This window comes from Phocoena sinus, chromosome 11 (assembly GCF_008692025.1).
Source record: "Phocoena sinus isolate mPhoSin1 chromosome 11, mPhoSin1.pri, whole genome shotgun sequence".
NCBI lineage: Eukaryota > Metazoa > Chordata > Mammalia > Artiodactyla > Phocoenidae > Phocoena > Phocoena sinus.
The window spans coordinates 102,225,076-102,334,454 of record NC_045773.1 but is presented as its reverse complement, the minus strand read 5'-3'; the positions used below and the strand labels follow the sequence as shown (position 1 = coordinate 102,334,454).

At 46.5% G+C, this 109,379-nt stretch overlaps 1 protein-coding gene across 1 annotated transcript; it reads right to left on the bottom strand.

Annotated features, from left to right (window-relative positions):
• Positions 1-25,910: 25,910 nt before the first annotated feature.
• On the bottom strand, positions 25,911-99,554 carry MYLK4 (myosin light chain kinase family member 4). Its single transcript, XM_032647319.1, has 13 exons — positions 98,838-99,554; positions 97,274-97,544; positions 48,895-48,973; positions 45,304-45,409; positions 41,259-41,352; positions 41,075-41,184; positions 40,043-40,184; positions 36,743-36,813; positions 35,841-35,969; positions 35,042-35,194; positions 32,279-32,357; positions 28,797-28,869; positions 25,911-26,223 (listed from the first exon to the last, which is right to left on the bottom strand). The coding sequence occupies exons 1-12, from the start codon at positions 98,852-98,854 to the stop codon at positions 28,822-28,824; spliced, it is 1,299 nt and encodes a 432-aa protein (XP_032503210.1). The 5' UTR covers positions 98,855-99,554; the 3' UTR covers positions 25,911-26,223; positions 28,797-28,821.
• Positions 99,555-109,379: the final 9,825 nt, after the last annotated feature.

Here is a 109,379-nt window from a genome sequence, read left to right as displayed (position 1 = left end):
ATGCGTGACATTGGATGTGTAAGCCAAGCTTGAAGAAGTCTGCCCTCTAACAGAGCATTTCATTAAAGTTTCAACCACTCGCTGTAAACATCTCCAGTCTAGACTGAAGAAAAAGCTGAAGCATATCTGGAAATCGGGGTGGAGTATCGTAGTCCAAGAAGGCATACTCCTTCTGGTATTTTCCACTCTCTCGACGATTTCTTCATAACTGGAAGAATCCTGTTTCCCTTTCCACCCCATTATTGTGTGAGAAAGATTAGTACGATGGATTTTTATAAAGCACTTTGAGCTTCTTTCAAGGGAACAGCTTCGTGAAAGGAACTTCAGTCAGGGAGGAAAAACGCGACTGATATGTAGGTATGTGCTCCCAAAGGAGAAGTGCTCTAAATGTTATGGCTCAAATCTGCCTTAAAAGAAACGGATATATCAACCTCAGGGAAGCACGCAAGTGGCCCCGTGCATTTACTTCATGGTGCTTACACACCTGGTGAATAGAAATGCTGGTCTGAAAGAAGTGATGTTTTCCAACGGAGCTAGAAGTATCACAGTCAGAAAAAGTAAAACCCAGACAAACACAGAGAAATATACAAAGGCCCAAAGTGTGTGAACTGGGTGCTTTCCCTCCTCAGATCCAGGAGAAACTGACCGGAGGCCTCCATGCGCAGAGAAAGAGAGGCTACTGTGGCAGCAGGCGGGCGCCACCCCTGCAGCGAGGTGGGAAACCGTCTCCCCCTCGAGGGCTCTTCTTTCCCTGGTCTCAGTGCTGCTTCCTTCTTTTTTTAATTGTGGTAAAATGCACCAAAGGATAATCTACCATCTTAACCACTTAAAGTGTACAGGTCAGTGGCGCTAAGGCCATCACCACCATCCACCACCGGAGCTCTTTTCTTCTTGCAAAACTGAGACTCCGCCCCCATTAAACGCTGACTCCCCTCCCCGTCCCGCCAGCCCCTGGAAACCACCCTCCTACTTTCTGTCTCTGTGAACTCGAGTACTCCAGGGACCTCGTACAAATGGGATCATCTAGTATCTGTCCTTTTGTGACTGGCTAATTTCACTGAGCATGTTTTCAAGGTAGAGCCTGTGTCAGAATTTCCTTCCTTTTTAAGGCCAAATACTATTCCATTGTGTGGATGGACCACGTTCCGTTTGCCCATCATGCAGTAGCAGATGGGGACCACGTTCCGTTTACCCATCATGCATTAGCAGATGGGGACCACGTTCCGTTTACCCATCATGCAGTAGCAGATGGGGACCACGTTCCGTTTACCCATCATGCAGTAGCAGATGGGGACCACGTTCCGTTTACCCATCATGCAGTAGCAGATGGGGACCACGTTCCGTTTACCCATCATGCAGTAGCAGATGGGGACCACGTTCCGTTTACCCATCATGCAGTAGCAGATGGGGACCACGTTCCGTTTACCCATCATGCAGTAGCAGATGGGGACCACGTTCCGTTTACCCATCATGCAGTAGCAGATGGGGCGCTCCCACCTTTTGGCTACTGTGGATAATGCTGCCGTGAACACGGCACTTTTTTGAGTCCTTGCTTTTTATCCTTTCGGGTGTATAGTCAGAAGAACGAAATTGCTGGATCATATAGTAACTCTACGTTTAATTTTTTAGGAAATAACTGTACTGTTTTCCGTTACAGCTACACATTTTACATTCCCACCAACAGCGCACGAGGGCTCCAATACACCGGCTTTCTGTTTCTTAGATGGAGGCTCCAGATGGGTTTCAGGTGACAGGGCTGTCACCCTCTGATCAGTGAGACGCTCACAGCCCCTGCCCGGGAGTTTTACAGAAGGTGATTTCTTTTCACAGTGTCTCAGAAGAGAAAGTGGTTAGTGGGCTTCACTCACCACGGACTGGCGATGGTCCCTCTCCCCTCTGCCCCTCCACCCCCAACTTCTCCAGCCCTCCCCCCACAAAAGGACCTTGGGAGCTGGTGGAGGGAGGACCTCCAGGACTTGGGGACCCTGGAGCCCATGTGACCCAGTGCCTGGGGGGCACCTAGGGAGCAGCAGCCGCCAGGCTGGACCTCCCGCCGCCTCACAAGGCCCCGGCACCCTAAACGTATCAGCCTTGAGGTCCAGGGCCCAGTGGCCACCTGGTCGGGGGCCTGTGCTGATATGGTTCCCAAGGGAACCTGGGAATGAGGAGAGACCCCAGATTATAAGGGAACAAGACCCTGATAGACAGAAATGACCCCTGGGAAGCTGCTGTGGCCCCAGCCAGGTCTGGGAGTGAGTGGGATGGAAAGTCACCCCAAAGAGCCTGTTTACGGCCAGCGCTGACCTCCTCAGGCACCATGTGTGTGAGACGGTGATTGCAAACCAGCTGCTCTCAACTGGCCATTCTCATCACTGGCCTTTGATTTGCACTTGATTAATTTTATTGTACGGACAGAGAATTATAAGCCCAGACTACTGCTGTGGTTAGGAGATATACACAGCTTCCCGTGAAAGCTATCTGCCTGCTTTGGTGTTTGAATATTTAAAACAAGATAAAAATAATCGGAAGGGATCATCTCTTTTTTCACTTCTCAGCACTCATCTTTACTCCCTCAGTTTCTTACTGAAAAGTCTACGTTAACTCTGCAAAGTGTTGCAAATATAAACAAACCTCGGTTATGGACCCATTTCAAAGGGCGGCAAGTGGCGGCACCGGGGGAACCACGCATCCCACTGTCATGGGGACTGTTCTCTTAGGGATGGGATGGAATTCCATATACGGTTAGAGCTTCCCCAAGTGAAGACCATAAGAGTGGACTCAGTGAAACACACCTGAGAAATAAACGGAGTCACGTTACTCAGTAAAAACCCAAGTTGTCATCTTTCCTACAGTTAGACTCATTCCCCGGGTTTCACGGTCCTGCAGCTTCTGCTTTTACCCCCGTTCCTTCCGCAGTGAGTGGTCCCTGACCTTGATACACGTGAGGACCACCGGGGAGGTCTTGACGAGCTCAGGGCCCAGGCTGCCCAGAGGGAGGGATGGCAGTGGCCAGGGTAGGGCCGGGCAGCAGGTGTGAAGGATCCCCAGCCCACTGGCAGATGCAGGCCGGGCTGCAGACCACCGCACGCAGAGGGAGTGCGCACGACACCTGAGAGCTGCGGGGGGAACTGCAGCAGCAGGACGCTTCCCAAGAGAGGACGTGTCGAAGATTCTTTGGTTCAGGTGGCCTCGGAGAGAAGCGTGGCTTTTTAGGCAATCTGAAAGTAAAGCAAAGCACAAAACAAACACATCAACACACGTGCGAAACCAAAGCCGAGAGTGGAGTCTTGTGAACCCCCTTTTCACCCAAAGACTTTCCTCCTCCAGCCTCACTAAAAATGCTCTCTAGGTGTGACTTTTCACTAATTCGCTACACAGAGTAAATGACCACAGAGAACCAGAGTGATGCCCTGGAGCTCTCGACCTTGATCCCTCCCCGCCGTGACCCCAGTACGCACATGCACACGCACCCATGCAATGCACACACGTGTATACATGTGTGCACACAGGTACCCAGACACACGCACACACTCTCACATACACACGCACTGATCACCAGAGTATGAATCTTCATGTTCCTTTCCAGCCTTAAGTTAGCTTTCTTATTGCCTTTTAAAAACCTCTTCCTCTTTCCCTGAGAGTCGCTATTTCCCAGGGCCCTTCCACACTTCTAAAAAATAAATCTACAAGTTCTTTTGATTTTAGAGAATCTCGTTTTTAAAAAATACAGAGAAATAGATGAGGTCGTAGAAATAGCAAGCACAGGAGATAAAAATATAGAAAATTCTGGGACCATGGCTCCAACACTCCTAATTGCCTTTTCTAGGATGTTTGGAAACAGTCTCCAGGCTCTGGCTTCTGGCTGTGTTTCCCAGGAAGCTAGAGTGCCTCAGGGCTTTTTATTCCTGAGGGTGAAACCCACACGTTTCCCAAGGCCCCCGGCACTCACGTAAGTCCAGTGTCACGAGGCCCCTTTCTCAGCACCTCGCTGAGGGCTCTGAGCCTTAACTTCAAAGACCAACCCTACCAGGGCAGAAACGAACGGGGAGGGAGAATCGAGTGATGTGGGGTGTTTGCTGCCTGCTCCCCGCACACGGGGGACACAGGGAAGGCTTCCTTCCTGCAGACTCCAAGTGGGCTGAGCTGGTGGAGGGAGAGACTTGAGCGCACAGGAACTTCCAGCCCTTGCCAGTTAAGCCAGTTATTAAGTCTGGTAGAGATGGTTAGAGGCTCATCAGCTTAAAAGAACAAAATATGGGGCCATGTTGAATAACCGACGAGTAATGTCAAAATGCGACAAAACACTAATGTCAAAATGTGCCACCAGCCTGTCAAAATTTCAGGTTGCTAATGTATCTTTCAGAGCAGGTGTTCCAAGCTCTTGGGAACACGTGGCCTGGGGGAGCACCCACTTTCTGGGAAGGCTCGCCCCAGCTCTGCCAGGAGTGGCTCGACTCGGTGATTTAGCGGCTAGGGCTTCAGATCTTCAGGGGTCAATTAGCGGTGGTAACATCTACCTAGGTCGATGCTTCCCCTAAGAATATTTTAGGACATTGCTCACCAGCAATCACATCTGGACAACCAACACCCGAAAGGGTGCTCAACATCGTTACTCGTCAGAGAGATGCAGACTTGAGCCACACTCAGATGGCACCAGTCTCCTCAAGGAATCAAGGCTGGCTCGACCCACAATCCTGAGGAAGGGGAGCAGCTGGGATTTGTCTCCTACGGGGGGGCACACAATGGTACAACCCCTTTGGAAAACCATGTGGTCGGACGGTAGACTTGTGTGCACCTATGTCCCGGCATCCCACGCTTGGGTATTTACCCAAGGGAAAGAAACCATAAGTCCACGAGGAGACTCAACACCGACACTCAGAACTGGAAACACCTCGAACGCCCTTTGGCTGCTAAATGAGTGAACAGAGTCTGGAATACCCACGGGATGGGCCATCCTGCTCAGTGACGGGAAGGAACAAAAGATTAGCACAAGCAATGCAGAATGAAACACTGCTGAGAGAAGGAAACCGACTTCCTTCACAGAAAATGGCATCTTGCTTGATCCCATCCATATGGAAGTCCAGAAAAGGCGAGACTGTAATGACATAAAGGTAGTCAATAGTGGCCAGGGTTAGGGTCAGGAGAGGGGATGGCCTGCAGAGGTCAGGGACGCGTTTAGGGTGATCGTGGCAATGGCTGGGGAGAAAGCTAACAGAATTCATCACGCCGCGCTCTGCAATGTGTGTGAGGTGCACCGTGTGTGCGTTTCAAATACCTGAAATTTATTATGTGTAAATAATGCCTCAGTAAGGCTAGAAAAAATTAAATCCCCCACCGACATCCTTTCCAGTACTGTCATGGCGACGTTATCCTGGGGGCAGGCTAGGCGGGGTACCTGCTGGTTCCCACTCGCGGCCCACATCGCACACTCACGGGACAGGTGGCGAGTTTAGGGCTCAGTCCCTGCGCTTTCTCGGGTGATAGCTGTTTTCCTTTGGGACAGAGGCTGGTGGCAGAGCGGCTCTCAGGTCCCCTTGCTGTCTCAGGGGGCCCTCCGTGGGGTGGCGGGGCCCTGCAGGGAGGGATGGTGCGGGCTGAGCAAAGGGGCCGGTCGCAAATCCAGTGCGGGTACGTGCAGCGGGGAAACCATCGCAGGAAGGAGCCTTCGTGCTCCCGTTGCGTCAAAAATAAACACAAGGCCGTCTGTTCATTCAAGTGGCGGGTGGATGGTTGATTCAAGTCTATTGACCTTCTCTTGCACTTGATCGAGTGGTGGAAGTGACCTGGGCAGTGGTCGAAGTGACCTGGGCAGTGGTCGTTTTGCCTCGGGACGTGGGGAGGGTCTGTTTAGTTTGAGTGATTTTGAAAGCAGGGCCTGAGGCGTGACTTTGGACGCAGTGGTTTACGGGGAAAGCCATCCCATGAAGGAGTGAGGGGAAGAGAGAGGAGGACCTAGAGGCAGCGGGGTCTATGGAGACCGTGTTATTGGGAACGGGCTGTGCTCCCCTGGGGGCTCTGAGGATGGGGGAGGGTGAAGCTCAGCCCCCGCCTCCCTGGCGGGCTTTGGGCATTTCTTTCTGATCCAGCTCCCATTGAGGGTCCCCTGGGGTTTTCGTCCAGGGCTGTGGACGAGGTCACTTTCTGTGGCTCAGGAAGAGGTCCTGCACCTGGAAAGCCAGGTGAGGGCTGGGACTCGCCCCTGCAGCTGCCCTGAGCCCAGGTGTGTGGCACCAGCTACAGGTCAGAGTTCAAAGAAGGGCACCGGCAGCAACAATCCTTCTGGCCAAAGAGAACCCAAGCCCCCCACCCTCTGCGACGCTACAGGGGCAGGGGGTTCATCCCGCAGGGCACTTTGGGTGCCCCTCCGTGCTGCGCCAAGTCGCCACTGGCCCTCTGGTCCTGTGTCCCTGTCACGGTGTGGGTCTCCCTGACTCTGGAAGAATCAGAGGTGTGAGACTGTTGTCACGTGCCTCTCACCCTAAGACTTAGGCTAAACCATCGCACAGACAAACACGGGGAGAAGGTTTAACTGCTTCACTTTATTGGTGTCCAGTTCCTCCCAAGGAAGCCGGGGTCACACTTCCTGCCCTGGGCCCTGCACCTGCAGTGAAGGTCCCGCATCTAAAAGGTGCACTGGGGAGAACCTGACACCCCAGCCTCACTCCTGGGGCCGGTAGATGGAGTGTGCACGTCAGTAATAAGGGCTCCGGGCGGCCGGACGCTTTTGCCAAAGGCCTGACGGATCGTCTGGGCTTTTTGAACTTTTCTTTGGAGCCGGGGGATGACCAGCTGGTTTCTGCCATTTTTGAAGCATCAGCTGAATGCACCCGGCCTGCTCTGCGGAGACCACTCCACCCTGGGGCTCTGAGGAAATGTGTCTGATTCTCCAAGAAGCTCACATCCTGGAACAAAACCCTTGTCCTCTTGAAGGAGGAGAGCCAAAGCCCCCGAGCAGCTCACAGAGGGGGAACCAGAGGCGAGAGGCGGAGTCCAGATAAGCTCTTAGTAACAAACACGTTTTGTTAACAATGGTGTTTCCCTGCATCACGACTTTCCAGGACCTGGCTGCACACTTTGGGTAACTGCGAGGCCAGCCTATCCCCAGAGCATACTTGACACGGAACAAAAACCACCTGCACTAGTGTAAAGAGTTCCAGAATGGCTGACGGATGCGAACAAAGCTGTACAGTGGGAGGAGGAGTGAGAACGTGACAGAGCATCTTCCTTTTGAACGACAGACAAATCCTAACACAGAGATGACAGGTAAGTGTGCCGCACAAGTCACAAGCTGAGAGGCACGTTTCCTGTGAACGATTACCTGGTAAACACTGGCCTGGCTGAGAAGGCTGGGGTATCAGGTGAGCCCCCAGGAACATCCACGTCTGCAACTTAGAGTTTTGGCCCTTCGGGGCAGGTGCTACAAGGCAGCACATACCCCACCTATGTGTGTGTGTGTGTGTGTGTGTGTGTATGTGTGTGTGTAACTTCACGCAGAATAGAAAACAATACCAGTGAACATGGGCATAAAGAGAGTTTCTTTATGGTGCCGTTGGTGCCATTGGGCCATCACGTGTGTCAAAGGAGCTTCTCCTCGGTAAACCCTCGGGAGAAGATGCATTGTTCACAATGGAGAGAATTTCAGAGTCTCTTGAATGGGCTCTTTGGCCTTGTTTCTTCCCTGCCCCGTGATGTGGGGCCATCCTTACCAGACCAGCGCGCAGCCTGTAAACAGACAGTGGAGACAGTAGAGGGGGAGCGTGTCTCACTGTGGCTTTTCGGATGTAGAAGGGCCTTAGGGTAAACCCCGACCTGTCAACATTCAAAGCAAGTGACCTCACCGTTACCTCGCTGTAGAAGAATCAGCTCCCTGGTGTGGAGAGTGGCATTAGAGCCCAGACTCCTACAGAGAGGAAGCTAGAGAATGAGGGTAAGTCTCAGCACAGGATCACTCACAAATTATCTGCTTAGTTAATGGTGATAACTGTGGACATGGTGTACCAGATGGCTTTGCACGCACATAAGCACCAACATTTATGCCGACTGAAAAAAATGCACAACGTGAGAGCTGTGAGCCAAGTTTTATTTGGGGCAAAATGAGGACTATAGGCCAGGAGACAGCATCTCAGAGAGCTCTGGGGAGCTGCTCCCAAGAGGTAGGGGGGAAGGTCAGCATATATGTGACTTTGGTGAAGGGAGTACATGCAACCAAGCACACATTTTTGCACAAGTTTTCTGCTGGTCACGAGGAGCAGACGTCACCATGAAGGATTTTAGTGCTTTTCTAGATACGAGGAGACGCAAGAACGGGGCTCATAAAAGCTTCTCCGGAAAATATCTAACTACCTAAAGGCCTGCTCTGCCAGTTTTTCCCAGAGCACAGGGCGCCTCATTCCTGATCTCCACCCCGAACTCCTTTCAGGGTGTATTGAAGGTCAGTGGTCACAGCAGGTTGTGATTTAATCCTTATAGAGGCAGGTAGCAAGTGCCCACCTGTACTGGCACCTGGATGCCTCCTTGGGACCAGGCTGCTTCTTTGGGCAGCACATTAGAAAGTCATTTTTAAATGGTACATGAGAGCATAAAACTCAGTAACACTGCTATTCCATGGGTTGTATCCAAGGGTGTATAGCCATGAAGGGCTTAATCCAGTTTTGCCTGCCAAGACCCCCACTGAGTAGATCCCATATGCAGTGCCATTAGGAGACAGCTGGGTATTTTATTTCATGATGCAACCTTGACGGCCTCCCACTTGTATCACAGACTTCCTTGGGGTTACAAATAAAGCAGTACTTAGGGAAATTATTCACACTAAATGCCTATAGTAGAAAAGAAGAAATAATTCAAATCAATGGGCTAAGCTTCCTCATCAAGAAATTCTTTTAAAAAAGAGAAAACTGAACCCAAACTAAAGGAAAGTAAAGAAATAATAAAGATAAGAACAGAAATCAATTAAATAGAAAAGAGAAAATTAATAGAGAAGACTGATGGGGGAAAAAAGCTGGTTCTTTGAGAAGATCAATAAAATTGATAAACTTCAAGTCAGATTGATCAGGAAAGAAGAGACAAGATACAAATCGGGAATGAAAGAGGTGGAATCATCACAGATTCTAAACATATTAAAAGGATTATACGGAAATATAACCAACATTATGCCAATAAACTTAGAAAATAGACAAGTTCTTTGAAAGGCACTAACTACCAACATTAACTCAAGAAGAAATAAATACTCTGACTATTTCTATATTTTTGAATGAAATGTGAAGTTATAAACCTTCCCAAAAAGAAACTCCAGGTAAGATAGCTTCACTGGTGAATTCTACCAAACATTTAAGGAAGAAATAACATCAATCCCTCATAAATTCTTGCAGAAAATTGGGAGAAGGAAATACTACCCAGTTTATTCTGTAAGACCAGCATTCCCATGAAACCAAAAGACGTTACAATAAAACTACAGAATATCTCTTATGAACATAGATGCAAGCATTCTCAATAAGGTTTTACCAAACTGATTCCAGGAATATACAAAAGTATAATAAATTATGACCAAGTTGGGTTTATCCGAGGAATGCATGGTTGGTTTAATATTTGCAAATAAATCACTGTAATTCACACATTAATAATCTAAAAAATTAGTTAATAATATAGAAAAGAAAAGCCATATGATCATATAAATACATTTTTTAAGTATTTTTAAAATAAATTTACTTATTTTGTTTAAATTTATTTATTTTGTTTATTTACTTTTGGCTGCATTGGATCCTCGTTTCTGCGCATGGGCTTTCTCTAGTTGCGGCAAGCAGGGGTTACTCTTCATTGCGGTGCATGGGCTCCTCATTGCAGTGGCTTCTCTTGTTGCAGAGCACAGGCCCTAGGCACACGGGCTTCAGTAGTTGTGGTACACAGGCTCAGTAGTTGTGGCGCATGGGCTTAGTTGCTCCGTGGCACGTGGGATCTTCCCAGACCAGGGCTCGAACCTGTGTCCCCTGCATTGGCAGGTGGATTCTTAACCACTGTGCTACCAGGGAAGCCCTTTTAAAGTATTTTTAAAAGAAAACCCAATGTCCATTTCTGATGAAATCTCTCAGAAAACTAGGAATAGGAGGAAAGTCCCTCAACCTGATAAAAGCCATCTATGAAGACTGGAGAGCTAACATTATACTTAGTGTTGAAGGGTTGAATGCTTTGTTCCCTAAGATCAGGAGCAAGACAAGGTTGTCTGCTCTCACCATGCCTTTCAATATTGTACTTATTGCCAGTGCAATAAGATAAGAAAAGAAATAAAAGCCATCCAGATTGGAAAGGAAAAAAGTAAAATTGTCTTTATTTGCAGATGACATAAACATATATTCAGAAAATTCTGTGGAATACACAAAAATCTATGAATATTATTGAGCTCAGTAAAGTCAAAGGATATAAGATCAATCTGAAAAACTCAACTTTATTTTTATAATAGCCAATAAACAATCAGAAACTAAAACTTTAAAAATACATTTACCATAGTATCAAGGAACATGAAATACTTAGTGATAAAATCTGACAGAAAGAGTGAGAGACCGGAATACTGAAAACAATAAAACACTGATGAGAGTAATTAAAGAAGGTCTAATTAAATATATGAATATACTGTGTTTATGTGTCAGAAGACTCAGTATTTTTAAGACGTCAGTTCTCCTCACGTTAATTTATAGGTTCAATGAAATCCCAGTCAAACTTCAAGCAGACTTTCTTTGAAGAAATTAACAAACTCATTCAAAAATTCATATGGAAATGTAAAAAATATAGAATAGCCAAAACAATTTGAATAATAAAAATGTTAGAGGACAAATAATACATAATTTTTAGACATTATAAAACTCTAGTAATCGAGACAGTGTGGTCTTAGCATCAAGATAGACAAATAGATCAATGAAACTAAATAGAGTCCACACTACACAAATATGTTCAACTGATTTTAGAAAAAGTCAGTGCAATGCAAAAAGAATTTTTTTTAAGAAATAGCACCCAAACAATTGGATATCCATAAGCAAGCAAATAAACAAACATTTATCCACACCTGTAGCACATGCAAAATTAACCCAAAAAGTATTATGAATCTAAATGAAAACTTTAAAATAATAAAAGTTCCAGAGGAAAACAGAAGAGAAAATTTTTGTGACTTTTGGTTAAACAAAGGTATCTTAGATATGGCATCAAAAGCATGATACATAAAAAAATAAGTTGATGAATTGAACTTCAAAATTTAAAACTTCTGCCATTTGAGGATTAAAGACCTAAATGTAAGGCCAGACACTATGAAACTCTTAGAGGAAAACACAGGCAGAACACTCTATGACATAAATCACAGCAAGATCCTTTTTGACCCACCTCCTAGAGAAATGGAAATAAAACCAAAAATAAACAAATGGGACCTAAGGAAACTTAAAAGCTTTTGCACAGCAAAGGAAACCATAAACAAGACCAAAAGACAACCCTCAGAATGAGAGAAATTATTTGCAAATGAAGCAACTGACAAAGGATTAATCTCCAAAATTTACAAGCAGCTCATGCAGCTCAATATCAGAAAAACAATCAACCCAATCCAAAAATGGGCGGAAGACCTAAACAGACATTTCTCCAAAGAAGACATATAGATTGCCAACAAACACATGAAAGGATGCTCAACATCACTAATCATTAGAGAAATGCAAGTCAAAACTACAATGAGGTATCACCTCACACCAGTCAGAATGGCCATCATCAAAAAATCTACAAACAATAAATGCTAGAGAGGGTGTGGAGAAAAGGGAACCCTCTCGCACTGTTGGTGGGAATGTAAATTGATACAACCACTATGGAGAACACTATGGAGGATCCTTAAAAAACTGAAAATAGAACTACCATACGAGCCAGCAATCCCACTACTGGGCATATACCCTGAGAAAACCATAATTCAAAAAGATTCATTTACCACAATGTTCATTGCAGCTCTATTTACGATAGTCAGGACATGGAAGCAACCTAAGTGTCCATCACCAGATGAATGGATAAAGAAGATGTGGCACATATATACAATGGAATATTACTCAGCCATATAAAGAAACGAAATTGAGTTATTTGTAGTGAGGTGGATGGACCTAGAGTCTGTCATACAGAGTGAAGTAAGTCAGAAAGAGAAAAACAAATACCGTATGCTAACATATATATGGAATCTAAAAAAAAAAAAAAAATGGTTCTGAAGAACCTAGGGCCAGGACAGGAATAAAGATGCAGATGTAGAGAATGGACTTGAGGACACGGGGAGGGGGAAGGGTAAGCTGGGACAAAGTGAGAGAGTGGCATGGACATATATACACTATCAAATGTAAAATATATAGCTAGTGGGAAGCAGCCGCATAGCACAGGGAGATCAGCTCGGTGCTTCGTGACCACCTAGAGGGGTGGGAAAGGGAGGGTGGGAGGGAGATGCAAGAGGGAGGAGATATGGGAACATATGTATATGTATAACTGATTCACTTTGTTATAAAGCAGAAACTAACACACCATTGTAAAGCAATTATACTCCTATAAAGGTGTTAAAAAAACAAGACAAAACAAACGTCTGCCATTTGAAAGACATTCGTCAAGAGAATAAAAAGATAAGCCAGGATGGACAGGGATAAAATATTTGCAAATTGTGTATCTAATAAAAGACCTGCCTCCAAAATATATTGATAACTCTCAAAACTCAATAATAAGAAAATAAACAACAAGTAAAAGGGGGGGAAATCTGATCAGTTACTTCACCAAAGAAGATATACAGATGGAACTTAAATTCACAAAAAGATACTCCATTAAATGGCCATTAGGAAATTGAAACTAAAAGCACAATGAGATACTGCTACCCATTTCTTAGAATGGCTAAAATGAAAAGTGCTGACTACACCAAGTGCTGACAAAGATGTGGAAGAACAGGTGAGGACGTCAAATGGCACAGTTAACATGGAAAACAGCTTGGCACTTCCTTAAGAAGTTAAAATGTTCATCTACCGTATGATTCAGCCATTCCACTCTCAGGTATTTAAAGAAAACAAACAAACAAAAACACATATGTCCATACAAAGACTTGTATGTGAGTGTTCATAGCAGCTTTACTTGTGATGGCCCAAATTTGGACAAAACCCAAATGACCACCAACAGATGGATGCATAAAATGGGTTAATACTCAGTAATATAAGTAAAGGAACTATTGATATAACATGGATGGATCTACTGATATAACATGGGTGGATATCAAAATAAGTGGGTTGCATGAGAAGAACCAGACAAAAAATAAGTACACACTATATGAGTCTGTTTATACAAAATTCTAGAAAATGCAAACTGATATGTATCTGATCAGTTAGAAAACAGACCAATGTTTGTATCGGAAGGTAGGAGTGAGCTTCAAGGGACAGGAAGGAAGAAGTCTCACGAAGAAGCACAAAGAAATTTTGGAGGGCGATGGCTATGTTCATTACCTGGATCGTGAAGATAGTCTCACAGGTACATACACATGTCAAAACCTAAAGTGTACACTTTATAAAACAGAACAGTGAGCAGTTCTTGGATAGGAATTCTAAGCATGTGTGAAGCAAAGAAAACATGACTGGAATAAATGAACAGCTACAGAGGATGACTATTTTGAGTACAACAGTCATTCAAATGTATACGTTTTAGGTATATTTCTAAAGTCAGTACCCTCAGTATCTCATTAATTACTTTATGTATTCCGTTGTTTCCAGGTGATTATCGTTATATCTGCCTCTGTCACAATAAAGGAAAACTGGAAATGGTGAGTAGAATTGGCCTAGGAGTTTGATCTTTTAGGTCAAGTATATATTGATTAAATGAGTTTTTATTTACTCTTAATTTCTTTCCATTGTCTTAACAATAGGTAGTCTGTTCATAAGTCTAGGGATGTGTGTGTACGTGCATACATGAACATTCAGAAAAGACTATTTTTAAGGTCAGAAAGTCCATTGCCTCATACACCCATCTAAGCCTAATTTTTTTGTCCCCAGCTGCCTCTTTAATGTTACCACATAGTAATTATCAATAACTAATAAAAGTGGCTATTAAGTTACTATGCAAAAAAACTCCTGTTTAAAGGCTAAACAGTAAACACTGTTTACTGTGACAAAATGGAGCCCTTACTTTGTTGATACGGACAAAGCCTCTCTTACCCTCTACTTTAAAGAGCATTATTTTGAAGTTACAAGTCCCAGTAGATTGTCACAACAGGGACCATCATTATCCAGTTTGTTCCTTTTTGTGTTATTAGTAATGTCCACATGTGGCAAAGTACCCTAACCAAACAGTTTATGTTTTAAGAAACAGCTGGATGTTAGCCGAATTTGTAAGCTAGCACACCCGGGACCAAAAGAACTCCTGAGTGAGACAGAGGCAAAGTGCAAGTTGTTGCAGGAAAACGGACTAAAACTGTGGCATCTGACTCCCTAGGAGTGAGCAGAAGATGGGTTTGAGAGAGTAGTGAAAACCACGGATCACCTTGGAGAGCTGTGAGCTACTGCACACAAGAAAAGCTGCTAAGTGAATTATGGAATGATAAGATTTGGGACAAATAGGTAGATTTTCAAGGAAAGAGGTTTGTAAAAACGATTTTAAAAGCATTTATAAAAGCAGACCATACATTGTCTTTTGAAACCTTAGGAAAACTTCACAATGTTTTGAAATATAAAGTTCAATTTTATAAACATGTGGGTAAAGTTTGAAATTACTCAGAATATTAAAATTAATTTGAAAACAATTAAAATTCAGAAAAACCTCAGGTATGGGTCCAAGTTCTGGACAACATTAATATGGTATGAAAATTGCTAAGGAAATTTACAGTGAACAGGTGTGTGAAGTAATTGAGGGGAAAAGAAGTTCAGACATTAATTAGCAAGAATTATGAATATCCTTGTTAGGTTGTTTTCTCTCAAGTTGACATTTTTTTTTTTTTTTTTTTTTTTTTGGTGGTACGCGGGCCTCTCACTGCCGTGGGCTCTCCCGCTGCGGAGCACAGGCTCCGGACGCACAGGCTCAGCGGCCATGGCTCACGGGCCCAGCCGCTCCACGGCACGCGGGATCCCCCCAGATCGGGGCACGAACCCGCGCCCCCTGCATCGGCAGATGGACTCTCAACCACTGCGCCACCAGGGAAGCCCAAGTTGACATATTTTTAAGCATATGTAGAGAGGAAACATTTTTAAAATTATGAGTACACATGGAAAATAAAATCTTACTTATTCATAATATTCTGTACTTTTGCCATCAATCACTTAATGAGCCGTAGAAGGAAAAAAAAAGGGTCTAAACCAAAAGGAAACTATGATTCTAAATACTTTTGAAAATTTATTCAATAAGTGTGGCTAATAGTGTTGAAATGTTCTCATTCCAAATACAGCAAAATAAGGATTCATGTACTCAAAAATTAGCTCTCTTGAAACTTGGAGAGAAAAGTATAATTATGCCCCAAATCAGACCCCACGTCCTAGACTCAAGGAACTTACAGGAGGAGGGAAACCAGACCCCAAAAGCAGAAGCTAGAAAGTAATGTGACAACTGCTATGAGAAACATATAGAGGGTGTGACAAGGACATAAGGGCTTTGCCCTGGATTGGGAGACACAGTGGGATTTGGGCGCTTATCAGGTAGACAGACTAGTGGAAAACACTTCAGACAGAGAGATGAGGATGTACAAAGCTTCCGAATCATAAGCAGGTGTATTGTACTGGTGCTGTTAGCATGTAGAGCATCACCATAACGAAAACCCAAAAGATGGGAGAGGCTTTGGAAACAGGCCGTGTGAAGAACCTGGAGAGACTCTGGGGAGAGTGACCTTGGAAGCGTGAAGAGCCTTGAAGAGTGTTTCATGAAGTCCTGATGCCCTTGGAAGAGGCTGAGAGTGAGGGCTTGAACGAAAGCAAAGAAAATGTTATTTGAAACTGGAAGAAAATGATCTTTGCTATAGAGAGACAGAGAGTTTAGCAACACTGTTACCTGCAGTAATGGGGGAGGCGGAGGGGACTTCCCTGGCGGTCCAGAGGTTGAGACTTCGTCTTCCAATGCAGGGGGTGTGGGTCTGATCCCTGGTCAGGGAGCTAGGATCCCACGTGCCTTATGGCCTTAAAAACAAAAACAAAAACATAAAAATAAAGCAGAAGCAATACTGTAACAAATTCAATAAAGACTTAAAAGAAAATTTTTTTAAAGTGGGGGAGGTGGAAAACTTACCAAATGAGCTGTGTGGTCTAGCTAAGGAGACTTCCAGGGGCTGTTGAAAGTACTTCTTGGTTTCTTCTTGTAATTGCTGCTTGTAATAAAATGTGAGAAGAGACAGCTGCACTACAGGAAGGACTTTTAAATAAAAAGAAATTTTAAAACTCAGCCTCTCCAGACAACAAACAATACTACGGTTAAGAAATGGCTTCCAAGTAAAGATCAAATCCAGGGCACTCTGAAGAAAACATGGTCTGACCACGAAGCCAAGAATTTAAAACCTTTGCTAAGACCTCAGAAATATCCAAGAAATATCCAATATCCATCAGAGAAGCATTCAGCCAAATGATAGGGCTTCTGGGAAGTTTGAGGGTGCTGCCCTGTATGAGGCAGAGGTCTGTGGGTGTGGCCTTTTTCTAATGGAGTCAAACCCCAATAAAATACACAGGTGACCTATAAAGTTTTTAAGAGATTTCTATTGCCAGGTGCACTGCCCGCTTAGACTGAAATGGGCAGAGAGAACACAACGAGGAAAGAGACCTTTGTATCCTCCAACTTCTTGGCAGGAAGAAGGCCGAGAAACCTACCCAGCTGCGCACAGACTAGCTTTCGCGGGCGAGGAAGGAGGACTCAGAGGGTGAAGCTGAGATCCCAGAGGGCGGAGCCAAGAGTAAACGGCGAGTCATTCCTGGGAGGGGTGAGGCTGAGTCCTGAACAAGGAGCTCCCAACATTCGCCCGCGGAATTTCACAACTGCTACGGACCAGTCACTCTCGTACGTTGCCCCTTTGCCCTCATTTTGAATAGGAATTATAGTGGCTGTCCTATGCCTGTCCACCATTGCGGGTTAGGTGTGTATGTGGTGGGGGAGGGGTGGCTCTTCTCTTTCGTTCACATGACTTTGGATCAAGCAGCTTCACTAAGGAGCTCCACTAAGGAAGACTCATCCACAGCCCGACTCGATGTACATGGTGAGATGCCTGACTCTGAGCCGCTGTCGTCACGGGATGAGACCTTGAGGGGCCTTTGGAGTGGGTGAGGTGTTTTGCATATGTGGGAGGGATGTGAGTCACTGAGGGGCCATAGGGCAGACAATGGTCACTGGCCTTCAGAATGACCCCTCAAGATTCTCACCTTGTGTCATCCCTCCCCATGTGGAATAGGGCACTGTGGACACGAGGGCGTAGGTCATAAAGGAGATCGAGATTTCCATCTTTCTCTCTCCTTGATTCCTTGCTCTGAGAAGCCAGCATCACAGGAGCCGCGCCGTGGAGAGGCTCACCTGGCCAGCAGCTGTGGTCTCTGCCGAAAACCAGCATCAATTTGCCAGCTCTGCAATCCAGCCGTCTGGGAAACAGATCCTCCTCCAGTCGCGGTTTTTTCTAGCACGAGCTGTCTGTGATAGAGAAATAGCGCACAGATAGTGTGAACCCTTTATTGGTGCCTGAAGGGTCTAAAGGCGTTACTTTCAAAATTTTAGCAACCGTGGTGTCCCAAAGGACACACATCCAAGGTCCTAACCTGGTCAGAGACAACGCATTATGACCCTGCTGGACGCCTAGGAAATAATTCCTGAGTCTTTCGGGTGGGAGTGGGGGGATGCAGTAAATGATGCTGAAAAGTAAGGCCGATCCTCTAGCATGTGAGGGTCTCCAAGCTGACATTAAGGAGTTTAATTTTTTTTTTTTTGAGACTAAAGTTCTAAACTTTAAAGTGATATAAATAATTAGATTTGTGTTTTTGAAATAAAATTAACAACATGGAGGATTGGAGGAGAAAGAGACTTGAGTCCAGGAGACTAACTGTGAAATCCGGGAGGGCTATGAAGTACAGGGTGTGTATTGGCGGGTGCCCCCAGGTGAGGGATGGAGAGGGAAGAAGCAGGAGGTGACCTGAGAGGGGCAGGTGCTCATCACAAGCCCAAGTCTCCACAGAAAATTGCAGGATCTTAGTTTTAAGAGGAATGTGGGCTCAGAGGGGCCATCCCTCTGTTGTGATGAGTGTGGCCCTCAAGTCTCCTAGAGCAGCAGGATTCATCCTTGGGCTTCACATCTCCGTTAGGGACATGCATCGTTAGACCGTTAAGAGGGACAGAAAGCGCTTGTGGTTGGTGGTCCTGTAATCATCCCTAAGCATTAGCTGATCCTGTATGGCAGAGATGTCACTAAAGGTAACACACAGGGATCCAGGGGGCTTTATGAGATGTGCATTTTGGAGCAGGACAGATCTTCATGAGAAAGAAGGGAGAGGAAGGGGGCTGTACGTTCCTCAACCAGCTCAGTGATGGGCCAAACACAGAGGCTGGAGGGCTTTTTTAAGGAAGAATCGTGTGAAATGCTATAGCCAACCTGTATGATTTTGTCTGTGATTTATTGGAAAAGGCTGTGACAGAGAAGTTAGTTAACATTTGAAGGATGTTACCCTAATCAAGAATTTACACTCCAGGACTTAGTAGGTAGCATTTAAAGTCAACATAAGAAGGCTGATTTGTACAATCTCTTCTTCTATCCTCATATCCATTCAACACCAGAGGAGTTTGAGATTGACATAATGGATACTAGAAAATGATTTTTTTCTGATTGGTGAAATAAGTAGTCTTTAGAGTATGGATTGGCTAGAAATGTTGTACAGACACTTCCACTCTTAAATGAAGAATAAGAATAGAATAGAATATTAGAGTAATAATAACAGTGTCATAATCCTTTTATGACAAGAATCCAGCAAGCTCAGGAGCCTATACGCGTGGGAGAGGCCCCCAGGCGTCAGAGCTGTTGAGGCTGACGTCGGACCTTTACCAAGGATGCTGTCATCTGATGTCGCTAAACAGCAACTTGGATCTTGAGATTAGAATTTTTTCACATCTGTCTTTTTTTTTTTTTTTTTTTTTTTTTTTATGCGTTACGCGGGCCTCTCACTGCTGCGGCCTCTCCCGTTGCGGAGCACAGGCTCCGGACGCGCAGGCTCAGCGGCCATGGCTCACGGGCCCAGCCGCTCTGCGGCATGTGGGATCTTCCCGGACCGGGGCACGAACCCGCGTCCCCCGCATCGGCAGGCGGACTCTCAACCACTGCGTCACCTGGGAATCCCTCACATCTGTCTTGAGTGACCCTTCCATACAAGACACTGTCACGACACCTACAAGGCCCGCGAGCTGGAGCTTCACTGGGCTCACACAGCAGTTTATATAACTTTGGCTGTTCTGCAGCCATCATTTGTAGGAAAGGCAGAATTCGGCCTGAACCTTGCTGTCACTGGACCAAATACCACCCAGCAGCCAGGTTCTGGGGGAGGCTCCCTCAGCTCTACCTGCTGGTTGCTGGTAGCAGCTACCGAGAGCCTAACAGGTGTGGTGGCCTGGTGTGCTCAGGTCTAGCACAGAGACCGAGGCGGACAGGCGGTGAGCATTCTCTGGCTTCCCCCTGGCTGCCTGGCTCTGCACACAACCTTAGAGTGATGGGGGCTCCGGGAAACACCACGTCACGTACCTGGAGGGCTGCCAGGAAGCAGCGCCCTCGGCAGGGCAGCAGGTGTCGGGTGGACCAGAGCTGCGGGTGGACGCGTCTCCCTGGCACGCTGGCTCCTAAGCTCGTGTACGGGTATTTTAGAATTCTCTAGTAACAGCTGCGTGAGCTGTGAGGGGACTGAGCTCTGCAGGGGAGGCCACGAGCCACCTAAGCACAGGTGAGTATCTTTCCCAAAAACCTATTTGTACCCACGGCGATGTCCGGGGACACAGATCACAAGCTCTCGGGAAACCCTGTGTTAGGGGCAGCAGAAGTAAGTTACTGAAGGGGGGGCTTCAGAAGCCCCTCGTTCCCCTGATGGGCCCGGATCCCACAGTGGGTGGTGGTCGCCTTTCAGAGCAGGGAGGGGTCGGCGAAGTGATGATGTGGGTTTAGTGTCTCCCTTGGGGAGAAGGTGAGGGACACCACCCCGTCCCCTTACCCCGGGAGAAGGCGAGGACAGGGCCCGGGAAGGCAGTGACCAGTTTTTGTCCCCGAGCCCCAGGCCCCAGCCGTGAGACTATTCTTGGCAAAGGTGGAGCTGGACTCCGGGACCTGCCTTGTGCCGATACCAGAGGCTGAAGGAAAAGTGCTTCTCTGCTCAGAGCATTTCTGACAGCAAACGTGCATGTTTTTCCTCACAGGAACAGTCCTGACACTTCGTTGCTTGGAGTGAGTGCAGACCCCCGGCTCCCAGGCCCACAGACTCCCCCCAACCCAGACACACTTCTGTGCAACTTGACCACACATCAAGGCTTCCCAAGACTCCCTCCTAAGCTTCAATAATTTGAATTTATAACTGGTTAACAGAACCCAGGGGATAACTTCCTTGCTATTCGCAGTCTATTAGGAAGGATGTAGTAAAGGACACAGATGAACAGGCTGGTGTAGAGGTGCACAGGGCAAGGTCTAGGGGGGTCCAAAGCGCAGGAGCTTCTATCCCCATGGAGCTGGGGTGCGTCACCCTCCAGACCCCTTCATTTAGGGTTTTTAATAGAGGTTTCAATACACAGGCATGATGGATCGACTCACGGACCATTGGTGACTAGCTCAATCCCTGGCTTCTTTCCCCTCTCCGGAGGTGGGGGCAGCAGGGGTGGGGTTGAAGGTTCCAACCCTCTGATCACGTGGTTGGGTCACTGACCGCCGGCCTCATCCTCTGAGAGTCACCTGAGGGGCAATAGCTCAGGTGTGGCTGCTCAGGAAATTCTGAGGGTTTGAGGGGCCCTGTGCCAGGCACCGGGGACCAAGGGCAAATGCACAGCTGTGTTTACGTCACAACGTCATCAAAGACGGCCTGTGAGGTTTTCTCCTCTGGGGAGGAGGTCAGAAGGCCTCGCCTGGACGCTGGGTACGAAAGACTGAGGCTCGAACGGGAGGGAAGGGAGGCTTTGCGTGAACAGGGCCCACTTGTGCTTCCAACGGAGACACCAGAAAACTCAGCAGGTCCATCTCAGCCAGGTGCGGGTGGAGGACCCCGTCCCTGCTGGGATAAAGTGGGGACACCGGCGAGGCCCCAGGTCCTCCTCAGACACACGGCTCAGAGCTGACCAGCCACAGCAGTGCTCCAGCCGGGATGCTGGCCCAGAAGGCGACCTGGTGGTCCCCCGCTGGGGGGCCGTTTCGTCCTGAGTCTTTCAGTGGTAGGTCTTCTGAGGCAGACGTCTTTCTGGGTCTGAAGAACCTGCCCGAAGTCACTGTAAAGAGTGAGCTGCTGCTAATTGCCGTTATAATTGGTCACACACTGGTCTGGCACTAGACACTGCGTATAGATACCTCAGTCAATATTTTTGTGTTAAAATTAAGGGGAAAGCCCTGAGCCTTGTGTTGGTTCGTCGTATACACTATGTTTTCAAAAGGGGGGTGGTTTTCCCCAGGGTTCCTGTGGATGGTCCTGGGGCCCCTGCACGTGTAGCTTGGGTTCTTGATATCGCGGGACGTAATACGTCAGCCTCGTCCGAAGGAGAGCGTTCGGATGGCATTTGCGATGTCCACGTCATTGCATAAGTTAGCTCATTTACCAAAGGATAGACAGGCCCAAGTTTGTTCTTCGATGTAATACATATATATGACTGTTACACATCTTTATAAGGCAAAGGAGTACAGCTGAATGAAACTACGTTCAGAAATAGAAAATACACACAATATATGCAACCACCACATTCTGGCTCCGTTTTTATTTCTTATCGCCACTGAAAAACCTCATCCAAAGGGCTCGCTGGCATCTATCCACCAGAGCAACTACAGGACGCAACACAGGCACAGGCGGGGGTAGGACGTCTTCCGCTCCTTCGAGTGGGCAGCAGCGGGTGAGTTAGAAGCCTTCACGGAAGGTGAAACTGCCCATACAAAGACCGCTTAGGGAAAGCACCCCGGACTGCGTCAGAAGCTGGGAGAAATACACAGACCTTCTAAGGCGGGAAGCTGTAGGTTTCACGCAACGCACGGAAGTCACCCTAATCCAGGAAGCCACATCCTGTAAGCGCCGCATCACGTTTCCTTTAGGACAGAAAAAGCAACTTGACTTTTGGAAACATACTTTTCATCTCAAAGAGGCTCTAGAGGAGCACGGTGATGGCTAAGAAGATGGACTCTGATTCTAACTTAAGAAAAAGAGACAGAAGTAAAAAAATGAAATGATGGAGCAAAAGCAAAGCGGGTGGCATCCTGGCTGCTGAGAAGGGCACAGCCATGGAGGAGCGCCCTGAACCCACTATGGAATCGCCAGGGGACGGAGCTGAGCTGAGACCCCGACCTCGGCCGCTGAGGTCCCCGCCCTGCCCTCATTACCAGTTCTCACAAATCAGTTTCCAGATGAGGTCCCCTCGACTGGCCTACATTTCATACTGAAGAAGCTCATGTCTGAGATTGCCCCCCTACCCCAGCCCAGAGCGGGGGGTGGGGGGGCGTCAGGGTTGTGGGAGCAGAAGAACAAAAAAGGAATTAAATGAGAGCCTCGCTCATTTCCCTAATACAAAATCCATACTTTGATTCTAAAACAAGAAAAGAATTTTGCTGCGCTAATTTCCATAAAAACGGTGAAAACCTTGGTGTTCACACGTCTTCAGACCACATCACATCAGCGTCTGCCTCGGCGTGACACTGCACCAGGCCAATTTACGTTTTTGAGGAAAGAAAGCGACTACAAGCAAACCTACGGTACTCAACAGACGTGAGTTACCCAACTTCAACCCAGAAATAGTTTCCCCAAGTTAATTCAGGTGAGAATCCACTCCAGAGGGTTTTACGTCACAAACTGGGCATGAGCTCTTTTCTCCCTGATTTTTAAACAGCAACAGATTCTGGGTAACTGTTGGTATCTTACGCATCACGAACGTGCCGTGCTTTTCCTTAATAGCTCGTGAAGTTTACTTCTCTCCAGGCAGCAGGAAGTGCCCCACTGGTGCTTAATTTCCTGCATTTACTGGAGGAACGGCGGCGGCCTAAAGGGAGGGAGCAAGGTTGTCACGTCTATTAAGAGGGTGGAGAAGCAATACAGCCTCCAGTCCTCGTGACTTCTTGGAAAAGTTGATCACAATAACCCCAGTCCAGCCAGACTCCACCCCTCTGGTCCACGCTCGCATCTGGTTTGATTCTTCCGATGTGCAAAGCCCATTTCCCATCAGAGCGGCCATGTACTGCAAGGCGTGGAGGGAGGGGACCGGCCGGGCAGGAGACCGAAACCCTCCCCTTTCACCGTAACTGGAGACTGTAATAGTCAGCTCTGCAGTGCAGACTCTCCCCCGCTCCCATATAAACGCCCCCCGCTGGCATGGGGCCACCTCCCCATCCAAATTCTAAGGAGAGCCATTTTCAAAGTAGAGTCTCCTTTCTAAACCCCTAAAAAACAAATCACACCCACTGACCGTGGGGTCATCAGTGGATGAATCTGGCAAAGAAATCACTGCTTCATTTGGCCGAAGCCGTCCCCCTCATGTGCGTGCAGCAGGGCCGGGGTGGATGCAATCTGCACGCCCTGCAAAGGCCCCCTGCTCGGGCTGGAGGGGAACACACCAGACCCCGTGTCCTGTTCAGCATTTGAGTGGATGCCAGCTCTCTGCGGGCTGAGTATTAAGCCTGCACCGGCTTGTATTTTTCCAGACTCGATGAGTACCAGCAGCTAAAGATAGTGCGGTAAGATAACACTTCAGTCACAGGGCTGTGTGCGTGTGTGTGTACGTGTGTGCGGTGTGTGTGTGCGGTGTGTGTGGTGTGCGGTGTGTGCGTGTGTGTGTGCGGTGCGTGTGTGTGTGCGTGTGTGTGTGTGTGTGTGTGTATTTTAAGGAGACTAAATTAAACATTTGAAACATAGTCACAGAACAGGAACAGGAGAAGCCAACCTTGGATAAATGCATAGGCCCAAGGAAGAAAGATGCATCATAATGCAAGAGCAGAGGCCGCAAAGGAGGACCTTCCACAGCCGGCACGACCAGTAAATTGGCTCGTGGCCTGCACTAACGGCACCTCGTCTTCTGCCTCTGCTTCCCCCGTACCTGAACCACAAGTAAAAGGACGTTGCACGCGTCGCTATCTGTGGGCAGGCCATGAGGATTCACCGGTGGGATGCTGGGAAAAGCCAACGCACGTCAGGTCCACCCTGGCCCAGGCAGCCCCGAGCTGCCCTTATTTTGTTTTGTCGCTGTTGAGACAACTGCAGGCTAGAACGATTTAAGCTAAAAATAAAGACACTATTATAGCTGATCTCAACACAACAGGTACTCGGAAGTGGAAAATGTGAGGGAGGCTTAAGATGGCTAGCGGTGGGCGTGGTGCTGGGCGTGTAATCCCTCTGCATCGCTTCTGCTTTGTAAAGAAACAACGCCCAATCCCGCAGCAGGGCTCACGTCCCCTGGTAAATGTCTGTGACAAAATGGCACACGAGCTCGGGAACAAGAAGACGCTTCCAACTGGAAATCAGTGTCACATCCCCAAAGTGAGTGGAGGTGCCCCTGGCCTTCAGTGTGCAAGGCTCCCTGCACGGGGCTGAGCCACAGAGACGCCACGTGGGTGAGGTCACTGGTCCTCACACGGGCTGGCATTTACCTGGGTCACTTTGACAGGAAACACAGCACCGTCCCCCTCAGGACCCACCAGACCCAACTCTCCTTGTTTCAGCCACGTTGAGGGAAGCTCTCGGGACTGTTAACATTATTCCAAAGGTCCTGATTGTAAAGACTAACCATCTCCCAAAGCCAGTGTGCTCCATGTGGATGAAGAGTCCCTCGGAAGAGAGCGGAGTGCGTGGCGACAACACACGTGCCTCGTTTGGAAGTAGATCTGCTGCTTAGAAGACACTGCTGCTCTTGGAGGGGATTTCAGAATAAATGAAGGTAGAAGGTCTGATGCTTCTTGCCTCAGAATTCAAAGAAAGCTTATGTTCCAGAAAACGAATTACTTATCAATTGGATTCACCTGATTTCAGACCAAATCCAAGTAACAGAGTCTGAGAAACTAAGCTGTCAAGGGTGCACCAGACTTAGAATTTTTTCTGGTGTCGTACTCACCGCTTTGAAAGGCAATTCTCCCTCTAAGTGTATCCAACATAGTTTGTTTTTTTTTTTTTCTACACAGATATATACATTCTTTTTCTTATTCTTTTCTGTTATGGTTTATCACAGGTTATCGACTACAGTTCCCTGTGCTCCACAGAAGGACCTTGTTGTTTATTCATTCTGTATATGAAAGTTAACCTCTGCATCCAACATGTTTTAAAATCTCAACTAGTCATACAGAGTGAAGAAGTCAGAAAGAAAAAGACAAATACCGTATGCTAACACATATATGGAATTTAAGAAGAAAAAAAATGTCATGAAGAACCTAGGGGTAAGACAGGAATAAAGACACAGACCTACTGGAGAACGAACTTGAGGATATGGGGAGGGGGAAGGGTGAGCTGTGACAGGGCAAGAGAGTCATGGACATATATACACTAACAAACGTAAGGTAGATAGCTAGTGGGAAGCAGCCGCATAGCACAGGGAGATCGGCTCGGTGCTTTGTGACCGCCTGGAGGGGTGGGATAGGGAGGGTGGGAGGGAGGGAGACGCAAGAGGGAAGACATATGGGAACATATGTATATGTATAACTGATTCACTTTGTTATAAAGCAGAAACTAACACACCATTGTAAAGCAATTATACCCCAATAAAGATGTTAAAAAAAAAAAATCTCAACTAAATCTCCAGTATGATTTTGCTCCAGGGATCTGAGAAATTGCAGAAATAATGCACCCCATGCCCCAGTGACTGAGATCGAAAGTTCTAAAGCTCAGGGTGGCAGGGAAATGTCTTCTGGGGTGTGCACTGCTGCAGGGAGCGGGCTTGCCTGCCCCCTGGGCCGCAGCTCTGGGTGTCCCCGGCCCCGCGAGCCTGGCAGAGGTACTCAGAGTTCTGTGTGGCGGCTTCCCCTCCCCCAGAGCCACCAGTCTCCTTAGGGGTCAAGGCATCAGAACTGCTGATTTTTCCAAAAATCTTCTCAAAGCAGCAGCAACCGCAGCAGTTTTCCTGCAAAGCAAACAAAATATGACTCTTGTTAATTCAGCAGGGCTTTAAAAATTGTAATTAGTTGGTTGTGCCCCTTAGGAAAACCACAGATGAATTTTTATAATGTATGTGTGTCTGTGAGGAGGATCCCACTGCTTACCAGGGCTGCGTGGTTTTTTTCTGTTGTTGTTGACTTAGTTTATGCAAGCTATTTTAATACTATTTGCCATGGCGAAGGACAAGACCTCTTTGTTTCACCTGAAGCACAGCCAGCGCCAAAGCTACTGCCAGCTTGATTCGCTTCAAAGTCAGGCTGGGCTGCGTGTGGGAATCTTCCCATGTGCTTTACGACCACATGTGACCCAGGGCCGCATCTATCGATACATCATTCCTATAGATCTGAGGGCGTGTCCCCAGTGCGTGTCTCACGGCCTGGCAAAGAGCCACGGAAACGAGAAATGAAAACGCCACCTGGTTGATTTTTAGAGCGTTTCCTCAACCCATCCAAAAACCTCGAACCAACTGCAGGAGATTCCTAGGCCTCAGTTTCCATTGCGGATTAGGCCTTATCGCAAGGCCTGGGAGCCTTCTTTTTCCGCAGGAATCACCTTCAGCCACCAGATTTTTCAAATCAATATTATCTCAAAATTGGTTTTCCTCATAGCGTATGTTGCCAAAAGCCCTATCTTAGCCTGGCGGGAAAGGTGGTCAAGAATGATCTACTTTTCTAACACGACACTCTTCTCAAAGGAGTCTGCTCCCAGAGCAAATATCGGAAGCTTACATTTTCATTTGAAAAAGAAAAAACAGTGGGAAAGTAAACCAGGAAGCACCCACATCGCAAGGACATGCAGTGGTAACAGGTGGGTTTGTGTGGCCCCTGGAGGGATGGGGGGACCCGGGAAAGGAAGGCAGTCAGCCCGAGCGGCTGGCGCGAGGTGGACCCGGCCAAGTCTGGCGAGGTCTCCCCGAGCATCTCCCACAAGGATGCCGTCTCTCTGTGCCAGGGGGACCAGATCAACGCTTCTGTCCTTGTCTTCCACATGCCTAGCACTGCCCGGCTGCTGCCACCCTCCATCGCCCTGGGCTTAAGAGCCAACCTCCTTGGCAGGACTCAGCCATCTCCCGCCGCCTTTTCCCCTCATCCTTCCCCCCCAGACCCTGGCACCAGGCCTGCCTCTCTGTCCCCCACTGAATTCCTTCCCTCCAGGCCTCCAGAGTCACCCCAGTGCTTATGGTGGGAAGCTGGTTTGTGGTCAACCCTTGGGGTTTGTGGTCGCTGGGGACAAAGCTGCCTCTGGGAGGGACGGCGGGGGAGAGAGAAGGACCGACCAGGCTCAGCTGTGTGCAGACGCCAGGGCTCCCGGCTCACAGCGAGGCCGGGCTGTAGCGCATCCCAGGCCCCGGGGCGCGGGGCGCCCTTGTCCACACTGTCACCAGACACAAAACAACTTCCTCCTGTGCCCAAACCCTGAGGCCTTGCTATTTTGGACAGAGAAGAATGGTCTCTGTACGTAGAAAGCAAAAGCACCCCTGCTGGCTGCTCATCAGTCTCTAAATAAGCGACAGAATTCTCAGTAAGTGGCCCCCACACCAAAGGCTGAATGCTTGCCTAATGCCGGCTCGTGACTTTATGATGATGTACTGAATTATTTCTGCTCTACCCGATCTTATTCTACAACAGATTCGAGGCAGCTTACAGGAAGATATACAGTCAAACAGACAGAAAAAGCCTCAGGACCAGAGTAAACATGAATCAGAATAAGAGATTAAGGTGAGTGGGCAGCAAGAATGCAGCCTCACAGGCACGAGTCCAGCGGAGTTGCTGAAGCCGAGCTGCACAGCCGGCCGTGGACCTGCTGCCCGGGACGAGGGAGCTGGCTGGCTGGGGGTGAATGTCTCCCACACCGGATGCAAACGCTGGGATTTCTAAAAGTCCTCTGTAATAAGCACACTTCCCTAGGCCTCTCCTTTAGGCCATAAATCAGGCCATTTATTGATGTAACAGAAGATATTCACATGTAAAACTCTCTCTCTCTGAATAATTCTGACAAAATTCTAAGCAGGGCAGAGGCTTTGTATGAAGAGGTGCGTCCTTGGGGTCCCAGAGTGGGTCCAGACCCGGAGGCAGCTCAGGGGGGAAAAGAAGCGTGAGCTTTAGGGTAGGATCTCGCTCTACCATTGACTAGGGGCGTGGTCTTGGGGGGTTAATCCTAGGTTTCCCCATCTCTACAAAGAAGGTATTATTTCCCCTGATCTCACACGGTTGTTGCAAAGACTCCCAAGGACCGTTTCTGTGCAGGTGTTACTTCCTGAGCACCTACTGTGTGCCAGGCCCTGGTCTCCGGGCTTTTCTTGGATGATCTCATTGGAGCCACTCAACAAGCATAGGAAGTGAGATTATTTCTGGACCACAAGTCTGGAACCGGAGGTTTCTGCACTAGAAAATGGCAGACGGGGTGCAAACACAGCAGCCCGGTTTCAGGGTCTCCCCAGAGGAAACGCTGCCCCACTTCCCATACAGTCAGATGGCCCTTCTCTCCCCTCCCCTCCCTAGGCTCAAACGCCTCTTCAGGAAAAGGCCCGAGACCAACCTTTCAAGAGGGTGCCCTCCGGGGACTATTTGGCCACCAGGTCCTGGGCGTCAGAGCAGCAATTCTTCCTCTTCTAGGGAAACCAAGAAGTGAGTTTCGAGAAGGATTAGAACCTTTCATCAGCTCCTGACTTGAGATCTGACAACACTTGAAGAGGCAGTGACTTGTCACCGGGTATGTCCTGCCCTTGCAGAGACGTCCCTGGAGGCTGAACGGCTGACGGCCTCTTACAGACGCACCAACCGGCCCCAGAGTCCAGCTCGAGGGCGTCCCCACTCTCCCCTAAAGCTCTGTCATAACCACCCTTCCTCTCAGAGTCACAGACAAAGAGCTTTGTACCTCATGACACTTGACTTTTACACGTGTGTGTTTTGTCAAAACTCATGTCGACAAATGCTCACTTCGACAAAGCACAAAAGTCAAGAGAGACTGACCAAAGGATGAGTTAGACACAGACACTGCTTTTTCCAGATGTTCTCAAATCCAGCTGACAAGATTTAAGTGCCAGGGCAGAGTCTCGAGAGGACGGAGAGAGCGTCCCCAGTTTGGGGCTTGAGAAGGCCGTCCTGGAGGAGGTGGCAGTGAAAGTGGGCCTCAGACACTGGCTGGGATTCGGGCTGATCCGGAAGGAGCTGTCGGGGTAGGGCTGGGAGCCCGACCTCGGGATTCACTGGGGCCCGAACCGCTGGGTGTGTGTGTTCATGGTGCACGAGGGGAAAGACTGGAAGAGTTTCTGATCAGGGAATCGTATAATCAGAGCTGTGATTAATGAAATGATGATTTGGTGAATTAGAGGAGAGTGGGCGGAGGTTGAATATCAGCTCCAACGTTATCTTATTAGCTCACTGAATGGGAAGAAGGGCGAGAGCTGAGGCAGGTGTACGGGGGCGCGGAAGGGAAAGGTGGAAGGTCATTAGCTCTGGGAGGAAAGAATCACGTCGCCTTTGTTCAGTTTTCCTTCCTCTGGCCACAAAGCATGGAATACAGGAGGTGCTTGCTAAGTTCTCACAGATTTGCAGTGAGGCTCTGCTCCGTCCCAGGTGAGAGCTGTTTCTGATGGAAGATGGGTTACGTGTGGATGGTGACACAGAGCAAAGGTGGGAACCTCAGCCTTGTAAGCGTAACAGAGAAGGCAGAGAACTCCAGGGCCTCAGCGTCTAAGAAGGAAAATCCTTCCTAAATTCACTGACCCCAGTCACGTGCAGCAGTTCAGAAACAGGAAGTGCTTTTAAGCACGAAATACTTAAAAGGGATAAAAGTTTATTAAGAAAATTTAAAAAATAGAATTTAGATTTAAAGAGTTTGGGTAAGCGTTAAATTTTCAACATAGAGTTGAATTCTGATTCTATAGAACATAGAACCAAGATTATTCCAGAAATGAGTCTTCTGGGAAAAATTAGTCTCAATATTTCACTGAAAAATAAACTATATTGAGCTTGAGTGTTGGCCTTCAGGAACAGCAACGATGTCCTACAAGGATGGTTCCGGAATCGTCACAGCAGGATGGCAGAGTGGGGACCCTCGTCCGACTCCCGAGCCTGCTGCCTGCATGGGGTGCTGGATGAGCCCCTAACCCTGTCCTCAGCGGCCCCGTCCACATAACGGGGATGATAACAGCGCCCGTTTCGGAGGCTTGGCCTGGGGACCAAATGAGCTAATTTTCATAAAGCAGTTAGAACAGTGCCTGGCACAGTTCTGTATAATTATAACTTTCATGGAAACTAACTGGATTTATACAATGGAATTTTTCAAAAATCCTCACTGCTCTTGAAATGTCTGTTCACCTTAGGTACCGGCAGTTGGATAGAGTAACAGAAAGGGGATTTTTCTTGTTGTTGTCATTATATGGTTTAAAAAATATTTTTAAACACTTTTGAACTGTATAATGTCATTAATCATCTGCTGTGGTTTCCATATTGTCGACCACGTCAAAGTGTATTTGGACACCCATAAGCTTGGATAAAAATACATCGGTGGAAAATTGGCCCAGAATAGGTTGGTAACCCTAATAAGCAGGTCATGCGGTCTGGGTGAGGCACCTGCTAGGGAATAAGCCTATTTTTACTTGACGTCAGTACCAATTATCAAGGAAAAGTGTATTCAGACACAAATAAAACTTACTGCTGATGCTGAATTTAGAAGTGAAGTTAATTTCAATAAAAACTGGATGTGGAAAAAATGAGTACTTGGAGCACAGTCATCCGGGGTTTTGGTCGGTGGAAAAGCTCCATTCCAAAGCCCCAGGAGGTGCAGGAGCAAAGGTGGAGGAAAGGAGAGTGTATCAGGCACATCCGGCACCAGGACACGACAGCAGCCGTCCCAGCTGCTACTCACGCCAGGCCCGCATCCCCAGAGAGGCCTGACGGCCTGTGTTCTTGCCCCGTTGACCACCCTGAGTATTCAGCAAAGTTACGTAAACGTTACACATCTGCTTCTGTGTTATTGCTGTATTCCACAGAATTTGGATGGAGGTGGTCTGAAGGGGGCTGTGACGGAAATTCAGGTGACAGGCGTCCCGGGCAAGATAACCACTCAGACGGAGAGGATTGTATGGCTTCCAGAAGGAATTGGGGGAAATCACGTATACAAACTTGGAGATAAGCTACAGATGAGATGAGGGGATTGAGGGAGAGGAAGGAAGCAAAGAGATGCTCTGGGGTCCAGTTGAGGCCATTCGGGGGAGGTGCCGCTCTGGGAGGATGGTTGAGAATGAGGTGAGGGCGGGGCGGGGCGGGGCGGGGCGGGGCGGGGTGAGTTCCGTTTAGAGCTGAGAACATCCGCGTGGAAATGCCCAGCGCACAGGTGGCTGTTCGGATCTGAAGCTTAGGAAAGGAATCTGTGCTGAAGGGCAGACGAGGAAGTTGGGGTGTAAACAGTAATTAAGGCAAAGAGAGCCAACGGGGACTCCATTCAAGAAGTGCCCACAGGGCACTGCTCAGTTACTCTGAACGTACACCCCAGGCACCTTCATTTAGTCTTTGGTAAGAGTCTCCTTCACACGTACTTGTATTAATCTCTTGACCGAGCTGAATATTGCAGGTTTTTGCCACCCAAAGCAGACTAAACCAGGTAAGCACAGAAGTTGGAATTCTGAGTTGTGTTTGAAGGAGAATATTTACCTTGAATGTACATTAACACGTGTTCTCCAAAGCGTTACGTGTCTATAGACCCTAGGCTATACGTGTGCGTGGGCAGTTACAGTGACACAATTCACTGTGTAACGGATGCAGTAATTAAATAATAAATGTAACAAATAGTTCTGCTGAAGATAATGCTGTACTAAACAATGTAATTAGCATTCATTAAAAACATAAATGGCCCAATAAACACAGCTTAAGCAAATAAACACTTTAGCACAAGATTTGAAGCCCAAGAGAAATTAATTAGAAAGCCCTTTACTCAAGGCTAAGAAGCCTCTAGCATCTGCTCATCAGAAGATTGAAGCCGACTAGAAAAGAGGGAAAGCCAGGAGCCACGGTTACCTGTGCGCTGAGCCTGGAGTGGAGCTTGTGATCCGACAGCCAAGGGTGCTTGAGAGCTTCACTTGCGCTTATTCTCCAACTAAAGGAAAACGCAGGGGGTTATTGTATCCCCTGCGTTTGGATCCTCCCCTTCCACCCAAGGCTCTGAACGAGATAGAAATGTATCTCTCTCTCACATGATCGTCTAGGGCTGGCCTGGTTCCAGGCTCCAAACACGGCAAAAGAGACTTCGGCTCTGACCACTGCCTTTGGGAGACCAGATGGCCGAATGTCCAGGACAAAGCAAGGCAGATAATTCAGAATTCTTGTTAATAATTGAACATTTATCTTCAGATAGAAGTAACCATTCCTGATGGAATGTCTAAGCTTCATAAATTGAACTTCTATCAGTCAGTTGAAGAATCAACATATATTCATTAATATAAGACAAAATTCTACTATGATTCTTGATGATTGCAAAAGCAATTTATGTGTCAAAACTTTTGAATAATATGTATTGCTAATGTTTGAATTAAGTTTTGAGAGTCAAATAAATGGAGAAGTAGATGGAACGTCAATGTAAGTATTGAGAGAGAGTATATTAGAAAGTCTTGAGCCAACAAAGGTTTATACAATTAAAAAATATATGAGGAAGAATCATAAAGATTATATATCATAATTTTAAGCTTTGTAAACCTGTCTTGTGTACTGATGTTTATCACATTAAACAAAATAACCTTTCAAACTTAAAAATTATGAGTGAGTGCAATAATCTGAAATCTGCTTCTGAAACAGTATCAAGAAAGTAGTTTCAAGCCGTCATGAAGTTCAGTCTATAGAATTGCTTCAGTAAAATTGCTTCATTAGACACCAGATATTTAAGTGTAAGAAGAGGATGTAATGGAAAAGAATCTGAAAAGGAATATATATGTATAACTGAATCACTTTGCTGTATACTTGAAACTAACACAGCATTATAAATTAACTCCACTTCACTTAAAAAGAAGAAGAGGAGAGAAGCCTTTACTTTAGTCAATGAAGGATAACTTGGTGACAACATCACCAGTAGGACCCTAAATGAATAGATATAATTAAAAAAAACAACTCTGGACCTCCATCAACTTCAGTTGGAAGAGTTAGTCTGTTGACTACCATAAGTTTTCCATGTTGGACCTCAGAAGCATTCCAACAGCTGCCAGTGCTAAAAAATTATCCTTGCACTCCAGTGTCAAACTTTCAAGAGCTGACTACTAAAAAGTTAACTATAACATTGTACTAATAATTAAATATTTAATACAATTTCAAGTTTACTTCTGTGGCCCAGAAGTTTACTCTGTGACAGTAATGGTTGCCAGTGGCCTTGGTTTCATTCACGCACTGACTGGAATGCTTAGCCAGTTGGTTTTCTAACCAAACGTGCACTTGTTGCTCTTTAGGTAAAGAACGAAGCCCTCAGACTGAGGGTGGGCAGAGCAAGGGTGCTGGAGCCCCTGAGCCAGCTGGGCGGCTGCTTCCCTGCTCTGAGCCTCAGCTCCCTCATCTGTAAAGTAACTGTGACAGCATCCACATGCCACAGGATCAGGTGGAGGATTAAACCAACTGACACATAAGAGCACGTGTGTAACATAGGTTCTCAGTAAGTGTGGATTTCTCAGCCTCCAAAGATTTGACAGAGATGACATTTTGCATCTGTTCTCTGCTGGCATTCAGCAATGTACAGACGGCGATGCTGGTTACATCATCGGCGATGCTGTTACAATATACAGACAGTGATGCTGTCTTTCCTTATCTTTCTTGGCTCTAAAGAGCTCTCCGATTGACACTCCAGCCGGGCTAAGCCCTCCTCACCTTTCAGGCTCAGTTCTGGCCCGTGTCAATATACTCCATCTTTAATAAATGTTAACCACATTTCACTGCCTCTTTTAAAATATACCCGTGTCTTCTATTAGCTCGTGACTTAATTAAAGGCAGGGACTGGGCTTTATACATCTGTTCTCAAAGCCCCAGACATATTTCCTGGCAGCTTGGAGACAGTCAGTGAAGTGCCGCATGGAGGAGTATGTCAGGCTCTGCACCAGACCCGTTACCCCTGCCGTTCCCTGACCCCCATCACCCCCATGGTTCTAAAATGCAAGCCCCTAGATTTCAGTATCACTACTCTTCATCCACTGAAGCTTGAATTATGTGATTTTAGCAGGGCAGAAAAATAAAAGTCCATGTAGTACATAACAGTTAAGTGCATGGCCTTGTGTTGATCATCGGTTCTGCCACTTAACTAGCCGTATGATCTTGGAGTCTCATGCATAGAATATTATCGATAATTTCCACCCATGGGGCTGTGTGGGGTTAAAGAGATAATGTCTGTAAAGCAGTTGGCACAGTCTGGTCCATAGCAGGCTCTCAAATGAAATGATCGTCAAGTGTTCACCTACATGGAGCCACATATGCCTCGTAGATGTGAGAGGGATCATGGGAATAACTTGTCCCGAACCCTTCATTTGGAGGGTGAGTGCACAGAGGCCCAGCAAGAGACCCTAACTGCCTTGTTGGAAAAGGCAGAAGGATGGGTTTTTGCAGCCCCGTTCAAGCCTCGTGACCACGGCAGTCCCAGATCTCAGGAAACTGGGTCAAGGGCATCAAACTCATTCTAACTACGACTCTGCAGGTGCAACACAGGTGTCACCGAGGGGGTGGTAGTTCTCTGACATGAGTTCTCACAACCCTGGTGGAGCATGCCTCTCTGTTACCCCCACTTCTTCCTGAGCACAGACTGGATGTGATCACCTCTTCTCCTTGATCAGAAGCTTGGAGATGAACCCCCGGGCCTCCTCTGAGATGTCCTGAAATTCTTCATCCTCCAGATCCCACCTGCAGGCCAGGATGTTGTTCAGGGTCTCGGCGTCGTTATCTCCCAGGAAGGGGGACAAACCGCTGAGTCTGTAAGACACGGAGTCGGGTTGAGTAGTCTTTAAACACCTTCAAACCCTGTACAGACAAGTGGCCTTCTTGTTTCTGTCCTTTAAAACTGAAAGAAGGCAAATCACCAAGAATTAAGCATAATTTTATAATATGTTTTTGCAATCGAGAAAATGCTATGTCTCCCACCCAACTCCTAACTTAAACAAGGTCACAATGAAGGCGGCAGCTACCCTCAGATATGAATCTCAGAGAAGAGTAAAACTGCCTTTTTAAAGCACTTTACAGCTAGCAAAGTGCTGTCACATCCGCAGACGGCAACCGCCAGGAACGTCACTTCTGAAGAGTAAAGCTACTCAGTCATTTCAGGGATCAGGACACAAGTTTGGGGGCGGTTGTGTTCTTCTAGTTTCTTTGGAGGCACTAGGTGTTGTCCTAGGGTTAGGGTGATTAATGAAGAAGACATCATTTTACTTTTTCAGGGGATGTACAGGGAAAGAGTTTATTCCTTTCACCCACGGGAGTCAACAGAACCTAGGAAGTATCTGACTATGGAACGGAGTTATTTATTTTCGAAAGACCTAAATTAGGATTTTTATTCAAAATAGCAAATAGAATATGTGGGGCGATTGAGAACAAGCGTCAGAGGGGCTGCGGGTCCACTTACAGCATGTAAGTGATGACTCCCACGCTCCACATGTCCGTGGAAAAGGAAACAAAATCATAGTTCACAACTTCAGGGGCGAGGAATTCTGGCGTTCCGAAGTTCACCTTCAGCTTCTCTCTGGGTTTGTATCTGAAATTTAGGAGACAGTGCAGAGGAATGGAGAGGATCAATCAAAAGTCAAAAAGCACGGAAGTGGAAAGGATGCAGCCTACGAGCAGAAGAACTGCAGCCACACAGCAAATTTAAAATAAAGAGACGATAAAGGACATCACACACTGAAGAGACAGTGTCCACAACTTGTAAAGAAGCTTCCCACTAGAAAGCCTTAATAATCTGAAATAATTGTGAGAAAAGCCACTTGGAGTAATTTCGAGCACAAATTATGGAACACGACAAAAGGAGCAGTGATACAGACTGTGACGTGTTGATGGCCTGAACGAGCCTGTTTCAATGAATAAAGAAGATGCGGTAATTTACGACCATTTAATCTTTTCACTAATGCGCTGAGGTCCATGCAGAGTCTTTGCTCCCTTAAGAGGCTTATCTGAGCCAGAACCCTTTGCAATCTTGGTCACACTATTAATTTTTTTAAGTAAATATTCTCTTTACACATGGAACAAATATAAAAGACTAAGGCAAACTCTTACAAATCCTGAATTAATGTCTTCAAGCTTCATAACCACACTGTATTAGGTTTTAATATCCCATATTTTTCCTGCGTGCGCTGTGGAGACCCCTAAACGTTCAAATTCCGAAGCCAGCAAGGTAAAGCTGAAACATAACTTTGGTTAATTCTAAATGGGGATATGAAACCAAGGGGTACATCAGATTTTTCTTTGCAAAGAACAAGCACCACCGTGCTCCCTAACTCAGTTCATACACCTATGTCCAAACTGACATACCTTCTGGCCAATCCAAAGTCAATAATTTTTATTTGTTTAGTATCCCGATTCACACACAGGATGTTCTCAGGCTGCCAGGAGAAAGAGACACATTAGCAATGAAAACAACCATCCTTCACTCAAATTGTCCCTGAACCACAACTAAAAATACAACGATGCTCGGGAAAAACATATCAGGCCTTTCCCTCTGGGGCTGGCTTGTCTGCGTGGGTATTTTCTCCTTTAATTATGTGGTGGACAAGGCTGTAGGTCCCCTGCCTAGCTCGCCTGGCCCTGCCCATCCCTCCCCCAGCTCTGCCGCCAACGATCACGCCTGAGTTCAGGCCGAGGCCTCCTGCCTCAGGACTTTCCAAACGGACTGGCGGGGGCTGTCTCAGCCTTGACATCTGCCCCCTAAAATTATTAAGTATGAATTTCCCCTTCTTGGAGGAATATTTTTCCTGAGGATTTATGAGTTCCAGGAGAAATGGCCTGATTCATCCCACCAGCCACACTGAACACGCGCTGTAACGAGAACGGCTCTAACCTCCGGACTTTCCCTTCGCGCTCAGTCTGTGGGAAAGTCATATGTGAAAGGAGGGGCTCCCTCACCCCCGTTCACTCTCCATTCTCAGCAATTCCAGAGTTTTGCTGAGTTTGGCCTCAGTGCCTAAAACCCTTGACTAAGTGTTCCCTTGGAGTTTGAGTCTGGAAAGACTTTGCCCCGCCAACCGGACAGTCTCAGGGTGACGAGGAGAAAGGTAGGTAGCACTACAGCTCGGTGTTTACAGAATGTCTTACAAGTGTACCTACCTTTGTTAAGATAGAAAAACCGAGGTCTGGGAAAAATAAGGGATTTGTTTTAAAGTCAAGGTCATCCATAAAAGAGAAATAAAAATTTCAAAGAATTGCCTGAAACTTTCAAGCTCTAATTAACCCCAACTCTTCCCTAAGTGCTGGGGGGAAGGGGGAGGTTAGCCAAGTTGCCAAATCCCCAGGATTCATGTCCCATCCTTTAGGTGGGATCATGGCTGCCCCTCCCCTGCCCGTCTAGGTAGAGGAGAGGTTAGAATGAGATCAGAAACTCAGAAGCACTTCATGAAATGACCTAGTGTCACCTTGCCAATAATCAATAGTCCATTTGGTCAGGCATAATGTCTTTGGAAGCCTTTTTTCTAAAATATCTCTAAAACAGAAGTCTATAAGAAAAGGCGACTTATGGAAAAGTGGGTGCCATACAAGGAGATTTGGCCTCATGCTTAAATAACTGATCGATCATGTATAAAGCCGTCCGATTTCCAAAGAGCACCGTGACATAAAATATTTGCTCGCAGAATGTAAAGAAACAGCTCTGAGGGCACTTTCAAAAGTTACATTTTTTTTCTAATTATGAAATTAAAGCATATTCATTGAATAAGTTTGGCAAAACACAAAAAATATATAAAGGAGACCATTCTTAAGTCACCTATAATCTCCCCTACATAGTGACAAGCATTCAATATTTCGGGCCCCTTTCCTTCCAAGGAGCTTTCTGAAAGGGATGCCTGACCCTTAATGACTCATCCAGCTGTCGCTTTTATTATGATCTTTACATACAAGCCACGGCTAAAATTGCCTGTTGCAAGTCCTCAATCAACATTATGAAGCCACATATGGAGTTGTTTGACTTATGACAGGTCAGGTCCTCATTTCAGTTGCCAGTCAAAGCCCTTTAGGGATATGTGTAGAATACCCACACTCGAAAATGCTCCGTGAAAACATGCATTATCAAACCAGCTCATAGCCACGGGCTTTGCTAATGATTTTTAACCTCTGGCTGTGTCATTTTATATATCACTTCCTTCTGGCCTGTGAATGGGAGAGGCAAAAGACATAAATCAAGAGAGTAAGGGAAGCCAAGTTAGAGGAGCAGCGGCCCATGGAAACCTATTTAAGGAAGTTACATTTATTTAGCTCTGCAATCCCTGATGACTTGCAGTAGATGGTATGTTATACAGAATACATATTTTATCTCACTGTCACGCTGTGCAAACAGGGAAATGAGAAAATGACTGAGCCACACAAGAAGAGGCACTTTACGAAATTAGAGCTGGTCGGAGTTATTGGTCCTTCCCCGGTTGTAACTATGCACCGTCCAATTCTAGGGACTTCATAATGGGAGAGAGAGCGAAAGGAAAGGCTCATTAAATAAGAGGAGAAAGAAGGCTTGGCTCCCCGCTGTTGGCACAGGTTTTCCACTGCTCCCAGGGTGCTGCCCAGCCCCACCCACCCCCTTCTGCCCCTCGCCCTTTTAGCACCTCCCTCTGGCTGCCCTGTATCCCATTCTGCCATAGGTTTCTCCTCCGTGCTCTAGTATGCCTGTAGAAAAACAATCCCTAAAGTCCTCACTTTCCTAAAAGGTTTTAGGAGAGTGCTGGGGATTCTTGGAGAGCCGGAAAGTTTGGCTACAACCAGGAAATTCTGAGTTAGCTAAAATTCTCCCACCTACTCATCCTAATAATGAGAGGATGCAACACGGATGCTGTGATGGTGGTGATGATGGTGATGGTCATGATGGTGGTGGTGGTGGTGATGGTGGTGATGATGGTGATGGTGGTAGTGGTGGTGAGGATGGTGATGGTGGTGGTGATGGTGGTCATGATGGTGGTGGTGGTGGTGATGATGGTGGTGGTGGTGATGGTGGTCATGATGGTGGTGGTGGTGGTGATGATGGTGATGGTGGTGATGGTGGTGTTGGTGGTTATGGTGGTGATAGTGGTGGTGATGGTGGTGATGATGGTGATGGTGGTGGTGATGGTGGTGATGATGGTGATGGTGGTGGTGATGGTCATGATGATGGTGATGGTACTGATGGTGGTGGTGATGATCGTGGTGGTGCTGGTGGTCATGATGGTGCTGGTGGTGGTGATGGTGGTGATGGTGGTGGTAGTGGTGGTGTTGGTGGTGATGTTGGTGATGGTGGTGGTAGTGGTGGTGTTGGTGGTGATGATGGTGATGGTGGTGATGGTGGTGGTGATGATGGGGGTGGTGGTGGTGGAAACCATCTCCCAGTGAATTCCTTTAACAAAGGCAAGTTACAAGAATCTGAATAGCCGTTCCCTACAGATGGAAACATGCACGTATTAGGAGGTGAGAGAAGTTGAGAATGGGGAGATGAGGCTAAAAATCCAGATTTTCAAATTCCTGAATATGTACCTAGTGACAGGATCAATCTCCCAAGCTGGTGTACAGTACCCAACAGGGCCCCCTGATCCAAGTCCACTCACTGAGGGGAGGGTTTGGGAAGGGTTTACATTTCAGATGATGCAAAACACACCCTACCTTCAGGTCTAAGTGGAGGATGTACATCTGATGCATGTGCCTTACCCCCTCACATATCTGCCTGATGAACAGGATGGTATCAAGCTCGGTCAGATTGTAGTTGTCATCAACGATGCGGTCGAAGAGCTCCCCTCCATCCACACTGCAGGGAAAGAGGGGGGCGCCCTGAGTCATGACCTCTTGATGAGCACGTGTTTCTCGTGTCTGAGCCTCTCTGACTCTTCCAACAGGTGTGTGGGCAGCTATGTCTCTACCTTCTCAGTGAGATGCCTCTTACGTTGAAGGCCCTTATTTGAGCCACCATCACTTTCACAGATGGAAAGTCTCAAAGCCCTCTCATCCAGTGGCTACAGCTCTGGGATGGGTCCATCTCTGCCGTTTCCTAACGCATATGGAGGATGAAGAGGAGGCTAAGAAGGCAGGGAGAGGGATTCCAAATACCACGGGAAGGTTAGACTAATTTCAGTGATAAAATGCTTCCGTGTGGCGGATGCTGGATATTTTATTATCCAAAATCCCCATTGCACAGTGATAAACAAAAGCCAAAATGGGGGCTGGGCTGGGGAAAGGATGTGAATCACAAACACTAATTCAGTGTCAGAATGACTCACTTTCTAACTAAACACTTCCTACGTTTTTATAAAAGTAATTTGAAACAGAAGCTTCTTAGCCCTACTTGTAAGAGTTTGACATGAACTTTGTATTAGCAATTAGGTCAAAGGTGAGATGCAGTTCAAGAATCACTTTCCTCCAGGTTACCCAGAACAAGAGTTAAGCTGGGGCTTTGACAGCACAGCTTGGAAATAAAGCTAAACCTCTGTTGTCCTCCTGCTACTTATCAACAAAATCTCACACGGAGGCGTCAATTCCCGAGTAATTTCCTTCCCGAAGTGGATGAGATTCTGACACATGCAAGTCAGAATCAGGGCGCCCCAGCATGGTCCAGCAGCTCCGAGGCAGGACAGAGCCGCAGCCGCATATAAAGGGGCCCTGGCTGTGTGGGTAGGTTTGGGGCAGCAGCAGGGGACATACTACTCCATGACCAGGACGATGTCGTTCTTAGACTCGAAGGCGTCGTAGAGCTGAATGAGGTTCACGTGGTCCAGCTGGTTCATGACGTTGATCTCGTTCTTCACTTCATCCTGGGAGAGGGAAGGGCTGGTTTAGCGCCGTGAGGACAACGGCCAGGTGGGGTCCACACCGCACAGCCCCTCACCTTGTCCTTCATGCCTCTGGTCTTGATGATCTTGGCCGCCAGCTTCAGACCTGTGGCTTTCTCCTCACACTTGTGAACCTGGCCAAAGCGCCCCCTGCCAGAGAAGAGGACGAGGCCCAGCATGAGGGTCTGTCCCCACCAGGGCCCTGCTCCAGTCACTGCCCAGTGAACAATACAGCTGCCCGGCACCCCTCTTTTTGACTTTGAATGAGCAAGCCTGTTATGCACGTGCTGTAGCCAATATCTCCTAGAACAGGGGCTTCCCTGGTGGCGCAGTTGGTGAGAGTCCGCCTGCCGATGCAGGGGACGCGGGTTCGTGCCCCGGTCCGGGAAGATCCCACACGCCGCGGAGCGGCTGGGCCCGTGAGCCATGGCTGCTGAGCCTGCGTGTCCGGAGCCTGTGCTCCGCAACGGGAGAGGCCACAGCAGTGAGAGGCCCGCGTACCGCAAAAAAAAAAAAAAAAAAAAAAAAATCCACTTGCTAATGCAACGGAGACGGGTTCGAGCTCTGGTCCGGGAGGATCCCACATGCCGTGGAGCAATAAGCCCGTGCGCCACAACTACTGAAGCCCACGCACCTAGAGCTCATGCTCCGCAACAAGTGAAGCCACCGCAATGAGGAGCCCCGCTCACTGCAAATAGAGAAAGCCTGAGCACAGCAACGAAGACCCAACGCAGAGAAAAATTAATTAATTAATTAATTTAAAAAAATATCTCCTAGAACACGTCAAGTTCTGATACAGACCACTGGCATCAGAATTCCCTGGGGGGCGATGTCCCAGCCCTACCCCAGCCCTACTGATACAGGAAGGCCGGGGGAGGCCCCAGAAGCTGCAGTTTCATGACGTCCCTTGGGTGGTTCATTTGCACCCTAAAATTTGAGAACTTCCGTCACAGAAAAAATAGAATCTTTCTGAATACATATGAATGTAACAAGCTAGGCTTCGTAAGCATATGAGTGATACAGGCTGTAGGTCAGGCATATCAGATTACCTTTGGAAACTGCATATAAATAAATAAGAAGTAATAACAAAATTGCATACAGACACATTTAATCAAAATACATATTACATAATCACCTGTGAGATTTTTTGACAGTTTAGCTTGGATATCAATTTAAATATACTTCTTTTTTTTAATAAATGTATTTATTTTTATTTTATTTAATTTTGGATCTATTGGGTCCTTGTTGCTGCGTGCGGGCTTTCTCTAGTTGTGGCGAGCAGGCTCCTCACTGCGGTGGCTTCTCTCATTGCGGAGCACGGGCTCTAGGCGCGTGGGCTTCAGTAGCTGTGGCTCGTGGGCTCTAGAGCGCAGGCTCAGTAGTTGTGGCGCACGGGCTTCGTTGCTCCGCAGCATGTGGGACCCTCCCGGACCAGGGCTCGAACCCGTGTCCCCTGCATTGGCAGGTGGATTCTTAACCACGGCATCAGCAGGGAAGTCCTAAATATACTTCTTAAGACAGCTTCTTTCAAATATCCTCACATACCAAAAGGCACACTCAAGAACAATCTTCAAATTTGACTCGCTTGCTGTGATGCTTGATTTAGTGAAATAACTGGAACCCACGTGCCTGCCTGTGTCGCTGGCCGCATGCAGGAGTGGAAGGAGAGCTCCCCAACGTCGTGGCCAGAAGCCCACAGCAGAGGAGAGGGCTGCTGCAACAGTGAAGGGGTGGGAGTGGAGGCGAGGGCACCGCATCCCCCCGACTCAGCCACGCTCCCTGAGCAGAAGCAGGTGGGTCCGTAAGCACAGCCGAGCACGACTTCAATCCCGCCCACCGGCCCAGGCGTGGTCTCTTTCCTGGAGCTCGTGAACCTACAGCCCCAGGCGCTTCAGATGTGGCTGTTCATTATGAAAAGGCTTGTTTCTTAATTAGCAACGGCCCCCAGAACGTCTTGGCCCAGCAGTGGTGCCTCGTCGCTGTTTTGCTTTAGGGCCTCCCCGTCTGTCTCTCTGGCCTGGTTTATTCTGCAAAGCTTTGAGTGATGAGGTGACCTCACAGGGTCCCTGCTGGTCCACCAGGCTGATAACGTTATGCTAACTGAACGGGGTGAGCAGGGACTCTAAGGCCATGGGGGAGATGAACCCCAGGAAAATTCAGGGGCCTGACACTGCATGCAGGGTCCAGGGATCCTTGCCATGGTGCAATAGCTCTGCCCGAAGTGCAGGATAATTTGCTGCATGTTGGCTCTCCTACTACTGAGAAGGAGGTCCACCTGCTGATGACCTCTTTGTGTTTTGAGGCAAACATATACATCTGACTGCGTTCCTCTAACTTACTTACTGAGCCCAGAACAGGGGGTGATGGGCAGCTGGTCCTGCCTGCAGGATGACGAAGAAGAGTCAACGCTGCCCAAAGGGGCAGGAAGGAAACTCTAAGAGTCACTGACAAACCTCGGTCAGAAGCACGCGCAAACCCTGGTGGCTGTTTCAAAGCCGCTTCTGCAAATAACTTCTCTCCTTTAGAGAAACAGTCGCTGGCTTGCCACCCAAGTATCCCTTTCCCCCCCCAGCCCATCCTCACAGGCTTGAGGGGCCTTCGCCACAATGGGTCAGCTGGCCAGCGGAGGAGGAGGAAGTTCATGTGTGTCCACGTGACAAAGGGCAAAAGGTAAATGGGATTGGAAGAGGGGGGAGGGGCTTTGCACAATCAGCCTCACCCCCAGGACCATAGGCAGGAACGCGCTCTGTAGTAGCCACGCGTGTTTTCCCTGTGTTGGTAAGTAAATTTCTATGTATTTGTATAAATGTTCTGCTTTCCTCTTCCTATTTTACATAGATATGCTGATGGGAGTCAACTGAATAATTTAAGCCTTAAGTTCCAAGATCTCGCAGGGGGATTACTGTGACTGAGGTAGGAGGAGGAACTTCCCCCAGTGACCAACCCGCCCCCGATAGACTTGACTCTTCCTACTTCAGGGAGATGTGGATGTCCTGCCAATAAGTCCTTCTGGGAGGCAAGTAACCGACTGAAATACAGCAATAATCGTAATTCATACGGTAACAGCATGAACGGAAACCAACAATGACGGACACGTGCCATGAGAAGTACAGTGTTCGCTCATTTCTACATTCTGCTCCTCGGTGTTCAAGCTTCCAAACCTTCTGAGGACTCACTCCAGACACGACAGCACAGGAAGTGAGGCAGATGTTAAATGTGGAGGGTAGTCACCACATCAACCTCTCCGGCATCAGTGATGCTTTTCAGAAATGGTTAACGTCTCTCATCTCTTAAAATGTTCGCTTATGATGTTTCCGGTTCTCTGGTTGAGACTGGCAAACACTTATGAAATTCTCAAGATCCATCTCTTTGTTTATAGCAGCACTATTTACAATAGCCAAGACATGGAAGCAACCTAAATGTCCAAGAGATGAATGAGGAAGATGTGGTACGTATATACAATAGAATACTACTCAGCCATAAAAAAGAATGAAATAATGTCATTTGCGGCAACGTGGGTGGACCTGGAGACTGTCGTACTAAGTGCAGTAAGTCAGACAAAGCCAAGTTATCATATGATATCATTTATATGTGGAATCTAAAACAATGATACAAACGAACTTATTTACAAAACAGAAACAGACCCACAGACATAGAAAACAAACTTATGGTTACCAAAGGGGAAAGGCGGGGCGGGGGGCAGGATAAATTAGGAGTTTGGGATTAACATGTACACATTACTATATATAAAATAGATAAACAACAAGGACCCACTGTATAGCACAGGGAAATCTACTCAATATTCTCTAATAACCTATAATGGAAAAGAATCTGAAAAAGAATAGATACATGTATATGTACAACTGAATCACTATGCTGTACGCCTGAAACTACACAACGTTATCAATTAACTATACTCCAATATAAAATAAAAATTTAAAAACGTGAAGAAGCAGTACAAAAGCTAAAATAATAAAATTAAAAATAATAAAAATAAAAACACTTATAAGAATTAAAACAACAGAAAGGGACCTGTCTCTTTGAAAGCGCTCTTCTTTCCTCTTTTGTCACGAGAGTGTTGAAGCTGTGAGCATTACTCACCCTCCTAGGATTTCAGTTCTGCTCACGGTGTAGAAGCTGTTGACCGCGGCCTGCTTGGCTGTCACGATGCGGTGATCAAACGGCGCAGGTGGTGCCCAGGCCTCGTCTGGAGGTGAGAGAAGGGACGCGTGAGAAGCGGCCCGAGGGCCAAGCCTGGGCCTGAGTGCAAATGTGCTCATTTAATAAGAAAACACAGTGGGCCACCTGTTTGATTTCTAATGATCCAGGGAATGTAAGTTTTCATTTCGTGTTAGGATACATGGCTCATGAAGGTGACGCGCCACACCTATGAGAAAGGGTGTCGGGGCCTCTGCACCGTGGCACCTAGCTCCCTCAGGGCAGCTTTCAGAAACGTCAAACAACTGCAAATCTCCAAGCCCCGTACAGTCCAAACAGGTAATACTTTCAAACTGGAGATATCTGAACACAAACCCCAGAAACTGACCCATTTTTTTAAAAGCACCACTGATAAAGTCCATTATTTTCTTTAAGGCAGAGAGAAAAAGATGAAAAATTTCTTCATGTCATTGAAAGGTTTGATATTACTATATATGACTTTCCAAAATATTTTAGCCAGTATTCAAGACACATTTAAGGTGCCAAGGTGCATTTTTCCTGGTAAACACCCAGTAAAACTGGCGAAGTATATATTGTACAGCTCTCAAATTTCTCCCGCCTTCTACCTTCCAGCCTAAGCATCTAACCTCCAGTCCACCTCAGCTCTAAAATACATGTTACTCACTAATATTCTTCCAGTATCCTTTTTACTTTTCCACGGTTACTTGCCGTGAACCTATTCATTTCCCCATTTATTCATTACTTAAACATCTACTGCGTGCAGCTTCTTACGTGCATACAAAGGGTACGAAGGGAAGTGAGTAGATAATAACTTTGCTTTCAAAAATTTACATTTGTTCAAAATGTAATTCTTGAGCACTTATCTTGAGCTAGGTACTTTGCCAAGTGTTCATATTTTTTAAGATTCAGATAATATAAATCTCTGGGCAATTGATTTGATGGGGACGTTCTCCCTTCACACCATAAATATGCTGAAAAGTGAAGAAGGTATGAAAGAATTCTCTTGGTGGCATTCGTCTCTTCAGACCAAAAAAAAACCCCAAAAGTGATTGAGTTATGAACACAAATGGCATCAATGTGGCATGATGTCTCCTCCAGGCTGTTAGGCTAAGTGAAATGTAGTCGGAAATGTTTGCTGGAAAGGTTAAGGAGCTTTAAAGGGCTGGAAGAAAAGCCGTTTCCTACCCAGGGGGGTCACCAGATCTTGCTGCCTGCGGGTCTTTGCTCCAGGGGACCCCAGGACTTTGTCTTGTTGGTCCCCCCGGCGCCTCCGGCGTCCTGTGTCCTCCATGTGCATCTGTCACCTGCACCTGCCACATCTATTCCGCTCTTCTTGTTCTCCTCCTGGACCAAGCTCCCCTCTGCCCCTCTCCACTTACTGCCGCCCGAGGGCTCTGTTGGATGAGGGTTCTGCAAAACAGGTCCTGTCGCTGACTTGCCTGTGGTTCGTGATGTGAAAATGGCTTTTCTGCTGCCATTATTTTACCTGGAATATAAAATCCAGCCACAGCTCTCAAAGCTTCCGGGAGAAAACTTTCAGATGGCCAAGTTTCTGAGCACTAAAGCGTCCTCAAGATGCTGCTTTGTTGAAGGGAGGTAAGCTTCGTGATGGAGAGTTGGCGATGTCAGTGTTCGGGGTGAGATGAAGCAGGATGCATCCCCTCACCCCAAGCAGCACGGTCACAGGCGGAGATGACCAGCACCCCGGGGACTCTCCCTAACAACCTCACGACCCCAAGTTAGTCCACTGACCCTTTACAAAGGCAGTCATTTTGTGACTGCCTAGCTAGTCTGATCTCCATTTTTCACTTCCTTTCCTTAAAGAAGATAGAAGTGACCATGTTAAAGCAAAGTGAAAGGAGCAGTGGTCTCTGAGTGGTAACAGCAGAGAGTCAGCCTTTACTGGTGAAAGAACTGACCTAACTTAAGTTTCCCAACAGCTCCAGACCTTACTAAAAACATCTCTGCAGTGATGGACTTTCTTAGTAAACATTAGCGTTACATTTAATTCTTGGGAAATTAGACTTCTCTACAATTGGTTTCCAAAATACATTAGTCAAGAATGAAATAAGGGGAATTCCCTGGCGCTCCAGTTGTTAGGACTCCGAGCTCTCACTGCTGAGGGCCTGGGTTCAATCACTGGTCAGGGAACTAAAATTCCACAAGCTGCGCGGGGTGGCCAAAAAAAGAAAAACAAGAAATAAGAATCATGTCTTAAATCCCTAAAAAATGCCACAGATGTTTGAACTGGGATGGTCTTTGTTCCAAACAGATTCTGTGGCCCATCGTAACGTAGATTAATTCATTTGAGTTGGCTATATAACTGCCTGGATTTATATGTGAAACTTCCCGGTTGAGGAAGAATCATTCAGTGACCTACTGTGTACTCAATCCTCACAATATTTGGGAAGCAGCCAATTCATACATCTGATCAATCTGATCATTGCTCAGTTATCAATCTTAGGAAGGATGTGCTCTATACTGCTAAAAATAGGAAACTTTTACTTGATATTTTAAAAGTACTGGATGTGATTTCTACTAATCATTATATCCATCTATCATTCGGTAGAAGACTTAGAAAACACTAAAACGCCTGAAAATGTCACAGGCAAGAAGAAAAAATAACGGCAAGAAAACGTGGCCAAGAAAACTCCACACAGCTGGGCAAGTGGCTTCTAACCCACTGCTTTAAAGCAGAGTCACTTCAGTTATCCTTCGATATGGACTTAAATCGCAACGGCGCATAGATCTGCAGAAAACGTCAGCTGTGGAAGCAAATGCTTTAAACCCTACCTTTCATAGGATTGACCACTGTTAGTTCTATAAACACACTGCTCTTTATTTGAACTCTCGTCCAGCCCTGTTTCATCTGGAATTTCGGATTCTCCTTTTTCCTTAGCTTCTCGGTCACCAGGCTTTTCCTTAGAACGAAGCCCATTTTTCTCTTCTTTGAACACTGGCCATTCATTTTTATCGGCAGAGCCTTGCTTATCATCCCCAGAGCTATTATTTTCTTGTCAGCTCAGTCTTTCTGGGCATGAAATGACTCTCCCATCTTCACTTTCCCTTGGCTCTGTGGAATTTCTTACAGCAAAATCTTCTAAGCCTGTTTCGTGTTGAGCTTTATTAAACGTTTCTTTCTCAGATTGTTCTTCCGGGAAGATCTCTCTAAAAGCCACCATAGGACACAGTGTTTTAATGGAGGACGCATGTGATCGGTGTCATTTTGGCTTCACAGAATGGCATCTCTATACAGGCTTCTCTTTATTGGCAGATAAAAGCTTTGGGGAAGCAAAGTAGGAGAAAACGTGACCAGTGGACCGACAGCTGGGCCTCCAAAGAATTTCTAGTTTGTAACTAGTAGGACCCAAAGCCAATCAAACAAAGGTATTCAAACAGCACTTCACCCGACACAGGGCATCACGAACATGTAACTTCCTCTGAACAAGAACAACCTCGCGACTTGTATAACAGAGCTTGACCCACAAATATCTAGTCTTATAGAAAGGTTACCTGTGGCAGGTGCCGTCCTTTTGACTTTATCTGGTGCTGCTTCCTTCAGGCCAGGGTGTGAGCACACCTGCTCCTTAGCCTGTGGGCACACGATTGAGTAATGAGTAATGTGAGTTACACATCACACCAGGCTCTCTCGACCTCAGCACTTCTGACACTTGGGGCTGGAGAATTCTTTGTTATGGGGAATGTCACAAGGATTATAGGATGTTTAGCAACATCTCTGGCCTCTGCCCACCCGAAGCCCACAGTACTCTCCCCCACCCAGGTGTAATAGCCAAAAAATGCCTCCAGAAATTGCTAAATGTCTCCGGTGGGCAAACTCACCCCATATTGAGAACCATTATATTACACAATTCAAACACAGAAAAAAAAACCAAAATAAATAGTAATTTAGAGGGTAGAACAGTCGGAATTAATGAAGCCCTGTACAGACTAGAGTGTTTGAAAGCAAATGACCTCACTATTTTCGAAGAAATTTTGTAAAACTCTGGCATTGTTTGTAGAAGAAGGCCCATCTTCATGGATAGATAAAGGATATTGTAACGCGATTGTCACCCTTGACCTCTGTTTGCATTGTCTTGATATAGTTCACATATAAATCAAATAAAAACGAGAGGCTATATGTCAGTGGGTTTTGTAAACCAGAAAGTAGGAGAGTAAAGTAAGCTTTTATAAAAGGGGCTTCTACAGTGCTTAGAACAGATGGCCCCTTTCTAAGGAGATAAACATTCTTTTCACAGTCCTGGTTTCTCTGAATTAGCTAAGCAAACCCTTTTTAAATACCACATAAACCCACCCAAATTATCATAAGTTCTGAAGTTATGCGTTATAAGTTAATGAAATTGTATGGATGTCCAAAGAATCAGTCTTTTTTTCTTTGGAAAGAGAGTAAAATTTGCCTGAGGGTGACTTACAAGCATGAAACACCATGTCAGTGCAGGTCATAGATATCAAGACAAATTATAAATGTGCTTTTAAACAATCCAAAGGGCAGTCCCATAGGTTCAGAGCCTTTCCAGTTTTCAGATAAGGACCTTCAAACACAGAGGCATGTTTAGTAACTCTGCAGAAAACCAAAATTAGAGATTAGAGCCCAGGAGTTCGGAACTTTCTCTTTTAAGTGAAAGGTCAGGAAAATGTCTTTTAGTTTCCCTGCTCTATACTTGCACAGCAATCAGCACATACTCCCACCCCAGTATAGCTTGCAACATTTTCTTAAACATTTTTTTTCTTTCTTTCTTTCTTTTTTTTTTTCTTTTGCGGTACGCGGGCCTCTCACTGTTGTGGCCCCTCCCGTTGCGGAGCACAGGCTCCGGACGCGCAGGCTCAGCGGCCATGGCTCACGGGCCCAGCCGCTCCGCGGCATGTGGGATCTTCCCGGACCGGGGCACGAACCCGCGTCCCCTGCATCGGCAGGCGGACTCTCAACCACTGCGCCACCAGGGAAGCCCTTCTTAAACATTTTTTCTCATCAGTTTCCCACTTTTCCCAATTTTTTGCGTACCGCCAAAAAAAACACCAAAAAAACCAACAAAGAAACTGGTGTGTCAGTTAATTTCAATCTATCAAAATATGTAAAATTGAGAATTTGGCTGTAAGCGTCCAGGCGTTTGCCTCCAGGGACGTCTCAGTATCAGTGGTGGGTGCCCACAGGATGTGCTGACGCTCTCTGGGTGCAGTGTTCTGATTTGACCAACAGGAGAGCTATCAGTTCTGAGGAAGGTAAGAAACAGGCTTCCAAACCAGACCATTTTCTCCTTTAATTATATATCAGATATGATTCACCATTTAGATAACGTAAGAAGGTCTTTATTCATTGCCACAGGCTATTATATTTTCATTTCCCTAGGTCATACTGACATCTAGAGGAACTTTGAACTGAAGAGTTCCCGAAAAACAGAAGACGTATTTCTCCTCTTCTGTTTCTGGGCAGCGACTTCAGTATGAAGTTCGTTCTTAGTGTTTCCAAGTTATATGTAGAAGTTGCTAAAATAGGAAGTACAGGTGTGTAAGCACATCTTGTTTGTTTTCCAAAAACAAACGTATTCTGTACTGATTAAAGAGGACTGGTCGGTGCTGGAAGGATTATGATCACCGTCTGCTAAGGATTAAAAAAATCAGGCCGGACACTGTGTCCTTTGCTGAATTCATGCTGACGGACCGGACGAGCACGAGGGCCCCATTTCACTCACAGTCACTCATTAATTTGTTCACTTAATCATTACTCATATATTTGCACATGGATCCCTTTTTTTTGTTTTGCGGTACGCGGGCCTCTCACTGCTGTGGCCCCTCCCGTTGCGGAGCACAGGCTCCGGACGCGCAGGCTCAGCGGCCATGGCTCACGGGCCCAGCCGCTCCGCGGCACGTGGGATCTTCCCGGACCGGGGCACGAACCTGTGTCCCCAGCATCGGCAGGCGGACTCCCAACCACTGTGCCACCAGGGAAGCCCCATGGATTCCTTTTGTAACCATTTCCCCATTCCTTTTATAATATTAGTGGATGTAGAATGACTCGGGAAAGAAAGGTGATTTGGCCCGAATACCCAAGTATTCAAAACACAGTTTTGCTCTCTCTACTCTGTCCCATTTCCTGGGCTGGTGTCCTGAGTGGACCTGTGTTCCCAAGCTTGTCCAGCTAGTCTTTGAGGGGCATGGAGGAAATGTTAGAACTAATTTCTATTCTTTCTCCATTCTTTCCAAATGTATATTTTACTTACTTTTAAAAATATGTCTTAGTAATATTGAGCACATATAATTTATGTCTGTAATATATGAAATGTTTATAAAAATATGTATACATGTATTGCTTATCCATTTATAAATAGAGTAAAATATTGCCATATGCTTTAAGATATTTTGCCGATAGCAGTGAACAGTCAGACTACTTCGGAGACCACTCCTCTAGGTGACACTATTTCCCACATTCTGCTTTTCTGAAATATGTGCTTTAGAGAAGAACCATTCTGGTTAGCGGGTTCAAGGGCAAGTACCTAATTACAGCTGTCCGCTCAATTCTTGCAAACTCTTCTCCACCTTCTACAAAGTACTGCTTTTAAGAGGTCAGGATTCGTTCTTCAAACGACCTTTGTGACAGAGTAAACCAACTGCATGCACTTCACACTCCCGTCTCTGTTGTAGTTTCGCTTATTGCCGTGGAATCGAGACCCTTAGAGGAAGCAACACGGGTGCACAGGTGTGTGCCGTGTACCACCAGCCTCACCAGCCCAACATTAAAACCCTACTTTTCCTGAGTGGTGGGATAACCAAAAGCGAAATTAATTCGATTGAACAACTTTGCCCAATCCCTCTTTCATTCCCATTCAATAAAAATCTATTTTAAAAAGCAGGCCTGAAATGGCTTTAACTTTGAAATAACAGAAAGACTGAGATGGTTGCTGCCTTCTCTGGACGATCCTTTCCTGGGTTATGGTACTGTCCCCGCCCCGGGGGTATGGACCTTTCCCTACACCTCTTCTTCCCCAGCACCACACGAAGGGTCAGGGTTCTAGAAGTGCCTGGTGAGCCCGTGTACACGAAGGAAGAAGTGCTTTCCGGAATGGTGGTCTCATGGCGAGAACATCCGTGTGTCAGGCTGCATCACTGAAAAGCCGGACCACCCAGGCACAACCTGACGTGCACCCTGCCACTAACTCTCACATCCTTTGCATCACTTAGCTGATGTTAAGTGACACCCACAGCCCTGCATTTGGGGACTACAGTTGCTTCAGAAAACTGTTTTCTTAACATCACAATGGGCCACGACTAAACTAACGGCATAAATCCTGAGCTGAGGGTATATTACTGCTTATGGAGGTGCCAAGATGGACATGTTTGGTAATTTTAACATTATGCCTTAGAAATACAAAAGCAAAATTACAACAACTGTAATGACCTTGTTAAACTCTGATTAGAATCCTCGTGGGGGAGAGAGAAAAACAGAGGCTAAAAGCAGACAAAGAGAGGAATTTTCAGAAGAAATATTAAAACCGTGTTTCCTCGTCTGAGCACAGAAGATGATTGTAGAGATCACCTGTGAGAGCAATCTACTTCTCTTCATCCTCAGGGCACACTCAGATTCCCTGGGCATTAAGGCGAAGGCCCCTAAAGTCCCTGGCTGATACAACCCCCTTTGTGATGTGCAGCGTCTGGTAGGACAGGACCTGACGTTGGCAGGAAGGCAAGTGCTGACCCTGACCTCAGAGCACAGCGAGTGGACCCTCCCCAGGCTGCGGAAAACATCGGAGATAATCGGACAGAAGACTAAAGCCTCTTGGTGTGTCCACAATTCCAGGGACAGGCTTCATCCAGAAACCAAGGAAATAGGACTCCTCACAGGTGTATGTCAAGAAAGAGCCCGGAATCAAAGGCATTGGTTCAGGAAAGTCTAATCGGAGGCTCTGTCAAGGGAAGAGACGTGGGCAATCCTGCTTTCATTTGATTATAAGATGCATGGACAGTTCCACGAAAAGGCGGCACACTGCACAGGGAACAGACCCTCCAGCCAGAGAAGACGGATGGGGGCCCGCACTGCTCAGAGGTGCTGTCAGGCTACTCCTCACTGACCACAGGTTTTACTTAATCTAAACACACTTTTGAGTTTTCTTATCTCCACAACCCCTGCTGCGGCCAAGGCCCCGTGGCCACACGTGGGTGCTGAGCAGGGCTGTGCAGACCCAGGGTTACGCGAGAGGCCGGCCCTTGGTCTGCCCTGCCGCCTGGGGGGCCAGGCTGTGGACCAGAGCCGCAGACTACTGACTATATAGGCCTCCTCCACCCTCCTCTCCAGCCTGGCTTTGTCGATTCAAAAGAACTGGTTAGAATTAACCTGGAACAAATTAAAAGTCTTCTCCTAAAGATCCAGTCACATTGGGTACTTGGGTCGTAAGGATCTGACTTTCCCTCGTCTCACTGCTGATGGACGAGCTCACCTGAGACGTCTCATACCAGATCCGTATCTTCTGATTTCCTAGCCACCGCCGTCTCCCCGTCTGCCCCGAACAGGGACTGCTCAGCCCTCCGAGGCGTACCTGCTCTTCTCACACAAGCTGCCGACGAGACTCTGCCTGCGGCCCCGCGCCACCCCACTTCCCACGTGCCCAGACTCTCCCGCGCTCTGACCTGGTGCTTCTCGGCCACCCGGGGTGGCGGACCGTCCGGCAGCCATCAGCGCCCGGGGCCCACCAGGGAATCTCACGACACTGCCCGTGTGGAGCCCGGACGCGGAGGATCTGAGGCCCGCACGGACCGTCAGGCTCTGCCGGGTTTGGGGGCCGCGGCTCGCCGGCGCCGGCCCCGCCCCTCTGGCTTTGGAGGCGCTTTGGTCCCTCCCCGCCCGGGCGGCCCCACCAGAGTGTGGAGGCCAGCAACACCCCGGGCAGACCATGTTGCTCGTGTTTCCCTTTACCCATGCCGCCTCCCACCCACCTTCAAGGGTCTGACCCTCCCCAGGGTGCACGATTACCCAGCAGACCACTGCCTCCCAGGGGCACGTGTGGAAATGGGTCTGGGGCACAGCCCCGAAGACCACAGCTCCCCCAAGCTGACCTCGGGGGGATCGGGGTGGGGGGAGCCAAGAAAAAGCCCGTGCTGCCAAGCGCCCCTCGGGACCCTCTGCCCGGGACCCTCCAACCAGGACTCTCCGCCCGGGGTCCTCTGCCTGGATCCTCCGCCCGCATCTTCCACCTGGGACCCTCCGCCTGGGACCTTCCGCCCGGGACCCTCCGCCCGGGACCCTCCGCCCGGATCCTCCACCCGGCCTGCTGGTCCAAATGTAGTCATGGCCAGTGATTTAATTCCTCCACCAAAATGGAGGTGAGCAGAAGAGGGGAGACTCGGGCTGAAGTGGAAGAACACTACCTTCCAGGGCGCAGAACTATTGACACACTCCACGCAGAAGCGTGTCTGAACACCCCGAATCAGTGCAGGCTTCTGCCTTCTTGGGATTCTGTTCCCAGAACAGAACCTGGCACTTCAGACCGGGCGGCAAAGTCACTGAGGAACGGCGTGTGTGTGTGTGTGTGTGTGTGTGTAACCAGTTTCAAACGCAGGTATAAATGGGATTAGAGCTCCTTGATGTTCATTTGATTTAAATGAGCCTTACTTAGTAAAATTCCTCTCTTATACCACACAAGACCCGACCTTGGAATGTTTTCACATGAAGTTTACTACGTTTTATCATCACCTAATAAAACTCCCTGATTTCTCCGCGCTGCAGACAGTTTTGTAAGGATTCATTTCACATGGTATTCTCAGGCTGCTTGTTAACTTTTATTTTAGGTTCGCTTTTATCACTCCCTCCCCTGTCTCCTGCTCCGAGTAAGCGGTGGGCAGTTCAGCCCATGCCCCCCACGGGCCTTCGTGGAGGCGGGCACCTCCCGGGGGGCCCAGTGTTCCCCAAGGGAGGGGCTGTGTGGTCCCTTGGTGGTAAGGGAAGTTCGGAGGTCTGAACTTAGATTCACTGAACGAAGTATTTAACCTCGCGCTTCGCCTTTCCACAGCTTCCCCAGGGCAGCAAATTTTGAAAGCACACGACAAGGCGAAGTGGCTTTCAAAGGCTGTCTCTGAAAAACAGTGAGAAGCCGCGAAGCTCTCAAAAAGTCTCTGAATGTGGAATGTAATACAAACTCTGTAGGTATAAACCCATCTGTTACGACTATCCCCAAACATTTAGTTGCCTGGTCCCTTCTACTCAAAGTAGGTCCGTGGCCAGCACCACCACCTGGGAGCTTGTTAGAAATGCACACCGTCAGCCCCACCACACCCACCGGATCAGAATCTGTGCTTTCACCGACCCCGCAAGGCTCCCGTGGACGCTAACATTCGAGAAGCGCTGGCCTAGGTAACACACGTAAGGACTTGGTGTAAAGACACGTTTCACACAATGTTCATCACGGCCTCTTGTATTGATTTGAATCTTGCCTACATCCACGATGAGCGAATGTCACGCTTGGGGAAGCTCAGAGGGGGGCGGGAGGGAAAGGGGGCGGAGCCAGGACACAGCTCAGCTGGTCTGGAAGCCAGTGGCCTTGAGGGGCGTAGGCGGGGGAATCCATCACCGTGCTGAACACTAGTGACTTCCGCAGGGTGTCCAGAATCCTGACACCGACCCAGGGGTCCTCACAGGGACTCAGAAGAGAATGCCAGCCTTGATACCACGTGACGAGAACTGGCCACTCACCTCTGGGGTCTCCACTGATGGCGGGAGCTCTGGCCACAGACAAAAGCAGCATTGAGGTGTAAAGGTCCTGCTATGGACTGAACCTTTGCGTCCCTACAAAATTCATATACCGAAGCCCTAACTCCCAGGATGAATGTATTAGGAGGCGGGGCCTTTGGGAAGTGATCAGGTTTAGATGAGGTCCTGAGGGCGGGGTCGGACAATGAGATTAGTGTTTTTATAAGAGGAGGAAGGTATCAGGGTCTTCCTCCGCCCCTCTGCCACGTGGGGACACGGAGAAGGCGGCTGTCTGCAGCCCGAGAGAGGGCCCTCATCGGAGCCCGACCGTGCTGGCCCCCAACCTCAGGCCTTCAGCTTCCAGAACTGTGACAGACAAACGTCTGTTGTTCAGGCCGTCCAGGCCACGGCATTTTGTTACAGCCACCCCAGCTAAGACAGGGACAATGAAAACTGTCGCAGTGGAAACTCTAGAGAATTAGGGATATGTTCTGCTCGGCTCCAACCTGCACGGAACAGTTAGGGTTATTAACACAAGTGCTCTAACTTGGTTATAGCAAGCTGTCAACTTTAAAAGGAACAAAAGTAATTTTAGTTAGCCCAGTTCTTATGAAACAAAGATTTAGAAGCCCACAGACAGTACATGGCCTCTGATACGGTCTAGTTGTCTGTGCTTTTACTCCTAAGGTAGCCTTAAACCCTCAATTTACGGAGAACATAAATACCTTATCGAACTCTTGGTGTTTTTACCTGTCTTTTGTCTTATTGTGGATGTACGGGAAACTATTCAGCGAGCACTTATACCAGTCATTAAAATAGGGAAATGCTTCCATACCGGTTGGTAAATAGTGGGTGTCTTGCGACCTCCAGGGGTCCCCCCCAGCTCCTGACCCAGCCGCCCCGCCAGCCTCTGGACCTTCCTAAGACCCAACAACTCGGGAGTCCGTACCTGGCGGGGCGGGGACCTCTGTGTCCCTGCTCGGATGGGCGAGTGACTGAGCTCCCAGTTATTCAAGCCCCGCACAGGGAACAGGGATAACATATGAGTGCCCCTGGGCACAAGGGCAGACTCCTGGCTACACAATTTTCAATATTTGGATAAAGGCTTGCAATTTTATTTTTGCTACCCCTACGAGTTATCATTAGTGGGAAATTGGAAAGTGTGCCTTGACAGTCAAGGGGAGAGCCGTGTGTGACGAGTGAAGAGGACGTGGGTGTTTCTACCAGCACCTCCTTTGCTGCCTTAGGCCTTGGGGCAGTGGTTCTGCAGTTTGCTAAGCTCCTGCCCCAGACAGCCTTCACTAGTAGCTCCGGGTTGGAGCCCGAGAACACTCTTCACGAACTCTGTAAGTGATTCTGATGTAAATGGTCCAGGGGCCATACTTTGAGGAACCATACGGAATTCCTACTCATTATTCAACACCGTACCCAAGAAGGTTTCCCGTTGTGAATTCTGCCTTGAAACACTCCTTCCCTTAGCCTTTTACTGAAAGAGGAATCAGTCTTTCTTCCACGTGTGTTGGCTGTGCATCTATCATGCATTTATCATAGCGACCCTGCCTAGACACCTCGGTGTCCTTAGCGTCTAACTCTGTACTTGATCAATTGATTAACTGATCGATCGATCGATGAGTAAGTGGGGGGAGCTGATGCCAGACGGTATCTGCTGAGCGCCTCAGTCACCTGTATAAAACGTATCGTGAGGGCTGAGCTATTTATTATATCCTTTAGTACATCCTCCTCGGTATGAGGCTAGACGTCCAGCTCCCAGGCTCCTGGCCACCTAGAAGTCCCCACGCTCACGCAGTGGGCTTTGCAGGCCTGCACCTCTGACAGAAAGCCCGTGCTCTGCTCAGACCGCTGTGTCACCAGTTATGTATCATTTTACCACTTTCCCAACAAATGTCTCATACCTAATAAAAATCATTTGCTTAACGTATATATTTCAGAGCTATTATTCATACCTCTGTATTGGCCATAACTTCCTTAATGTGCTTCAGAGACACTTAATGGACACTTCCAACGACGAGAAGAGGAAACGAGAAGAGGTTAGGGTGTCAGCACTGCTACATTTTACTTCCGTAGGATTATGAAGCAATTTTGCCTAGAGAGCAGCAGCTATCTCCTTTGAAATGTCTGATTAAATCTCTTTGTACATCACGTAGCCCAACACTAAAATAGGTGCTAAATCAATGCCTTTGCCTTTGCCACTGCAGTCCTTCACTGTGTCTGTCCTGGGATTAAGGAGCCAGCCTGTACGTTATTCTAATGCTGCCTCAGCTCTCAAAGTCTACGATGCCACAGGATCTAGACTGCAACTGGGTAGAGCTGGAGAGCACACTCCGAACCTTTGTCTGTTAGCACGAAGCCGCTTCTTGGGGGCTTTGTCAAGTACCTTCACCCTTGGAATCTATCTCCTGTTGCGATGATGGTTTAGTAGTAACCAGATGCCTGCGCGGAAATGTCTTTAGGGCAGACCGTAGAAAGCAGTGTGCTTGTCTGTTTGGCTGCGTGATATTAATTTTCCACTTCTCAGCTGGCGGGGCGTTGCTTCAATGGCGTTGGCTTCTCCCCACTGCATTAGGCCCTGTCAACACGAGGAGGGGGCGGTCTCTTGGGAACTTTACCAACAGAGGCCCGTTTCCCCCTCTCCAAGGGGAAGGGAGTGTGGTGGGTTAGTCCTGTTTCTTCCCCAGCATCGCTGAGAGGCAGTGATGCGGGGATGGGCTTGTAAGACGCGCACATCGTCAGCTCCTTTGCAAATCTGCAGTCTCGGGCAGCCTTGGCAATGAGCCTGTCCTCCTTGTTTAAACAGGGAGCTCCGTTCACTGATTCAAATAAGAATAACATTCTCTTGTTTGCCAAGGTGAGAGATTGCTGCGTCGATGAACAAAACCAATACAAGCGAAAAGGTAGCATTTTTCATTATGGAAATCAGCTCTTTACTTTCCACAGTGGCTGAAGGCAGAACCAGGAGAAATAGGAAAAATCAGCTTAGACAAAACGTCACAGGTTTAACTTAGATTTTAAAAAGAAATTAAGATAATGGAAGTAGTTTGCTGCACCGTCAGGCGGGTTAGATACATAACTGTTCTGTATTCCCAACCACACAATTTACCACAAAAGAACCCAGTATTTTAACAGTTCAAAATAAGACAAAGAAATAGAAAACTTACTAAATCATAAAATCTATTTAGCATTTGAAGAGACTCTGAAGGGCATGTAGCCCAATCAGCTCAACTGAAAATGAGAAAAACGAGATTCTTCCCAATTCCACCCAATTATAGGAGATTTTAATAATATTTGAAACGTTTCTGCTAAAACGGGTGGCTCTGGATGATACTGGTGCTTCTTCCTACAACACCTTCATCCTTACAAGTGTTAACAGGGCTCCATGGAGTACGGACTCTGTCCTCGTTTTCTCTCACTAAACATCCACCCACCACAGTACATATTCCAAATGTACACACAGTTCTCAATATCCCATTTGTTATTACAAAGCAGTTTTCTGTGACTTTTAGAAGAATAGGCAACTATAGATGAGTTTATGTTAGGAATTGGTATAAGCATAGGCATTAACCTGTGCTATGGTACCGGTTTGCCAGAGTGAGAAGGACAGAGTTAGGTCAAGTAAACTTTAAAGTGCCGATTTTTGTTTGGAGGAAAAACTTCTTCTCAAATAAGACACGATAATGGACAGGATTAAGGAAACTCGATTAGCACCTGCAGGAGGTATCTAAAGAGAGTCTCTAGGCTTGCAGTGTACAGGACCTGAGGACTAGAAGGGGCTGGTCTGCTTTCCTTGGCTTGTTGGGGCCCCGCATGGAATTCTCTGTGGGTTTCAGGAGAGCAAAATCCTGTGTCGTGTACTGCCATAGGAAGCAAAAACAGTGCACACTTGCTCGCCCACCTTCCTGGAGACCGTTTGCTAGACTACGCCCAGAATAGCAGTAAATAACTGAGTGCCTCCGATGAGGTGACAGCCGGCCTCGGCCGCAGCACTGCGCGATCACAGCTGCAAAGTGCAGTCATGGGTATTCCAAGAGTAGGATTGCAGTCTGTTTTCAGTTAGGAACCTCGTATAAAACCGTACTCCATCTACATTCCCTCCATTCAGCTGGGCCCGCCTCAACGTGCTTAATGAACTCTTTCTTCTGTGTGAACCTGACTGACACACAAAGGTAACCCCCTTAGGTAAAAGTCATGAGCAAAATGCTCATATAAAACCACAGGGGCCGATACCCGTTTGCTCTTTTCCTCTGTTCACTGAGAGGCATGGCCATGCTCACGTTCACAGGCTAGGCTATCTCATCAAATTCCAGAAAATACATCTGAACTGTGAAGTGAGAAGCTGCTAAAAGAAAAGAAAAAAAAATAGAAGTAACTTTTTCCATCTATTCTGGTCACATCTCATTATTTTCATGTATTAAAATCTAGGCAATGGTCGAAACATACTTGAATGTCACATTTAACGAGACCAGTTCAATTTGGCATTTAACAATCACTGTAAAATTTTTCATTTTGATTTAATTCAGTTATAAGCAATATATTTTCCAAACTGACCTCATTATTGGTGGAGTACATTTACACAAATACATAACTTACTACAGCAACATCGGTCAAATCTGAACATGAAAATTTCTTTACATGCTATTACTTTGCTGTTGTTCATTTTCTATTCACTCCCACAAAATTACTCGTATTGGCACCAAATTTTCCTATTCAATAGAGAAGTAGCATTATTTAAAAATAAATAAGTTGTTTCCAGGTAGATGTTATAAAAAATATTAAGTACTTTTTATGACTTCTAGTCTTAGTATCACCTCAAATTTTTTTCTCTACTAAAAGCTATGACAATTAATGTCAAAGTCAAATGCAGTGGTTTTTTCTTTTTAATTTTAAAGAAAATTAACCAGATGAGGATTACAACTCCTATAAAAATCCACATTCTATAAAACGAGGACTCCAGCTGCAAAAAATTCCTCAACTCAAAATCCTAAAATCTAGGGGTTTTTTCAAGTGATTAAATAACTAAGACTAGTTTATTTTATAATACAGATATATAATTTTTAATGAAATAGCATACCATTTATATGCATTTCATAATCATCCATATTTTTATTAAATCTCGGTCCCATCAACACTGATTTAACCAAATTCACATCTTCAAAGTGTACATAACCTTTTCCCCCAGATGATCTAATATCTTTATTAAAATTTAAAAATAAGAATTTTGATAGAATTATCCTAACCCTATATGTAAATATACTTCCTCTAAACAATGTTTTATTTTAATAATTAATAATGTTAAAATAAGTTTCCTTACTAAATTCAAGTACTAATCAAAGAACACCAGCTCCAAACTAAAAAAAAAACTTGGGAAAGTTGACTGAATCTATAAACATACTTGTGCTTGGAAATGATAGAAATGTGTTCTTACGGGTGATATTCTTTGATGAAAACTCTGTTTTTTAACTTTGCCTTCAAGCATTACATTTTGTTACCTTCTCTTTCAATAGTTTTTCAAACCACTTTTTCAGAGGTTACCAAAGAGTTGATCTTTTCTTAATCAAAGTTTAACGTCACTGATTTGCCATACAATGTAGCCTTTGTCACCATGACTTTTGGCTGTGAAAAAAGGAAAACAAATCACGTCTCACCTTCCCATTCCCTCCAGTGACAGCACAGAAGGAGCTGTCCACTCTCAGATGTGCTGTGACCTAAGCCATCAGTCTCATTAGCCTCAGGTAGCCCAGGAGTTAATTAGGTACTAAGATGCTCAGGGATTCTACCAGCTCTCAGCTTCTCACAGGGCTGTGTCTTGTTTATATTCAGGACTATATGTTCCTTCCACTTAATATTTTGGCTTCTTACTTTGTACTCCAACTCCAGTGAAAAGTTCTGGTCTCCTCCCCACCCGGCTCCCTCAGTGCAGAAGTCTTTATTAAGACTGGGTTTGCCTTCTGACTGCGACACCTCAGTATTTTCCCTACACAGCTCACATCCTTGAAAACATTATCTGGTTTCTTTCTAAATGAGCACCTCTGGTAGGGCACTTGTAAAAATATCTAAAAGTTAAAATCTAAACCCTCCCTGTGTAAGCCGTGTGCCTCTCAGTGTTCAGATGACACCCTTTCTCTTAGACGATATGTTTTCACCTCATCCCTTTAGTGGTCCTCGTGACTCACGCGTGACCAGGAACTGAGAGCTGTTTGGCATTTCTTCCTGCTTTGGCCTTCATCTACCAGGCTTCTCCGTCCACTGGTGTATTTGACATCTATGAGCACTGAGCCCTGGTTTATTCTCCTTAGAGAACTCACCGACACTTTCAGCTAAACTCTGTACAAATGATCTCAGAATTCTGTCTTTAATCCCATAATCCCAATGATTGCTAGATCTCAACATTTTGCCATGCTATAAGGCTTTCAAACGGTACAAATCTAAAATAAAACCCAACATCTTACACCTGCATTGGCTTGCCTTCAGTGATACCAGGCTCTGTCAACAGCGTTGTGACAGTCTTAAGTGTAGATCTGCCAGGGAGCCACAGGGTCCGGCTGAAAACAAGCCAGGGCCAGGCCTGAGCCTTGCACTAAAGTCCCCCATCCTCCCACCGGGTACAGCCCTCAGAGGAGGCTCACCAACCTTAGACTCAAGGCCATGGCAAGCTCCACCGTTCAGGCATGCGACTAGTACCAGGACTCCAACAAGTGAGCACAGAAAACCAAATGGGAATTCCAAATGGGAAAACAAATCCTGAAAGGTCTGCTCATGGTGAATAGGGCCCCGATGCTAAGCTTGGGTCCCAGGGTGCAGCAATAGTCTCTAGGGGGGAGCCCAACAAGGTCAAGATCTAGACTTGGCTCTGACACACACAACGAAACTTGAAATGGGGACCAGCAAAGCCTGGTCCTAATATCTGGGATCTCCTTGGGAGATGGGGTGCTCTAGTCTGGGGACTCAGGTGTAGGAGGCTCACATGAGAACTCAGGGTGCCCACGGGGGGAGCTACACATCTGAGAACCATGTAGAGGTCCGGAGCAGCTTCACGCAATGGCCTGATGTACAGAAAGGAGCCCAGTGGCTGGGCAGAGACACTGCATTTCCCAAGAATTCTAATAGGGAGAATTTCCTAAAATAAAGCTCCTCTGTCTAAGGAAAGGCAGAGAGGTCAAGGCTGCCTAGCATTTCCTGCTTCACCCCAAGCCTGTGGGTCCACTGATCCCTGAGGTCAGCCTGTGGGAAGCTAAGGGCCAGGATACCCTGGAAAGGAGGCGGACGCTTAACAACTGAAGGCCCTGAGAACAGGTTCAAGGTCGAAATGCACATTACAGGGCAGTGACCTGCAACCCCAGCTGCACCATAGAATCACCTGGAGAGCCTCTGAAAAATACCAGCCCTGGTGTCCCATTCCAGGCCAACTGCATCCAAGTCTCTAGAGTGGGACCCTCACTTCAACATTTTCTAAAGGCTTAGACTTGTCAGACCTAGCAAATGAAAACATAGGATGCCCAGTTAAATTCAAATTCAGATGAACAACAAATAATTTTTTAATATAAGTATGTCCCTTACTAAAAAAATCATTCATTGTTTATCTGAAATTCCATTTTAAGTGGCGCCCTGTCTATTTTCTGGGGCAACTCATGTTGAGTAATGTATAGTCAAGGCTTGGGAACAGTTGCCCCGGGGTTGGTTGCCCTCTAATTTGCAAAGTTTGTCTTAAGTGGAAAGTGAGTTCTGTCACAGACGAGACTCCCCTGTGAGGTTTATGAACTAGGGTTTAATTCACCAGACTTCAGTGGTGTGTGCAGGAGACAGCCAGGGTCGATAGCAGGGAAGTAAGCAAGACAGTATTGCTGTCCTCCAGGGACTAGCCGTCCAGAGGTGAAATAAAATAACACATTATTTCTTATTAAAATAAGAAATAATTTCTTTAAAATATTTACCCAATTAGTGACTGATCATCTTGACATCTCTGTTTATGAGAGAAGTCTATTTGGAGCAAGAATTACAGAAATAAAACCTTTTTGGAACCTTTTAGATGGAGCATCAAAACTTCATTCTTAAAAATTAACGACTTTGGGGCTTCCCTGGTGGCGCAGTGGTTGAGAGTCCGTCTGCCGACACAGGGGACATGGGTTCGTGCCCCGGTCCGGGAAGATCCCACATGCCGCGGAGCGGCTGGGCCCGTGAGCCATGGCCGCTGAGCCTGCGCGTCCGGAGCCTGTGCTCCACAATAGGCTGCAACAGTGAGAGGCCCGCGTACCGCAAAAAAAAAAAAAAAAAAAAAAAAATTAACCACTTTGAAATACTGATTTAAAGCTTTTGCTCTCTATAGGTTTTCTGGCACCGAAAGCTACCTCCAGGTTCGAAGGATGCCTCACTCCTGCAGGCTGCGCTCAGCTGTGGAGGTGGAAGCTCCCAAGCCGTGGGGTTCCTTAGGAGATTCGAAGCACACCTCTCAGTGTTCTTTAAAGATGGAGTTTAAAACGTTGAACAGGATGACGCAAGGGACAAGGGGCCAAGTCATAGCACAGACTGTCTTACAATAGCTCATAGTAGCACAAATACTTTGTTATTAACAACGTCCCAGGTACTGAAATCTGCCAGCCTTTCATTTTCCAGATCACAGTGGTAAGTTTATTCTCAGAATAATGTCTCTTGCACTAACCAGTTTCCAGGTGTGTTTTCTTGAGTGGGAGGGACAGGGTGGACCTGTGGCCAGTCTGCTGGACTGTACGTACCCCGCACACAACCATGGACACAAGTCCAGGAGGGGCACAGCCGTCCTCCACGTGTGCCACAACAGAAAGCAACTGAGGACCGTGGCTCCAGGTTCATATCAATGCATGTACTGAGTTAACATGTATTGAGGATGGTTCTCTAATTAACCACTTCACCCGGCTCTTCTGTTATCCAGTTTACATGCCTCTGAATTTCCCACAAGACATGGTAAGAAACTTAATTGCAGAAATTAATCTAAATCATGGCATTCTCACATCAGCCAGTTTAGTAACCCAGGAGAAAAAGGAATAAGATGAATTTAGCACGACATTTCCTTGATGAATGCAAGTTACAAAATTTTTGGTGATAGCAGCCCCTGTCTTTACCCCGAGATGGTCCATATCCTACATACTCTTAACCACCAGTTACTTCTAAATTTTCTCATTAAATTCTCTTACCTGTGGCTCAGTAGAGATGGAATGAAATGAGGGAAAGACTTTTTATTTTCAAACTTTGTTTGAGTATGACACGGGAAGGAAATTTCTGGCTATCCTGCATGAGCTTTTCTGTGGGGTGTCAGCCCCATGGTTCATGAACAGGCTTTAACAGGGTGGTATCATCTGAGAAGCTGTAAAGTGCAAAGATGCTTTGGAAGGGCATCTCATACGTAACATTATCCACTAGTTAAAAACTATTTTTAAGTAATGCTAACGTTGGGTATCTTTGGTTTAAAAGAAATAGGCAACTTTTAAGGTCTATAATTTTAAAGTAGGCTCTGAGGATTTCGTTCCAAAGAGCAACATGAGACTGATCATTGTTTTTCATGATAACAAAAGCTCTTTCCTCCAGTCATGGTATCCTTGACAAAAGGTGCTTCTGTAAAGACATAAATAATAAATCGAAGTTATACATTTTCCGGTAAATATACAATAGAATACATATCAGAGTTGGCACGTGAGATAGCTTTTTCTCATCTTTTGTTTTCAAGCAGAAAAGGGCCTGCTGTTCCCTGGTTTATTTAAGGAAACCGTCACCATGTTCCCACTAATACTCACCGTAACCTAAAACCCTCAGGCACTGATTCTGCCGTCCCTGTAGCAACAGCTTCATCACGCTCTGGGGCTCATATTCGGCACAGGCCACCTGAGCTGAGGAATGACCTCCATGGAGAGAAGCCATAAGAGTCAGCTGGTTGCCTTTGTCTATCAGTGGCATCCACATGCCGTGTCCATAAGCCCCTGTGCTCTTGGCCACTCAGGTCTCCAGCTAGTAAATTCCAGAAGACGGACCATTTATGCGTGGGCTTGCACATTTGCAAATAGCCTGGTGAGGGCTGCCCAGACCTGTGTGTCTACTTCAGGCCACTTAAACTCCAGAAGGAAAACACCAGTCACTCAGAGACCACCGCCAGTGGCACAGAACTTCACATGATCTCTCACCTGAGCTAAGCAGGGCAACAACAAGAGGCCCGGGAAGTTCTTTAGTCTATGACATTCATGTTTTGAGAAGCTGATTTTAATGATCTTGAGAGTCATCGGCAGTGGTTTCTAACCTGAAGCTAAGCGCAGTTAACCAGACTGAGTCTCGAAGTCTTGTGAGGAGCCCTGGGTGGTACCCGCTGAGGTTAGGGAGGCCCGGGGGCAGGGGCGGTGCGCCCATCTTCACGGAGCTGGGCTTTACCACCAGGATCTATGGAGAAAGGGCCAGACGCAAAGCTGCGCCTCTGCCGCTGCTCCACGCAATACTTTGCTTCGAGCCGTAAAAAGTCCTGAAGAAAGCAGGCTATTCAGATGCACGAAATCTTAACTCTCAGCGGGGATCATCTCTGTCAAATGGATCACTGGTCCACAGCCAGGATGCTGGGTTCTAGTGACGTTTCTGTTAACCAACTGCGTCCCCTGCAGAAGGCACTTCACATCTCAAAGACTATGGTTCTCTCTGTCAAATGGGCTTATCTCCGCTAGTTCCAAAGATTATTGAGAGGCTAAGATACGGTGACAAATGTGGACGTGTTTTTGGAAAAAGAAAAGCAACAAAGACACTAAGTTGGCGTGGTCTCCTGGAACAAGCCTGTTCAGCTGTCTGCACAAACGGTGTCTGCTCAGATTCCTCCACTGCCTCGGTCAAGTCCACCTCCAACGCTGAAATAGGAGGAGTGTCCGTGCCTGACCCTGACACTTGGAAGAGCACTCCCCCATTTACATAAGGGCCAGCCCAAAGCTGTCAGCAGTGTTACGTTAGAGAGGGCCGTTCCCACCCCAGAGTCAGGGCACGATTTAATGGTCAGGAATCCCTGGGGACGTCTCTGGGGCTCACCACGGCCGGGCGATGCAGGGTTTCCCAGCCAGCTCCTTCTAAAGGTCGGAGCCCGTCTTTGGGCCCAGGTATAGGTTGATGAATGTGCCCTGAGCTACCATTCGGTGGAGAACTTTGCTTTTATGGTTCCTCCTCAAAACACTGCCACCAAACCCAGAATGAAACATGCTTTTTCTTGAGTGAAAAGTAACATACGCCAAAACCACAGCGAGGTACCACCCCACACCCCTCACACCACGGAGCCCATCAAAGAAACAAAAGTAAGTGTTGCTGAGGACGTGGAGAAATTGGAACCTGTGCTCTGCCGGCGGAAACGTAAAATGGCGCAGCCACTGGGGAAGACAGTGTGGCACTTTCCCCCCAAATTTTTTTTTTTTTTCTTTGCGGTACGCGGGCCTCTCGCTGTCGTGGCCTCTCCCGTTGCGGAGCACAGGCTCCGGACGCGCAGGCTCAGCGGCCATGGCTCACGGGCCCAGCCGCTCCGCGGCATGTGGGATCTTCCCGGACCGGGGCACGAACCCGTGTCCCCTGCACCGGCAGGTGGACTCTCAACCACTGCGCCACCAGGGAAGCCCTCCCCAAAAATTTAACGTGGAGCTGCCACGTGACCCAGCAATCCCTCTTCTGGGTATACACCCAAAAGAGTTAAAAGCAAGGATTCAAAGAGGTATTTGCACACCCATGTTCACAGCAGCACTATGCACAACGGCCAAGATGTGGAAGCAGCCCAAGTGTCTGTTGATGTGGTCCATCCGTACAATGAAGTATTGTTCAGCCTTAGAAAGGAAGGAAATTCTGATACAGGCTGCAACCTGGAGCCTTTTTTTTTATGTTATGTATATTTTTATGTTTTATGTTATGTATATTTTACTGCGATTTTAAAAAAAGTAATATAAGCTAATTTCATATGTTTCACTGTTTGAGAACTTTCTTAGGAGAAAGTAGGCTGATCCAGACAATCGTGGGCTGAGAAAAGCACCGGGTGACGGTTTTCCTGCAGCGTCCAAGGTCTGAGCACAGGAGCTTGTAGTGACCAAGGGGAAAGAGCACACCCTCAAGGGCATCTGAATCAAGGCTTTCTGCTGACTTCTAAGAGTAAACTAGGCCTGCGTCCAGTGTCCAGCCTGTAGGATCGAAATCACAAACAAACGTGTTCTGCTCAGGTTCAACTCTGCTTCGGAGAGAGGTACATCTTTGTACCATATGGAAAATAAAGGCATTTTCCCTGCCAGAGGAGGAGATGAAATGTCCACACAGTAGAAGAACTCAGCGCACTGAAGTCCCTTGGAAAGTCCAAGATTTATGGACCCTCTTCTGTGCTAGCCCGGGGTGCATGGGTTGTTATACCCACCTCCCAGGCTCCCAAGACCGAGGCCGCCATGGGCTTTAGAGCCTTTGTGCTCTGCTCGAAGCCCCCCATGCCCCCCCATCAGCACCCCTCCTCTGCTCCTTTAGAAAAACACTCCAGTGAATGCTTCTTTGTAAATGTAGAAGAATAACAGAAATGAAAGGATTCTGAGTGAGCACTGCTGAGAGCACACTGGCTAAGAGACATAATTATCTCATTTCTTCCTCTGTTCCCCAAAGCAGTTGAGGTTGCTACCATGTGGTTAGAACATTTTAAAAACTGGATTTGGGGCTATGATCAATACTTTTAAATGATCAACAATTTTTACGGACACAAAATCGACGGAATTTTCAAGGTATCACGGTTAATCAAAATATCATAATCACTTTTCATTTTTGATAAGTTGAAAATAGCCCTGTATATACTAAGCAATGAGCAGAATGTTTAAGAGTGATCCTGTTTGGGTAAATTCTTTAAATCACATACATATATGCTGGTATTTCTAAAAGAAATCACAGGAAATGATTAACAGTGCTCACTGTGAAAAGAAACTTGAATTGGGGCCATACAGTAATTTCTCATCATTTTAGAGTTTCCTGTACAGTTCAAATTTGTTACCCCATGGTGTGTGTACACATATTCATTCATTCATTCAAGATAGAATGCTGGGTATGCTCAGAGGAATAAGACAGAGCCCCTGACAGAAAATTCTTATAATCTAGTGAGAAAAACTGATAAGTACATTATTAAAATAATTATCATGTATGTGTTATAGTTGCTTAAGAAACTGGATTCCCATCCTGACTTGGCCGTTTCCTAGCTGTACGATCTTGGGCAAGCCGCTTAATCTTTCCATGCCTCAATTTTCTTCTGTAAAGTGAGGATAATAACAGTTCTTACCCTACAGAGTTTTCATGAGCATTAAGTGAACATATATAAAGCACTTAGACCAGTGCCTGGCACACAGTAAGCTCTCAACAAACGCCCGATGCTATTACAGTGAGGATACAGACAGGAATTACACCAGCACAGGGGAAAGAGGGATTCCTCCCGCCTGGGTCCTGGGTTATCAAGGATTTGAAGAAGAGTTGCTGCTTGAGCCGGGCCTGAAAAGATAAATAGGTTTTTGCCAGGTGAATAGGAGGGAAAGGCCATCTCAGGGAAAGAGAACAGTCTGAGGAAACGCAGGGCGATGTGGGCGTCTGGACAGCCGCCCCAAACAGGCAAAGTGAACTCCTGAACTTTCCTTCCAGGAGCTTCTCAAGGAAATAAAAAAGAAAGAGAAATTTTGTTCATTTTTAAAGTCCAGTACGTAATTTGTGTAAAGTCCCACCCTTGGTATGGCATTTCAGACTCACTTGTTAAACTGCTTTTTTATAGTCTTCTTGGAAGACGTTCACACCTGATCAAACATCTGTAAATGAGCCAGTATAAAAAATGAAAATCCTGAAATACAAAGCAGACATGCACGCAGACCTCCAGAGCGGACGGGCAGCGGGAAGGGAACTTGCACTTTTTGAAATCCAATTTGCACCTGCTTCTGGGGTCGAGCAGTTTACAAGATGCCGTTTGGCACTGGAAATGACCTTGTGGCCGTTCACCCCAGCATGCACCACGTGGGACTCCAGGTGAAGGTCCAGCACCTCACACCTTCCTGCTTGTCCCTAAGTCCGAGGTTGGCCTGTGACCCTGGGCTCCTCAGTTGAAAGCCACATTAAGCATCTCTGCGTGGGAGACTCCACGCCGAGAAGCTTTCACAGACCTCATCTCCATCCCCCTCCCAGAAGCAGATGTTACTATTTCCTCCTTGTACAGGGAAAGTTGCACTTCTGAGAAGTAAAGCCATTTGTCCAAGTTCCTGACCCATAGCTCAGGACTGTGTCCACCTCTTCTGCCTCCACATTCGGTGCTCTTTTGACTGCTACGAGTTGCCTCCTCTGAGAAATGCTTAAACTCAGCACACCGAGATGCCAGCCCCGTGGAATAGAGTGTTAGGGACGTCTGACCTGTGGTCTCCAGCCCACACACCGAGAACCCCCTCGCTGCCCATGGTTCCAGACACACTCTCAGCCTCGTGTCTGGACTGACCATGTCATAGGTTGCTAGCAGCCTATCCAATGTCCTTCTCTCATCTTCCCTTCTAAGAGACCCCTGGATAATGTGCTTGGCTGAAAAACTGCATTCTTCAGCCTCCATTGCAGAGGGGGTGACCACTGAGACATAAGCATGAAAGAGCAAAAGGCTTTCAAAGGAAAACTTTTTGCCCTTCATTCCTCAAGCTGCAGCAAAAGCAGATGTTGTGTGTGGCAGGAGCTCCAGCAACCTCCTTGGGACCATGAAGAAAAGGCCAGAGGATGTCAGAGACCTTGGCTGTAAACCAACACCCCTGGACCTCTTGACTGTCAGGGTCTAAACCTTCAGGTATTTAATTCACCAGAGTTAGAATTCTGTTTCTAGAAGTCACCTACAATTCCTAAGTGATACACTGACTAAACATGGGCACGTACTAACTCTTACCATTGTTCAAATGTTTGTTTACACTGGTGTGGTTAGTAAAAGTCAGACCAATTTGAAAGAATCAGTGAATAAAGATAGCTTTTAGTCATGTATTTTCTCAAGAGAAAATAGCAGAGGTATAGCTGCTATTATTAGGGAGTCTGTGAATTTTCAGATTTTACATTCATAAGGCTGAATGTCACTAGTCTCATTGGAGCCTTAAAGTGACTTTTGAAGGCCAGTTCTCTGCATTCTCTTTTACTCCACTGACATCACTTAGGACTGCTGTTGTAGACAGGCCAGCAAGGCGCAAGCAGAGTCCCAGGGCTTCTAAGGGAAAGCCGGTACTCTACACACACACACACACACACACACACACACACACACACACACACTCTTCAAAGGGCAGGATGTGCAGCTAAATCTGGGCTTACATCCTTGAGTCACATCCACCCACACATGGGAGAAAGCACTCCAGTCAGCTTCAGGCATAAAGACCAGCACACTGGATGTTTATCAGTGAGGAAGGAAGGAAGGAAGGATGGAAAGAAAGAAGGAAAGAGGGAGGGAGGGTGGGAGGGAGGACAAGAGCAATTGGTCATAATAAAAAGAGACAAACCAATGGCATTTCCGGGGGCTGGAAGGCTGAGGCACCATTTCCCCCTGAGAGCTCGAAAAGAGGGCCAGTCTCACAGGTGAATTTGTGAGTTTGAAAGCAATTAAATATAGTAACTTCCCATCTAGCTACAGAATTGAATGTGCCAAATAATTTTGTATTCATTGACTGTGAAAATGCATGGCATTTTATAGCCCTTGAATTCCTTGCCTGTGTTTAGTGGTTTTTTAATTGTAAATGACATGTTACAGTTCACAGTTTGTCTTTCTGTTATTTTCATTAGAGTAAACCCTCCACAATTCCAAGTTCAGGTAGACGAAAAGTCTGTAAAAAGAAAGATTTATGAAATTTGCTTAAAGAGAAGCAAGGATTTTATTTCAGTTCTGTTACTTCAGTAATACAGATTAATAGCTAACAAAGTGCAGCTCAGGGCATAGCAAATCAGACTCACATCAGTAGAGCATTTGTAATCAGAGGAACTTTCTGTCTTTCTGCATAAGTTCTAATAATATCCTTGAATCTTTTTTCTCTTAACCAGTTTACCAATCTGCAGTGTCATTTACACTAATTTTTTTAATTTAAAAAAATGGAGAAAGGCAAACTTCATCCAAGTCCATTATCACTAATTATAAATTAGTGAAGTTTGACTACGTGAGGTTTTAACTATATAGCTGACTGTGGTGCCAGTGCTCTCATATTTAAAGAAAACTTGGGTTGATTTTGAGCTCGTAGCCCCTTCTGAATAAATGAAGTGAAGCTAAAATTTCTGCTGATGGGGCTTCCCTGGCGGTGCAGTGGTTGAGAGTCTGCCTGCCGATGCAGGGGACACGGGTTCGTGCCCCGGTCCGGGAGGATCCCACATGCCGCGGAGCGGCTGGGCCCGTGAGCCATGGCCACTGAGCCTGCGCATCCGGAGCCTGTGCTCCGCAGCGGGAGGGGCCACAACAGTGAGAGGCCCGCGTACCGCAAAAAAAAAAAATTTCTGCTGATATATTTGTACATATGTCAATATACACTAGAACTGAAATAGAAGGCCGCTTCCAGTTTAAAACTGACCTCCTCAAAGTGTCCTTTCCTCCCTGTCTTACTCTATGCTCTGCTCCTTCTTCAGACCCTATTAAAATAGCAGTAAAGGGATCTGTGAAACGGCAAACACACACACACACACACACACACACACACGCACAAGGTCAAAAAGTAACAAGAGAAGACATGGCAGTAATAGAATTTTGGAAACTGGAGGCAGATGGATAAGTGGTCATCAACTGGGCACAGCCAGGAAAGCTGGATCTTAAGACAACAGAGGAGGAACATTGAATTGTCCCACAAAACACTGGAAACTTCAAAAAATACGAATCCCTTCATCTTAGTCCCTGAGATTACGATTTAATTGGTCTGCCATGTGGTCTGGATGTTGGCATTTTTAAAGATTTCCTATGTGATCATAATATGCAGACAAATTTTGGGACTTCTACCCTAATATGAAAAACAGAGGCTAAAACTAATGAAGCAAAGCAAGTTGGAGGAAGCAGAGGTGATGCAGAAAAAAGAAAACTGTTTTAAAAACTCATCAATATCCTCATAAAACATATTAAATCTCGGTTACAAGAACAGGATTCGCATAAAAGAAACACTCAGAGAATAGGAAAGAGTTCCTGGAATTGACTCTGATAGTTGACAAGAGAACTTAAAGGAGCTTCCACAATAAAGGAATCTCCCTTAAAGCAGAGCAGAGGAGGAAAATTGAAGTGAAAGGATAAGAAATTTCCAGACCAGAGGAGGAGATCAAACACTCAAATACTAGGAGTTCCAGAACAAAAACAAGAGAACATGAAATTGACCAAGACAGTTTGCCAGATGGAAGGATGTGAGAGCCCAGTAAACATCCTGCACAGTGGACAAAACACCCATACAAGGTCCGTCATTGTGAAATTTCACAATATCAGGGACAAATAGAGGGTGTCACAAGCTGCCAGAGAGAAGAATACCTGTCACTTACAAAGGGTCAGGATTCTGAACTCACTTGGACTTCTCAACAGCAACATGGAAGCTAGAAAACGATGGTACAATGCCTACCAAATTCTGAAAAGAAACTATTTTGAACCCAGCCAGATAAACTATTATCCAAGTGCATGTGTAAACTAAAGACATTTTCAGATGTGTAAGATCTCAAAAATATCACATTAGGAAACTACTGGAAGGTGTATTCCATCTAAACAAAGGAGTAAAACAAGAAAGAGAAGCAAAGGATACACAACAGAGGATGCCCTATCCAACAGAGGATAGGAGACAGGGTTTCTCCAGTAGAAATGCTAGGACATCAGCTCTGCTTCAGGCTTAGAGGGCAATCACTGTAGAGTAGAATAAAATTCAGATTGGTCAGAAGTCTCTGGGAGGAATTTCTTCAAGAAGATAAATTTGATAGGATACCTAATGTATCTAAAGGTATGTAGAAAAGATTTGGACAATTAATAGATGGTTTGGGGCTTCCCTGGTGGCGCAGTGGTTGAGAGTCCGCCTGCCGATGCAGGGGACACGGGTTCGTGCCCCGGTCCGGGAAGATCCCACATGCCGCGGAGCGGCTGGGCCCGTGAGCCATGGCCGCTGAGCCTGCGTGTCCAGAGCCTGTGCTCCGCAAGGGGAGAGGCCACAACAGTGAGAGGCCCACATACCGCAAAAAAAAAAAAAAAAAAGATGGTTTCGTTTTGAATTCATGACACGTACTTTTAAAAGCTAAGCAAATTTTAAAAATCAAGGCGACCAATAACTCCAGGGAAAAGAAAGGGCTGAGCAAAAAATGAAAATTCATAATAATGCTCTACATTGCTCTCAGTCATGAATAGAATTTTCAAAAGCACAATAATTGAAACACTGAATTTTTATTTAACCAAAAATTATAATGTAACTATGTTGGGAGAATGGGGAAAAGGAGCAAAACATAAAAGGTGTGTGTGTGGGGGGGGTGAAGGTAGAGATGAAAGAGACACAATCCTTACCTTTCCCTCAATACCATTTGATTTGAAAAGCTTAAATATGAAAAAGGAAAAAGAACATACCATATTATTTAGATATATGGAGATAATTGAAAGAATTAGCTAAAACAAATGAAAATATTTACCTCTGGTGAGGGGGGGACATAGGCACAGAAGTAGTAGAAATACTATGTCTCATGAAAAGCTTTGAGGAACTTTATGGATCTTTAGAGTATGTGAATGTATAATGAGTACAAAAAATTTATATGAAAAATCTAAAGATTTTTACGTAAAAATATTTTTATGTGTTTTATATAAAAAATGTTTACTTATGAGTGGGCTGTCCCAATTTTTAGCATGACAGTTGAAATCCTATTATATCACCTTAATAATTTGTTTTTATACTGAATAATTCACCTTTTTTTCAATGATACATCAACCTCTCATATTTTCACTTCTTTAATTAAAAACAGAAAAGTTATGTGAGCTCTGATAATTATCCAGCTGATCAGGTAGGGCCCATCCCTGCAGAGCATTGGAAAGAGTCTATTGTAAAGCTTGAAGTTGGAACAGATTTGCTCAAGCAATCCAACACTCAAACACTGGGCGGCACAGAAGGTGCTCAGAAATGCTGGGGGACCGCCCTTGGCCTGGGTGCTCCTGAGGCTCTCCTGCCCTCACTGGCACCCCCAGGGGCTGTGTTTGCTCTTTCATTTAGAATCAATTTTCCATATTTCCTCTTCATCGTGGCCCAGCCAAAGCATCTCATAAAGTTAGGGTTTTGGCTTTTCGCATCTTCAATAAGAGCTCAGGTGGAAGTGGTCGGGCTGTGGGTGCCTCTGGCTCCAGCCATCCCTGGCTAGACAGCTGCCCTTCGTGAGGCTGTTAGCACTCACCGGAGCTTTGCTATTTCTGGGCTCTTCTCCACAAAGTGATTTTGTCTGTTTCCATACTCGTCACGCTGGCTCTCTGGTGGATCACTTTGAAGACGGCCTTGCCCCGCTTCAGTGCCCTGCAGCCAAGAACAGCATTTCTACTCCTCACCCAGCACCTGTGCCAATGGGCTAGACTCACAAGGGGCAAGGTGGCGACTTCCTAGTCATCACCACCAAAGCCATGGATCCTGGTGTCCCTGCTCCTCAAGGTCCAGCAGGGGCTTGCTCTGGGCAGGGATATATTAAGGAAAAACAACAGGAATCCCAGAGGGTTCACATCCAAAGGGGCTCTGAAAAAAGTGCTGCAACTTTGATCCAGCTGAGGAGAAACAAATACCTACCTCAAGCAGAACGGCATTTAGAGACCCTGGCTGAGGAACAAAAATGCGAAGGGTCAGTGAGAGCCTTCTGAGAAATCGTGGAGGAAAGAAGATAGCTTTTTGGGGGGGTGGGGGGGTGGCAAGTAAAAAAAAAAAATCACACTACAGAAACTCATCCTTTAGACCTCTATGGTCAGTTGCTAAGCTCATGTGTACTGAGGGAATATACATCAGAACTCAACATACGTCAGGATTCAGTATTAAAACAAAATAAAAGACTCGTACAGTTGGGAGTGGCATTAAGTGTATCTCATCCAAGCTCCTTTTGTAACATCCTGACACATGGTTCCAGCTTCGAGCCCACGACTTCACCAGCCTGTTCTGGGAGGGCATGCTCTCAGTATTTGGAAGGTCCTTCTTGTCCACCAAGGTTAGAACTCCTGGGTCTTATCTTCAAGACACCGGCCTCGAGGGTCCACCCAGGAGCAAGTAGGGCTTCTCTCACTGTCAGCTGCACACATTAACCTGGAGTTAAGGGCACTGGGACATTTCTGAAAAGGCTAGGAAGAAATCAGCATCTCCAATGTACTTAGGAAATGTACACTGCTTGTGAAAGTCCAAAACTGGTACTGAGACACTGTAGCTGCAGAATTGCAAAAAAAAAAAGTAAAATGTTTCAGGTTACAGACAGATGTAATAAAAAGCAGAGCAGATGTAGTAGGTGAGAAAGAGGAAGGGGGTCCGGGCACACAAAGCCATAGCCATTTGCCAGGAAATGGTTTAAGTGGTTTGTGTGAAACCAGGTCTCAGTGTCAGGCGTCCGCTTAAGTAAATTCCATCCTTGATGTGCTCTCCCTGTGGCCGTTCACACCAACTCAGAGGAGACAAAAGCCGTGCCCAGGGTTGTTAGGTGACTATGGGAGACACAGTGAAGTGCAGGAGAGGCTCAGAGGAGACTCAGACCTTACCATGTAATTACTATGTAATTAACCAAATGGTAATTCAGGCTAAAACAGACTTCTATGTACACATCTTAAAACTGGATTTTTACCTTGTGGCAGGAGAGACCACTTTCATGATACTTTGAATTGTAAACATGTCACAGGCTATTGCCCTCTGAAATGGGGTCCTTGTAGAGACCCTGTGGGGCTTCAGAGAACATAGATGTAGGCAGATGGGTGGCAGCCCAAGAGCTTGGAGAATTTGCTCTTTCTGGTCAACCTTCATGAATCTTGAAGAACTGGCTCCATTAACTAAATCAAAGTCAAAGGCTGCTGCCCTTTAAAACGAAATGGATCCAACACAAGCTCAAACACAGGCATTTGGATTCTGTTTCCCTACGATTCTGGCCCCAAGGAAGAAGCAAGACACTGGAAAGCCCTACAAGGCTTTGGGGGTAAAAATGGAAACTAAGAAGGGGGACATGCCAGGAAAGGGGCTGCCCAAGGCCTGGGGGCGGGGCCGCTGGAGAGCTCCTCCTTCTCCCCCAGAGCCTCAGAGCACAACCCCCTGCATCGGTGGGCGGGAAACCCCCAGAGGTCAGGCATTCTTTCACCGAAAACAAAACCTGTGTTTCCAAAGTTTTAGAATCCTAAGAATCACTGAAGCAGGCATATTAGATATTTGATTTCATAGGTCTGGAGTGATTGGGTCACATCTCATCGTTATTATCATCAATAGCAACCACTTTCTGAGGACTCACCACGGCCTGGCTGCCCTTGTTTAGTCCGCTAAGTGCTCACGTCCCCCCTCCCTTCTACACAGGTAAACTGAGGCTCAGAAAGGTTCTGCGGTGACTCCGACGTCACTTAGGTAGTAAGTAGCAGAGCCCAGATCTCTGTTTCTAAAGGTAACCCGGTACCGCAGTTTGAATAACAAGGTCCCCACAAGGGGCATCGGACACCAGGCAGCGGTCCTAGGCCGTGGGAAGGCGGTCTTCGTACGTAGGGCGTGGGGAGTCAGTGAAACTTTACTGCTCTCTGCAGAAGGGATGTTTGCACCCCACCACTCTGGAGGGGCCACTTCTATCTCTTTAATTTAACTCATCCTGTATTGTTTGAAGAAAGGGCTTAAAAATAAGAAAGCTTGGCAATCGCAGCCTGGAGGAATTTAAGCCCTTTATCAGGCCCTTGGGGCCTTGAGCCCGCCTGCCTTTCCATCCTGACCTCCTGCCACCTCCCGTCTTACCCAGCAGCTGCTGGGCCCCTTCTTCTACCTGTGACTTTCTCACCAGGTTAGGCTGGGACTCCAGAACCAAGCGGGGGGCACTCCAATGCATTTCTCTTCCATTCTGGTTATCACGGTGACCAAAAGTCCTCTGTACCCTGCCGGCTTCTCTTCACCAACATGGAAACCCAGGACAGTCACATCTCCTTCTTCTTGACCTTCAAATCAATCTGTCAGGCCCCCGCCTCCCAGTCAGCCACTCTCTGCCCCCGCCAACCCAGGCGAGAGGCCACCCGTGGTGCCCACAGGCCTCCGGTGCCTGAGCTCCGCCCCTGCCCCTGCCTTCTGCTGGGCTGTGACAGCCCCCAGAACTGGAAGGACACCGGTGTCCCAGCAGTGGGCACGGGCGCCTCCACTCCCTCCGTTTCCAGCCCACCAGCTGTGCCCACACCTGGCTCCCAGATTCCAGGGTCAGCTCACGGCCACAGTGGCAAAGTACCTTGTGGGCAGCCTGCTCACAGGCTGTGCCCTATTACAATGTAACTGAAAAGACAGGAGGCCCCGTGAAATGTGAATTTCAGAGAAGCAACCAGTAACTTCTGAGTATAAGTATGTCCCAAATATTACATGGACATACTTACGCTAAAAATGATGCATTATTTCTCTGAAATTCAAATTTCACTGAGGTCCTGAACTTTATTTGGCAGCCCTGCCCCAGCCCCCGCCTGCAGCCCTGGGCCAGAAGCCCTCGTTAGGCCTCTTGGGACACTTTCTGGCCTGTGGGCTCAGTTCATCTGATGTGTTTTAGTGACTCTGAACCTCCTGGGGAGATGCTGAAGGCCTCATTTTGTTCCCTCCTCCAGGGCATTTTTCAGTTTATGCACCAAGACCCCTGGGAAAGCAGTTTTTGACAAACTACAAAGGAGCCTATTAAAACCTACCCCGGGGCAGTGGTCTCTGTGATTTTTCATTGACATAACCCAGAAGGGTCACTGGAGCAACTGCTCCCAGCAGCAACTCCGGGCCAAGCAGCTTTACCTCGTCCAGGTGGGGACGCGGCCGGCGACCTCCAGATGCTTCCTCTCCTCCCCTCTCAAGCACCGCCTTCCCAGGAAACCCACCACAGTCTTTCGCAAATGCGTTATTTTATTTGGAGTCTTAGGAATAAACTCTCAGCAGCTCAACAGGAATGAGTGGACAGCTGGCTAAGAACAAAGCTCACCGTGCCAGCGAGACACCCACGGTGTGTGGTTCACACGCTGAGCAAAGCTGCCGGGGTTGGGGGGAGGAAGGTGGGCCGAGAGCCAGTTGTGGTTGAGCTCTCCACCTCGGGGCTGAGCCCACGAAAGGGACTTCGTCTCCCGTAAGCGTCGCCGGCTGACCAGGATGTCAGGCCACCGGGCACACAGAAGGATGTCCCCACAAATCTACTGCGCTGGGGGGAGCAGTTTTGAAAACTTTGTACCAAAGAACTTTGCCAGCCTGGCGTGATCCTCTAGTCCAGGAGGATCTGGACTGGAGATCCTCCTGGGAGGATGGGTGGAGAAAGGGTGAGAGAACAGAGGAAGGGGTCAAGTCTCAAACACCCAGCTTTCCCTAACTGCCCATCGACTAAAGAACTGTAAACAGCCACAGAAGCAGGTCCCTGCGTGGTTAAAGGCTCTGGCATCTGCTTAAGAGGCTAATTCTCAGGCCATATTCTCTTACTCAGCACTTTTAATCAAAATAATCAGTCCAGTGTCTGAGGAGAAACAGGGAATGAATGGGGCAGTGTAAGAGTCCCCAGCTGCTAATGAAATATTTAAAAATCCAGGACAGGGATGGCCTGTACTATTTCATACAAAGGAGGCTCTTACCGTGCCCCCCACATACTCTGTTTTGTTTTGGTTTTTTCTGCAAGGGGAAAAAAAATAGAATTTATGCACCTTAAAAAAATATGAAGTGAAAAATTATCCATTGGCACAGCAAAGACCTATTTCCAGGAAACAGGTTTTAAAAGAAAATTCTTGACATCCTGAGGTTAAGCCAGGAGGTGTCATGACTTTGAACGTGGATGATGAAAGAGCCACTGTGTCCAGGTGCCGCGCAGGCCTGACTCGTTTCATCGTTAAGGGAGGCTGGTTAAACCCCTGGTCGTGGTCCAGAAATATCCTGGCAGTTAGCCGCCTGCATTAAAATTTATAAACCACGAAAGACCTTTTCTCACAGAAAAGCTAATTCGGTCTGGAGAGGCTGGAAAAAGAGTGTTTAAGGGGTAGTCATCAGAAGTGGTTATATGGAAAACTAGAGGTAAGTAATTCTTTTTACTCCCCTAAAACATGCTAAAAATATAGCAATAGTAACTTCAGAAGGAAGGGAAATGGCACCAAGTATAATCTCATTTCTAAGAAGCCCTAGGAACGAGGCCTAGAAACTACCAGAATTAGCTTTCGGGGGTGATAAAATAACGGCAGGGGTATTAGCAGGAAGTGGGCCTGACCAAGGGGTGGAAACGGGCCCCCTTGGTATGGGCTCTGCAGCCAGCCCAGAGGTACCCCCGCCTCGGCTCGGGCCGGTCAGTCTGCAAGGGCGTCTATTCCATCTCCCACCGCCTTCCTCCCTCTTTCACTCTGAGCCTTTTTTGGGCTCCTCCTGTATGCTGCCCTGGCTCTGTTCCTGCCCACACTTCAGGTGTGAGCTTAAGAGGCCTTCCCTACTCCCCACAGATTAGGGAAACCCCCTGCATCTGCTCTGCTCTCAGCCCTCTGCACCCCTTCCATCGCCTGGCTTCTCTGTAAGACTGCGTGCTTCTCACCACAGTGTCGGGCCTCACCGCCCCCCCCCCCGCCTCCACACACCCGCTGGGTGCTCAGGGAATATTAGTGAGATGGATAAATGCCAGACCCTGTGAGTTCAGTTCTATGTACCTATTTTATCTTTCATTCCAAAAGGACCTGGAGATGCGGCTCTGAAGTTAGCCTTTTAAGGGGACTGGCCAAGAAAAGTGTCAGCAAAGACAGGGTGACCGTCGAGGTAGCTGGCCGTGACATAACCCTCCTACAGCAGTGAGGGGTCAGCAGGCACCCACCGGACAGCCTGGAGTGACCCACTCTGCTCACCTAAGTGACAGCAGAGAAAGTCCTAAACGGGCCCATCTGCAGGACTGTCCCACGAAGTCAGCCAGAATTTCCATTCTTGGAGAATTACTGTCCCCAAGAACCACACCTGAACTGCCCATCTTGTTTTCTTCCTGATTCATACAATCCAACATTTCACCCTCAACTAGATGATGAGCTTCTAGAGTGATAGGAACAGTAGTGTCATCGCCATTTACTGAGCACTCGCTGTGTACCGGGCACAGTGCTAAGCGTTTCCTAAACAGTCTGGGTGTATCTGCCCAGCAGCCCCCAGGAGAGCAACGTCACTAACTCCCTGTGCCACCGCTCGGCAAGCCGCGGGAATCGCTGTAGGTCTGACAGCTAAGCATGATGGGCATTTCTTTGTCCTCCTCAGTAGATCCTAGGGGGTATCTGGGCACTTGGGAGGCATTTAATAAATTCTTCCACTTCGCCTGAGCAGAACGGTACAAGTCCTTGCATTTCTGGTCACAGAAGTTCCCAGCTGGGTCCCACATTCTGAGCAACCACCTGAGCCGGGCCCTGGCCTTGACAGAGTTTGCTGCCAGCTCCAAAGCACCCTGGGACTGCTGTTCTGTGCCAGCCGTGCTGAGGGAACCCCGAGGCCACCAGCACCTAGGGCAGGTGCATTCTGGGAGGGGAGCTGAGTCTGCTGCTAGCTAAGGCCCTAAAACTGGAAATCGAGTGGGTTTTGCAAGAATGGCCAAAGGGACAGCACTGGTGCTTCATTTCTTCTCAAAGTGACCTCGGGCTGCAGAAAGCTTGGCCTTCTCTCCCAAACATGTTCCTCCCAAACATTCCTTCACTCACACCCTCCCTTGACCCTCTGTCCCCATGTGCTCTCTCCATCTATTTGTGGACACGTTTAGTAAGAACTCTCGGGTTGGATTTCATTCAGGTTCTCAAGTCGATTCAAGGAAGGTCCACTTTATTGCAATTCTTCACAGAAACGGGCCCTTCCTGCTTGGACACATGGCAACAGGACTGTCATTTCTTCTTCAAACCTTGTGTAACATCTTCCTTCTGTTAAGATGATTTTTAATCTGTTGGTTTTACCCTCGTGAAACCTCTTTTGCTACCCCAGCTAATCCCACAAAACATTTATTGATACAACTGACTCAAAGATAAAAGAGTTATGGTGGGAACGGAAATGAATACCTAAACTAGCGTTGCCACAGTTTCCCGTGAATTCATAATCCCCGGAGACCAAACGAGCACTGGAGGGGCAAGAAACTTGGTGATATCAGCCAACATTCATGTAATTCTCAGAACCAAGAGTCATCTAACACGTGTGTTGTGATCAGCCTTATTCCACAGATGAGGAAACTCGAGTGGTCACAAGACTAACTTAGTTATAAGAGGTGGGTGATGAGTACTCACTGCACAAAGAGATCAAATATTTCAAGTTTAATATATTTTTTATGGCCTAACCAACCCCCAGCAAAGACACATTATCATCTTTTTAGTTGCCAGTTATAACAAGTTCCGAGAGAGGAGAGTGAGCTGGACAGGAGTCAGATGAGGTCCCTAGAAGGGGCCCAGCCAACCGCACTTCTCCCAAGGATCCCCGGGGTGGCCGTTAGAAGCACAGATTCCCTCATGCGGATTCTGCTGCAGTGGCTTTAGGGACCTGGGATCTGAGTTTGCCAAGCATCCAACTGATGCTCACCCGCAGGAGAGTTTGAGAGACGCTGTCCTGGATAAACAAATATCAGAGAGTCACACAGCTCCCTCAAAGTCAAGACCCCTTGCCCAATGTGAGGAGCCCAGCCCAGATGGACCCACGAGCCCCGGACACAGCGATCTTCCCTCTTGACGCCGGGAGCTTCGGAAGCAGTGCCGTCCTGGGTAGACGCAATGGATCCAGCCGCTCCGCACACACGCGCTCACGTCTACACACTAGAAAGCCCGCAAAAGGGACTCAGTCACGAGATGAATCTCACGGATTACCCCTTTACTCAGCTCACTGCTGAGTGGACCACCTGCTGCTCTGCAGACAAGGGCAGACCAAGGACTTTCCATGACGCGGGGGCTCAGCACCGGCCCCCTTTTCCAATGGGCGAGGAGCTCGGGGTCCAGACCCATCTGAGAGGCCCAGTGACCTTCACAGGGAGACAGGCCACGCCCAGCACCGCACACGTCCCTCACCCCAGCTTATCTAACTGGCCACAGTACAAGTTTTGTATTTTGTCTGCTGGGAAATCTAATGGAAAGAACTATTATTAGACATATTTATTTTATCAAGGAAAATATGCTCTTAAAATGTTCAAGAAAGGATTTTGCCTGGTTCCCAAGAAACAGCCTGACAGACTCCTGAAAGAATATATACACTATACACACACACACACACACACACACACACACACATATACACAGGCATTCTGGATATGTTTGTGTGTATATGTATGCACATAATATGTAAGCATTATTCACAACTGTGGTAGTAAATGGTTTTCTTTCAGCATGTTTTTACACTGAACTTTAATTAACCCTTCATTTTTCAACTGCAGAAGGTAACAAACATTCTACTGTTTCTTAGGCTTCAATGCGCAATGAGCAGGAACCTTGTTCAAATGCAGATTCCTACCCAGCAGGTCTGGGTGGGACCTGAAAGTCTGCATCTCTAACCAGCTCCCAGGTGATGCTGGCGAGCCACGGACCACTCTTTGAGTAAAAAGAAGTCCAGTTTGTGGTGAATGACCATCTTCATAACATGTAACGCAGCGACTGTCAAAGATTAGAATACATAAAAGAGACAAACAAAAACTGTTCGGATTAACTTGCTCTTTCTTGGATAATTTCAAAATGGAATTCAGGATCCATACAAGGCCTCTTGGCCGTAACTGTAAACACGTTTCACTCAGTTTGATGAGAGCCACTTCAGAGAACAAAGCTGATAGACAAATTTTGACTTGGGAGAAAGAGGCAAAAGGCGGCCAGAGCTACAGGTGTCCTGTTCCTCCGGACACTCTGATCTGTGGGTGAATGAAGACAGCCCGGGTGTATCAGATCACACCGACCTCTCAAAGTCGACTCTGCCAGTCTAGAGGTGATTCAAATTTCATTCAAGCCCATCCTCTTGGAACTCGTGGGGAAAATTCCAGCACCAATATTACTCCCAATATTCTGCTATTTGGAGCTTCGCCCTACTCGTTACTTTGTTTGAATATGTGAAATAAGTATACTAATAATTATCCACTTCAAAGGCTTAAAATACGAAACTGTCCCTAAACTGCGCTGGTAATATAACTAGAACACAAATGAAAATGGACATGCGTAATACAGGTGCTGTGAAGGATACAAAGAAATACAGGGGACGATCCCCATGGGGAAGGAGCCCCAGTTTTTTAGAAGCAGAGGCCAAACCTGAGTAACTACCAGAAAGGGCATCAAGACTACCCACACAAACGGTACAGGGTACTTACACGGTGTACTTACAGGATGATGTAGTCAGTGCAAACTGGGGAGGTCGGATTAGAATCAACTGTGCTGGGATTTGAATCTGACCTTGAAGGACAGAAGGATCCCAAAAGGCACAGGAGAGGAGAGAGAATGAGGAAAGGTGTGGTGAAAGGTAAAAAAGTGGGAACAGAAGTTACATTTGGGTCACATCTCTGTGCCAGGCACCAAGCCACTTGCTAACAGGTGGATTAGCTCATTTCATCCTCCAACTTCTCCTGTGAGGTTGGCATCATTACACCACTTTGGTGAACCACGGATATGGAGACTCAGGTCACACAGCTGGTAAGGGCTCCCACGGGAATTTGAATCTGGGTCTCTGATACCCAAGTCATTAATCGGTTTTCTCTAAACCAGCCTTCCTACAGGTGCACCTGGTGGCACCCTGCGATATGGATATGAGTCAGGAAACAGAGACTTCAGTGGTCAAATAAACTTTGAAAGCTCTTAGGATAAATAATACTAATAACATTTCAGCTATGAGTTAACGTTTATTGAATGCTTCCCATGTGCCTGGTTAAAAACGGCTTTGTTGTTGTTGTTTTATCAGCGGGACCTCTCAGAGCATTTAACGTTCTAACGTGCATTGAGAATTTCCAGTATTATGTGTTGGGAATAATATTAATAATCCCACGTAAGATGATGTTGATCGTGCAAACGCATAATGTTAAAATAGAATAACTGGAAACGGGCTGATGGGCTTCGGTTTAAGTCATCGTCTGCTGGTGGACAAGCTGACGCTTCAGACATCATGACAGGTGACTGTCCACTCTTCCCTCTAATCCCCAGATAATTCCATCAGAATACACAGCTCTGTAATAAACTCCGTGTGGCCCACTGAGCTTGGGCCAAGGGACAGAGGGTGGGGAGGTGGAGAGCGCAGCTTCCCCCAGGGTATCCAACAGCTGGCTCAGTGGGGTCTGGTCAATCACCATTTGAAACATCAAGAGACAAAGGTTCCTGACAGGACACCAATGGAATCCCTCCTGCCCTTTTATCACACCGGTGATCACAACTGTTCTAATTTGAGGGTTTATAAATCTTTGTAAACTCTAGCTATGTCAGGCTTGAACTACCTGTGCACTGCCCCACTCCCATGTCAGGTTGGAAAACATGTTCAGTAAAATAAATAGTCCTGCTTTCTCTCACGTTCTATTAAGCCCATGTTGCTAAATCTTTCTGGGTTTTTCAAATAACACAACCCCACCATTAAGCATTTGGTGATTTTCCAAGTCACGTTCCCAACTAGTCCTGTGACTAGTCGGGCCTCTTGAGAGGGGATTCGTGCAGCCTGGATGGAGTGCTGTTCTCAGCCTGGATGGAGTGCTGTTCTCTGCCTTGGGATCTCTGAATCTTATCTGTACACATCCTTGGATGACAGTGAGAGAAATACCAACCCATTCTGCCATCATCCCAGATGTAAGAAACCTTTCAAGAAGTCACGTCCAGAATTTGGTGTTTGACAGGATGTGACAATGGAAGGAAGGGTCAATAGTACAAGACAGTGAGGTCAAGATCACTGAGGTTTCCAACCCAGAGTCACCAGGAAACCTGAGAGGAAATTCTGGGTGGAAAGACAGTAGAGGGGAAAAGTCCCTGGGGACCTGGAGTGCGGGGCTCTCAGCAGGAAAGAGGTCACAGGCCGCAGAAGAGACACCGGTGCTGTGCAAAGTCTCAGCTGCTGCTAACGATAAACATTGGCTGCTTTGTCTGTGGTGCCCTCCCTCTATGCCAAGCGCTGTGTTAACTACTTTACACAGCGACCCTGTGGGGTCGGTACTGTTAACCCCAGCAGAGGAAGTAGGTGAGAGAGGCTGAATAATTTGCTCGGTGTCATACAGGCAGCAAAAGGCAGAAATGAAATCCAAGCTTGTGGTCCTACACTAAACGATGTGCACAGTGAAAACGGCTCCCCTTGTAGCTCCTCGCTATTAAGTACAAGCACCTGCGAGGCTGCCACGGGTCAATTCTACCGCAGAAGCTAAACGAGATGCCCCGGGTTACCCACCTTCCTGATCTACCAGCCACTGTCTTCAGTGGAAGCTCAATTCCATTCAATAGTCAGGGCTTAACCATGATTAATAAAGTACAGAGAGTATAGAAACTGTCGTGTATTGTACAACAAACAAATTAAGTATCTTATGGCATGCTGACAAACAGCATTTAGTGTATAATTTTGCAGCCTCGTTATATGTTTGAGAAAATCATTAGTTCCAATGTTTTGTTTCCTGGCTTCTCCTCTGTCCAGGAATCACAGGCTGAGAACAGGCTGATGGCAGCCTCAAGACATTGGTTTCAACAATTGGAAGGGTGAGAATGTAAACTGGTGCAGCCACTGTGGGAAACAGTATGGAGATTCCTCAAAAAGCTAAAAATATAGCTACCATATGATCCTGTAATCCCACTCCTGGGTATATAGCCAAAGAAAACAAAAACACTAATTCGAAAAGATACATGCACCCCAATGTTCATAATTGCATTATTTTTACAATAGCCAAGATATGGAAGCAAGCCAAGCGTCCCTCAAGAGATGAATGGGTAAAAAGGATGTAGTATATATATGCAATGGAGTATCACTCAGCCTTAAAAAAGAATGAAATAATGCCATTTGAAACAACATGGATGGACCTAGAGGGTATTATGTTTAGTGAAATAAGTCAGAGAATGACAAACGCTGTAAGATACCACTTATCTGTGGGATCTAAAAAAATAATACAAATGAATGGATATGCAAAACAGAAACAGACTCTCAGACATAGAAAACAAACTAGTGGTTATGAAAGGGGAGGGAGAAGGGGGAGGGGCAAATAAGGGGTATGGAATTAACAAACTACTGTGTATAAAACAGATAAGCAACAAGGACATATTGTACAGCGCAGAGAAATATAGCTACTATTTTGTAATAACTTTAAATGGAGTATAGCCTATAGACACATCGAATCACTATATGGTACACCTGAAGTTAATACTGTAAACCAAACTATACTGCAGTTAAATCATTAATTACTTAAACAAGTTTTAAAAACCAACTGGATTACCCAGAGCTGCTCTGGCCTCATGGCAGGGCTGCGGTAACTTTTGTAACTTCTTCCCACTGGAGGTCACTGTTACATTGGTTCCAGAGAAGAGCCTCAATTTGCTGAGAAAAAGAAACTAGCCCGTTTTTGTCTATCTACCCAGTCTGGCTGCCTTTGCGTTGAGGCAGCGGTCTCCAACCTCTTTGGCACCAGGGACCAGTTTCGTGGAAGACAGTTTTTCCACAGATGTGGGTGGGGGAGGGGGGATGGTTTCGGGACGATTCAAGCGCATTGCATTTACTGTGTGCTTTATTTCTATCGCTATTGCATTGTAACATATAATGAAATAATTATACAACTCACCATAATGCTGACAGGAGGTGGAGCTCAGGTGGTAAAGCGAGGATGGGGAGCGGCTGTAAATACAGATGGAGCTTCGCTCGCCCGCCCCTCCCGCCACCTCCTCCCGTGCGGCCTGGTTCCTAACAGGCCACTGACCGGTACCGGGCCAAGGCCCGGGGGTTGGGGACCCCTGCATTAAGGAATAGAACAACCAAACAAAACAATCACCAAAGGTGAAATGTATTTCAGATAATGTGAAGATAATACAAACTGTCCTTAGAAAATTCATCAGAGGTGGTTTTCAAATACTTAATGCTTAATTTCTGAAAAATAAATTCCAGTTAAATGGTCTACAAATAAACCTAGCTCTCTGTTTCGTGTGCTGGGATAACGAATCCATTCAAAAAGAGGTATCGTGGTATATAGTTGCATAACTTTGGGCGAGTTCCTGACCTCAGTTTCCTCATCTGCAAAACAGAGATGATAATTATACCAAATTCTTGGGATCATTGTGGGGATTAACTGGGATGAAAAGTGCTCAGCACGGTGCCGGGAACATGACAAACACAACATAAGTGCTAGTGATCCTACCATCCTTAGAGCTGATCGAAGTAGTGCCCGCAAGGTTTACATGACTTCATATCCGTAAAGTGCCTGAAACAGGGTCTGGCGCACAGTGAGGGCCATTTACATGTTTGTTAAATAAAATAGGTAAATACATAGACCCTAGTTTAAAGCATAAATCCTAAGCAGGTAAAGTGCAAACACAGCCTTAAGAATATAGAAACTTGCCTATATTATCCCATCCCATTAAACATGCTCATTCCGGAAGGTTAGGAAGAAATGAGCCCTTACGCTTGTCGTTATCCATTTTTAAATTTCGAAATAAGTAGAGATCGCCAAGTAGTCTAAAGGAAGACCCTGACATAAACATCTCTGTGTAGGCGTGTTGAGCTGCAGACCATGCGTACCCTTTAAATAAATGATCTCGTTTCATCAGATTCTGCCTCTTTTTGAGATCATCAGTGACCACCAGTAAGGGAAACTGCTCTGGTCCTTGGGTCTCAAGTGTCTGCCCTCCAAACGGAGTTGCATTCGGCGACGATTACTGGAAATTCTTCATTCAGTGGGAGCTCAGAGATTCTTCACTGAGTAAATTAACATAGAATCTAGGCACAGAGATTTACGTGAATTCTTAGACTCTGCTACAGGCTGATTAAATGCGTTTATATTCCTGCTTCACCAAGTACATTCTTAAGGAAACCTGGCTCTTTAAAAAACGAAAACTAAAGCTTTGAGTGTCTGGCGGTGAAAAGTGCTGTGGTTACTAGTACACCCTGGTGCCACGGCCTGATTTTGTGTGGAGGTGCCGACAGTTTTACCCACCACTGCCTTTTTGTCACTAGTGCAGATGTCAAGGCAGTGCAAAAAGCAAAAATGTTAGAATAGAACAGAAAATAGTTTTGACCGTGCAGACCTCTAGAAGAGTCTTAGGGTCCCCTGGTGGGTTCAGGGACCTCACTTTGAGAACTGCTGGTCCCAGGGAAAGACAGAGCTGGACAGCGTAGATTCATCACGTGTTCCCCTTGGCTGGCCCAGCCTCTCCTTCTCTGGACCATTTGTGAAAACCCCCGGGGCTGTTGGGACCCTCCTTAGGGTTCAGGCTGGACAGCGTGATAAGTGTCTTCTGAGGCCACACCCGTGGTGCTTTCTAAAGCTCTCTCCCGAGAACTGTAGAGGCCTGAGAGATTCAGGGGAGGGCCAGGTTCTTCGGCAGATTCTGGGAGACTTGGAAGCTCCACGTAAACTCTTCACTTCCTGCTACCTCCCCTCCTGTCCCCTGGCATCCGAGGGCGCTCAAACCCCTTTCAGGTTGGGGAAACATCCTGCAAACCATATATACATTGGACTCAAAGACACCCAAGCTGGACGCGGGCCCCGGAAGTGACAGGTGCCCTGGGACAGGCCCAGGTAGAGCAGCACATGGCAGGGGTCGACAGTCTGCCTGTCAGATCTCCACGGTCAACATCCCAGGGCTCCGCCTGTGCCCTGCCATACCCCAAACACAGCACAACTCAACTTAGAATCGTATGGCTGCAAGGGGATGCACCATCATAAAGCGTCTGCGTTGCACAGAAGGTAGAGAACTTTCTTTGGGACACAGAAAAAAAAAAAAAAGAATTAAAATCTTATCTTTATAATTCATTTCTACACTTACTCCTAACCTAATTTAGTTTGGATAAGCCCTAAACGGTGTAACAAACATAAGGAAAGGAAAGGTGACGTCCGTGATCACTGCTCACATTTGGAATGCAAACCCTACAAGCTAAAGGTCCACTAGACAAACCAGAAGTTGGGCTCACACACCCCTCACTTCCAGCCTGGTCTCTGCCTCTTTTCAGAATTTCCTGACTCCTGACCACGGACCGGGCATCAGTCTACCCCGTCACGACCTGAGCTTCTAACAGGCTCCTTGTCCCACAGAGCCCAGCTCCCAGCTTGAGGCCTGGGGTGTTGTTCCCAGTGCAGCAGCCGGAGGGCAGGGAAGTCAGGAAGAGGTGGCACCGAGGCCAGAGGCCAGGGCCCGGCTGACGGTCAGCCACCCTGCGAGAGGCCTGCAGGACCTCTGCCCGCTGATCCAGGGGCTGCCCCAGGGCTGCTGTGCCAGGTCCGCGTGGGAACGGTCAGCAGGAACTTGACAGCGACCTCGCCTAGGGTGGCCCAGGCCCCTGTAAAGAAGGCGGCCTCTGACCTGGACGTGGCTGGATGTGGGGAAAGGACAGTCTCGATGCAGCGACCCTGGGACAGGCCCCCTTTACCTCTCCTGGGCTTTGAGTTCCCTCAGAGAAGGACCTGGGTCAGCTGACCTCCAAGGTCTCTCGGGAGCTATGCTTCCCAGGCCCCCGACCTCCTTTAACATCCCATCCATCGTGGAAACGCCACAGTGGCCTGAGCTCCTTGGGATCCCGGGTGCACGAAGCCAGGAGCCACGCTCACGCCGCAGGTCTGGGCTGGCAGCCTGTCGTTTGCACACAGTCAGTGGACTAGCCAATCAGACGTCTTTCCCTGATCAAAAGTTGTAAATGACGGGTGCGGTTCACCCGCACGCAACTGAAAATGCTGGGGGTTTGTCACCCTGCGGACGGCCCTTGGAGTGGCAGGGGGCTATGCAGCCTTCGGCACTCCCTTGTTCCACACCCCCGGGCCCCGCCCCCGCTCCCACCCCCACTCCCTGAAGGCGATTCCCAGGACAATCCCAGCTTCTGCACTCGAGCTCCTGACTCGGCGCCGCTTTCCGCGGGGACCTCAGGAGCGATGGCAGGGAGAACCGGGGCCAGCACGCGAGGGGCACTGGCTGAATTTGACCTGTTAGGGGTTTTCTATGTGTCTGTGTCCAGAGCGGAGACCTTGGGCCTCTCTTCTCTCCACTGCTGTCTGCTTATCACCCCCCCATCTTTGTTATCATCTCTATGTTTGGGGCAGAAAGTGAGAAATAAAGCCCAAAGTGTCCAGTGGCCCAGGACAAAGACCTGGACACAGCGCCCCGAGGCCAGCGTCCAGCGGCTGACGTGGCATCACCTCCTTACTAGGGGTTTGGGGTGACTTTCGGTTGTGAACTAACAAACCCTTTTTAAAATTTATATATGTGTATGTTATTGTGTATTTGAAAATCTAGAATAAGCACATCAAAAACATGATTCCAGGGACTTCCCTGGTGGCGCAGTGGTTAAGAATGCTCCTGCCAATGCAGGGGACACGGGTTCGAGCCCTGGTCCGGGAAGATCCCACATGCCACAGAGCAACTAAGCCCGTGAGCCACAACTACTGAGCCCACGTGCCACAACTACTGAAGCCTGTGTGCCTAGAGCCCATGCTCCACAACAAGAGAAGCCACCACAGTGAAAAGCCTGCGCACCACAACAAAGAGTAGCCCCCGCTCGCCGCAACTAGAGAAAGTCCACACGCAGCAACGAAGACCCAACCCGGCCAAAAATAAATAAATAAATAAATTAATTAATTAAAAAAACTTTTTTTAAAAAAAACACACCCAAAGCACTCCTAATTAGCCCAGCTATCTGTCAGCCTCTCCTCTGGGAAACGCTTGGAGGCCATGTCTCACACGGGGTTACACGGGGGAGTAACCCATTCTTTTCCACGCGCATGATGAAAGCGCACAGTGTTTCCCATTGGAGGCGTGTTCAACAGCCAAAAATGACTGACGCCTGGGCAACAGCGACAGACATCGTGTCAGGGGCGTGGACAGGAGCAGGGCCACCACGAAAGCCTGACTCCTTGAGTCCTGGGTCCTCTGCGCACCACCAGGACGAAGAGCTCGTAGTTTCTTGTTTGCTTTTGTTTGGTTTTGTTTTGGCTTTGGCCGTGCCACGTGGCACGTGGGATCCTAGCTCCCTGACCAGGGATCGAACCTGGGCCCCCTGCGTTGGAAGCGTGGAGGCTTAACCACTGGACCGCCAGGGAAGTCCCCATGGTGGTTTCTTGTTGAATAAGATATAAATCAGGCGTTTATATGCGGGTATAGGGATATATCACCCAACTCCCCTGCAGAAATTTTTTAACCATAAATTAAGGCATTTTCAATACAGGGAATATCCAAGGAGGTAAAAATTAACTCGTTAGGAGGGGTGAAAAAAATCTTGCTCTTCTCATGTGCAAAGCACAGATACAACTATAACACACGGACATGGATACAGTACATCTGTGGCATTAAGGTTTCATGGGAGGGGTCCCTGGTATGGGGGAGATGCTGATGAGAAAGACGGGGGCCGCTGTTGTCAGTCCACTTCCTGTGGGAACAAGGATCCAACAGGCTCCCTGTAGTATTTGCTAAACTGCCTTATATCGTCTTAAAAATAATTCATCTATGCTAATTGATAAAAGAGTTAAATATGTAGAAAGAACTGATTTCCCAGATGTGAATACCCTCTATTGGGAAGAGCCAAAATCCTTAGAATCTGAATTCTTACAGAATTCCACTGTTTTCCTGACAGAATTCCATTCCTAGAACAGCTACGGCATCACAGGAAAGGCACCATGGGGCAACGGTTCAAAGGAAAAATCACGGAAGGCCGTGCTCGGTAGCTTTGTCAGAAGAGGTGATCACTCTTCAGACACTGCTTTTGCATAGACTTCTTTGTAAGGGGAAACGATGCTTTGCTTTTGTGCTGTTTTGTTTTCCTAAGTCACATAAGAGGTAAGAGAAGAAGAGATGCTGACATTATTCTTAGCTCTCACAGACCAAAATAGTGCACGTCAGGGATGGCTGTCTCCAGATTCCCCGAAAGTTGGTGGAGAGGTTGACATATGAAGTGTGCCACCTGCCTCTCCTCATCCCAACCCCCAAGGCGGCCGTCCTGGGCGAGGACTGAGACGGGACATGCCTCCCCTCTGCAGGGCAAGCCCACTCCCTGGCTGGAAACACTCAAATAGGACAGTAACACAGATCCGCCACAGTTAAAAGTGACGACGTTACTACCTGCGTGTCCTCAAGGGCAGGCGCCTGTCTGCGACCTCCCCGTGTCATCACGGACCGGAGCACACGCCAGAGGATGGGAGACGAGAGAAGGCACACGCTGCCTACGATCCAGACGTCTTTTCTTCTAAGTGAGAAGTCCATCCCCGCCTTCCCTCCCCGACCCAGCGCGAGCACGTTCCCAAGCAAAACTCTACTCTGAGCAGGAGACGTTGCCCAGCCGCAGGGCTCTGCAGGGCCCCAAGGGAGACTCTTCCAGTTACGCCATCAGCGGGCAATCTGCCTCTTTAAAAGGAGAAAATAGGATGGCCCGTGTGACAGATCTGAAACAGGTGCAGCGGCAGAGGGAGACGGGGCTGGCGACAAGTGACACCCCCGAGAATGCGCTCGTCTTCAGTTCAAGGACAATTAGCACCACGGAAACTGGACCGCCGCCAGGGAGCTTTCTCCTGCCCTCGCGGTCCGGCGAGGAGCGCAGAGACGGGGTGGGGACACGCAGCCCTAAACATCACAACCCCTCCACCCGCAGCTACGCTATTCTGAGACCTAAGTTATAGTCACCGTGACTGCCGCTGAGGGTCCAATTTCATAGCGGTTAGGCAGGAAAGGCCACCTGCGATCAAATGTGCCAACTGCCATCACGCTTTACCCCAACCCACTCCAGTCTGTTCACATCCTGTTGAGGGCTATCTTGTTCTGTTTGGTCTTTGGAGCATTTGGAGCGGTTAAACATTCCAGGGGCTGTGATCCCGACCCCTTGGGGCCATCCTCACTTCTACCCTCCCCTCGGGACCACGCCTGGGGGTGGAGGGTAGGGGGCTAGGGGTGTCAGGAAAGCGGGGGAAACCAGAGGACAGGAGATGAGCACAGATAACCCCGGGCACAAAAAGCAGGGATGCATACAGCAAATGGGGGCGGGCCAAGGAAGGCGGACGGAACCGCGGGGATTTGGCCTCGGGTTGTCTGAGAACAGAAGCTCCTTGGCCTTCCATTAAGCAAAGAGAATGTGTGTGTGTGTTTGTGTGTGTGTATCAAAACAGCAAATTAGATCTGAGGGAAATGCAGCACAGGTCTTATGTATATAGCTAATAGAGAATGAACAAAAGAGGAAAGCCTGGATTTGACTGTGTGAAAGTAATACTAATAATAGTTACGAGAGCCGTTATCATTTACAAGTTAATGGCACATACACTGTAGCTATCACTCATCACTCACATGCGTCACATTCGTTATTTAAGTTCTACTTTATTTCAACACCATATTATGTGGCTTTAGATCTAGTTTATTATAGTGTATCTGCTAAAAGCCTTTAAAATTCTACACTATTTAGGTGATTTTGAACAGCCTTCGGAATATAAAAGAATGAGAAAAGTCAACTGAAAACAGAATCAAAAGGAAAGTTGGAAAACAAAAGGAACGAAACATAGTAGAAAAGTAGAGTATGTGGAATTTAATCAATTCAACAAAAAATAAAGCAGAGGAAAAGAAGGCAGTTCAAAATAAACCCAGAGGAAGAAAAATGAGTGAAAGAGAAAAACCTGGTTAAGAGCAGGAAAAGAAGAATCTGGGCTTCACCAAACTATGTTAACAAACATAAGTTGTTGGATGCATAGATAATTTTTTCCTCTTAGGAGAGGAAAGACTCTTCTAGAAAGAAATTGAGCCTCAAGCCTTCAGAACAGTTTGCGTGTCACTCGAGTGTCTGAAATTCAGTGTAAATTCTTGTCAGTGCACTGCAGGGAGGGTCTCGACTACGGTTAGCTGAGCTAAGCTTCTCAAGGAGAGGAGGGGTAAAGAGAAAGGGGGCCAGGTGGGAAAATGACGCGAGCATTTTTATGGTTCCTGGGAGGAGGGTGTGGTGTTGTGAAGATCTCCCGTGGCCCAGCAGGAGATTGAGCCGAGTCAGTCCAGCTCCGTCTGCATTCCGGAGGACATCCGAGCCGCTGGAAGGCCCTCCTTGCCCACCCCTGCCAGGCCTGCTGGCCGGCCGTGCATCCTCCCACTGGGCGAGTGAGGGCCTCCGGGGCCGGGGCCGGGGCCTGGGCCTTGGCAGACACAGAGAGAAGAGCTCCGCACCTCCCGACCATGTGCCCATCCGTCCTCCACAAGGCGAGACAGAGAGCCGGGGAGATTGCCGACATCTCTGGGCCTTGAGCCATTTACCAAGAAGAAACTGAATGGGACACACGGTCATTCCTCCCCACCTTCCACACAGCAGTGACCGCGGGGTCCACGCCAGGGCCCAGGTGACACAGGGGACATCAGACCAATCACAAAGGACGTTCTTCTAGGGTCTCTGAGGAACAACATTCTCAGTGCTTCCCTCAAAAATATCCTAAAGTATTTAACTTCCCAGTCATTTGATTTCTAATATTCTGGAGCAGTTCATCACAAAAACAATTCTTCCTAAAAATGTTCATGTTTCTGCTAAGCACCATTTCGCTCTTTAAAGATACGGCCTCGACTTACAAACATTATATCACAGAACCTGAAGGAAAACAGTCCTGGAAACATAATCAAATTCGTAGAAACTATTGCCAGTAGTTGGTTATTTCACAGTTATCCTGTAAGAATATTGTGTCTCCTCTGTTCTATAGAAATCAGTGAACAGAAGATTTCATTCATTTGTATTCATTTGTATTGTAAGCAGCTCTAATGAGGAAGCCCTCATATCTGACTTAAATTTTGCCCGTGGAAGTTTCTTCTTGGTGTTTGCTGAACAAGATGTTAGCTCAGCAGGAAAGTGGAGTCTCAAAACACCCACGTTTCCACCTGACTCGTTTCTTCTATCCAGCACATTTTACACATTCACGATGAAAAGAGTCCTCCGCCCCTTACATCTAACAGCTTTAGTTCATTGTCTACTGCTTCGTTAGAAGTGCCCTTCCTACCTGGACAGGGGTTTTCAGAACAGTAGCCAGACAAAGAGGGACGTACCCCAAACCTACCTAAGAATCACTTACTCTGATTATTGAAAATAATGATCCCCAGCCCTCAACCAGAATGCAGGACTCACGTAAATAGACCTGTTTGTTCCGCAAACATTCTTGGTGCCTATTCGGTGCCGTAACCAGGAAAGCAGCCAAGAATGCGAGGTGGAGTGAATGTGAAGTCCTGACGTTGAGGAGGGCATCCAGAGAAGGGTGACAAACAAGTTCCAAACAATTGCAGGTGCCAGAGTGAGGCCCACGCCAGGCGGGCAGGAAGGGTGCTCCGTGGATGGTGAGGGAGACCCAGCGAGCTCAGACAGGGGACGGGGTGCTGCCGGCTGACAACTACTGAACGCCTACCCTGGTGACAGAGCCTGTGCTGAGTGCTTTACATACGTTCAATGTTCCAACAGCTACGGCCCCACTATTCAGACAGGCAGCCCCGGGGCTGGTTTAGTAACTGCCCCAAAGAGCAAGTGGCCAGAATGGGGCTCTGCACGAGGTGTGTCAGCAGCAAGGGCTTGTCCCTGACTCTGACCGCCACTGTCAACAGCGAGGACCTCAGGGTCCTGAAGAAATTAGAAACTTCTGCAGGGCGATTGTGGCCCTCGCAGTGCTTCTCTGGATTTCATGCCCAAACCATCCTTCCTAAGAAATGTGTGTTTCCATACGTTCACCATCGTAACCTGTAAACCAGCCACCGGGCTGAGGAGCTGCCTGCAAGGGAGGGGTGCACGTTCAAAGGCCTCCTAATGACTTCCTACACCCACCTATACGTAAACCTCCATGAAACAAAATGGAAGTTTGCCTGTTCATGAAGTTTCCTTAACTCTACACAAGTGACCAAACAGAGTCAGAAAACGGTCGTATAAATGGCGACAGGTATTGCTTTATGTGAGAAAAGATAAAGTAGAACTGACACTTTTCAGGAGCCTAAATTAGCACAGTTACCTCACTCTTCCCAGATCTCGAATCCTGTTCACTAGAACTTTCTTCCAGAATACACTTCACTTTCTCCACCTCTTCCATGCACTGAAAAAAGGCCATTTTCTCCAGCTGGTCACCGTGGTAACATGTGCTGATCTCTTCCAGGCGCTTCACCTTCAGCATCTTGCTGGTGAGTCCGACTAAGTTCCTGCCTGGTGTGTGGTGCTCGTGCCCCTCCGCCTCCGATTTGTAAATCAGGATGCAGTCGTGACTTCTGAGTCTGCCTTCCCCTTGACTGTAAGGAGGAGAAACAGAGTCTCATCACCAACTCACGCATTTGACTCTGTGGGAAAATGACCACTGGGAATTTAGAAGTCGCTTCTATTTAAACAGAAGGGACCCAAAATTAGGAAGAGAAACGCAAATATCAATACTGAGTTTCAAATGCTGGAACTCTGAAAGGAAAAAGGTTTCTTTCCCCACTTTTTTCTACAAAAAAAAGTAAGACGCCACCTTAAGTTTCACTGGGCAACTACAATTTTCCCTCATTACCTAAAACAAGTGTTTATGTTAAGTTTATGTTAAGTGGCTGGTACAAGTATGGGATACAAAGTTTCTCTGGGTTTAACTGGATTTGCTGGTTTTGCTCCTCCTGGTCCTGGTGGGAAGGGCTTGCTGTGTAAGGAAGGGGCTCTCTGGCGCTCCCCCCGGGAATTCTGTGCCCTCGGAGGAGTGCTCTCCACCAAATGAGCCATTTCCAGAGCCCCTCTCTGCCTACATCTTAAACTGTTTGGTGCTTATTTTAAAAAGAACTTTGTTTCCTAATAATCCTCTCACATAGATTAAGATTCCCAGATACCTTTCTTTGCAGCCTCATTAGCAGCTAAGTACCGAAGGTTTCACGCCCTTGTGCTTTCCTTGCAATACTTCCCTCACAAATGTAGGTAATACCTGTTCTACTGCTCTGATACTAAAGATCCACGCGTATGCATGTGCCCGGGCATCTCCTGATCATTAGGGGAGACTGATGAGAACTTGTGGCCAGTTCCCTCCTAAGGCCCCCTGCTGGAGATTTTCTGGAAATTGCTTCTTCCAGCTTTTTCTCAATTTGGAATCATCTGTAATTAGCTCCACGAAACGTCGTCTTTCATTTTCTCAACTCAGCTAGTAAAAATAATACCCTGAGTTACAAATTATTTAAAATCCAATGCTCTACAAACTTCTACTGAACCACACAAAGACCTTACATTTAAACACACTCAAATGTAAGCAGGGTCAGCCAGAGCTCTGTAAAATACACCATAGACCGTCATCAGTGTTCTTACAAGTTGCCCTGAAAACAGTTATTATTAAAATAAGGATTTCATGACTACGTCTAAGACAAACTACAACTAAAATCTAATATGTAATTGTAGATGGTATTCAAGTTGGCTCAGGAAGCCACATAAAATTAACATATTAAAACAAAAGCTTGGGTCCAAGATATAAAAATTTTGCAGAGAAAATATTAAACGTTAAGCTCTACCTGGAGTTTGGTACAACTTGTTGTTTAAGGTGACGTAGAAAGACAGAAAATAAGAGTAATTACCATTTATAGGAGGACATGCTGGGGTCCAGACCATTCCAAGTGCAGAGTATAAGTTCCAGCAGATAAAAGGGAGTTTGCAGAGTTCAAAACAACTGTGCAATTCCCTGGTAAAAGTCTTCACTCACTGTCAGAGTAAGTCTTCTGAAAAGACAAGTGTCCACTCTGAGAGGAAGTATCCTCTCTCTCAAATGCCACTTTGAGCCCCTGTTTAAACTCAGATGGTCCTTGATCTCATGTTGCTCAGCTGTTGCCTTCTTAGTCAGATGGGGAAGAATATTAATTTTAGACACCAGGCTTTTCAAAGCTGACGGCTCCATTTCAGAGGTCAGGTAAGGAGAGGACAGACCGTAACAGTGGATGAAATATTACCTTCACCTTCTTGTCCCGTCAGGGTGGCAACACACTCAGGACTACAACGCTGCATTTGTCTTTGCCATCAGACGCCCTGCTCTCCTGCCCATTTCAGACTTGGCATTTAGGGCACGCTTCCAGCCAGAGGGTTTAGGTGAGGGAACCGCACAGCCACCTTTTCTGCCCACCTTACACTTTGAACACATCCAACTACAGTGGGAGAGAGCTTCTGATGGCCAAAGCACTCTGCAAGTCCTTAAAATTATTTGCAACATCTCCAGCTGTTCACAGCTGCAGGGAAAGTTCAAAGGCACAGGCATGAAGGGGAGTCACAAGAACAATAATAAACTCTCCCTACAAGCGACACCCTGGCTTCCCCTGCCTTCCATCACAGGCCAAGGAAAGAGAATCCAGTGCCGGCAAACCACCTGCCTGATCCCAACAGTAGCGGGTGCCTAGACTTACTGAAATTGCATAAAGCCTTGATTCCCCAGAAAATCAAACTAATAATACAAGCGATCCTGCAATTCTTTAACTTTCACCTCTTCAGAGCCTTTGCCAACCCCTCCACTCCCTAACCCAACACCAGTCTCTAGTGCCCTCTTGCTTTTCCAAAAAAAAGTCCTTATTTTTAATTCAGATCAATGTATTCCATATAAAATAAAAATATGTTTTCATTTTGAGTAGCATATAAAGAATTATAGCAAGATCGTTAAAAAGCCAAACGTTAGGTATTTTTCTAGGATTAGAGAACTTTGCTCTTCAGGAAGAATACCTAAACAATATTATGTATTTGTGAAAGATAAATTATGTGACACAATTGTTATGAAAAGACAACTTATTTGAGGTTATCAATTTTCCTTGGGGTAATTAAACTGTGAAAAAGTACTGATAAGGTGACCAATCCCCACACCCAAAGAAAACCATGTGTATGGCCTTCGGCTAATTTGACAGTACCCTCTACCCAGACCATCCAATCAGTGGAAGCAGACTTTCTGTACCCTCAGCTCCAGCAAACCAGCCGCAGGCTCTAATCAGCTAGAAGTCAGCAGAAACTGCTCCTTTGCATATTTCCTTAATAATTTTTTTTTATATTAGAGTAGTTTAAGATCTACAGAAAAGGTAAAAAGTGAAAGGATAGCAGAGAGTCCCCCTATGCTCTGCACCCAATTTCCCGGATTTCTAACCTCTTACTTGGGTATAGTACACTTGTCACAATGAATGAATCAATGCTGATACATCATTATGAACTAAACTCCATACTTTATTCAGACTTAATGAGTTCTTCCCTAATGTCCCTTTTCTCTGTTGGAATCTCATCCAGGATTTCATATTCCATTTAGAAACTCTAGGATTTATGATGGATTGGATACAGGGAGTGAAGGAAAGATGGTAGGCAAGGATGACTTTCCATCTTTTTTCCTGAGCACGTGAAGGAGAGTTGACATAGACTGGGATGGAGAAGGTCATGGGAGGAGTAACTCTGGGGGTAAAAGTCAGGCCCTCAGTGTTTGACAGGACTATTAGACATCCGAGTTGAACAGGTTGTGATATAGAAATCTAGGCTTCAGGGGAGAGGTCCAGGTTGGAAGTCATCACACGCAGATAAGTTTCATGCACAATGTGTATTCGATAAGCACCTGTCAATTGATTACTAGAGAGAAGGTTTTTAATTATGTCTATTTGTCCTAAAGGAAAAGTCAATGAAAAGAACCCATGCTACTTGTCTTCTAATATTAAACGACAGAAGTGCAGTTCTGCTGTGTCACACTATTTCTAGCTTCTGGTGGCACAGAGGACAAGCAGCCTGGTACAATACTGACCACCAAGAAGAACAGGTAGTGCATGCATACCCACTGTGGTCTACCCACCTAGCCTCAGCACCCTCTGTCCATACCCATAAAATCACTGGAACATCTTTAAAGATGCTCTAAGGCAGCGGTCCCCAACCTTTTTTGGCACCAGGGATGGGTTTCGTGGAAGACAATTTTTCCAGGGACCCGGGGAGTGGCGGAGGGTTCAGGCAGAAACGCGAGCGATGGGGAGCCATGGGGAGCGGCAGATGAAGCTTTGCTCGCTCGCCCGCCACTCACCTCCTGCTGTGTGGTCCCGTTCCTAACAGGGACCCCCGCTCTAAGGCGTGGAAAAATTCACAGTGAGGCTAGAAGCAGCCCCAGCGGTACTTTTTCTGGATTGCCCTCATATTCTGGAATTGCAAACCTTTTTTAAAAATACTCACCTCAGGGGCTTCCCCGGTGGCGCAGCGGTTGAGAGTCCGCCTGCCGATGCAGGGGATACGGGTTCGTGCCCCGGTCCGGGAGGATCCCACATGCCACGGAGCGGCTGGGCCCGTGAGCCATGGCCGCTGAGCCTGCGCATCCAGAGCCCGTGCTCCGCAACCGGAGAGGCCACATCAGTGAGAGGCCCGCGTACCGCAAAAAAAAAAAAAAAAAAACTAACCTCAGGAAAACAGCATTCCACAGAGCCATAGAAATTGTGATGCTTTTCAAGGGACATTGACCAGCAAGAGACCGTGCTGTCATAGGAGCAGGCGAGGCAGGCATTGCCAGTGACTCTGTGTGCTGGTCGGCGTCCAAAGCAGCCTGGACAATGCTCATGGTTTCTGCGTGTGCACAGCATTCGGAATGTCTCAGAACAAGGGTTCTTAAACGCCTACACACACAAGTGGAGCAATCTTCACAAACACCAAAATGCAGGTGAAAGGCATCCCTGTCATCCACATAGCTACTGAATTTTCTTCCTTTCAAAAAGCACCACTGAGCATGATTGGTGAGAGCAAAAACTGATACACTGCACTTCACCAAAATTCAAAATCTGCTCTTCAAAAGACACCACAGGAAAATGGAAAGACAAGCTACAGACTTGGAGAAAATACTGTGAAATCATTTTGATAAACGACTTTGATATTTGATAAACGACTCACATCCTGAAACAAACTCTTACAAATCAACAATATGATGACAACCCAATTTTACAAATGGACAAGAGATTTGAAGGCTAGCTTACCAAGGAAGATAAATAAAAGAAGTTAATATGCACATAAAAAATGCTCCGAAATCTGTCATTATAGAGATGAAAGTTAAAATCACAACTAAATCACATTTCACGCCCGCCAGAAGAGCTATAATAAAAAGGCAGCAGAAGGGAAATGCTGGTAAGGGTGTGGAGTGACGGCAACCCGCAGCACAAAGGTCGGAGGGAGTGTAAAATGGTGCAGCTGTCTTGGGAAATAGTTCCTTAAAAAGTTACTCCCCATATGACCTAACAGTTCTTCTTCCAGGTATCTTCCCAAGAGAAATGAAAACATTTGAACACACAAAGCCTCGCATGCAAATGTCCACAGCCGCATTATTCACAACAGCCCCAAACTGGAAACCACCCAAATGTCCAGCAATGGATTCAGAGAATGGAGAAAGGTAATTGATATACCCACTCAAATGCAATACTACTCAACGATAAAAAGGAATGAAGCACTAATCCCTGCTACAAGCTGGATAAACAAAAGCATTGTGCTAAGAGAAAAAAGCCAGAAACAAAGGCCGTATACTGTAAAGTTCCATTTGCATGGAATGTCCAGAAAAGGCACATCTATAGACACAGGAAGTAGATTTAGGTTGCCTGAGGCTGAGAGCAGGAACAGGCATTAACTGTAAACAGAATCGTACTGGGGTGATGGAAAGGTTCAAAAACAGTTTGAACAACTCATTAAGTTTCCAAACACGTAGTTGAATTGTACACTTACGATGGGTGAATTTTATGATACGTAAATCACACTTCAATAAAGTAATTAAGAAAGCAGAAAACCCAATAATATGAATAATGAAAGGTAAACTTGTTAAAAGAAGAAAGAAAAGCACCAGTGAACAGTTTATGGCCGGCTGTTCCAGGTGACCCAGGCTGGATCCAAGGAGTCATAAATCATACCCGACGCTTGCCGGGTCACCTGGGGCCAGAGAAAAGGAAGAGGAAACCGTGAGTGGGAAAGAGTTAAGACTCTCACTCTTCTCTTCTCCGGGTAGGAATATCACATAGTGTATGATTTTGTAATTAGTAGAAAATGAACAGAAATTTAAAACTAATTTCTACCTCTTACTTTCTATTTGGAGATAGGAAACTCCAAGGCAGGAGGACAGTGACGTTACGGAACATTCAGACTTGCTTACAACCTAGCTGATATTAGACCCTTAGAATGTCCAAGTGACAGTGAGTAAGTAGCTAAATTTTGTGTAATAAAAAATGAAAATAAAATAGGAGGATTGAAAACAATTTGATAAAAATATAGCTGGGGCCATTTAAAAATTAGTCTCCTCGGAAGTACTAAACAGTGTTTTCTGTTCATTACTTCTATAATGGTTGCACAATTTGTTCATCTAATTATAGCCTTTTTTACTTTCTTGTAAAATGCAAATACATGTCACTGAGTTAATATACTGCTTAGAAAACATGTGTGATATTCAATAGGAACAAAGTACACGGTGCAATCCTATCCATAAATTCATAAATACATTTCCAAAGCTCATATGACTTTTATAATAATTTTTGTTAGATATGTTTCCTTTCCTCTGAATTATTTTTTTAGAACTTAAAACCTGCAGAGAATTTGCACGAACAGTACAATGAATATCGATACACCCTGCACGTGGACTCACCAAATGTTTATGTTTTCAATATTTGCTGTCTCTCTCTTTTCTGAGAGTAAGTTACAGACCTTGTGAAACTTTATCCCTAAATACATTGGCATATGTCTCCTTGAGAACAAAGACAGGATCCAACCAAAAATCACACAAGCACATTTCGTTGAGATGTCTTCTTAGTCTCTTTTTATCTATTCAAGGAGCAATAACCCAGTCTTTTTTTTTTTAACCTTTCATGACATTGATATTTTTGAAGACTTCAGACCAATTTCTTCATAAAATATCCCTCAATTTGAATTGCCTGATTGTTTCTTCATATTTGGAACCAGGTAAACCTCTAATCATGAAAACCACATCAGTGATGGTGCGTCTTTCTGGGAATGTCTCAATAGGTGGTACGTGATGTAGCTTGTGTCGTGATTCATATAATTTGGTATCCTGATTCAGGTGGTGTCTGCCAGATTTCCCCACAGTAAAGTTACCTTTATTTCTTTTGTAATTAATAAGTAACCTATGAGATTTTTATGGGTATCCTGTTCCACAATAGTCTATCACTCCATGACTTTAGTATCCATTCTTGCATGAATCAGTTATTACCACAGTGATTGTTCAGTGGTGATTTTCTAATTCTATGATTTTCTACATTTAGTAACTGGTATTATATTCTATTAAGAAGGGCTCTCCAGCCCATCCGGATCCCCGTCCCTGTTTAGTATCATTTCTAAACGTGACACACATTCCCCATGTCAGTCATGTGGATGCTCAAACTGTCCCAGATTTGGTCAATGGGAGCCTCTGTACTTCTGACATATCACTATTGTTTGGGGGGGCACTTCCTTGCTTTCTGGCATAATGAGATGTTCAAAGCTCACCATGTAATTTTCCTGCCCTGTTTCTAGAATCTGTCATTTCTCAGAGAAGCCCTGGCTCCTCTTAGGGAAGAATGGTATTTAGAAACCAAGACCAGGGCAGTGGGAGTGCTCTTTGCTGCTGGGGTGTCATTGCTTCTAGTCCTTGCAGTGGACAGAGCTGGAAATATAATTTTTTTAAATCCTGAGTTCATTCTTATAGTTTCCTAATTCCAACCCAGCACCATAGGATTCTCTCTGATCCTTCCCCCATTACACAAATGTACCTCCCTCCCGTTAATTCATTAAGTCTGAAAATGTAAGAACAAAATAAAACGCCTGCTGTAAGGTAAACTTCATGCTTCTGTTGAGATTGTTCTAAACAATTGGGAAAAGTGAGAGCATTCATGCCCAAATTTAAAACATTCCATTCTACAGCCTGAATCATCATTTTTTTTTCCAGTTGGAATTTGAGGAAGGGTATATTTATGTTTCCATTCTTGAGAATGCTTTTCTACCTTCTAAATTGGAAGTGAATTTTAGGAGCTAGAAGAAGCTTATGACAGGAACAAGGCATGAAATTACAGAAGTGCAAAGCCCAAGACATGCTCTTCTGACAAAATGTTGGCCTGCTTTTCCCAAGAGGGTAAGGTTCAGTAGAGAAATTTTCCATGGGGAAATGCTACAGCAGAGAGGGTAATAGTGGCTGAAGGGGAGGTGGGTGAAAACTCCGCATACTCTCAGGTTTGGGTTATTTCTTATTAAAGGTAAAAGTTGTATCTTTAGGTAGAAGATAAATTTGGCTATTATGTAATGGTTCATAATAGGTTTTTAGGTTTTATGCTACATATTCAAAAGTATTGATGTTTCTTGGTACAAAAGGACCATGGCAGCTGGTAAAATGGTAAAAGGGCATTGTAAGTCCCAGCTCGTATATGGGAAACACTTTCGGCATAAATGAAGCCTGGGAGGGCACAGGGTGGCACGCTCCTACACTTCTGGTTGGAATGTAAACTGCCCTCATCTTTAGGGAGGGCAATTTGGCCATTCTCTTTGACCCCATTTGCATTTCTAAGACTTTTGCCCCTAAGAAACAGAACTGTAAAATATTATCTTTGAAGTAATACACGATGACATTATTTACTACCTTTAAAACACTGAAATAAAGCCTAAGTCCAAGTTGATGGAATAGTTGTGGTTCTCCCATAAGAAAGAACGTTATGCTTCCATTAAGTCGTGTGCAGAAGAATATTTAACAATGTCAGAAAAAAAATGAGTGTGGTAGCTCAGGGAAGTAGTTGTTGGGGTAGGTTTACTTCTGGGTAGCCTTGCCAGGAGGCGCCGCCCTCCGGGTGCCAGCTTCACGAAGGGACGTCTATTAGGCCCCTCCGCTTGAGGTTAGACCCCTGGCTCAGGTAGACCCTGAGCTCATGACTGTCACCCTCGCCTGCAGAGGCCACCCAAGGCCAGGCCCACGGTGGGCAGAATTAGCAAAAGCCCTCGGGGCAAAAGTAACTCTTGCCTTCAGGTCCCTCTGGCCTGTTTGGATTTGGATTCCTTTGGATTTTTGCCAGGTAGTTCCTATTTTATCAGGTCTCTGATACTTTTAAGATTTCTAAACCATTTGCTTCAGCATTTTTACTTGTTTTCATCAGTTACTTGTGTTGATCTGAGGTTCCTAGCTGCCATTATTGGAAATGGAAACCCCTTGAATTAATTTTTTTTTAATTGAGGTGAAATTTGCTAACAGTGAAATGCACAGAGCTTGGATCTACAGTTCGATGGGTTTTGAGAAATGTGTGTTCCTAATTAACCAACATCGCAACCAGGATACAGAACATTTCCGTTATGCCCCCTTTCAGTCAATGCCCTTGTCTCAGCAACACCGATTTCTAACACTCCAGTTTCCTTAGATGTGCCTGTTTTTGAACTTCCTTCTGACGGACTCACCATCTGTGCTCTTTGTGTCTGGTTTCATTCACTCAACATAATATTTATGAGAATCGTGTGTGGTTTTGCATGTATCACCAGTTCATCCTCTTCTAATTTAATGTAGCATTTCACAGACCACAATCTGTTTATCTATCACCTGCAGATTTACATTGTTTCCAGGTTTTTTTGTTTGTTTGTTTTGCTATTACAAATAAAGCTTCTATAAACATTCTTCTACAAGACTTTTTATACATATGGTCTCATATCTTTGGGGTAAATACCTAAGAGTACAATTGATGGGTCATAGGGCAGGTATATATTTAATTTTATAAGAAATCAACAAGTTTTTCAAAGAGCCCATTTTAGGCTTGCACCAGCAATGCACCGGCAATGTGTGAACGTTCCAGCTGCTCTGCACCCTTGTTAACATTTGGTATTGACAGTCACGTGAATTTTGGTCATTCTTATGGGCAGGAAATAGGATCTTGCTATGGTTTTTAAAATCAATCTTATTGAGATATAATTTACATAAATAAACTGCACCCATTTTAAAGGTACAGTTTGATGAGTTTTGATAAATGCATATAATGGTGTAACCATCTCCTCAATTTATACCACCTTTCTATCACTAGCCAAAAAATCCCTCATGCCCTGGCCACCAATAATCCCCATCCCTTCACCCACTGATATAATTTCTACACTACAGATGAGCTTTGCCTGGTCTAGAATTTCACATAATTGGAATCATACAATACATATACTGTTTTGTCTCTGACTTCCTTTATTCAGCACAATGTTTCTAAGATTTATCATTGCTCTGTGTGTTGGCAGTTTAATTTTTTTACCAAGTAGAATTCCACTGTACGAGTAAACCAAACTTTGTTTTTCCATTCACTGTTGATGGGCGTTCACAGTGTTTCCAGTCTGGGGTTATTATGAATAAGCCTGCGCTAACCATTTGCATACAACCCGTTTTGTGGACACACTTTAAACATGTTTTCATCTCTCCTGGGTAAATTCTCTGGGAACAGAACTACTGGATGACATGGCAAGGGTGTGTTTCCCTTTTTAAGAAAACTGCCAAATGATTTTCCAAAATGATTTTACCATTTTATGTTCTCACAAGCAATGCTTTGAGTTCCAACTGTGCCTTGTCTTTGCCAACATGTGATGTTGTCAGTCATTTTTTTCTCAGTCATTCCAGAGGGCGTGTAGTGGCATCTCACTGTGGTTTTAATGTGCATTTCACTGTGCCTGTTTCATGTGTTTTTCTTTTCATATATCTTCTTTTGTGAAGTATTCTTTTATACATTTTGCCCATTTAAAAATGGAGGTGTTGGGATGGGGAAGGGTAAGCTGGGACGAAGTGAGAGAGTGGCATGGACATATATACACTACCAAATTTAAAACAGATAGCTAGTAGGAAGCAGCCGCATAGCACAGAGAGATCAGCTCGGTGCTTTGTGACCACCTAGAGGGGTGGGATAGGGAGGGTGGGAGGGAGGCGCAAGAGGGAGGGGATATGGGGATATATGTATACGTATAGCTGATTCACTTTGTTATACAGCAGAAACTAACACACCATTGTAAAGCAATTATACTCCAATAAAGATGTTAAAAAAAAAGATTAAAAATGGAGGTACCAACGCCAACTGGGTGTCCTGCAATTTGATTCTGCTCTGACGCCCACCTACCAGAGTTAGTATCAGAACCCACGGATCAGGGCAGAGTCCTCACAATAATGACCCATTTCAGACTCCAGCCTCAAGGCTCAGGGACCAGCACTCCTACCAACCGGCTACAAAGATGGGGGTCCCACAACCCCCCCGCCTCAGGTCTGATAATTCCCTGGAACAAATCACAGAACTCACTTAAAAATTTTTCAGTTTTTTAACAAAGGATGCACATAACACGAGGTCTGGAGGATCCCGGATGCAGCTTCCATGCCCTCTGCATAGCGACAGGGCTCATCCCACCCCCACTGCTATATTCACCAACCAGGAAGCTTCACCAGCGTTGGTGTCCGGAGGTTTTACTGGGGTTCTACTATGTAGGCACGACTGATTAAATCACCGGCCATGTGCTTGAAGGCAATCTCCAACATCCCTCCCCTCCCCAGTGATGGCTGGCCTGAAGTTCCAACCTCTAATTGTGTGGTTGGTGTTTCTGGTGAGCAGTTCCCATCCTGAAGCTCTCCGGGGACCCACCAGGAGTCGCCTCATTGGTTCTCCAGTCACTCAGGAAATTCCAAGGATTTTTGAAGCTCAGTGCGAAGAACTGATGACAAAGTTCAGATGTATTCTTTTTGTACAAAGAGTATCAATTGAAAATCACTTAAAACTAATAAAAGAGTTTCCCCCAAAAAAGCCAAATATGAAATAAATTATAAAAGTCAAAGCACTTCTTTTATACCAGTAAGACCAGTAATAAAATAGAACAATCCGGCAGTCTTATTACAGTAGCAAGAAAATGTATTCAATTTACTAAAGTTAATAGAAACGTGGCATAGATTCCAGGGGACACAAGGGAAAGTCAGGAAAAGAAAGGCATATGAGGTTAGGCTAGGCAAGAGGACTCCCAAAGCAGGAAGGGGAACAGACGACCGTGGGGCTGACTTTTAGGATGGTGACTAAAGATGGCAGGGATGTGCATCATGGTGGGATTAACTGAACTCAAAATGTCCAACATACCTTGGGTATGATTACGAGGGCCAAGATGACGCCTGCGGTTCGATAACACTAGGAGGCGTATTACGC

Coding starts and splice junctions, on each gene's coding strand:
- MYLK4 (XM_032647319.1), bottom strand. Junction 41,353..45,303: donor AGAACTGAAATCCTAGGAGG/GTGAGTAATGCT, acceptor CTTCTCTGGCAG/GGGGCGCTTTGGCCAGGTTC. Junction 28,870..32,278: donor ACTCCAGGCTCAGCGCACAG/GTAACCGTGGCT, acceptor TGGTTTCCCTAG/AAGAGGAAGAATTGCTGCTC.